Source organism: Ranitomeya imitator, chromosome 3 (genome assembly GCF_032444005.1).
Source record: "Ranitomeya imitator isolate aRanImi1 chromosome 3, aRanImi1.pri, whole genome shotgun sequence".
Taxonomy (NCBI): domain Eukaryota; kingdom Metazoa; phylum Chordata; class Amphibia; order Anura; family Dendrobatidae; genus Ranitomeya; species Ranitomeya imitator.
In genome coordinates, this window is record NC_091284.1 from 298,019,588 (window position 1) to 298,163,766 (window position 144,179).

A 144,179-nucleotide genomic window follows, 5' to 3' on the forward strand; every position below is an offset into this window, starting at 1 on the left:
TATACCTTACACTATACACTCTATACCCTACACTCTATACCCTACACTCTATATCCTACACTCTATACCCTACACTCTTTACCCTACACTCTACACTCTATACCCTACACTCTATACCCTACACTCTATACCTTACACTCTACAACCTACACTCTATACCCTACACTCTATACCATACACTCTATACCCTACACTCTACACTCTATACCCTACACTCTACACTCTATACCCTACACTCTATACCCTACACTCTACACTCTATACCCTACACTCTATACCGTACACTCTATACCCTACACTCTATAACCTACACTCTACACTCTATACACTACACTCTATACCATACACTCTACACCCTACACTCTATACCATACACTCTATACCCTACACTCTACACTCTATAAACTACACTTTATACCCTACACTCTACACTCTATACCCTACACTCTATTCCATACACTCTATACCCTACACTCTATACCCTACACTCTATACTCTATACCATACACTCTACACTCTATACCCTACACTCTACACTCTATACCCTACACTCTATACCATACACTCTATACTCTATACCGTACACTCTATACCCTACACTATACACTCTATACCCTACACTCTATACCCTACACTCTATATCCTACACTCTATACCCTACACTCTATACCCTACACTCTATACCATACACTCTACACTCTATACCATACACTCTATACCCTACACTCTACACTCTATACCCTACACTTTATACCCTACACTCTACACTCTATACCCTACACTCTATACCCTACACTCTATACCATACACTCTACACTCTATGCCCTACACTCTACACTCTATACCCTACACTCTATACCCTACACTCTATACCCTACACTCTACACTCTATACCCTACACTCTATACCCTACATTCTATGCCCTACACTCTATACCTTACACTATACACTCTATACCCTACACTCTATACCCTACACTCTATATCCTACACTCTATACCCTACACTCTATACCCTACACTCTACACTCTATACCCTACACTCTATACCCTACACTCTATACCTTACACTCTACAACCTACACTCTATACCCTACACTCTATACCATACACTCTATACCCTACACTCTACACTCTATACCCTACACTCTACACTCTATACCCCACACTCTATACCCTACACTCTACACTCTATACCCTACACTCTATACCCTACACTCTATACCGTACACTCTATACCCTACACTCTATAACCTACACTCTACACTCTATACCCTACACTCTATACCATACACTCTACACCCTACACTCTATACCATACACTCTATACCCTACACTCTACACTCTATACCCTACACTTTATACCCTACACTCTACACTCTATACCCTACACTCTATTCCATACACTCTATACCCTACACTCTATACCATACACTCTATACCCTACACTCTATACCCTACACTCTATACCCTACACTCTACACCCTACACTCTATACCTTACACTCTATACCCTACACTCTATACCCTACACTCTAAACTCTATACTCTACACTCTATACCCTACTCTATAATATGCACTCTATACCCTACACTCTATACCATACACTCTACACTCTATACCCTACACTCTATACTCTATACTCTACACTCTATACCCTACACTCTATACCCTACACTCTATACCCTACAATCTATACCCTACACTCTACACTCTATACCCTACACTCTATACCGTACACTCTATACCCTACACTCTATACCCTACACTCTACACTTTATACCCTACACTCTATACCATACACTCTATACACTACACTCTATACCTACACTATACACTCTATACCCTACACTCTACACTGTATACCATACACTCTATGCCCCACACTCTATACCCTAAACTCTACACTCTATACCTTACACTCTACACCCTAAACTCTATACCATACACTCTATACCCTACACTCTACACTCTATACCCTACACTCTATACCCTACACTCTATACCCTACACTCTAAACTCTATACCCTACACTCTACACACTATACCCTACACTCTATACACTACACTCTATACCATACACTCTACACTCTATACCCTACACTCTATACCATACACTCAATACCCTACACTCTACACTCTATACCCTACACTCTATACCCTACACTCTATACCATACACTCTACACTCTACACCCTACACTCTATACCATACACTCAATACCCTACACTCTACACTCTATACCCTACACTCTATACCCTACACTCTATACCCTACACTATACACTCTATACCCTACACACTACACCATACACTCTATACCCTATACCCTATACCCTACACTCTATACCCTACAATCTATACCCTACACTCTATACCCTACACTCTACACTCTATACCCTACACTCTATACCATACACTCTATACCCTACACTCTATACCCTACACTCTATACCCTACACTCTATACCCTACACTCTATACCATACACTCTATACCCTACACTCTATACCATACACTCTATACCCTACACTCTATACCCTAAACTCTACACTCTATACCCTACACTCTATAACATACACTCTATACACTACACTCTATACCTTACACTCTATACCCTACACTTTACACTCTACACCCTACACTCTACATTCTATACCCTACACTCTATACCCTACATTCTATACTCTACACTCTATACCATACACTCTATACCCTACACTCTATACACTACACTCTACACTCTATACCCTACACTCTATACCCTACACTCTATACCCTACACTCTATACCATACACTCTACACTCTACACCCTACAGTCTATACCATACACTCAATACCCTACACTCTACACTCTATACCCTACACTCTATACCCTACACTCTATACTCTACACTCTATACCCTACACTCTACACTCTATACCCTACACTCTATACCATACACTCTATACCCCACACTCTATACCCTACACTCTACACTCTATACCCTACACTCTATACCCTACACTCTATACCGTACACTCTATACCCTACACTCTATAACCTACACTCTACACTCTATACCCTACACTCTATACCATACACTCTACACCCTACACTCTATACCATACACTCTATACCCTACACTCTACACTCTATACCCTACACTTTATACCCTACACTCTACACTCTATACCCTACACTCTATTCCATACACTCTATACCCTACACTCTATACCATACACTCTATACCCTACACTCTATACCCTACACTCTATACCCTACACTCTACACCCTACACTCTATACCTTACACTCTATACCCTACACTCTATACCCTACACTCTAAACTCTATACTCTACACTCTATACCCTACTCTATAATATACACTCTATACCCTACACTCTATACCATACACTCTACACTCTATACCCTACACTCTATACTCTATACTCTACACTCTATACCCTACACTCTATACCCTACACTCTATACCCTACAATCTATACCCTACACTCTACACTCTATACCCTACACTCTATACCGTACACTCTATACCCTACACTCTATACCCTACACTCTACACTTTATACCCTACACTCTATACCATACACTCTATACACTACACTCTATACCTACACTATACACTCTATACCCTACACTCTACACTGTATACCATACACTCTATGCCCCACACTCTATACCCTAAACTCTACACTCTATACCTTACACTCTACACCCTAAACTCTATACCATACACTCTATACCCTACACTCTACACTCTATACCCTACACTCTATACCCTACACTCTATACCCTACACTCTAAACTCTATACCCTACACTCTACACACTATACCCTACACTCTATACACTACACTCTATACCATACACTCTACACTCTATACCCTACACTCTATACCATACACTCAATACCCTACACTCTACACTCTATACCCTACACTCTATACCCTACACTCTATACCATACACTCTACACTCTACACCCTACACTCTATACCATACACTCAATACCCTACACTCTACACTCTATACCCTACACTCTATACCCTACACTCTATACCCTACACTATACACTCTATACCCTACACACTACACCATACACTCTATACCCTATACCCTATACCCTACACTCTATACCCTACAATCTATACCCTACACTCTATACCCTACACTCTACACTCTATACCCTACACTCTATACCATACACTCTATACCCTACACTCTATACCCTACACTCTATACCCTACACTCTATACCCTACACTCTATACCATACACTCTATACCCTACACTCTATACCATACACTCTATACCGTACACTCTATACCCTAAACTCTACACTCTATACCCTACACTCTATAACATACACTCTATACACTACACTCTATACCTTACACTCTATACCCTACACTTTACACTCTACACCCTACACTCTACATTCTATACCCTACACTCTATACCCTACACTCTATACTCTACACTCTATACCATACACTCTATACCCTACACTCTATACACTACACTCTACACTCTATACCCTACACTCTATACCCTACACTCTATACCCTACACTCTATACCATACACTCTACACTCTACACCCTACAGTCTATACCATACACTCAATACCCTACACTCTACACTCTATACCCTACACTCTATACCCTACACTCTATACTCTACACTCTATACCCTACAATCTACACTCTATACCCTACACTCTATACCATACACTCTATACCCTACACTCTATACCCTACACTCTATACCCTACACTCTATACCCTACACTCTATACCATACACTCTATACCCTACACTCTATACCCTAAACTCTACACTCTATACCCTACACTCTATAACATACACTCTATACACTACACTCTATACCTTACACTCTATACCCTACACTTTACACTCTACACCCTACACTCTACATTCTAAACCCTACACTCTATACCCTACACTCTATACCCTACACTCTATACTCTACACTCTATACCCTACACTCTACACTCTATACCCTACACTCTATACCATACACTCTATACCCTACACACTACACCATACACTCTATACCCTATACCCTATACCCTACACTCTATACCCTACAATCTATACCCTACACTCTATACCCTACACTCTACACTCTATACCCTACACTCTATACCATACACTCTATACCCTACACTCTATACCCTACACTCTATACCCTACACTCTATACCATACACTCTATACCCTACACTCTATACCCTAAACTCTACACTCTATACCCTACACTCTATAACATACACTCTATACACTACACTCTATACCTTACACTCTATACCCTACACTTTACACTCTACACCCTACACTCTACATTCTATACCCTACACTCTATACCCTACACTCTATACTCCACACTCTATACCATATACTCTATACCCTACACTCTATACACTACACTCTACACTCTATACCCTACACTCTATAGCCTACACTCTATACCCTACACTCTATACCCTACACCCTACACTCTATACCCTACACTCTATACCCTACACTCTACACTTTATACCCTACACTCTATACTATACACTCTATACCCTACACTCTATACCCTACACTCTACACTTTATACCCTACACTGTATATCAAACACTCTATACCCTACACTCTATACCCCACACTATACACTCTATACCCTACACTCTACACTGTATACCATACACTCTATGCCCCACACTCTATACCCTAAACTCTACACTCTATACCCTACACTCTACACCATAAGCTCTATACCCTACACTCTATACTCTACACTCTATAACCTACACTCTATAACATACACTACACTCTATACCCTACACTGTATACCCTACACTCTATACCCTACACTCTATACCCTACACTCTATACCCTACACTCTAAACTCTATACCCTACACTCTATAACATACACTCTATACCCTACACTCTATACCCTACACTCTATACCATACACTCTACACCATACACTCTACACCATACACTCTACACCATACACTCTACACCATACACTCTACACCATACACTCTATAGCATACACTCTATACCCTACACTATACACTCTATACCCTACACTCTATACCCTACACTCTATACCCTACACTATACACTCTATACCCTACACTCTACACTTTATACCCTACACTCTATACCCTACACTCTACAACCTGCACTCTATACCCTACACTCTACACTCTATACCCTACACTCTATACCCTACACTCTATACCCTACACTCTATAGCCTACACTCTATACCCTGCACTCTATACCCTACACTCTATACCCTACACTCTACTCCCTACACTCTACACCCTACACTCTACACTCTATACCTTACACTCTACACTCTATTCCCTACACTCTATACCCTACACTCTATACCCTACATTCTATACCCTACACTCTACACCCTACACTCTATACCCTACACTCTATACCCTACACTCTACACTCTATACCCTACACGCCACACTCTATATTCTACAGTCTATACCCTACACTCTATACCCTACACTCTATACCATACACTCTACACTCTACACTCTATATCCTACACTCCATACCCTACACCCTACACTCTATACCCTACACTCTATACCCTACACTCTACACCCTACACCCTACACTCTACACCCTACACTCTACACCCTACACTCTATACCCTATACCCTACACTCTATACCCTACACTCTATACCCTACACTCTATACCCTACACTCTACACTCTATACCCTACACTCTATAGCCTACACTCTATACCCTACAGTATATATCCTACACTCTATACCCTACACTCTACACCTTACACCCTACACTCTATTCCCTACACTCTATACCCTACACTCTATAACATACACTCTATACCCTACACTCTATACCCTACACTCTATACCATACACTCTACACCATACACTCTACACCATACACTCTACACCATACACTCTATAGCATACACTCTATACCCTACACTATACACTCTATACCCTACACTCTATACCCTACACTCTATACCCTACACTATACACTCTATACCCTACACTCTACACTTTATACCCTACACTCTATACCCTACACTCTACAACCTGCACTCTATACCCTACACTCTACACTCTATACCCTACACTCTATACCCTACACTCTATACCCTACACTCTATAGCCTACACTCTATACCCTGCACTCTATACCCTACACTCTATACCCTACACTCTACTCCCTACACTCTACACCCTACACTCTACACTCTATACCTTACACTCTACACTCTATTCCCTACACTCTATACCCCACACTCTATACCCTACATTCTATACCCTACACTCTACACCCTACACTCTATACCCTACACTATATACCCTACACTCTACACTCTATACCCTACACGCCACACTCTATATTCTACAGTCTATACCCTACACTCTATACCCTACACTCTATACCATACACTCTACACTCTACACTCTATATCCTACACTCCATACCCTACACCCTACACTCTATACCCTACACTCTATACCCTACACTCTACACCCTACACCCTACACTCTACACCCTACACTCTACACCCTACACTCTATACCCTATACCCTACACTCTATACCCTACACTCTATACCCTACACTCTATACCCTACACTCTACACTCTATACCCTACACTCTATAGCCTACACTCTATACCCTACAGTATATATCCTACACTCTATACCCTACACTCTACACCTTACACCCTACACTCTATTCCCTACACTCTATACCCTACACTCTATACCCTACACTCTATACCCTACACTCTATACCCTATACCCTACACTCTATACCCTACACTCTACACTCTATACCCTACACTCTACACTCTATACCCTACACTCTACACCCTACACTCTATACCCTACACTCTACACTCTATACCCTACACTATACACTCTATACCCTACACTCTACACTTTATACCCTACACTCTATTCCCTACACTCTACAACCTGCACTCTATACCCTACACTCTACACTCTATACCCTACACTCTATACCCTACACTCTATACCCTCCACTCTATACCCTACACTCTATACCCTACACTCTATAGCCTACACTCTATACCCTGCACTCTATACCATACACTCTATACCATACACTCTATACCAAACACTCTATACCATACACTCTATACCCTACACTCTACACCCTACACTCTACACCCTACACTCTATACCTTACACTCTATACCCTACACTCTACTCCCTACACTCTACACCCTACACTCTACACCCTACAATCTACACTCTATACCTTAAACTCTACACTCAATTCCCTAAACTCTATACCCTACACTCTATACCCTACACTCTAAACCCTACATTCTATACCCTACACTCTACACCCTACACTCTATACCCTACACTCTATACCCTACACTCTACACTCTATACCCTACACGCCACACTCTATACCCTACAGTCTATACCCTACACTCTATACCCTACACTCTATACCATACACTCTACACTCCACACTCTATACCCTACACTCTATACCCTACACTCTATACCCTACACTCTATACCCTACACTCTATACCCTACACTCTACACCCTACACCCTACAATCTACACCCTACACTCTACACCCTACACTCTATACCTTATACCCTATACCCTACACTCTATACCCTACACTCTATACCCTACACTCTATACCCTACACTCTACACTCTATACTCTACACTCTATAGCCTACACTCTATACCCTACAGTATATACCCTACACTCTATACCCTACACTCTACATCTTACACCCTACACTCTATTCCCTACACTCTATACCCTACACTCTATACCCTACACTCTATACCCTACACTCTATACCCTACACTCTACACTCTATACCCTACACTCTATACCCTACACTCTATACCCTACACTCTATACGTCACACTCTATACCCTACACTCTATACCCTACACTCTACACTCTATACCCTACACTCTACACTCTATACCCTACACTCTATACCCTACACTCTACACTCTATACCCTACACTCTACACTCTACTCCCTACACTCTACACTCTATACCCTACACTCTACACTCTATACCCTACACTCTACTCCCTACACTCTACACCCTACAATCTACACCCTACACTCTATACCCTACACTCTACACCCTACACTCTATACCCTACACTCTATACCCTACACTCTATACCCTATACCCTACACCCTACACTCTGCACCCTACACTCTACACCCTACACCCTGCACTCTGTACCCTACACTCTATACCCTACACTCTACACTCTTTACCCTACACTCTATACCCTACACTCTATACCCTACACTCTACACTCTATACCCTACACTCTATACCTTACACTCTATACCCTACATTCTATACCCTACACTCTATACCATACACTCTACACTCTATACCCTACACTCTATACCTACACTCTATACCCTACACTCTATACCCTACACTATACACCCTACACTCTAATCCCTACACTCTACACCCTACACTCTACACCCTACACTCTACACCCTACACTCTATACCATACACTCTACACTTTATACCCTACACTCTATACCCTACACTCTATACCCTACACTCTATATCCTACACTCTATACCCTACACTCTACACTCTATACCCTACACTCTATAGCCTACACTCTATACCCTACAGTATATACCCTACACTCTATACCCTACACTCTACACCTTACACCCTACACTCTATTCCCTACACTCTATACCCTACACTCTATACCCTACACTCTACTCTCTATACCCTACACTCTATACCCTACACTCTATACCCTACACTCTATACGCCACACTCTATACCCTACACCCTACACTCTATACCCTACACTCTACACTCTATACCCTACACTCTACACTCTATACCCTACACTCTATACCCTACACTCTATACCCTACACTCTACACTCTATACCCTACACTCTACACTCTACTCCCTACACTCTACACTCTATACCCTACACTCTACACTCTATACCCTACACTCTACTCCCTACACTCTACACCCTACACTCTATACCCTACACTCTACACCCTACACTCTATACCCTACACTCTATACCCTACACTCTATACCCTATACCCTACACTCTACACTCTATACCCTACACTCTATACGCTACACTCTACACCCTACACTCTACACCCTACACTCTACACCCTACACCCTGCACTCTGTACCCTACACTCTATACCCTACACTCTACACTCTTTACCCTACACTCTATACCCTACACTCTATACCCTACACTCTACACTCTATACCCTACACTCTATACCCTACACTCTATACCCTACACTCTATACCCTACACTCTATACCCTACACTCTACACTCTATACCCTACACTCTATACCCTACACTCTATACCCTACACTCTATACCCTACACTCTATACCATACACTCTACACTCTATACCCTACACTCTATACCCTACACTCTATACCCTACACTCTATACCATACACTATACACCCTACACTCTAATCCCTACACTCTACACTCTATACCCTATAATCTACACCCTACACTCTACACCCTACACCCTACACTCTACACCCTACACACTATACCCTATACTCTACACCCTACACTCTATACCATACACTCTACACTTTATACCCTACACTCTATACCCTACACTCTATACCCTACACTCTATACCCTACACTCTATACCCTACACTCTATACCCTACACTCTATACACTACACTCTATACACTACACCCTACGCACTATACGCTACACTCTATACCCTACACTCTATACCCTACACTCCATACCCTACACTCAACACTCTATACCCTACACTCGACACCCTGCACTCTATACCCTACACTCTACACCCTACACTCTATACCCTACACTCTATACTCTACACTCTATACCCTACACTCTATACCCTACACTCTATACCCTACACTCTACACTCTACACTCTATACCCTACACTCTATAACATACACTCTATACCCTACACTCTATACCCTACACTCTATACCATACACTACACTCTATACCATACACTCTAAAGCATACACTCTATACCCTACACTCTATACACTACACTCTATACCATACACTCTACACCCTACACTCTCATCCCTACACTCTACACTCAATACCCTACACTCTATACCCTAAACTCTATACCCTAAACTCTACACCCTACACTCTACACCCTACACACTATACCCTACACTCTATACCATACACTCTACACCCTACACTCTATACCATACACTCTACACTCTATACCCTACACTCTATACCCTACACTCTATTCCCTACACTCTATACCCTACACTCTATACCCTACACTCTATACCCTACACTCTACACTCTATACCCTACACTATACCCTACACTCTATACACTACACCCTACGCACTATACGCTACACTCTATACCCTACACTCTATACCCTACACTCACTCTATACCCTACACTCTATAACATACACTCTATACCCTACACTCTATACCCTACACTCTATACCCTACACTCTACACTCTATACCCTACACTCTACACCCTACACTCTATACCCTACACTCTATACCATCTACACTCTATACCCTACACTCTACACCCTACACTCTATAACATACACTCTATACCCTACACTCTATACCCTACACTCTATACCATACACTACACTCTATACCATACACTCTACAGCATACACTCTATACCCTACACTCTATACCCTACACTCTATACCCTATACCCTACACTCTATACACTACACTCTATACCATACACTCTACACCCTACACTCTACACCCTACACTCTATACCCTACACTCTATACCCTACACTCTACACTCTATACCCTACACTCTATACCCTACACTCTATAACCTACACTCTATAACATACACTACACTCTATACCCTACACTGTATACCCTACACTCTATTCCCTACACTCTATACCCTACACTCTATACCCTACACTCTATACCCTACACTCTATACCCTACACTCTACACTCTATACCCTACACTCTATACCCTACACTCTATACCCTACACTCTATATGCCACACTCTATACCCTACACCCTACCCTCTATACCCTACACTCTACACTCTATACCCTACACTCTACACTCTATACCCTACACTCTATACCCTACACTCTATACCCTACACTCTACACTCTATACCCTACACTCTACACTCTACTCCCTACACTCTACACTCTATACCCTACACTCTACACTCTATACCCTACACTCTACTCCCTACACTCTACACCCTACACTCTATACCCTACACTCTACACCCTACACTCTATACCCTACACTCTATACCCTACACTCTATACCCTATACCCTACACTCTACACTCTATACCCTACACTCTATACGCTACACTCTACACCCTACACTCTACACCCTACACTCTACACCCTGCACTCTGTACCCTACACTCTATACCCTACACTCTATACCCTACACTCTACACTCTATACCCTACACTCTATACCCTACACTCTATACCCTACACTCTATACCCTACACTCTACACTCTATACCCTACACTCTATACCCTACACTCTATACCCTAAACTCTATACCATACACTCTACACTCTATACCCTACACTCTATACCCTACACTCTATACCATACACTATACACCCTACACTCTAATCCCTACACTCTACACTCTATACCCTACAATCTACACCCTACACTCTACACCCTACACCCTACACTCTACACCCTACACACTATACCCTATACCCTACACCCTACACTCTATACCATACACTCTACAATTTATACCCTACACTCTATACCCTACACTCTATACCCTACACTCTATACCCTACACTCTATACCCTACACTCTATACACTACACCCTACGCACTATACGCTACACTCTATACCCTACACTCTATACCCTACACTCCATACCCTACACTCAACACTCCATACCCTACACTCTACACCCTACACTCTATACCCTACACTCTACACCCTACACTCCATACCCTAAACTCTATACCCTACACTCTATACCCTACACTCTACACTCTATACCCTCTACACTCTATACCCTACACTCTAGAACATACACTCTATACCCTACACTCTATACCATACAGTACACTCTATACCATACACTCTAAAGCATACACTCTATACCCTACACTCTATACACTACACTCTATACCATACACTCTACACCCTACACTCTCATCCCTACACTCTACACTCTATACCCTACACTCTATACCCTAAACTCTATACCCTAAACTCTACACCCTACACTCTACACCTTACACACTATACCCTACACTCTATACCATACACATTACACCCTTCACTCTATACCATACACTCAACACTCTATACCCTACACTCTATACCCTACACTCTATTCCCTACAATCTATACCCTACACTCTATACCCTACACTCTATACCCTACACTCTACACTCTATACCCTACACTATACCCTACACTCTATACCCTACACTCTATACCCTACATTCTACACTCTATACCCTACACTCTACACCCTACACTCTATACCCTACACTCTATACCCTCTACACTCTATACCCTACACTCTACACCCTACACTCTATAACATACACTCTATACCCTACACTCTATACCTTACACTCTATACCATACACTACACTCTATACCATACACTCTACAGCATACACTCTATACCCTACACTCTATACCCTACACTCTATACCCTATACCCTACACTCTATACACTACACTCTATACCATACACTCTACACCCTACACTCTACACCCTACACTCTATACCCTACACTCTATACCCTACACTCTACACTCTATACCCTACACTCTATACCCTACACTCTATAACCTACACTCTATAACATACACTACACTCTATACCCTACACTGTATACCCTACACTCTATACCCTACACTCTATACCCTACACTCTATACCCTACACTCTATACCCTACACTCTATACCCTATACTCTACACTCTACACCCTACACCCTACACTCTATACCCTACAATCTATACCCTACACTCTATACCCTACACTCTATACCCTACACTCTATACCCTGCACTCTACATCCTGCACTCTACACTCTAAACCCTACACCCTACACTCTATACCCTACACTCTATACCCTACACTCTACACTCTATACCCTACACTCTATAGCCTACACTCTATACCCTACAGTATATACCCTACACTCTATACCCTACACTCTACACCTTACACTCTACACTCTATTCCCTACACTCTATACCCTACACTCTATACCCTACACTCTACACTCTATACCCTACACTCTATACCCTACACTCTACACGCTATACCCTACACTCTATACGCCACACTCTATACCCTACACCCTACACCCTACACTCTACACACTATACCCTACACCCTACACTCTATACCCTACACTCTATATCCTACACTCTATACCCTGCACTCTAGACCCTGCACTCTACACCCAACACTCTATACCCTACACTCTACAACCTACACTCTATACCCTACACTCTATAACCTACACTCTACACTCTATACCCTACACTCTATAGCCTACACTCTATACCCTACACTCTACACTCTATACCCTACACTCTATACCATACACTCTATACCCTACACTCTATACCATACACTCTATACCATACACTCTATACCATACACTCTATACCCTACACTCTACACCCTACACTCTACACCCTACACTCTATACCTTACACTCTATACCCTACACGCTAAACTCTATACCCTACACTCTACACTCTATACCCTACACTCTATAACATACACTCTATACCCTACACTCTATACCCTACACTCTATACCATACACTCTATACCATACACTCTACACTCTATACCCTACACTCTATACCCTACACTATACACTCTATACCCTACACTCTACACTTTATACCCTACTCTCTATACCCTACACTCTATACCCTACACTCTACAACCTGCACTCTATACCCTACACTCTATACCCTACACCCTACACTCTTTACCCTACACTCTATACCCTACACTCTATACCCTACACTCTATACCCTACACTCTACACTCTACACTCTATACCATACACTCTACACCATACACTCTACACCATACACTCTATACCCTACACTCTATACCCTACACTCTATACCCTTCACTCTACACTCTATACCCTACACTCTATACCCTACACTCTATAACCTACACTCTATAACATGCACTACACTCTATACCCTACACTCTATAACCTATACCCTACACTCTATACCCTACACTCTATACCCTACACCCTACACTCCATACCCTACACTCTATACCCTACACTCTATACCCTACACTCTATACCCTACACTCTACACTCTATACCCTACACTCTATAGCCTACATTCTACACTCTACTCTATACCCTACACTCTATACCCTACACTCTAATCCCTACACTCTACACTCTATACCCTACACTCTATACCCTACACTCTATACCCTACACTCTACACCCTACACTCTAATCCCTACACTTTAATCCCTACACCCTACACTCTATACCCTACACTCTATACCCTACAATCTATACCCTACACCCTACACTCTACACCCTACACTCTACACTCTATACCCTACACTCTACACCCTACACTCTATACCCTACACTCTACACCCTGCACTCTGTACCCTACACTCTACACCCTTTACCCTACACTCTATACCCTACACTCTATACCCTACACTCTAATCCCTACACTCTACACTCTATACCCTACACTCTATACCCTACACTCTATACCCTACACTCTAATCCCTACACTCTAATCCCTACACTCTAATCCCTACACCCTAATCCCTACACCCTACACTCTATACCCTACACTCTATACCCTACACTCTATACCCTACACTCTATACCCTACACTCTATACCCTACACCCTACACTCTATACCCTACACTCTAAACCCTACACTCTGCACTCTACACTCTATACCCTACACTCTACACCCTGCACTCTGTACCCTACACTCTTTACCCTACACTCTATACCCTACACTCTATACCCTACACTCTAAACTCTATACCCTACACTCTATACCCTACACTCTATACCATACACTCTACACCATACACTCTACACCATACACTCTACACCATACACTCTATAGCATACACTCTATACCCTACACTATACACTCTATACCCTACACTCTATACCCTACACTCTATACCCTACACTATACACTCTATACCCTACACTCTACACTTTATACCCTACACTCTATACCCTACACTCTACAACCTGCACTCTATACCCTACACTCTACACTCTATACCCTACACTCTATACCCTACACTCTATACCCTACACTCTATACCCTACACTCTATAGCCTACACTCTATACCCTGCACTCTATACCATACACTCTATACCATACACTCTATACCATACACTCTATACCCTACACTCTACACCCTACACTCTACACCCTACACTCTACACCCTACACACTATACCTTACACTCTATACCCTACACTCTACTCCCTACACTCTACACCCTACACTCTACACCCTACACTCTACACTCTATACCTTACACTCTACACTCTATTCCCTACACTCTATACCCTACACTCTATACCCTACATTCTATACCCTACATTCTATACCCTACACTCTACACCCTACACTCTATACCCTACACTCTACACCCTATACCTTACACTCTACACTCTATTCCCTACACTCTATACCCTACACTCTATACCCTACACTCTATACCCTACACTCTATACCCTACACTCTATACCCTACACTCTACACTCTACACCCTACACCCTACATCCTACACTCTATACCCTACAATCTATACCCTACACTCTATACCCTACACTCTATACCCTACACTCTATACCCTGCACTCTACACCCTGCACTCTACACTCTAAACCCTACACCCTACACTCTATACCCTACACTCTATACCCTACACTCTACACTCTATACCCTACACTCTATAGCCTACACTCTATACCCTACAGTATATACCCTACACTCTATACCCTACACTCTACACCTTACACTCTACACTCTATTCCCTACACTCTATACCCTACACTCTATACCCTACACTCTACACTCTATACCCTACACTCTATACCCTACACTCTACACTTTATACCCTACACTCTATACGCCACACTCTATACCCTACACCTACACTCTACACTCTATACCCTACACTCTATACCCTACACTGTATATCCTACACTCTATACCCTGCACTCTACACCCTGCACTCTACACCCAACACTCTATACCCTACACTCTACAACCTACACTCTATACCCTACACTCTATAACCTACACTCTACACTCTATACCCTACACTCTATAGCCTACACTCTATACCCTACACTCTACACTCTATACCCTACACTCTATACCATACACTCTATACCCTACACTCTATACCATACACTCTATACCATACACTCTATACCATACACTCTATACCCTACACTCTACACCCTACACTCTATACCTTACACTCTATACCCTACACGCTAAACTCTATACCCTACACTCTACACTCTATACCCTACACTCTATAACATACACTCTATACCCTACACTCTATACCCTACACTCTATACCGTACACTCTATACCATACACTCTATACCATACACTCTACACTCTATACCCTACACTCTATACCATACACTCTACACCATAGACTCTATAGCATACACTCTACACTCTATACCCTACACTCTATACCCTACACTATACACTCTATACCCTACACTCTACACTTTATACCCTACTCTCTATACCCTATACTCCATACCCTACACTCTACAACCTGCACTCTATACCCTACACTCTATACCCTACACCCTACACTCTATACCCTACACTCTTTACCCTACACTCTATACCCTACACTCTATACCCTACAATCTATACCTCACACTCTACACTCTACACTCTATACCATACACTCTACACCATACACTCTACACCATACACTCTACACCATACACTCTATAGCATACACTCTATACCCTACACTATACACTCTACACCCTACACTCTATACCCTACACTCTATACCCTACACTCTACACTCTACACCCTACACTCTATACCCTACACTCTATAACCTACACTCTATAACATACACTACACTCTATACCCTACACTCTATACCCTATACCCTTTACTCTATACCCTACACTCTATACCCTACACCCTACACTCTATACCCTACACTCTATACCCTACACTCTATACCCTACACTCCATACCCTACACTCTATACCCTACACTCTATAGCCTACACTCTACACTCTACTCTATACCCTACACTCTATACCCTACACTCTAATCCCTACACTCTACACTCTATACCCTACACTCTATACCCTACACTCTATACCCTACACTCTATACCCTACACTCTACACCCTACTCTCTAATCCCTACACTCTAATCCCTACACCCTACACTCTATACCCTACACTCTATACCCTACAATCTATACCCTACACCCTACACTCTACACCCTACACTCTACACTCTATACCCTACACTCTACACCCTACACTCTATACCCTACACTCTACACCCTGCACTCTGTACCCTACACTCTACACTCTTTACCCTACACTCTATACCCTACACTTTATACACTATACTCTAATCCCTACACTCTACACTCCATACCCTACACTCTATACCCTACACTCTATACCCTACACTCTATACCCTACACTCTAATCCCTACACTCTAATCCCTACACTCTAATCCCTACACCCTAATCCCTACACCCTACACTCTATACCCTACACTCTATACCCTACACTCTATACCCTACACTCTATACCCTACACCCTACACTCTATACCCTACACTCTACACCCTACACTCTACACTCTATCCCTACACTCTACACCCTGCACTCTGTACCCTACACTCTATACCCTACACTCTATACCCTACACTCTATACCCTACACTCTAAACTCTATACCCTACACTCTATACCCTACACTCTATAACATACACTCTATACCCTACACTCTATACCCTAAACTCTATACCATACACTCTACACCATACACTCTACACCATACACTCTACACCATACACTCTACACCATACACTCTATAGCATACACTCTATACCCTACACTATACACTCTATACCCTACACTCTATACCCTACACTCTATACCATACACTCTACACCATACACTCTACACCATACACTCTACACCATACACTCTACACCATACACTCTATAGCATACACTCTATACCCTACACTATACACTCTATACCCTACACTCTATACCCTACACTCTATACCCTACACTATACACTCTATACCCTACACTCTACACTTTATACCCTACACTCTATACCCTACACTCTACAACCTGCACTCTATACCCTACACTCTACACTCTATACCCTACACTCTATACCCTACACTCTATACCCTACACTCTATACCCTACACTCTATACCCTACACTCTATAGCCTACACTCTATACCCTGCACTCTATACCATACACTCTATACCATACACTCTATACCATACACTCTATACCATACACTCTAAACCCTACACTCTACACCCTACACTCTACACCCTACACTCTATACCATACACTCTATACCATACACTCTATACCCTACACTCTACTCCCTACACTCTACACCCTACACTCTACACCCTACACTCTACACTCTATACCTTACACTCTACACTCTATTCCCTACACTCTATACCCTACACTCTATACCCTATACTCTATACCCTACATTCTATACCCTACACTCTACACCCTACACTCTATACCCTACACTCTATGCCCTACACTCTACACTCTATACCCTACACGCCACACTCTATACCCTACAGTCTATACCCTACACTCTATACCCTACACTCTATACCATACACTCTACACTCTACACTCTATACCCTACACTCTATACCCTACACTCTATACCCTACACTCTATACCCTACACTCTATACCCTACACTCTACACCCTACACCCTACAATCTACACCCTACACTCTACACCCTACACTCTATACCCTATACCCTATACCCTACACTCTATACCCTACACTCTATACCCTACACTCTATACCCTACACTCTACACTCTATACCCTACACTCTATACCCTACATTCTATACCCTACACTCTATACCCTACACTCTATACCCTACACTCTACACTCTATACCCTACACTCTACACTCTATACCCTACACTCTATACCCTATACTCTATATCCTAAACTCTACACTCTATTCCCTACACTCTATACCCTACACTCTATACCCTACACTCTATACCCTACACTCTATACCCTACACTCTATACCCTACACTCTATACGCCACACTCTATACCCTACACTCTATACCCTACACTCTACACTCTATACCCTACACTCTACACTCTATACCCTACACTCTATACCCTACACTCTATACCCTACACTCTACACTCTATACCCTACACTCTACACTCTACTCCCTACACTCTACTCCCTACACTCTACACCCTACACTCTACACCCTACACTCTATACCCTACACTCTACACCCTACACTCTATACCCTACACTCTATACCCTACACTCTATACCCTACACTCTATACCCTATACCCTACACCCTACACTCTACACCCTACACTCTACACCCTACATCCTGCACTCTGTACCCTACACTCTATACCCTACACTCTACACTCTTTACCCTACACTCTATACCCTACACTCTATACCCTATACCCTACACCCTACACTCTAATCCCTACACTCTAATCCCTACACCCTACACCCTACACTCTATACCCTACACTCTATACCCTACACTCTATACCCTACACTCTATACCCTACACCCTACACTCTATACCCTACACTCTACACCCTACACTCTACACTCTACACTATATACCCTACACTCTACACCCTGCACTCTGTACCCTACACTCTATACCCTACACTCTATACCCTACACTCTATACCCTACACTCTATACCCTACACTCTAAACTCTATACCCTACACTCTATACCGTACACTCTATAACATACACTCTATACCCTACACTCTATACCCTACACTCTATACCATACACTCTACACCATACACTCTACACCATACACTCTACACCATACACTCTACACCATACACTCTATAGCATACACTCTATACCCTACACTATACACTCTATACCCTACACTCTATACCCTACACTCTATACCTTACACTATACACTCTATACCCTACACTCTACACTTTATACCCTACACTCTATACCCTACACTCTACAACCTGCACTCTATACCCTACACTCTACACTCTATACCCTACAGTCTATACCCGACACTCTATACCCTACACTCTATACCCTACACTCTATACCCTACACTCTATAGCCTACACTCTATACCCTGCACTCTATACCATACACTCTATACCATACACTCTATACCATACACTCTATACCATACACTCTATACGCTACACTCTACACCCTACACTCTACACCCTACACTCTATACCTTACACTCTATACCCTACACTCTACTCCCTACACTCTACACTCTACACTCTACACCCTACACTCTATACCCTACACCCTACACTCTATACCCTACACTCTACACCCTACACTCTACACTCTACACTATATACCCTACACTCTACACCCTGCACTCTGTACCCTACACTCTATACCCTACACTCTATACCCTACACTCTATACCCTACACTCTATACCCTACACTCTAAACTCTATACCCTACACTCTATACCGTACACTCTATAACATACACTCTATACCCTACACTCTATACCCTACACTCTATACCATACACTCTACACCATACACTCTACACCATACACTCTACACCATACACTCTACACCATACACTCTATAGCATACACTCTATACCCTACACTATACACTCTATACCCTACACTCTATACCCTACACTCTATACCTTACACTATACACTCTATACCCTACACTCTACACTTTATACCCTACACTCTATACCCTACACCCTGCACTCTGTACCCTACACTCTATACCCTACACTCTACACCATACACTCTACACCATACACTCTACACCATACACTCTAGAGCATACACTCTATACCCTACACTATACACTCTATACCCTACACTCTATACCCTACACTCTATACCCTACACTATACACTCTATACCCTACACTCTACACTTTATACCCTACACTCTATACCCTATACCCTACACCCTACACTCTAATCCCTACACTCTAATCCCTACACCCTACACTCTATACCCTACACTCTATACCCTACACTCTGTACCCTACAATCTATACCCTACACCCTACACTCTACACCCTACACTCTACACTCTATACCCTACACTCTACACCCTACACTCTATAACCTACACTCTACACCCTGCACTCTGTACCCTACACTCTACACTCTTTACCCTACACTCTATACCCTACACTGTATACCCTACACTCTAATCCCTACACTCTACACTCTATACCCTACACTCTAATCCCTACACCCTAATCCCTACACCCTACACTCTACACCCTAATCCCTACACCCTACACTCTATACCCTACACTCTATACCCTACACTCTATACCCTACACTCTATACCCTACACCCTACACTCTATACCCTACACTCTACACCCTACACTCTACACTCTACACTATATACCCTACACTCTACACCCTGCACTCTGTACCCTACACTCTATACCCTACACTCTATACCCTACACTCTATACCCTACACTCTATACCCTACACTCTAAACTCTATACCCTACACTCTATACCGTACACTCTATAACATACACTCTATACCCTACACTCTATACCCTACACTCTATACCATACACTCTACACCATACACTCTACACCATACACTCTACACCATACACTCTACACCATACACTCTATAGCATACACTCTATACCCTACACTATACACTCTATACCCTACACTCTATACCCTACACTCTATACCTTACACTATACACTCTATACCCTACACTCTACACTTTATACCCTACACTCTATACCCTACACTCTACAACCTGCACTCTATACCCTACACTCTACACTCTATACCCTACAGTCTATACCCGACACTCTATACCCTACACTCTATACCCTACACTCTATACCCTACACTCTATAGCCTACACTCTATACCCTGCACTCTATACCATACACTCTATACCATACACTCTATACCATACACTCTATACCATACACTCTATACGCTACACTCTACACCCTACACTCTACACCCTACACTCTATACCTTACACTCTATACCCTACACTCTACTCCCTACACTCTACACTCTACACTCTACACCCTACACTCTACACTCTATACCTTACACTCTACACTCTATTCCCTACACTCTATACCCTACACTCTATACCCTACACTCTATACCCTACATTCTATACCCTACACTCTACACCCTACACTCTATACCCTACACTCTACACCCTAAACTCTACACTCTATACCTTACACTCTACACTCTATTCCCTACACTCTATACCCTACACTCTATACCCTACACTCTATGCCCTACACTCTATACCCTACACTCTATACCCTACACTCTATACCCTACACTCTATACCCTACACTCTACACTCTACACTCTATACCATACACTCTACACCATACACTCTACACCATACACTCTATAGCATACACTCTATACCCTACACTATACACTCTACACCCTACACTCTATACCCTACACTCTATACCCTACACTCTACACTCTATACCCTACACTCTATACTCTACACTCTATAACCTACACTCTATAACATACACTACACTCTATACCCTACACTCTATACCCTATACCCTACACTCTATACCCTACACTCTATACCCTACACCCTACACTCTATACCCTACACTCTATACCCTACACTCTATACCCTACACTCTATACCCTACACTCTGCACTCTATACCCTACACTCTATAGCCTACACTCTACACTCTACTCTATACCCTACACTCTATACCCTACACTCTAATCCCTACACTCTACACTCTATACCCTACACTCTATACCCTACACTCTATACCCTACACTCTATACCCTACACTCTACACCCTACACTCTAATCCCTACACTCTAATCCCTACACCCTACACTCTATACCCTACACTCTATACCCTACAATCTATACCCTACACCCTACACCCTACACCCTACACTCTATACCCTACACTCTACACCCTGCACTCTGTACCCTACACTCTACACTCTTTACCCTACACTCTATACCCTACACTTTATACCCTACACTCTAATCCCTACACTCTACACTCTATACCCTACACTCTATACCCTACACTCTATACCCTACACTCTAATCCCTACACTCTAATCCCTACACCCTATTCCCTACACCCTTCACTCTATACCCTACACTCTATACCCTACACTCTATACCCTACACCCTACACTCTATACCCTACACTCTACACCCTACACTCTACACTCTACACTCTATACCCTACACTCTACACCCTGCACTCTGTACCCTACACTCTATACCCTACACTCTATACCCTACACTCTATACCCTACACTCTAAACTCTATACCCTACACTCTATACCCTACACTCTATAACATACACTCTATACCCTACACTCTATACCCTACACTCTATACCATACACTCTACACCATACACTCTACACCATACACTCTACACCATACACTCTACACCATACACTCTATAGCATACACTCTATACCCTACACTATACACTCTATACCCTACACTCTATACCCTACACTCTATACCATACACTCTACACCATACACTCTACACCATACACTCTACACCATACACTCTATAGCATACACTCTATACCCTACACTATACACTCTATACCCTACACTCTATACCCTACACTCTATACCCTACACTATACACTCTATACCCTACACTCTACACTTTATACCCTACACTCTACAACCTGCACTCTATACCCTACACTCTACACTCTATACCCTACACTCTATACCCTACACTCTATACCCTACACTCTATACCCTACACTCTATAGCCTACACTCTATACCCTGCACTCTATACCATACACTCTATACCATACACTCTATACCATACACTCTATACCATACACTCTAAACCCTACACTCTACACCCTACACTCTACACCCTACACTCTATACCTTACACTCTATACCCTACACTCTACTCCCTACACTCTACACCCTACACTCTACACCCTACACTCTACACTCTATACCTTACACTCTACACTCTATTCCCTACACTCTATACCCTACACTCTATACCCTACACTCTATACCCTACATTCTATACCCTACACTCTACACCCTACACTCTATACCCTACACTCTATGCCCTACACTCTACACTCTATACCCTACACGCCACACTCTATACCCTACAGTCTATACCCTACACTCTATACCCTACACTCTATACCATACACTCTACACTCTACACTCTATACCCTACACTCTATACCGTACACTCTATAACATACACTCTATACCCTACACTCTATACCCTACACTCTATACCATACACTCTACACCATACACTCTACACCATACACTCTACACCATACACTCTACACCATACACTCTATAGCATACACTCTATACCCTACACTATACACTCTATACCCTACACTCTATACCCTACACTCTATACCTTACACTATACACTCTATACCCTACACTCTACACTTTATACCCTACACTCTATACCCTACACTCTACAACCTGAACTCTATACCCTACACTCTACACTCTATACCCTACAGTCTATACCCGACACTCTATACCCTACACTCTATACCCTACACTCTATACCCTACACTCTATAGCCTACACTCTATACCCTGCACTCTATACCATACACTCTATACCATACACTCTATACCATACACTCTATACGCTACACTCTACACCCTACACTCTACACCCTACACTCTATACCTTACACTCTATACCCTACACTCTACTCCCTACACTCTACACCCTACACTCTACACCCTACACTCTACACTCTATACCTTACACTCTACACTCTATTCCCTACACTCTATACCCTACACTCTATACCCTACACTCTATACCCTACATTCTATACCCTACACTCTACACCCTACACTCTATACCCTACACTCTACACCCTAAACTCTACACTCTATACCTTACACTCTACACTCTATTCCCTACACTCTATACCCTACACTCTATACCCTACACTCTATGCCCTACACTCTATACCCTACACTCTATACCCTACACTCTATACCCTACACTCTATACCCTACACTCTACACTCTACACTCTATACCATACACTCTACACCATACACTCTACACCATACACTCTATAGCATACACTCTATACCCTACACTATACACTCTACACCCTACACTCTATACCCTACACTCTATACCCTACACTCTACACTCTATACCCTACACTCTATACTCTACACTCTATAACCTACACTCTATAACATACACTACACTCTATACCCTACACTCTATACCCTATACCCTACACTCTATACCCTACACTCTATACCCTACACCCTACACTCTATACCCTACACTCTATACCCTACACTCTATACCCTACACTCTGCACTCTATACCCTACACTCTATAGCCTACACTCTACACTCTACTCTATACCCTACACTCTATACCCTACACTCTAATCCCTACACTCTACACTCTATACCCTACACTCTATACCCTACACTCTATACCCTACACTCTATACCCTACACTCTACACCCTACACTCTAATCCCTACACTCTAATCTCTACACCCTACACTCTATACCCTACACTCTATACCCTACAATCTATACCCTACACCCTACACCCTACACCCTACACTCTATACCCTACACTCTACACCCTGCACTCTGTACCCTACACTCTACACTCTTTACCCTACACTCTATACCCTACACTTTATACCCTACACTCTAATCCCTACACTCTACACTCTATACCCTACACTCTATACCCTACACTCTATACCCTACACTCTAATCCCTACACTCTAATCCCTACACCCTAATCCCTACACCCTTCACTCTATACCCTACACTCTATACCCTACACTCTATACCCTACACCCTACACTCTATACCCTACACTCTACACCCTACACTCTACACTCTACACTCTATACCCTACACTCTACACCCTGCACTCTGTACCCTACACTCTATACCCTACACTCTATACCCTACACTCTAAACTCTATACCCTACACTCTATACCCTACACTCTATAACATACACTCTATACCCTACACTCTATACCCTACACTCTATACCATACACTCTACACCATACACTCTACACCATACACTCTACACCATACACTCTATAGCATACACTCTATACCCTACACTATACACTCTATACCCTACACTCTATACCCTACACTCTATACCCTACACTATACACTCTATACCCTACACTCTACACTTTATACCCTACACTCTATACCCTACACTCTACAACCTGCACTCTATACCCTACACTCTACACTCTATACCCTACACTCTATACCCTACACTCTATACCCTACGCTCTATACCCTACACTCTATAGCCTACACTCTATACCCTGCACTCTATACCATACACTCTATACCATACACTCTATACCATACACTCTATACCATACACTCTAAACCCTACACTCTACACCCTACACTCTACACCCTACACTCTATACCTTACACTCTATACCCTACACTCTACTCCCTACACTCTACACCCTACACTCTACACCCTACACTCTACACTCTATACCTTACACTCTACACTCTATTCCCTACACTCTATACCCTACACTCTATACCCTACACTCTATACCCTACATTCTATACCCTACACTCTACACCCTACACTCTATACCCTACACTCTATGCCCTACACTCTACACTCTATACCCTACACGCCACACTCTATACCCTACAGTCTATACCCTACACTCTATACCCTACACTCTATACCATACACTCTACACTCTACACTCTATACCCTACACTCTATACCGTACACTCTATAACATACACTCTATACCCTACACTCTATACCCTACACTCTATACCATACACTCTACACCATACACTCTACACCATACACTCTACACCATACACTCTACACCATACACTCTATAGCATACACTCTATACCCTACACTATACACTCTATACCCTACACTCTATACCCTACACTCTATACCTTACACTATACACTCTATACCCTACACTCTACACTTTATACCCTACACTCTATACCCTACACTCTACAACCTGCACTCTATACCCTACACTCTACACTCTATACCCTACAGTCTATACCCGACACTCTATACCCTACACTCTATACCCTACACTCTATACCCTACACTCTATAGCCTACACTCTATACCCTGCACTCTATACCATACACTCTATACCATACACTCTATACCATACACTCTATACCATACACTCTATACGCTACACTCTACACCCTACACTCTACACCCTACACTCTATACCTTACACTCTATACCCTACACTCTACTCCCTACACTCTACACCCTACACTCTACACCCTACACTCTACACTCTATACCTTACACTCTACACTCTATTCCCTACACTCTATACCCTACACTCTATACCCTACACTCTATACCCTACATTCTATACCCTACACTCTACACCCTACACTCTATACCCTACACTCTACACCCTAAACTCTACACTCTATACCTTACACTCTACACTCTATTCCCTACACTCTATACCCTACACTCTATACCCTACACTCTATGCCCTACACTCTATACCCTACACTCTATACCCTACACACTATACCCTACACTCTATACCCTACACTCTACACTCTACACTCTATACCATACACTCTACACCATACACTCTACACCATACACTCTATAGCATACACTCTATACCCTACACTATACACTCTACACCCTACACTCTATACCCTACACTCTATACCCTACACTCTACACTCTATACCCTACACTCTATACCCTACACTCTATAACCTACACTCTATAACATACACTACACTCTATACCCTACACTCTATACCCTATACCCTACACTCTATACCCTACACTCTATACCCTACACCCTACACTCTATACCCTACACTCTATACCCTACACTCTATACCCTACACTCTATACCCTACACTCTGCACTCTATACCCTACACTCTATAGCCTACACTCTACACTCTACTCTATACCCTACACTCTATACCCTACACTCTAATCCCTACACTCTACACTCTATACCCTACACTCTATACCCTACACTCTATACCCTACACTCTATACCCTACACTCTACACCCTACACTCTAATCCCTACACTCTAATCCCTACACCCTACACTCTATACCCTACACTCTATACCCTACAATCTATACCCTACACCCTACACCCTACACCCTACACTCTATACCCTACACTCTACACCCTGCACTCTGTACCCTACACTCTACACTCTTTACCCTACACTCTATACCCTACACTTTATACCCTACACTCTAATCCCTACACTCTACACTCTATACCCTACACTCTAAACCCTACACTCTATACCCTACACTCTAATCCCTACACTCTAATCCCTACACCCTAATCCCTACACCCTTCACTCTATACCCTACACTCTATACCCTACACTCTATACCCTACACCCTACACTCTATACCCTACACTCTACACCCTACACTCTACACTCTACACTCTATACCCTACACTCTACACCCTGCACTCTGGACCCTACACTCTATACCCTACACTCTATACCCTACACTCTATACCCTACACTCTAAACTCTATACCCTACACTCTATACCCTACACTCTATAACATACACTCTATACCCTACACTCTATACCCTACACTCTATACCATACACTCTACACCATACACTCTACACCATACACTCTACACCATACACTCTACACCATACACTCTATAGCATACACTCTATACCCTACACTATACACTCTATACCCTACACTCTATACCCTACACTCTATACCATACACTCTACACCATACACTCTAAACCATACACTCTACACCATACACTCTATAGCATACACTCTATACCCTACACTATACACTCTATACCCTACACTCTATACCCTACACTCTATACCCTACACTATACACTCTATACCCTACACTCTACACTTTATACCCTACACTCTATACCCTACACTCTACAACCTGCACTCTATACCCTACACTCTACACTCTATACCCTACACTCTATACCCTACACTCTATACCCTACGCTCTATACCCTACACTCTATAGCCTACACTCTATACCCTGCACTCTATACCATACACTCTATACCATACACTCTATACCATACACTCTATACCATACACTCTAAACCCTACACTCTACACCCTACACTCTACACCCTACACTCTATACCTTACACTCTATACCCTACACTCTACTCCCTACACTCTACACCCTACACTCTACACCCTACACTCTACACTCTATACCTTACACTCTACACTCTATTCCCTACACTCTATACCCTACACTCTATACCCTACACTCTATACCCTACATTCTATACCCTACACTCTACACCCTACACTCTATACCCTACACTCTATGCCCTACACTCTACACTCTATACCCTACACGCCACACTCTATACCCTACAGTCTATACCCTACACTCTATACCCTACACTCTATATCATACACTCTACACTCTACACTCTATACCCTACACTCTATACCCTACACTCTATACCCTACACTCTATACCCTACACTCTACACCCTACACCCTACAATCTACACCCTACACTCTACACCCTACACTCTATACCCTATACCCTATACCCTACACTCTATACCCTACACTCTATACCCTACACTCTATACCCTACACTCTATACCCTACACTCTATACCCTACACTCTATACCCTACACTCTATACCCTACACTCTACACTCTATACCCTACACTCTACACTCTATACCCTACACTCTATACCCTACACTCTATACCCTACACTCTACACTCTGTTCCCTACACTCTATACCCTACACTCTATACCCTACACTCTATACCCTACACTCTATACCATACACTCTACACTCTATACCCTACACTCTACACTCTACTCCCTACACTCTACACTCTATACCCTACACTCTACACTCTATACCCTACACTCTACTCCCTACACTCTACACCCTACACTCTACACCCTACACTCTATACCCTACACTCTACACCCTACACTCTATACCCTACACTCTATACCCTACACTCTATACCCTACACTCTATACCCTACACTCTATACCCTATACCCTACACCCTACACTCTACACCCTACACTCTACACCCTACACCCTGCACTCTGTACCCTACACTCTATACCCTACACTCTACACTCTTTACCTTACACTCTATACCCTACACTCTATACCCTATACCCTACACCCTACACTCTAATCCCTACACTCTAATCTCTACACCCTACACTCTATACCCTACACTCTATACCCTACACTCTATACCCTACAATCTATACCCTACACCCTACACTCTACACCCTACACTCTACACTCTATACCCTACACTCTATACCCTACACTCTACACTCTTTACCCTACACTCTACACCCTACACTCTATACCCTACACTCTATACCCTACACTCTATACCCTACAATCTATACCCTACACCCTACACTCTACACCCTACACCCTGCACTCTGTACCCTACACTCTATACCCTACACTCTACACTCTATACCCTACACTCTATACCATACACTCTACACTCTATACCCTACACTCTACACTCTACTCCCTACACTCTACACTCTATACCCTACACTCTACACTCTATACCCTACACTCTACTCCCTACACTCTACACCCTACACTCTACACCCTACACTCTATACCCTACACTCTACACCCTACACTCTATACCCTACACTCTATACCCTACACTCTATACCCTACACTCTATACCCTACACTCTATACCCTATACCCTACACCCTACACTCTACACCCTACACTCTACACCCTACACCCTGCACTCTGTACCCTACACTCTATACCCTACACTCTACACTCTTTACCTTACACTCTATACCCTACACTCTATACCCTATACCCTACACCCTACACTCTAATCCCTACACTCTAATCTCTACACCCTACACTCTATACCCTACACTCTATACCCTACACTCTATACCCTACAATCTATACCCTACACCCTACACTCTACACCCTACACTCTACACTCTATACCCTACACTCTATACCCTACACTCTACACTCTTTACCCTACACTCTACACCCTACACTCTATACCCTACACTCTATACCCTACACTCTATACCCTACAATCTATACCCTACACCCTACACTCTACACCCTACACCCTGCACTCTGTACCCTACACTCTATACCCTACACTCTACACTCTTTACCCTACACTCTATACCCTACACTCTATACCCTATACCCTACACCCTACACTCTAATCCCTACACTCTAATCCCTACACCCTACACTCTATACCCTACACTCTATACCCTACACTCTATAGCCTACAATCTATACCCTACACCCTACACTCTACACCCTACACTCTACACTCTATACCCTACACTCTACACCCTACACTCTATACCCTACACTCTACACCCTGCACTCTGTACCCTACACTCTACACTCTTTACCCTACACTCTATACCCTACACTCTAATCCCTACACTCTACACTCTATACCCTACACTCTATACCCTACACTCTAATCCCTACACCCTAATCCCTACACCCTACACTCTATACCCTACACTCTATACCCTACACTCTATACCCTACACCCTACACTCTATACCCTACACTCTACACCCTACACTCTACACTCTACACTCTATACCCTACACTCTACACCCTGCACTCTGTACCCTACACTCTATTCCCTACACTCTATACCCTACACTCTATACCCTACACTCTATACCCTACACTCTAAACTCTATACCCTACACTCTATACCGTACACAGTATAACATACACTCTATACCCTACACTCTATACCCTACACTCTATACCATACACTCTACACCATACACTCTACACCATACACTCTACACCATACACTCTATAGCATACACTCTATACCCTACACTATACACTCTATACCCTACACTCTACACTTTATACCCTACACTCTATACCCTACACTCTACAACCTGCACTCTATACCCTACACTCTACACTCTATACCCTACACTCTATACCCTACACTCTATACCCTACACTCTATACCCTACACTCTATACCCTACACTCTATAGCCTACACTCTATACCCTGCACTCTATACCATACACTCTATACCATACACTCTATACCATACACTCTATACCATACACTCTACACCCTACACTCTACACCCTACACTCTATACCTTACGCTCTATTCCCTACACTCTACTCCCTACACTCTACACCCTACACTCTACACCCTACACTCTACACTCTATACCTTACACTCTACACTCTATTCCCTACACTCTATACCCTACACTCTATACCCTACACTCTATACCCTACATTCTATACCCTACACTCTACACCATACACTCTATACCCTACACTCTACACCCTAAACTCTACACTCTATACCTTACACTCTACACTCTATTCCCTACACTCTATACCCTACACTCTATACCCTACACTCTATACCCTACACTCTATACCCTACACTCTATACCCTGCACTCTATACCCTGCACTCTACACCCTGCACTCTACACTCTAAACCCTACACCCTACACTCTATACCCTACACTCTACACTCTATACCCTACACTCTATAGCCTACACTCTATACCCTACAGTATATACCCTACACTCTATACCCTACACTCTACACCTTACACTCTACACTCTATTCCCTACACTCTATACCCTACACTCTATACCCTACACTCTACACTCTATACCCTACACTCTATACCCTACACTCTACACTCTATACCCTACACTCTATACGCCACACTCTATACCCTACACCCTACACTCTACACTGTATACCCTACACCCTACACTCTATACCCTACACTCTATATCCTACACTCTATACCCTGCACTCTACACCCTGCACTCTACACCCAACACTCTATACCCTACACTCTATAACCTACACTCTACACTTTATACCCTACACTCTATAGCCTACACTCTATACCCTACACTCTACACTCTATACCCTACACTCTATACCATACACTCTATACCCTACACTCTATACCATACACTCTATACCATACACTCTATACCATACACTCTATACCCTACACTCTACACCCTACACTCTACACCCTACACTCTATACCTTACACTCTGTACCCTACACGCTAAACTCTATACCGTACACTCTACACTCTATACCCTACACTCTATAACATACACTCTATACCCTACACTCTATACCCTACACTCTATACCGTACACTCTATACCATACACTCTATACCATACACTCTACACTCTATACCCTACACTCTATACCATACACTCTACACCATACACTCTATAGCATACACTCTACACTCTATACCCTACACTCTATACCCTACACTATACACTCTATACCCTACACTCTACACTTTATACCCTACTCTCTATACCCTACACTCTACAACCTGCACTCTATACCCTACACTCTATACCCTACACCCTACACTCTATACCCTACACTCTATACCCTACACTCTATTCCCTTACACTCTACACTCTACACTCTATACCATACACTCTACACCATACACTCTACACCATACACTCTACACCATACACTCTATAGCATACACTCTATACCCTACACTATACACTCTATACCCTACACTCTATACCCTACACTCTATACCCTACACTCTACACTCTATACCCTACACTCTATACCCTACACTCTATAACCTACACTCTATAACATACACTACACTCTATACCCTACACTCTATACCCTATACCCTACACTCTATACCCTACACTCTATACCCTACACCCTACACTCTATACCCTACACTCTATACCCTACACTCTATACCCTACACTCTACACTCTATACCCTACACTCTATAGCCTACACTCTACACTCTACTCTATACCCTACACTCTATACCCTACACTCTAATCCCTACACCCTACACTCTATACCCTACACTCTATACCCTACACTCTATACCCTACAATCTATACCCTACACCCTACACCCTACACTCTCCACTCTATACCCTACACTCTACACCCTACACTCTATACCCTACACTCTACACCCTGCACTCTGTACCCTACACTCTACACTCTTTACCCTACACTCTATACCCTACACTCTATACCCTACACTCTATACCCTACACTCTAATCCCTACACTCTAATCCCTACACCCTAATCCCTACACCCTACACTCTATACCCTACACTCTATACCCTACACTCTATACCCTACACTCTATACCCTACACTCTATACCCTACACCCTACACTCTATACCCTACACTCTACACCCTACACTCTACACTCTACACTCTATACCCTACACTCTACACCCTGCACTCTGTACCCTACACTCTATACCCTACACTCTATACCCTACACTCTATACCCTACACTCTAAACTCTATACCCTACACTCTATACCCTACACTCTATAACATACACTCTATACCCTACACTCTATACCCTACACTCTATACCATACACTCTACACCATACACTCTACACCATACACTCTACACCATACACTCTACACCATACACTATATAGCATACACTCTATACCCTACACTATACACTCTATACCCTACACTCTATACCCTACACTCTATACCATACACTGTACACCATACACTCTACACCATACACTCTACACCACACACTCTACACCATACACTCTATAGCATACACTCTATACCCTACACTATACACTCTATACCCTACACTCTATACCCTACACTCTATACCCTACACTATACACTCTATACCCTACACTCTACACTTTATACCCTACACTCTATACCCTACACTCTACAACCTGCACTCTATACCCTACACTCTACACTCTATACCCTACACTCTATACCCTACACTCTATACCCTACACTCTATAGCCTACACTCTATACCCTGCACTCTATACCATACACTCTATACCATACACTCTATACCATACACTCTATACCATACCCTCTATACCCTACACTCTACACCCTACACTCTACACCCTACACTCTAGACCTTACACTCTATACCCTACACTCTGCTCCCTACACTCTACACCCTACACTCTACACCCTACACTCTACACTCTATACCTTACACTCTACACTCTATTCCCTACACTCTATACCCTACACTCTATACCCTACACTCTATACCCTACATTCTATACCCTACACTCTACACCCTACACTCTATACCCTACACTCTATACCCTACACTCTACACTCTATACCCTACACGCCACACTCTATACCCTACAGTCTGTACCCTACACTCTATACCCTACACTCTATACCATACACTCTACACTCTACACTCTATACCCTACACTCTATACCCTACACTCTATACCCTACACTCTATACCCTACACTCTATACCCTACACTCTACACCCTACACCCTACAATCTACACCCTACACTCTACACCCTACACTCTATACCCTATACCCTATACCCTACACTCTATACCCTACACTCTATACCCTACACTCTATACCCTACACTCTACACTCTATACCCTACACTCTATACCCTACACTCTATACCCTACACTCTATACCCTACACTCTATACCCTACACTCTACACTCTATACCCTACACTCTACACTCTATACCCTACACTCTATACCCTACACTCTATACCCTACACTCTATACCCTACACTCTACACTCTATACCCTACACGCCACACTCTATACCCTACAGTCTGTACCCTACACTCTATACCCTACACTCTATACCATACACTCTACACTCTATACCCTACACTCTATATCCTACACTCTATACCCTACACTCTATACCCTACACTCTATACCCTACACTCTACACCCTACACCCTACAATCTACACCCTACACTCTACACCCTACACTCTATACCCTATACCCTATACCCTACACTCTATACCCTACACTCTACAACCTGCACTCTATACCCTACACTCTACACTCTATACCCTACACTCTATACCCTACACTCTATACCCTACACTCTATAGCCTACACTCTATACCCTGCACTCTATACCATACACTCTATACCATACACTCTATACCATACACTCTATACCATACACTCTAAACCCTACACTCTACACCCTACACTCTACACCCTACACTCTATACCTTACACTCTATACCCTACACTCTACTCCCTACACTCTACACCCTACACTCTACACCCTACACTCTACACTCTATACCTTACACTCTACACTCTATTCCCTACACTCTATACCCTACACTCTATACCCTACACTCTATACCCTACATTCTATACCCTACACTCTACACCCTACACTCTATACCCTACACTCTATGCCCTACACTCTACACTCTATACCCTACACGCCACACTCTATACCCTACAGTCTATACCCTACACTCTATACCCTACACTCTATACCATACACTCTACACTCTACACTCTATACCCTACACTCTATACCCTACACTCTACAATCTACACCCTACACTCTACTCCCTACACTCTACACCCTACACTCTACACCCTACACTCTACACTCTATACCTTACACTCTACACTCTATTCCCTACACTCTATACCCTACACTCTGTACCCTACACTCTATACCCTACATTCTATACCCTATACCCTATACCCTACACTCTATACCCTACACTCTATACCCTACACTCTATACCCTACACTCTACACTCTATACCCTACACTCTATACCCTACACTCTATACCCTACACTCTATACCCTACACTCTACACTCTATACCCTACACTCTACACTCTATACCCTACACTCTATACCCTACACTCTATACCCTACACTCTACACTCTATTCCCTACACTCTATACCCTACACTCTATACCCTACACTCTATACCCTACACTCTATACCATACACTCTACACTCTATACCCTACACTCTACACTCTACTCCCTACACTCTACACTCTATACCCTACACTCTACACTCTATACCCTACACTCTACTCCCTACACTCTACACCCTACACTCTACACCCTACACTCTATACCCTACACTCTACACCCTACACTCTATACCCTACACTCTATACCCTACACTCTATACCCTACACTCTATACCCTACACTCTATACCCTATACCCTACACCCTACACTCTACACCCTACACTCTACACCCTACACCCTGCACTCTGTACCCTACACTCTATACCCTACACTCTACACTCTGTACCCTACACTCTATACCCTACACTCTACACTCTTTACCCTACACTCTACACCCTACACCCTGCACTCTGTACCCTACACTCTATACCCTACCCTCTACACTCTTTACCCTACACTCTATACCCTACACTCTATACCCTATACCCTACACCCTACACTCTAATCCCTACACTCTAATCCCTACACCCTACACTCTATACCCTACACTCTATACCCTACACTCTATACCCTACATTCTATACCCTACACTCTACACCCTACACTCTATACCCTACACTCTATGCCCTACACTCTACACTCTATACCCTACACGCCACACTCTATACCCTACAGTCTATACCCTACACTCTATACCCTACACTCTATACCATACACTCTACACTCTACACTCTATACCCTACACTCTATACCCTACACTCTACAATCTACACCCTACACTCTACTCCCTACACTCTACACCCTACACTCTACACCCTACACTCTACACTCTATACCTTACACTCTACACTCTATTCCCTACACTCTATACCCTACACTCTATACCCTACACTCTATACCCTACATTCTATACCCTATACCCTATACCCTACACTCTATACCCTACACTCTATACCCTACACTCTATACCCTACACTCTACACTCTATACCCTACACTCTATACCCTACACTCTATACCCTACACTCTATACCCTACACTCTACACTCTATACCCTACACTCTACACTCTATACCCTACACTCTATACCCTACACTCTATACCCTACACTCTACACTCTATTCCCTACACTCTATACCCTACACTCTATACCCTACACTCTATACCCTACACTCTATACCATACACTCTACACTCTATACCCTACACTCTACACTCTACTCCCTACACTCTACACTCTATACCCTACACTCTACACTCTATACCCTACACTCTACTCCCTACACTCTACACCCTACACTCTACACCCTACACTCTATACCCTACACTCTACACCCTACACTCTATACCCTACACTCTATACCCTACACTCTATACCCTACACTCTATACCCTACACTCTATACCCTATACCCTACACCCTACACTCTACACCCTACACTCTACACCCTACACCCTGCACTCTGTACCCTACACTCTATACCCTACACTCTACACTCTTTACCCTACACTCTATACCCTACACTCTATACCCTATACCCTACACCCTACACTCTAATCCCTACACTCTAATCCCTACACCCTACACTCTATACCCTACACTCTATACCCTACACTCTATACCCTACAATCTATACCCTACACCCTACACTCTACACCCTACACTCTACACTCTATACCCTACACTCTATACCCTACACTCTACACTCTTTACCCTACACTCTACACCCTACACTCTATACCCTACACTCTATATCCTACACTCTATACCCTACAATCTATACCCTACACCCTACACTCTACACCCTACACCCTGCACTCTGTACCCTACACTCTATACCCTACACTCTACACTCTTTACCCTACACTCTATACCCTACACTCTATACCCTATACCCTACACCCTACACTCTAATCCCTACACTCTAATCCCTACACCCTACACTCTATACCCTACACTCTATACCCTACACTCTATAGCCTACAATCTATACCCTACACCCTACACTCTACACCCTACACTCTACACTCTATACCCTACACTCTACACCCTACACTCTATACCCTACACTCTACACCCTGCACTCTGTACCCTACACTCTACACTCTTTACCCTACACTCTATACCCTACACTCTATACCCTACACTCTAATCCCTACACTCTACACTCTATACCCTACACTCTATACCCTACACTCTAATCCCTACACCCTAATCCCTACACCCTACACTCTATACCCTACACTCTATACCCTACACTCTATACCCTACACTCTATACCCTACACCCTACACTCTATACCCTACACTCTACACCCTACACTCTACACTCTATACCCTACACTCTACACCCTGCACTCTGTACCCTACACTCTATACCCTACACTCTATACCCTACACTCTATACCCTACACTCTATACCCTACACTCTAAACTCTATACCCTACACTCTATACCGTACACTCTATAACATACACTCTATACCCTACACTCTATACCCTACACTCTATACCATACACTCTACACCATACACTCTACACCATACACTCTACACCATAGACTCTATAGCATACACTCTATACCCTACACTATACACTCTATACCCTACACTCTACACTTTATACCCTACACTCTATACCCTACACTCTACAACCTGCACTCTATACCCTACACTCTACACTCTATACCCTACACTCTATACCCTACACTCTATACCCTACACTCTATACCCTACACTCTATACCCTACACTCTATAGCCTACACTCTATACCCTGCACTCTATACCATACACTCTATACCATACACTCTATACCATACACTCTATACCATACACTCTATACCCTACACTCTACACCCTACACTCTACACCCTACACTCTATACCTTACGCTCTATTCCCTACACTCTACTCCCTACACTCTACACCCTACACTCTACACCCTACACTCTACACTCTATACCTTACACTCTACACTCTATTCCCTACACTCTATACCCTACACTCTATACCCTACACTCTATACCCTACATTCTATACCCTACACTCTACACCATACACTCTATTTCCTACACTCTACACCCTAAACTCTACACTCTATACCTTACACTCTACACTCTATTCCCTACCCTCTATACCCTACACTCTATACCCTACACTCTATACCCTACACTCTATACCCTACACTCTATACCCTACACTCTATACCCTGCACTCTATACCCTGCACTCTACACCCTGCACTCTACACTCTAAACCCTACACCCTACACTCTATACCCTACACTCTATACCCTACACTCTACACTCTATACCCTACACTCTATAGCCTACACTCTATACCCTACAGTATATACCCTACACTCTATACCCTACACTCTACACCTTACACTCTACACTCTATTCCCTACACTCTATACCCTACCCTCTATACCCTACACTCTACACTCTATACCCTACACTCTATACCCTACACTCTACACTCTATACCCTACACTCTATACGCCACACTCTATACCCTACACCCTACACTCTACACTGTATACCCTACACCCTACACTCTATACCCTACACTCTATATCCTACACTCTATACCCTGCACTCTACACCCTGCACTCTACACCCAACACTCTATACCCTACACTCTACAACCTACACTCTATAACCTACACTCTACACTCTATACCCTACACTCTATAGCCTACACTCTATACCCTACACTCTACACTCTATACCCTACACTCTATACCATACACTCTATACCCTACACTCTATACCATACACTCTATACCATACACTCTATACCATACACTCTATACCCTACACTCTACACCCTACACTCTACACCCTACACTCTACACCCTACACTCTATACCTTACACTCTATACCCTACACGCTAAACTCTATACCCTACACTCTACACTCTATACCCTACACTCTATACCCTACACTCTATACGCTACACTCTATACCGTACACTCTATACCATACACTCTATACCATGCATTCTACACTCTATACCCTACACTCTATACCATACACTCTACACCATACACTCTATAGCATACACTCTACACTCTATACCCTACACTCTATACCCTACACTATACACTCTATACCCTACACTCTACACTTTATACCCTACTCTCTATACCCTACACTCTACAACCTGCACTCTATACCCTACACTCTATACCCTACACCCTACACTCTATACCCTACACTCTATACCCTACACTCTATACCCTACACTCTACACTCTATACCATACACTCTACACCATACACTCTACACCATACACTCTATACCATACACTCTATAGCATACACTCTATACCCTACACTATACACTCTATACCCTACACTCTATACCCTACACTCTATACCCTACACTCTACACTCTATACCCTACACTCTATACCCTACACTCTATAACCTACACTCTATAACATACACTACATTCTATACCCTACACTCTATACCCTATACCCTACACTCTATACCCTACACTCTATACCCTACACCCTACACTCTATACCCTACACTCTATACCCTACACTCTATACCCGACACTCTATACCCTACACTCTATACCCTACACTCTACACTCTATACCCTACACTCTATAGCCTACACTCTACACTCTACTCTATACCCTACACTCTATACCCTACACTCTAATCCCTACACTATACACTCTATACCCTACACTCTATACCCTACACTCTATACCCTACACTCTATACCCTACACTCTACACCCTACACTGTAATCCCTACACTCTAATCCCTACACCCTACACTCTATACCCTACACTCTATACCCTACACTCTATACCCTACAATCTATACCCTACACCCTACACTCTACACCCTACACTCTACACTCTATACCCTACACTCTACACCCTACACTCTATACCCTACACTCTACACCCTGCACTCTGTACCCTACACTCTACACGCTTTACACTACACTCTATACCCTACACTCTATACCCTACACTCTAATCCCTACACTCTACACTCTATACCCTACACTCTATACCCTACACTCTATACCCTACACTCTATACCCTACACTCTATACCCTACACTCTATACCCTACACTCTACACCCTACACCCTACAATCTACACCCTACACTCTACACCCTACACTCTATACCCTATACCCTATACCCTACACTCTATACCCTACACTCTACAACCTGTACTCTATACCCTACACTCTACACTCTATACCCTACACTCTATACCCTACACTCTATACCCTACACTCTATACCCTACACTCTATAGCCCACACTCTATACCCTGCACTCTATACCATACACTCTATACCATACACTTTATACCATACACTCTATACCATACACTCTAAACCCTACACTCTACACCCTACACTCTACACCCTACACTCTATACCTGACACTCTATACCCTACACTCTACACCCTACACTCTACACCCTACACTCTATACCTGACACTCTATACCCTACACTCTACACCCTACACTCTACACTCTATACCTTACACTCTACACTCTATTCCCTACACTCTATACCCTACACTCTATACCCTACACTCTATACCCTACATTCTATACCCTACACTCTACACCCTACACTCTATACCCTACACTCTATGCCCTACACTCTACACTCTATACCCTACACGCCACACTCTATACCCTACAGTCTATACCCTACACTCTATACCCTACACTCTATACCATACACTCTACACTCTACACTCTATACCCTACACTCTATACCCTACACTCTATACCCTACACTCTATACCCTACACTCTACAATCTACACCCTACACTCTACACCCTACACTCTATACCCTATACCCTATACCCTACACTCTATACCCTACACTCTATACCCTACACTCTATACCCTACACTCTACACTCTATACCCTACACTCTATACCCTACACTCTATACCCTACACTCTATACCCTACACTCTACACTCTATACCCTACACTCTACACTCTATTCCCTACACTCTATACCCTACACTCTATACCCTACACTCTATACCCTACACTCTATACCATACACTCTACACTCTATACCCTACACTCTACACTCTACTCCCTACACTCTACACTCTATACCCTACACTCTACACTCTATACCCTACACTCTACTCCCTACACTCTACACCCTACACTCTACACCCTACACTCTATACCCTACACTCTACACCCTACACTCTATACCCTACACTCTATACCCTACACTCTATACCCTACACTCTATACCCTACACTCTATACCCTATACCCTACACCCTACACTCTACACCCTACACTCTACACCCTACACCCTGCACTCTGTACCCTACACTCTATACCCTACACTCTACACTCTTTACCCTACACTCTATACCCTACACTCTATACCCTATACCCTACACCCTACACTCTAATCCCTACACTCTAATCCCTACACCCTACACTCTATACCCTACACTCTATACCCTACACTCTATACCCTACAATCTATACCCTACACCCTACACTCTACACCCTACACTCTACACTCTATACCATACACTCTATACCCTACACTCTACACTCTTTACCCTACACTCTACACCCTACACTCTATACCCTACACTCTATATCCTACACTCTATACCCTACAATCTATACCCTACACCCTACACTCTACACCCTACACCCTGCACTCTGTACCCTACACTCTGTACCCTACACTCTACACTCTTTACCCTACACTCTATACCCTACACTCTATGCCCTATACCCTACACCCTACACTCTAATCCCTACACTCTAATCCCTACACCCTACACTCTATACCCTACACTCTATACCCTACACTCTATAGCCTACAATCTATACCCTACACCCTACACTCTACACCCTACACTCTACACTCTATACCCTACACTCTACACCCTACACTCTATACCCTACACTCTACACCCTGCACTCTGTACCCTACACTCTACACTCTTTACCCTACACTCTATACCCTACACTCTATACCCTACACTCTAATCCCTACACTCTACACTCTATACCCTACACTCTATACCCTACACTCTAATCCCTACACCCTAATCCCTACACCCTACACTCTATACCCTACACTCTATACCCTACACTCTATACCCTACACTCTATACCCTACACCCTACACTCTATACCCTACACTCTACACCCTACACTCTACACTCTACACTCTATACCCTACACTCTACACCCTGCACTCTGTACCCTACACTCTATACCCTACACTCTATACCCTACACTCTATACCCTACACTCTATACCCTACACTCTAAACTCTATACCCTACACTCTATACCGTACACTCTATAACATACACTCTATACCCTACACTCTATACCCTACACTCTATACCATACACTCTACACCATACACTCTACACCATACACTCTACACCATAGACTCTATAGCATACACTCTATACCCTACACTATACACTCTATACCCTACACTCTACACTTTATACCCTACACTCTATACCCTACACTCTACAACCTGCACTCTATACCCTACACTCTACACTCTATACCCTACACTCTATACCCTACACTCTATACCCTACACTCTATACCCTACACTCTATACCCTACACTCTATAGCCTACACTCTATACCCTGCACTCTATACCATACACTCTATACCATACACTCTATACCATACACTCTATACCATACACTCTATACCCTACACTCTACACCCTACACTCTACACCCTACACTCTATACCTTACGCTCTATTCCCTACACTCTACTCCCTACACTCTACACCCTACACTCTACACCCTACACTCTACACTCTATACCTTACACTCTACACTCTATTCCCTACACTCTATACCCTACACTCTATACCCTACACTCTATACCCTACATTCTATACCCTACACTCTACACCATACACTCTATACCCTACACTCTATACCCTACACTCTACACTCTATACCCTACACTCTATACCCTACACTCTATAACCTACACTCTATAACATACACTACATTCTATACCCTACACTCTATACCCTATACCCTACAATCTATACCCTACACTCTATACCCTACACCCTACACTCTATACCCTACACTCTATACCCTACACTCTATACCCGACACTCTATACCCTACACTCTATACCCTACACTCTACACTCTATACCCTACACTCTATAGCCTACACTCTACACTCTACTCTATACCCTACACTCTATACCCTACACTCTAATCCCTACACTATACACTCTATACCCTACACTCTATACCCTACACTCTATACCCTACACTCTATACCCTACACTCTACACCCTACACTGTAATCCCTACACTCTAATCCCTACACCCTACACTCTATACCCTACACTCTATACCCTACAATCTATACCCTACACCCTACACTCTACACCCTACACTCTACACTCTATACCCTACACTCTACACCCTACACTCTATACCCTACACTCTACACCCTGCACTCTGTACCCTACACTCTACACTCTTTACACTACACTCTATACCCTACACTCTATACCCTACACTCTAATCCCTACACTCTACACTCTATACCCTACACTCTATACCCTACACTCTATACCCTACACTCTATACCCTACACTCTATACCCTACACTCTATACCCTACACTCTACACCCTACACCCTACAATCTACACCCTACACTCTACACCCTACACTCTATACCCTATACCCTATACCCTACACTCTATACCCTACACTCTACAACCTGTACTCTATACCCTACACTCTACACTCTATACCCTACACTCTATACCCTACACTCTATACCCTACACTCTATACCCTACACTCTATAGCCTACACTCTATACCCTGCACTCTATACCATACACTCTATACCATACACTCTATACCATACACTCTATACCATACACTCTAAACCCTACACTCTACACCCTACACTCTACACCCTACACTCTATACCTTACACTCTATACCCTACACTCTACTCCCTACACTCTACACCCTACACTCTACACCCTACACTCTACACTCTATACCTTACACTCTACACTCTATTCCCTACACTCTATACCCTACACTCTATACCCTACACTCTATACCCTACATTCTATACCCTACACTCTACACCCTACACTCTATACCCTACACTCTATGCCCTACACTCTACACTCTATACCCTACACGCCACACTCTATACCCTACAGTCTATACCCTACACTCTATACCCTACACTATATACCATACACTCTACACTCTACACTCTATACCCTACACTCTATACCCTACACTCTATACCCTACACTCTATACCCTACACTCTATACCCTACACTCTACAATCTACACCCTACACTCTACACCCTACACTCTATACCTATACCCTATACCCTACACTCTATACCCTACACTCTATACCCTACACTCTATACCCTACACTCTACACTCTATACCCTACACTCTATACCCTACACTCTATACCCTACACTCTATACCCTACACTCTACACTCTATACCCTACACTCTACACTCTATTCCCTACACTCTATACCCTACACTCTATACCCTACACTCTATACCCTACACTCTATACCATACACTCTACACTCTATACCCTACACTCTACACTCTACTCCCTACACTCTACACTCTATACCCTACACTCTACACTCTATACCCTACACTCTACTCCCTACACTCTACACCCTACACTCTACACCCTACACTCTATACCCTACACTCTACACCCTACACTCTATACCCTACACTCTATACCCTACACTCTATACCCTACACTCTATACCCTACACTCTATACCCTATACCCTACACCCTACACTCTACACCCTACACTCTACACCCTACACCCTGCACTCTGTACCCTACACTCTATACCCTACACTCTACACTCTTTACCCTACACTCTATACCCTACACTCTATACCCTATACCCTACACCCTACACTCTAATCCCTACACTCTAATCCCTACACCCTACACTCTATACCCTACACTCTATACCCTACAGTCTATACCCTACAATCTATACCCTACACCCTACACTCTACACCCTACACTCTACACTCTATACCCTACACTCTATACCCTACACTCTACACTCTTTACCCTACACTCTACACCCTACACTCTATACCCTACACTCTATATCCTACACTCTATACCCTACAATCTATACCCTACACCCTACACTCTACACCCTACACCCTGCACTCTGTACCCTACACTCTATACCCTACACTCTACACTCTTTACCCTACACTCTATACCCTACACTCTATGCCCTATACCCTACACCCTACACTGTAATCCCTACACTCTAATCCCTACACCCTACACTCTATACCCTACACTCTATACCCTACACTCTATAGCCTACAATCTATACCCTACACCCTACACTCTACACCCTACACTCTACACTCTATACCCTACACTCTACACCCTACACTCTATACCCTACACTCTACACCCTGCACTCTGTACCCTACACTCTACACTCTTTACCCTACACTCTATACCCTACACTCTATACCCTACACTCTAATCCCTACACTCTACACTCTATACCCTACACTCTATACCCTACACTCTAATCCCTACACCCTAATCCCTACACCCTACACTCTATACCCTACACTCTATACCCTACACTCTATACCCTACACTCTATACCCTACACCCTACACTCTATACCCTACACTCTACACCCTACACTCTACACTCTACACTCTATACCCTACACTCTACACCCTGCACTCTGTACCCTACACTCTATACCCTACACTCTATACCCTACACTCTATACCCTACACTCTATACCCTACACTCTAAACTCTATACCCTACACTCTATACCGTACACTCTATAACATACACTCTATACCCTACACTCTATACCCTACACTCTATACCATACACTCTACACCATACACTCTACACCATACACTCTACACCATAGACTCTATAGCATACACTCTATACCCTACACTATACACTCTATACCCTACACTCTACACTTTATACCCTACACTCTATACCCTACACTCTACAACCTGCACTCTATACCCTACACTCTACACTCTATACCCTACACTCTATACCCTACACTCTATACCCTACACTCTATACCCTACACTCTATACCCTACACTCTATAGCCTACACTCTATACCCTGCACTCTATACCATACACTCTATACCATACACTCTATACCATACACTCTATACCATACACTCTATACCCTACACTCTATACCCTACACTCTACACCCTACACTCTATACCTTACGCTCTATTCCCTACACTCTACTCCCTACACTCTACACCCTACACTCTACACCCTACACTCTACACTCTATACCTTACACTCTACACTCTATTCCCTACACTCTATACCCTACACTCTATACCCTACACTCTATACCCTACATTCTATACCCTACACTCTACACCATACACTCTATACCCCACACTCTACACCCTAAACTCTACACTCTATACCTTACACTCTACACTCTATTCCCTACCCTCTATACCCTACACTCTATACCCTACACTCTATACCCTACACTCTATACCCTACACTCTATACCCTGCACTCTACACCCTGCACTCTACACTCTAAACCCTACACCCTACACTCTATACCCTACACTCTATACCCTACACTCTACACTCTATACCCTACACTCTATAGCCTACACTCTATACCCTACAGTATATACCCTACACTCTATACCCTACACTCTACACCTTACACTCTACACTCTATTCCCTACACTCTATACCCTACCCTCTATACCCTACACTCTACACTCTATACCCTACACTCTATACCCTACACTCTACACTCTATACCCTACACTCTATACGCCACACTCTATACCCTACACCCTACACTCTACACTGTATACCCTACACCCTACACTCTATACCCTACACTCTATATCCTACACTCTATACCCTGCACTCTACACCCTGCACTCTACACCCAACACTCTATACCCTACACTCTACAACCTACACTCTATAACCTACACTCTACACTCTATACCCTACACTCTATAGCCTACACTCTATACCCTACACTCTACACTCTATACCCTACACTCTATACCATACACTCTATACCCTACACTCTATACCATACACTCTATACCATACACTCTATACCATACACTCTATACCCTACACTCTACACCCTACACTCTATACCTTACACTCTATACCCTACACGCTAAACTCTATACCCTACACTCTACACTCTATACCCTACACTCTATACCCTACACTCTATACCCTACACTCTATACCGTACACTCTATACCATACACTCTATACCATACACTCTACACTCTATACCCTACACTCTATACCATACACTCTACACCATACACTCTATAGCATACACTCTACACTCTATACCCTACACTCTATACCCTACACTATACACTCTATACCCTACACTCTACACTTTATACCCTACTCTCTATACCCTACACTCTACAACCTGCACTCTATACCCTACACTCTATACCCTACACCCTACACTCTATACCCTACACTCTATACCCTACACTCTATACCCTACACTCTACACTCTATACCATACACTCTACACCATACACTCTACACCATACACTCTACACCATACACTCTATAGCATACACTCTATACCCTACACTATACACTCTATACCCTACACTCTATACCCTACACTCTATACCCTACACTCTACACTCTATACCCTACACTCTATACCCTACACTCTATAACCTACACTCTATAACATACACTACATTCTATACCCTACACTCTATACCCTATACCCTACACTCTATACCCTACACTCTATACCCTACACCCTACACTCTATACCCTACACTCTATACCCTACACTCTATACCCGACACTCTATACCCTACACTCTATACCCTACACTCTACACTCTATACCCTACACTCTATAGCCTACACTCTACACTCTACTCTATACCCTACACTCTATACCCTACACTCTAATCCCTACACTATACACTCTATACCCTACACTCTATACCCTACACTCTATACCCTACACTCTATACCCTACACTCTACACCCTACACTGTAATCCCTACACTCTAATCCCTACACCCTACACTCTATACCCTACACTCTATACCCTACACTCTATACCCTACAATCTATACCCTACACCCTACACTCTACACCCTACACTCTACACTCTATACCCTACACTCTACACCCTACACTCTATACCCTACACTCTACACCCTGCACTCTGTACCCTACACTCTACACTCTTTACCCTACACTCTATACCCTACACTCTATACCCTACACTCTAATCCCTACACTCTACACTCTATACCCTACACTCTATACCCTACACTCTATACCCTACACTCTATACCCTACACTCTAATCCCTACACTCTAATCCCTACACCCTAATCCCTACACCCTACACTCTATACCCTACACTCTATACCCTACACTCTATACCCTACACTCTATACCCTACACTCTATACCCTACACCCTACACTCTATACCCTACACTCTACACCCTACACTCTACACTCTACACTCTATGCCCTACACTCTACACCCTGCACTCTGTACCCTACACTCTATACCCTACACTCTATACCCTACACTCTAAACTCTATACCCTACACTATATACCCTACACTCTATAACATACACTCTATACCCTACACTCTATACCCTACACTCTATACCATACACTCTACACCATACACTCTACACCATACACTCTACACCATACACTCTACACCATACACTATATAGCATACACTCTATACCCTACACTATACACTCTATACCCTACACTCTATACCCTACACTCTATACCATACACTGTACACCATACACTCTACACCATACACTCTACACCACACACTCTACACCATACACTCTATAGCATACACTCTATACCCTACACTATACACTCTATACCCTACACTCTATACCCTACACTCTATACCCTACACTATACACTCTATACCCTACACTCTACACTTTATACCCTACACTCTATACCCTACACTCTACAACCTGCACTCTATACCCTACACTCTACACTCTATACCCTACACTCTATACCCTACACTCTATACCCTACACTCTATAGCCTACACTCTATACCCTGCACTCTATACCATACACTCTATACCATACACTCTATACCATACACTCTATACCATACACTCTATACCCTACACTCTACACCCTACACTCTACACCCTACACTCTATACCTTACACTCTATACCCTACACTCTGCTCCCTACACTCTACACCCTACACTCTACACCCTACACTCTACACTCTCTACCTTACACTCTACACTCTATTCCCTACACTCTATACCCTACACTCTATACCCTACACTCTATACCCTACATTCTATACCCTACACTCTACACCCTACACTCTATACCCTACACTCTATACCCTACACTCTACACTCTATACCCTACACGCCACACTCTATACCCTACAGTCTGTACCCTACACTCTATACCCTACACTCTAAACCATACACTCTACACTCTACACTCTATACCCTACACTCTATACCCTACACTCTATACCCTACACTCTATACCCTACACTCTACACCCTACACCCTACAATCTACACCCTACACTCTACACCCTACACTCTATACCCTATACCCTATACCCTACACTCTATACCCTACACTCTATACCCTACACTCTATACCCTACACTCTACACTCTATACCCTACAGTCTATACCCTACACTCTATACCCTACACTCTATACCCTACACTCTACACTCTATACCCTACACTCTACACTCTATACCCTACACTCTATACCCTACACTCTATACCCTACACTCTACACTCTATTCCCTACACTCTATACCCTACACTCTATACCCTACACTCTATACCCTACACTCTACACTCTATACCCTACACTCTATACCCTACACTCTATACGCCACACTCTATACCCTACACTCTATACCCTACACTCTACACTCTATACCCTACACGCTACACTCTATACCCTACACTCTATACCCTACACTCTATACCCTACACTCTACACTCTATACCCTACACTCTACACTCTACTCCCTACACTCTACATTCTATACCCTACACTCTACACTCTATACCCTACACTCTACTCCCTACACTCTACACCCTACACTCTACACCCTACACTCTATACCCTACAGTCTACACCCTACACTCTACACCCTACACTCTATACCATACACTCTATACCCTATACCCTACACCCTACACTCTACACCCTACACTCTACACCCTACACCCTGCACTCTGTACCCTACACTCTATACCCTACACTCTACACTCTTTACCCTACACTCTATACCCTACACTCTATACCCTACACTCTACACTGTATACCCTACACTCTATACCTTACACTCTATACCCTACACTCTATACCCTACATTCTATACCATACACTCTATACCATACACTCTACACTTTATACCCTACACTCTATACCCTACACTCTATACCCTACACTCTATACCCTACACTCTATACCCTACACTATAAACCCTACACTCTAATCCCTACACTCTACACCCTACACTCTACACCCTACACTTTATACCCTACACTCTATACCCTACACTCTATACCCTACACTCTATACCCTACACTCTATACCCTACACTCTATGCCCTACACTCTATACCCTACACTATACACTCTATACCCTACACTCTATACCCTACACTCTACACTCTATACCCTAGACTCTATACACTACACTCTATACACTACACCCTACGCACTATACGCTACACTCTATACCCTACACTCTATACCCTACACTCCATACCCTACACTCAACACTCTATACCCTACACTCTACACCCTACTCTATACCCAACACTCTACACTCTATACCCTACACTCTATACCCTACACTCTATACCCTACACTCTATGCTCTACACTCTATACCCTACACTCTATACCCTACACTCTATACCCTACACTCTATGCTCTACACTCTATACCCTACACTCTATACCCTACACTCTACACTCTATACCCTCTACACTCTATACCCTACACTCTATAACATACACTCTATACCCTACACTCTATACCCTACACTACACTCTATACCATACACTCTACAGCATACACTCTATACACTACACTCTATACCATACACTCTACACCCTACACTCTAATCCCTACACTCTACACTCTATACCCTACACTCTATACCCTACACTCTATACCCTAAACTCTATACCCAAAACTCTACACCCTACACTCTACACCCTACACACTATACCCTACACTCTATACCATACACTCTACACCCTACACTCCATACCATACACTCTACACTCTATACCCTACACTCTATACCCTACACTCTATACCCTACACTCTATACCCTACACTCTATACCCTACACTCTACACTCTATACCCTACACTATACCCTACACTCTATACACTACACCCTACGCACTATACGCTACACTCTATACCCTACACTCTATACCCTACACTCACTCTATACCCTACACTCTATAACATACACTCTATACCCTACACTCTATACCCTACACTCTATACCCTACACTCTACACTCTATACCCTACACTCTACACCCTACAATCTATACCCTCTACACTCTATACCCTACACTCTACACTCTATACCCTACACTCTATATCATACACTCTATACCCTACACTCTATACCCTACACTCTATACCATACACTACACTCTATACCATACACTCTACAGCATACACTCTATACCCTACACATTATACCCTACACTCTGTACCCTATCCCTACACTCTATACACTACACTCTATACCATACACTCTACACCCTACACTCTACACCCTACACTCTATACCCTACACTCTATACCCTACACTCTACACTCTATACCCTACACTCTATAACCCACACTCTATAACATACACTACACTCTATAACCTACACTGTATACCCTACACTCTATACCCTACACTCTATACCCTACACTCTATACCCTACATTCTATACCCTACACTCTATACCCTACACTCTATACCCTACACTCTACACTCTACACCCTACACCCTACACCCTACAATCTATACCCTACACTCTATACCCTACACTCTATACCCTACACTCTATACCCTACACTCTATACCCTGCACTCTACACCCTGCACTCTACACTCTAAACCCTACACTCTACACCCTACACTCTATACCCTACACTCTAAACTCTATACCCTACACTCTATAGCCTACACTCTATACCCTACAGTATATACCCTACACTCTACACGTTACACTCTACACTCTATTGCCTACACTGTATACCCTACAATCTATACCCTACACTTTATACCCTACACTCTATACCCTACACTCTATACCCTACACTCTACACTCTATACCCTACACTCTATACCCTACACTCTATACCCTACACTCTATACCCTACACTCTATACCATACACTCATTACCCTACACTATATACCCTAAACTCTATACTCTACACTCTATACCATACACTCTATACCCTACACTCTATACACTACACTCTACACTCTATACCCTACACTCTATAGCCTACACTCTATACCCTACACTCTATACCCTACACTCTATACCCTACACCCTACACTCTATACCCTACACTCTATACCCTACACTCTACACTTTATACCCTACACTCTATACCATACACTCTATACCCTACACTCTATACCCTACACTCTATACCCTACACTCTATACCCTACACTCTATACAGTACACTATACACTCTATACCCTACACTCTACACTCTACACTGTATACCATACACTCTATGCCCCACACTCTATACCCTAAAATCTACACTCTATACTCTACACTCTACACCCTAAGCTCTATACCATACACTCTATACCCTACACTGTACACTCTATACTCTACACTCTATACCTTACATTCCATACCCTACACTCTATACCCTACACTCTACACTATATACCCTACACTCTATACCATACACTCTATGCCCTACACTCTATACCCTACACTCTATACCCTACACTCTATACCCTACACTCTACACTCTATACCATACACTCTATACCATACACTCTATAACCTAAACTCTACACTCTATAACATACACTCTATACACTACACTCTATACCTTACACTCTATACCCTACACTTTACACTCTACACCCTACACTCTACATTCTATACCCTACACTCTATACCCTACACTCTATACTCCACACTCTATACCCTACACTCTATACCCTACACTCTACACTCTATAGCCTACACTCTATACCCTACACTCTATACCCTACACTCTATACCCTACACCCTACATTCTATACCCTACACTCTATACCCTACATTCTACACTTTATACTCTACACTCTATACCATACACTCTATACCCTACACTCTATACCCTACACTCTATACCCTACACTCTATACCCTACACTCTATACCCTACACTCTACACTTTATACCCTACACTCTATACCATACACTCTATACCCTACACTCTATACCCTACACTATAAACCCTACACTCTAATCCCTACACTCTACACCCTACACTCTACACCCTACACTTTATACCCTACACTCTATACCCTACACTCTATACCCTACACTCTATACCCTACACTCTATACCCTACACTCTATGCCCTACACTCTATACCCTACACTATACACTCTATACCCTACACTCTATACCCTACACTCTACACTCTATACCCTAGACTCTATACACTACACTCTATACACTACACCCTACGCACTATACGCTACACTCTATACCCTACACTCTATACCCTACACTCCATACCCTACACTCAACACTCTATACCCTACACTCTACACCCTACTCTATACCCAACACTCTACACTCTATACCCTACACTCTACACCCTACACTCTATACCCTACACTCTATACCCTACACTCTATGCTCTACACTCTATACCCTACACTCTATACCCTACACTCTACACTCTATACCCTCTACACTCTATACCCTACACTCTATAACATACACTCTATACTCTACACTCTATACCCTACACTACACTCTATACCATACACTCTACAGCATACACTCTATACACTACACTCTATACCATACACTCTACACCCTACACTCTAATCCCTACACTCTACACTCTATACCCTACACTCTATACCCTACACTCTATACCCTAAACTCTATACCCAAAACTCTACACCCTACACTCTACACCCTACACACTATACCCTACACTCTATACCATGCACTCTACACCCTACACTCCATACCATACACTCTACACTCTATACCCTACACTCTATACCCTACACTCTATACTCTACACTCTATACCCTACACTCTATACCCTACACTCTACACTCTATACCCTACACTATACCCTACACTCTATACACTACACCCTACGCACTATACGCTACACTCTATACCCTACACTCTATACCCTACACTCACTCTATACCCTACACTCTATAACATACACTCTATACCCTACACTCTATACCCTACACTCTATACCCTACACTCTACACTCTATACCCTACACTCTACACCCTACAATCTATACCCTCTACACTCTATACCCTACACTCTACACTCTATACCCTACACTCTATATCATACACTCTATACCCTACACTCTATACCCTACACTCTATACCATACACTACACTCTATACCATACACTCTACAGCATACACTCTATACCCTACACATTATACCCTACACTCTGTACCCTATACCCTACACTCTATACACTACACTCTATACCATACACTCTACACCCTACACTCTACACCCTACACTCTATACCCTACACTCTATACCCTACACTCTATACCCTACACTCTATACCCTACACTCTATAACCTACACTCTATAACATACACTACACTCTATACCCTACACTGTATACCCTACACTCTATACCCTACACTCTATACCCTACACTCTATACCCTACACTCTATACCCTACACTCTATACCCTACACTCTATACCCTACACTCTACACTCTACACCCTACACCCTACACCCTACAATCTATACCCTACACTCTATACCCTACACTCTATACCCTACACTCTATACCCTGCACTCTACACCCTGCACTCTACACTCTAAACCCTACACTCTACACCCTACACTCTATACCCTACACTCTAAACTCTATACCCTACACTCTATAGCCTACACTCTATACCCTACAGTATATACCCTACACTCTACACGTTACACTCTACACTCTATTGCCTACACTGTATACCCTACAATCTATACCCTACACTTTATACCCTACACTCTATACCCTACACTCTATACCCTACACTCTACACTCTATACCCTACACTCTATACCCTACACTCTATACCCTACACTCTATACCCTACACTCTATACCATACACTCATTACCCTACACTATATACCCTAAACTCTATACTCTACACTCTTTACCATACACTCTATACCCTACACTCTATACACTACACTCTACACTCTATACCCTACACTCTATAGCCTACACTCTATACCCTACACTCTATACCCTACACTCTATACCCTACACCCTACACTCTATACCCTACACTCTATACCCTACACTCTACACTTTATACCATACACTCTATACCATACACTCTATACCCTACACTCTATACCCTACACTCTACACTTTATACCCTACACTCTATACCATACACTCTATACCCTACACTCTATACCCTACACTCTATACCCTACACTTTATACCCTACACTCTATACATTACACTATACACTCTATACCCTACACTCTACACTCTACACTGTATACCATACACTCTATGCCCCACACTCTATACCCTAAAATCTACACTCTATACTCTACACTCTACACCCTAAGCTCTATACCATACACTCTATACCCTACACTGTACACTCTATACTCTACACTCTATACCTTACATTCCATACCCTACACTCTACACTATATACCCTACACTCTATACCATACACTCTATGCCCTACACTCTATACCCTACACTCTATACCCTACACTCTATACCCTACACTCTACACTCTATACCATACACTCTATACCATACACTCTATACCCTAAACTCTACACTCTATAACATACACTCTATACACTACACTCTATACCTTACACTCTATACCCTACACTTTACACTCTACACCCTACACTCTACATTCCATACCCTACACTCTATACCCTACACTCTATACTCCACACTCTATACCCTACACTCTATAGCCTACACTCTACACTCTATAGCCTACACTCTATACCCTACACTCTATACCCTACACTCTATACCCTACACCATACACTCTATACCCTACACTCTATACCCTACATTCTACACTTTATACCCTACACTCTATACCATACACTCTATACCCTACACTCTATACCCTACACTCTATACCCTACACTCTATACCCTACACTCTACACTTTATACCCTACACTCTATACCATACACTCTATACCCTACACTCTACACTCTATACCCTACACTTTATACCCTACACTCTACACTCTATACCCTACACTCTATTCCATACACTCTATACCCTACACCCTATACCATACACTCTATACCCTACATTCTATACCCTACACTCTACACCCTACACTCTATACCTTACACTCTATACCCTACACTCTATACCCTACACTCTAAACTCTATACTCTACACTCTATACCCTACTCTATAACATACACTCTATACCCTACACTCTATACCCTACACTCTATACCATACACTCTACACTCTATACCCTACACTATACACTCTATACCCTACACTCTATACTCTATACTCTACACTCTATACCCTACACTCTACACTCTATACCCTACACTCTATACCCTACACTCTAATCCCTACACTCTATACCCTACACTCTGTACCCTACACTCTATACCCTACACTCTATACCCTACACTCTACACTCTATACCCTACACTCTATACCCTACACTCTACACTTTATACCCTACACTCTATACCATACACTCTATACCCTACACTCTATACCCTACACTCTACACTTTATACCCTACACTCTATACCATACACTCTATACCCTACACTCTATACCCTACACTCTATACCCTACACTCTATACCCTACACTCTATACATTACACTATACACTCTATACCCTACACTCTACACTCTACACTGTATACCATACACTCTATGCCCCACACTCTATACCCTAAAATCTACACTCTATACTCTACACTCTACACCCTAAGCTCTATACCATACACTCTATACCCTACACTGTACACTCTATACTCTACACTCTATACCTTACATTCCATACCCTACACTCTATACCCTACACTCTACACTATATACCCTACACTCTATACCATACACTCTATGCCCTACACTCTATACCCTACACTCTATACCCTACACTCTATACCCTACACTCTACACTCTATACCATACACTCTATACCATACACTCTATACCCTAAACTCTACACTCTATAACATACACTCTATACACTACACTCTATACCTTACACTCTATACCCTACACTTTACACTCTACACCCTACACTCTACATTATATACCCTACACTCTATACCCTACACTCTATACTCCACACTCTATACCCTACACTCTATACCCTACACTCTACACTCTATAGCCTACACTCTATACCCTACACTCTATACTCTACACTCTATACCCTACACCCTACACTCTATACCCTACACTCTATACCCTACATTCTACACTTTATACCCTACACTCTATACCATACACTCTATACCCTACACTCTATACCCTACACTCTATACCCTACACTCTATACCCTACACTCTATACCCTACACTCTACACTTTATACCCTACACTCTATACCATACACTCTATACCCTACACTCTACACTCTATACCCTACACTTTATACCCTACACTCTAAACTCTATACCATACACTCTATTCCATACACTCTATACCCTACACCCTATACCATACACTCTATACCCTACATTCTATACCCTACACTCTACACCCTACACTCTATACCTTACACTCTATACCCTACACTCTATACCCTACACTCTAAACTCTATACTCTACACTCTATACCCTACTCTATAACATACACTCTATACCCTACACTCTATACCCTACACTCTATACCATACACTCTACACTCTATACCCTACACTATACACTCTATACCCTACACTCTATACTCTATACTCTACACTCTATACCCTACACTCTACACTCTATACCCTACACTCTATACCCTACACTCTAATCCCTACACTCTACACTCTATACCCTACACTCTATACCCTACACTCTATACCCTACACTCTATACCCTACACTCTACACTCTATACCCTACTCTCTATACCCTACACTCTATACACTACACTCTATACACTACACTGTATACCCTACACTCTACACTCTATACCATACACTCTACACCCTACACTCTATACCCTACACTTTATACCCTACACTCTATACCCTACACTCTACACTCTATACCCTACACTCTATACCCTACACTCTATACACTACACTCTATACACTACACTCTATACCCTACACTCTACACTCTATACCCTACACTCTACACCCTACACTCTATACCCTACACTATATACCATACACTCTATACCCTACACTCTATACCCTACACTCTAATCCCTACACTCTACACTCTATACCCTACACTCTATACCCTACACTCTATACCATACACTCTATACCCTACACTCTATACCCTACACTCTATACCCTACACTCTGCAACCTACACTCTATACCCTACACTCAATACCATACACTCTATACCCTACACTCTACACTCTATACCCTACACTCTATACCCTACACTCTAAACCCTACACCCTACACTCTATACCCTACACTCTATACCCTACACTCTATACCCTACACTCTACACCCTACACTCTACACTCTATACCCTACACTCTATACCCTACACTCTATACCCTACACTCTGCAACCTACACTCTATACCCTACACTCAATACCATACACTCTATACCCTACACTCTACACTCTATACCCTACACTCTACACTCTATACCCTACACTCTATACCCTACACTCTACACTCTATACCCTACACTCTATACCCTACACTCTCTACCCTACACTCTACACTCTATACCCTACTCTCTATACCCTACACTCTATACCCTACACTCTATACACTACACTCTATACCCTACACTCTACACTCTATACCCTACACTCTATACCCTGCACTCTATACCATACACTCTATACCCTACACTCTAATCCCTACACTCTACACTCTATACCCTACACTCTATACCCTACACTCTATACCCTACACTCTATACCCTACACTCTACACTCTATACCCTACACTCTATACCCTACACTCTATACCCTACACTCTATACCCTACACTCTATACCCTACACTCTACACCATACACTCTATACCCTACACTCTATACCCTACACTCTACAACCTACACTCTATACCCTACACTCTATACCATACACTCTATACCCTACACTCTACAATCTATACCCTACACTCTACACTCTATACCCTACACTCTATACCCTACACTCTACACTCTATACCCTACACTCTATACCCTACACTCTATACCCTACACTCTATACCCTACACTCTACACTCTATACCATACACTCTACACCCTACACTCTATACCATACACTCTATACCCTACACTCTACACTCTATACCCTACACTCTATACCCTACACTCTACACTCTATACCCTACACTCTATACCGTACACTCTATACCCTACACTCTATACAATACACTCTATACCCTACACTCTATACCCTACACTCTACACCCTACACTCTATACCATACACTCTACACTCTATACCCTACACTCTACACTCTATACCCTATACTCTATACCCTACACTCTATACTCTATACCCTACACTCTATACCCTACACTCTATACCCTACACTCTATATCCTAAACTATACATTCTATACCCTACACTCTACACCCTACTCTATACCCAACACTCTACACTCTATACCCTACACTCTATACCCTACACTCTATACCCTACACTCTATACCCTACACTCTATGCCCTACACTCTATACCCTACACTCTATACCCTACACTCTACACTCTATACCCTCTACACTCTATATCCTACACTCTATAACATACACTCTATACCCTACACTCTATACCCTACACTACACTCTACACCATACACTCTACAGCATACACTCTATACACTACACTCTGAACCATACACTCTACACCCTACACTCTAATCCCTACACTCTACACTCTATACCCTACACTCTATACCCTACACTCTATACCCTAAACTCTATACCCTAAACTCCATACCATACACTCTATACTCTATACCATACACTCTATACCCTACACTCTATACCCTACACTCTATACCCTACACTCTATACCCTACACTCTACACTCTATACCCTACACTATACCCTACACTCTATATACTACACCCTACGCACTATACGCTACACTCTATACCCTACACTCTATACCCTACACTCACTCTATACCCTACACTCTATAACATACACTCTATACCCTACACTCTATACCCTACACACTATACCCTACACTCTACACTCTATACCCTACACTCTACACACTACAATCTATACCCTCTACACTCTATACCCTACACTCTATATCATACACTCTATACCCTACACTCTATACCCTACACTCTATACCATACACTACACTCTATACCATACACTCTACAGCATACACTCTATACCCTACACATTATACCCTACACTCTGTACCCTATACCCTACACTCTATACACTACACTCTATACCATACACTCTACACCCTACACTCTACACCCTACACTCTATACCCTACACTCTATACCCTACACTCTACACTCTATACCCTACACTCTATACCCTACACTCTATAACCTACACTCTATAACATACACTACACTCTATACCCTACACTGTATACCCTACACTCTATACCCTACACTCTATACCCTACACTCTATACCCTACACTCTATACCCTACACTCTATACCCTACACTCTATACCCTACACTCTACACTCTACACCCTACACCCTACACCCTACAATCTATACCCTACACTCTATACCCTACACTCTATACCCTACACTCTATACCCTACACTCTATACCCTGCACTCTACACCCTGCACTCTACACTCTAAACCCTACACTCTACACCCTACACTCTATACCCTACACTCTACATTCTATACCCTACACTCTATAGCCTACACTCTATACCCTACAGTATATACCCTACACTCTATACCCTACACTCTACACGTTACACTCTACACTCTATTGCATACACTGTATACCCTACAATGTATACCCTACACTTTATACCCTACACTCTATACCCTACACTCTATACCCTACACTCTACACTCTATACCCTACACTCTATACCCTACACTCTATACCCTACACTCTATACCCTACACTCTATACCATACACTCATTACCCTACACTCTATACCCTAAACTCTATACTCTACACTCTATACCATACATTCTATACCCTACACTCTATACACTACACTCTACACTCTATACCCTACACTCTATAGCCTACACTCTATACCCTACACTCTATACCCTACACTCTATACCCTACACCCTACACTCTATACCCTACACTCTATACCCTACACTCTACACTTTATACCCTACACTCTATACCATACACTCTATACCCTACACTCTATACCCTAAACTCTACACTTTATACCCTACACTCTATACCATACACTCTATACCCTACACTCTATACCATACACTCTATACCCTACACTCTATACCCTACACTCTATACATTACACTATACACTCTATACCCTACACTCTACACTCTACACTGTATACCATACACTCTATGCCCCACACTCTATACCCTAAAATCTACACTCTATACTCTACACTCTACACCCTAAGCTCTATACCATACACTCTATACCCTACACTGTACACTCTATACTCTACACTCTATACCTTACATTCCATACCCTACACTCTATACCCTACACTCTACACTATATACCCTACACTCTATACCATACACTCTATGCCCTACACTCTATACCCTACACTCTATACCCTACACTCTATACCCTACACTCTACACTCTATACCATACACTCTATACCATACACTCTATACCCTAAACTCTACACTCTATAACATACACTCTATACACTACACTCTATACCTTACACTCTATACCCTACACTTTACACTCTACACCCTACACTCTACATTCTATACCCTACACTCTATACTCCACACTCTATACCCTACACTCTATACCCTACACTCTACACTCTATAGCCTACACTCTATACCCTACACTCTATACCCTACACTCTATACCCTACACCCTACACTCTATACCCTACACTCTATACCCTACATTCTACACTTTATACCCTACACTCTATACCATACACTCTATACCCTACACTCTATACCCTACACTCTATACCCTACACTCTATACCCTACACTCTATACCCTACACTCTACACTTTATACCCTACACTCTATACCATACACTCTATAGCCTACACTCTACACTCTATACCCTACACTTTATACCCTACACTCTACACTCTATACCCTACACTCTATTCCATACACTCTATACCCTACACTCTATACCATACACTCTATACCCTACACTCTATACCCTACACTCTACACCCTACACTCTATACCTTAAACTCTATACCCTACACTCTATACCCTACACTCTAAACTCTATACTCTACACTCTATACCCTACTCTATAACATACACTCTATACCCTACACTCTATACCCTACACTCTATACCATACACTCTACACTCTATACCCTACACTATACACTCTATACCCTACACTCTATACTCTATACTCTACACTCTATACCCTACACTCTACACTCTATACCCTACACTCTATACCCTACACTCTAATCCCTACACTCTACACTCTATACCCTACACTCTATACCCTACACTCTATACCCTACACTCTATACCCTACACTCTACACTCTATACCCTACTCTCTATACCCTACACTCTATACCCTACACTCTATACACTACACTCTATACCCTACACTCTACACTCTATACCCTACACTCTACACCCTACACTCTATACCCTACACTTTATACCCTACACTCTATACCCTACACTCTACACTCTATACCCTACACTCTATACCCTACACTCTATACCCTACACTCTATACACTACACTCTATACCCTACACTCTACACTCTATACCCTACACTCTATACCCTACACTCTATACCCTACACTCTAATCCCTACACTCTACACTCTATACCCTACACTCTATACCCTACACTCTATACCATACACTCTATACCCTACACTCTATACCCTACACTCTAATCCCTACACTCTACACTCTGTACCCTACACTCTATACCCTACACTCTATACCCTACACCCTACACTCTATACCCTACACTCTATACCCTACACTCTATACCCTACACTCTATACCCTACACTCTACACCCTACACTCTACACTCTATACCCTACACTCTATACCCTACACTCTATACCCTACACTCTGCAACCTACACTCTATACCCTACACTCAATACCATACACTCTATACCCTACACTCTACACTCTATACCCTACACTCTACACTCTATACCCTACACTCTATACCCTACACTCTACACTCTATACCCTACACTCTATACCCTGCACTCTATACCATACACTCTATACCCTACACTCTAATCCCTACACTCTACACTCTATACCCTACACTCTATACCCTACACTCTATACCCTACACTCTCTACCATACACTCTACACTCTATACCCTACTCTCTATACCCTACACTCTATACCCTACACTCTATACACTACACTCTATACCCTACACTCTACACTCTATACCCTACACTCTATACCCTGCACTCTATACCATACACTCTATACCCTACACTCTAATCCCTACACTCTACACTCTATACCCTACACTCTATATCCTACACTCTATACCCTACACTCTATACCCTACACTCTCCACTCTATACCCTACACTCTATACCCTACACTCTATACCCTACACTCTATACCCTACACTCTATACCCTACACTCTACACCATACACTCTATACCCTACACTCTATACCCTACACTCTACAACCTACACTCTATACCCTACACTCTATACCATACACTCTATACCCTACACTCTACACTCTATACCCTACACTCTACAATCTATACCCTACACTCTATACCCTACACTCTACACTCTATACCCTACACTCTATACCCTACACTCTATACCCTACACTCTATACCCTACACTCTACACTCTATACCATACACTCTACACCCTACACTCTATACCATTCACTCTATACCCTACACTCTACACTCTATACCCTACACTCTATACCCTACACTCTACACTCTATACCCTACACTCTATACCGTACACTCTATACCCTACACTCTATACCATACACTCTATACCCTACACTCTATACCCTACACTCTACACCCTACACTCTATACCATACACTCTACACTCTATACCCTACACTCTACACTCTATACCCTATACTCTATACCCTACACTCTATACTCTATACCCTACACTCTATACCCTACACTCTATACCCTACACTCTATACCCTAAACTATACACTCTATACCCTACACTCTATACACTACACTCTATATCCTACACTCTATACCCTACACTCTATACCATACACTCTACACTCTATACCCTACACTCTACACTCTATACCCTACACTCTATACCCTACACTCTATACTCTATACCCTACAATATACCCTACACTCTACACTCTATACCCTACACTCTATACCCTACACTCTATACACTACACTCTATACCCTACACTCTATACCCTACACTCTACTCTCTATACCCTACACTCTACACTCTACACCCTACACTCTATACCCTACACTCTATACCATACACTCTATACCCTACACTCTATACCCTACACTCTAATCCCTACACCCTACACTCTATACCCTACACTCTATACCATACACTCTATACCATACACTCTATACCCTACACTCTAATCCCTACACTCTAATCCCTACACTCTACACTCTATACCCTACACTCTATACCCTACACTCTATACCCTACACTCTATACCCTACACTCTACACTCTATACTCTACACTCTATACCCTACACTTTATACCCTACACTCTATACCCTACACTCTACACCCTACACTCTACAATCTATACCCTACACTCTATACCCTACACTCTATACCCTAAAGTCTACAACCTACACTCTATACCCTACACTCTATACCATACACTCTATACCCTACACTCTACACTCTATACCCTACACTCTATACCCTACACTCTATACCCTACACTCTACACTCTATACCCTACACTCTATACCCTACACTCTACACCCTACACTCTACACCCTACACTCTACACCCTACACTCTATACCATACACTCAACACCCTACACTCTATACCATACACTCTATACCCTACACTCTACACTCTATACCCTACACTCTATACCCTACACTCTACACTCTATACCCTACACTCTATACCGTACACTCTATACCCTACACTCTATACCATACACTCTATACCCTACACTCTATACCCTACACTCTACACTCTATACCATACACTCTACACTCTATACCCTACACTCTACACTCTATACCCTACACTCTATACCCTACACTCTATACTCTATACCGTACACTCTATACCCTACACTATACACTCTATACCCTACACTCTATACCCTACACTCTATACCATACACTCTACACTCTATACCATACACTCTATACCCTACACTCTACACTCTATACCCTACACTTTATACCCTACACTCTACACTCTATACCCTACACTCTATACCCTACACTCTATACCATACACTCTACACTCTATACCCTACACTCTACACTCTATACCCTACACTCTATACCCTACACTCTATACCCTACACTCTACACACTATACCCTACACTCTATACCCTACACTCTATGCCCTACACTCTATACCCTACACTATACACTCTATACCCTACACTCTATACCCTACACTCTACACTCTATACCCTACACTCTACACTCTATACCCTACACTCTATACCCTACACTCTACACTCTATACCCTACACTCTAAACCCTACACTCTATACCCTACACTCTAATCCCTACACTCTACACTCTATACCCTACACTCTATACCCTACACTCTATACCCTACACTCTATACCCTACACTCTACACTCTATACTCTACACTCTATACCCTACACTTTATACCCTACACTCTATACCCTACACTCTACACCCTACACTCTACAATCTATACCCTACACTCTATACCCTACACTCTATACCCTAAAGTCTACAACCTACACTCTATACCCTACACTCTATACCATACACTCTATACCCTACACTCTACACTCTATACCCTACACTCTATACCATACACTCTTACCCTACACTCTACACTCTATACCCTACACTCTATACCCTACACTCTACACCCTACACTCTACACCCTACACTCTACACCCTACACTCTATACCATACACTCAACACCCTACACTCTATACCATACACTCTATACCCTACACTCTACACTCTATACCCTACACTCTATACCCTACACTCTACACTCTATACCCTACACTCTATACCGTACACTCTATACCCTACACTCTATACCATACACTCTATACCCTACACTCTATACCCTACACTCTACACTCTATACCATACACTCTACACTCTATACCCTACACTCTACACTCTATACCCTACACTCTATACCCTACACTCTATACTCTATACCGTACACTCTATACCCTACACTATACACTCTATACCCTACACTCTATACCCTACACTCTATACCATACACTCTACACTCTATACCATACACTCTATACCCTACACTCTACACTCTATACCCTACACTTTATACCCTACACTCTACACTCTATACCCTACACTCTATACCCTACACTCTATACCATACACTCTACACTCTATACCCTACACTCTACACTCTATACCCTACACTCTATACCCTACACTCTATACCCTACACTCTACACACTATACCCTACACTCTATACCCTACACTCTATGCCCTACACTCTATACCCTACACTATACACTCTATACCCTACACTCTATACCCTACACTCTACACTCTATACCCTACACTCTAATCCCTACACTCTAATCCCTACACTCTACACTCTATACCCTACACTCTATACCCTACACTCTATACCCTACACTCTATACCCTACACTCTACACTCTATACTCTACACTCTATACCCTACACTTTATACCCTACACTCTATACCCTACACTCTACACCCTACACTCTACAATCTATACCCTACACTCTATACCCTACACTCTATACCCTAAAGTCTACAACCTACACTCTATACCCTACACTCTATACCATACACTCTATACCCTACACTCTACACTCTATACCCTACACTCTATACCCTACACTCTATACCCTACACTCTACACTCTATACCCTACACTCTATACCCTACACTCTACACCCTACACTCTACACCCTACACTCTACACCCTACACTCTATACCATACACTCAACACCCTACACTCTATACCATACACTCTATACCCTACACTCTACACTCTATACCCTACACTCTATACCCTACACTCTACACTCTATACCCTACACTCTATACCGTACACTCTATACCCTACACTCTATACCATACACTCTATACCCTACACTCTATACCCTACACTCTACACTCTATACCATACACTCTACACTCTATACCCTACACTCTACACTCTATACCCTACACTCTATACCCTACACTCTATACTCTATACCGTACACTCTATACCCTACACTATACACTCTATACCCTACACTCTATACCCTACACTCTATACCATACACTCTACACTCTATACCATACACTCTATACCCTACACTCTACACTCTATACCCTACACTTTATACCCTACACTCTACACTCTATACCCTACACTCTATACCCTACACTCTATACCATACACTCTACACTCTATACCCTACACTCTACACTCTATACCCTACACTCTATACCCTACACTCTATACCCTACACTCTACACACTATACCCTACACTCTATACCCTACACTCTATGCCCTACACTCTATACCCTACACTATACACTCTATACCCTACACTCTATACCCTACACTCTACACTCTATACCCTACACTCTACACTCTATACCCTACACTCTATACCCTACACTCTACACTCTATACCCTACACTCTAAACCCTACACTCTATACCCTACACTCTAATCCCTACACTCTAATCCCTACACTCTACACTCTATACCCTACACTCTATACCCTACACTCTATACCCTACACTCTATACCCTACACTCTACACTCTATACTCTACACTCTATACCCTACACTTTATACCCTACACTCTATACCCTACACTCTACACCCTACACTCTACAATCTATACCATACACTCTATACCCTACACTCTATACCCTAAAGTCTACAACCTACACTCTATACCCTACACTCTATACCATACACTCTATACCCTACACTCTACACTCTATACCCTACACTCTATACCATACACTCTATACCATACACTCTACACTCTATACCCTACACTCTATACCCTACACTCTACACCCTACACTCTACACCCTACACTCTACACCCTACACTCTATACCATACACTCAACACCCTACACTCTATACCATACACTCTATACCCTACACTCTACACTCTATACCCTACACTCTATACCCTACACTCTACACTCTATACCCTACACTCTATACCGTACACTCTATACCCTACACCTCTATAGCCCATACACTCTATAACCCTACACTCTATACCCTACACTCTACACTCTATACCATACACTCTACACTCTATACCCCTACACTCTACACTCTATACCCTACACTCTATACCCTACACTCTATACTCTATACCGTACACTCTATACCCTACACAATACACTCTATACCCCCTCCCACACTCTATCCCCTACACTCTATACTCATACACTCTACACTCTATACCATACACTCTATACCCTACACTCTACACTCTATACCCTACACTTTATACCCTACACTCTACACTCTATACCCTACACTCTATACCCTACACTCTATACCATACACTCTACACTCTATACCCTACACTCTACACTCTATACCCTACACTCTATACCCTACACTCTATACCCTACACTCTACACACTATACCCTACACTCTATACCCTACACTCTATGCCCTACCACTCTCTACCCTACACTATACACTCTATACCCTACACTCTATACCCTACACTCTACACTCTATACCCTACACTCTAATCCCTACACTCTAATCCCTACACTCTACACTCTATACCCTACACTCTATACCCTACACTCTATACCCTACACTCTATACCCTACACTCTACACTCTATACTCTACACTCTATACCCTACACTTTATACCCTACACTCTATACCCTACACTCTACACCCTACACTCTACAATCTATACCCTACACTCTATACCCTACACTCTATACCCTAAAGTCTACAACCTACACTCTATACCCTACACTCTATACCATACACTCTATACCTACACTCTACACTCTATACCCTACACTCTATACCCTACACTCTATACCCTACACTCTACACTCTATACCCTACACTCTATACCCTACACTCTACACCCTACACTCTACACCCTACACTCTACACCCTACACTCTATACCATACACTCAACACCCTACACTCTATACCATACACTCTATACCCTACACTCTACACTCTATACCCTACACTCTATACCCTACACTCTACACTCTATACCCTACACTCTATACCGTACACTCTATACCCTACACTCTATACCATACACCTCTATACCCTACACTCTATACCCTACACTCTACACTCTATACCATACACTCTACACTCTATACCCTACACTCTACACTCTATACCCTACACTCTATACCCTACACTCTATACTCTATACCGTACACTCTATACCCTACACTATACACTCTATACCCTACACTCTATACCCTACACTCTATACCATACACTCTACACTCTATACCATACACTCTATACCCTACACTCTACACTCTATACCCTACACTTTATACCCTACACTCTACCTATACCCTACTCTACCCTACACTCTATACCCTACACTCTATACCATACTCTACACTCTATACCCTACACTCTACACTCTATACCCTACACTCTATACCCTACACTCTCTATACCCTACACTCTACACACTATACCCTACACTCTATACCCTACACTCTATGCCCTACACTCTATACCCTACACTATACACTCTATACCCTACACTCTATACCCTACACTCTACACTCTATACCTACACTCTACACTCTATACCCTACACTCTATACCCTACACTCTACACTCTATACCTACACTCTAACCTACACTCTAACCCTACACTCTATACCCTACACCTACCTCTCTCTAATCCCTACACTCTAATCCCTACACTCTACACTCTATACCCTACACTCTATACCCTACACTCTATACCCTACACTCTATACCCTACACTCTACACTCTATACTCTACACTCTATACCCTACACTTTATACCCTACACTCTATACCCTACACTCTATACCCTACACTCTACACCCTACACTCTACAATCTATACCATACACTCTATACCCTACACTCTATACCCTAAAGTCTACAACCTACACTCTATACCCTACACTCTATACCATACACTCTATACCCTACACTCTACACTCTATACCCTACACTCTATACCATACACTCTATACCCTACACTCTACACTCTATACCCTACACTCTATACCCTACACTCTACACCCTACACTCTACACCCTACACTCTACACCCTACACTCTATACCATACACTCAACACCCTACACTCTATACCATACACTCTATACCCTACACTCTACACTCTATACCCTACACTCTATACCCTACACTCTACACTCTATACCCTACACTCTATACCGTACACTCTATACCCTACACTCTATACCATACACTCTATACCCTACACTCTATACCCTACACTCTACACTCTATACCATACACTCTACACTCTATACCCTACACTCTACACTCTATACCCTACACACTATACCCTACACTCTATACTCTATACCGTACACTCTATACCCTACACTATACACTCTATACCCTACACTCTATACCCTACACTCTATACCATACACTCTACACTCTATACCATACACTCTATACCCTACACTCTACACTCTATACCCTACACTTTATACCCTACACTCTACACTCTATACCCTACACTCTATACCCTACACTCTATACCATACACTCTACACTCTATACCCTACACTCTACACTCTATACCCTACACTCTATACCCTACACTCTATACCCTACACTCTACACACTATACCCTACACTCTATACCCTACACTCTATGCCCTACACTCTATACCCTACACTATACACTCTATACCCTACACTCTATACCCTACACTCTACACTCTATACCCTACACTCTAATCCCTACACTCTAATCCCTACACTCTACACTCTATACCCTACACTCTACACTCTATACCCTACACTCTATACCGTACACTCTATACCCTACACTCTATACCATACACTCTATACCCTACACTCTATACCCTACACTCTACACCCTACACTCTATACCATACACTCTACACTCTATACCCTACACTCTACACTCTATACCCTATACTCTATACCCTACACTCTAAACTCTATACCCTACACTCTATGCCCTACACTCTATACCCTACACTCTATACCCTAAACTATACACTCTATACCCTACACTCTATACACTACACTCTATATCCTACACTCTATACCCTACACTCTATACCATACACTCTACACTCTATACCCTACACTCTACACTCTATACCCTACACTCTATACCCTACACTCTATACTCTATACCCTACAATATACCCTACACTCTACACTCTATACCCTACACTCTATACCCTACACTCTATACACTACACTCTATACCCTACACTCTATACCCTACACTCTACTCTCTATACCCTACACTCTACACTCTACACCCTACACTCTATACCCTACACTCTATACCATACACTCTATACCCTACACTCTATACCCTACACTCTAATCCCTACACCCTACACTCTATACCCTACACTCTATACCATACACTCTATACCATACACTCTATACCCTACACTCTAATCCCTACACTCTAATCCCTACACTCTACACTCTATACCCTACACTCTATACCCTACACTCTATACCCTACACTCTATACCCTACACTCTACACTCTATACTCTACACTCTATACCCTACACTTTATACCCTACACTCTATACCCTACACTCTACACCCTACACTCTACAATCTATACCCTACACTCTATACCCTACACTCTATACCCTAAAGTCTACAACCTACACTCTATACCCTACACTCTATACCATACACTCTATACCCTACACTCTACACTCTATACCCTACACTCTATACCCTACACTCTATACCCTACACTCTACACTCTATACCCTACACTCTATACCCTACACTCTACACCCTACACTCTACACCCTACACTCTACACCCTACACTCTATACCATACACTCAACACCCTACACTCTATACCATACACTCTATACCCTACACTCTACACTCTATACCCTACACTCTATACCCTACACTCTACACTCTATACCCTACACTCTATACCGTACACTCTATACCCTACACTCTATACCATACACTCTATACCCTACACTCTATACCCTACACTCTACACTCTATACCATACACTCTACACTCTATACCCTACACTCTACACTCTATACCCTACACTCTATACCCTACACTCTATACTCTATACCGTACACTCTATACCCTACACTATACACTCTATACCCTACACTCTATACCCTACACTCTATACCATACACTCTACACTCTATACCATACACTCTATACCCTACACTCTACACTCTATACCCTACACTTTATACCCTACACTCTACACTCTATACCCTACACTCTATACCCTACACTCTATACCATACACTCTACACTCTATACCCTACACTCTACACTCTATACCCTACACTCTATACCCTACACTCTATACCCTACACTCTACACACTATACCCTACACTCTATACCCTACACTCTATGCCCTACACTCTATACCCTACACTATACACTCTATACCCTACACTCTATACCCTACACTCTACACTCTATACCCTACACTCTACACTCTATACCCTACACTCTATACCCTACACTCTACACTCTATACCCTACACTCTAAACCCTACACTCTATACCCTACACTCTAATCCCTACACTCTACACTCTATACCCTACACTCTATACCCTACACTCTATACCCTACACTCTATACCCTACACTCTACACTCTATACTCTACACTCTATACCCTACACTTTATACCCTACACTCTATACCCTACACTCTACACCCTACACTCTACAATCTATACCCTACACTCTATACCCTACACTCTATACCCTAAAGTCTACAACCTACACTCTATACCCTACACTCTATACCATACACTCTATACCCTACACTCTACACTCTATACCCTACACTCTATACCATACACTCTATACCCTACACTCTACACTCTATACCCTACACTCTATACCCTACACTCTACACCCTACACTCTACACCCTACACTCTACACCCTACACTCTATACCATACACTCAACACCCTACACTCTATACCATACACTCTATACCCTACACTCTACACTCTATACCCTACACTCTATACCCTACACTCTACACTCTATACCCTACACTCTATACCGTACACTCTATACCCTACACTCTATACCATACACTCTATACCCTACACTCTATACCCTACACTCTACACTCTATACCATACACTCTACACTCTATACCCTACACTCTACACTCTATACCCTACACTCTATACCCTACACTCTATACTCTATACCGTACACTCTATACCCTACACTATACACTCTATACCCTACACTCTATACCCTACACTCTATACCATACACTCTACACTCTATACCATACACTCTATACCCTACACTCTACACTCTATACCCTACACTTTATACCCTACACTCTACACTCTATACCCTACACTCTATACCCTACACTCTATACCATACACTCTACACTCTATACCCTACACTCTACACTCTATACCCTACACTCTATACCCTACACTCTATACCCTACACTCTACACACTATACCCTACACTCTATACCCTACACTCTATGCCCTACACTCTATACCCTACACTATACACTCTATACCCTACACTCTATACCCTACACTCTACACTCTATACCCTACACTCTAATCCCTACACTCTAATCCCTACACTCTACACTCTATACCCTACACTCTATACCCTACACTCTATACCCTACACTCTATACCCTACACTCTACACTCTATACTCTACACTCTATACCCTACACTTTATACCCTACACTCTATACCCTACACTCTACACCCTACACTCTACAATCTATACCCTACACTCTATACCCTACACTCTATACCCTAAAGTCTACAACCTACACTCTATACCCTACACTCTATACCATACACTCTATACCCTACACTCTACACTCTATACCCTACACTCTATACCCTACACTCTACACCCTACACTCTACACCCTACACTCTACACCCTACACTCTATACCATACACTCAACACCCTACACTCTATACCATACACTCTATACCCTACACTCTACACTCTATACCCTACACTCTATACCCTACACTCTACACTCTATACCCTACACTCTATACCGTACACTCTATACCCTACACTCTATACCATACACTCTATACCCTACACTCTATACCCTACACTCTACACTCTATACCATACACTCTACACTCTATACCCTACACTCTACACTCTATACCCTACACTCTATACCCTACACTCTATACTCTATACCGTACACTCTATACCCTACACTATACACTCTATACCCTACACTCTATACCCTACACTCTATACCATACACTCTACACTCTATACCATACACTCTATACCCTACACTCTACACTCTATACCCTACACTTTATACCCTACACTCTACACTCTATACCCTACACTCTATACCCTACACTCTATACCATACACTCTACACTCTATACCCTACACTCTACACTCTATACCCTACACTCTATACCCTACACTCTATACCCTACACTCTACACACTATACCCTACAATCTATACCCTACACTCTATGCCCTACACTCTATACCCTACACTATACACTCTATACCCTATACTCTATACCCTACACTCTACACTCTATACCCTACACTCTACACTCTATACCCTACACTCTATACCCTACACTCTACACTCTATACCCTACACTCTAAACCCTACACTCTATACCCTACACTCTAATCCCTACACTCTAATCCCTACACTCTACACTCTATACCCTACACTCTATACCCTACACTCTATACCCTACACTCTATACCCTACACTCTACACTCTATACTCTACACTCTATACCCTACACTTTATACCCTACACTCTATACCCTACACTCTACACCCTACACTCTACAATCTATACCATACACTCTATACCCTACACTCTATACCCTAAAGTCTACAACCTACACTCTATACCCTACACTCTATACCCTAAAGTCTACAACCTACACTCTATACCCTACACTCTACACTCTATACCCTACACTCTATACCCTACACTCTACACTCTATACCCTACACTCTATACCATACACTCTATACCCTACACTCTACACTCTATACCCTACACTCTATACCCTACACTCTACACCCTACACTCTACACCCTACACTCTACACCCTACACTCTATACCATACACTCAACACCCTACACTCTATACCATACACTCTATACCCTACACTCTACACTCTATACCCTACACTCTATACCCTACACTCTACACTCTATACCCTACACTCTATACCGTACACTCTATACCCTACACTCTATACCATACACTCTATACCCTACACTCTATACCCTACACTCTACACTCTATACCATACACTCTACACTCTATACCCTACACTCTACACTCTATACCCTACACTCTATACCCTACACTCTATACTCTATACCGTACACTCTATACCCTACACTATACACTCTATACCCTACACTCTATACCCTACACTCTATACCATACACTCTACACTCTATACCATACACTCTATACCCTACACTCTACACTCTATACCCTACACTTTATACCCTACACTCTACACTCTATACCCTACACTCTATACCCTACACTCTATACCATACACTCTACACTCTATACCCTACACTCTACACTCTATACCCTACACTCTATACCCTACACTCTATACCCTACACTCTACACACTATACCCTACAATCTATACCCTACACTCTATGCCCTACACTCTATACCCTACACTATACACTCTATACCCTATACTCTATACCCTACACTCTACACTCTATACCCTACACTCTACACTCTATACCCTACACTCTATACCCTACACTCTACACTCTATACCCTACACTCTAAACCCTACACTCTATACCCTACACTCTAATCCCTACACTCTAATCCCTACACTCTACACTCTATACCCTACACTCTATACCCTACACTCTATACCCTACACTCTACACTCTATACTCTACACTCTATACCCTACACTTTATACCCTACACTCTATACCCTACACTCTACACCCTACACTCTACAATCTATACCATACACTCTATACCCTACACTCTATACCCTAAAGTCTACAACCTACACTCTATACCCTACACTCTATACCATACACTCTATACCCTACACTCTACACTCTATACCCTACACTCTATACCATACACTCTATACCCTACACTCTACACTCTATACCCTACACTCTATACCCTACACTCTACACCCTACACTCTACACCCTACACTCTACACCCTACACTCTATACCATACACTCAACACCCTACACTCTATACCATACACTCTATACCCTACACTCTACACTCTATACCCTACACTCTATACCCTACACTCTACACTCTATACCCTACACTCTATACCGTACACTCTATACCCTACACTCTATACCATACACTCTATACCCTACACTCTATACCCTACACTCTACACTCTATACCATACACTCTACACTCTATACCCTACACTCTACACTCTATACCCTACACTCTATACCCTACACTCTATACTCTATACCGTACACTCTATACCCTACACTATACACTCTATACCCTACACTCTATACCCTACACTCTATACCATACACTCTACACTCTATACCATACACTCTATACCCTACACTCTACACTCTATACCCTACACTTTATACCCTACACTCTACACTCTATACCCTACACTCTATACCCTACACTCTATACCATACACTCTACACTCTATACCCTACACTCTACACTCTATACCCTACACTCTATACCCTACACTCTATACCCTACACTCTACACACTATACCCTACACTCTATACCCTACACTCTATGCCCTACACTCTATACCCTACACTATACACTCTATACCCTACACTCTATACCCTACACTCTACACTCTATACCCTACACTCTAATCCCTACACTCTAATCCCTACACTCTACACTCTATACCCTACACTCTATACCCTACACTCTATACCCTACACTCTACACTCTATACTCTACACTCTATACCCTACACTTTATACCCTACACTCTATACCCTACACTCTACACCCTACACTCTACAATCTATACCCTACACTCTATACCCTACACTCTATACCCTAAAGTCTACAACCTACACTCTATACCCTACACTCTATACCATACACTCTATACCCTACACTCTACACTCTATACCCTACACTCTATACCCTACACTCTATACCCTACACTCTACACTCTATACCCTACACTCTATACCCTACACTCTACACCCTACACTCTACACCCTACACTCTACACCCTACACTCTATACCATACACTCAACACCCTACACTCTATACCATACACTCTATACCCTACACTCTACACTCTATACCCTACACTCTATACCCTACACTCTATACCCTACACTCTACACTCTATACCCTACACTCTATACCGTACACTCTATACCCTACACTCTATACCATACACTCTATACCCTACACTCTATACCCTACACTCTACACTCTATACCATACACTCTACACTCTATACCCTACACTCTACACTCTATACCCTACACTCTATACCCTACACTCTATACTCTATACCGTACACTCTATACCCTACACTATACACTCTATACCCTACACTCTATACCCTACACTCTATACCATACACTCTACACTCTATACCATACACTCTATACCCTACACTCTACACTCTATACCCTACACTTTATACCCTACACTCTACACTCTATACCCTACACTCTATACCCTACACTCTACACTCTATACCCTACACTCTACACTCTATACCCTACACTCTATACCCTACACTCTATACCCTACACTCTACACACTATACCCTACAATCTATACCCTACACTCTATGCCCTACACTCTATACCCTACACTATACACTCTATACCCTATACTCTATACCCTACACTCTACACTCTATACCCTACACTCTACACTCTATACCCTACACTCTATACCCTACACTCTACACTCTATACCCTACACTCTAAACCCTACACTCTATACCCTACACTCTAATCCCTACACTCTAATCCCTACACTCTACACTCTATACCCTACACTCTATACCCTACACTCTATACCCTACACTCTACACTCTATACTCTACACTCTATACCCTACACTTTATACCCTACACTCTATACCCTACACTCTACACCCTACACTCTACAATCTATACCATACACTCTATACCCTACACTCTATACCCTAAAGTCTACAACCTACACTCTATACCCTACACTCTATACCATACACTCTATACCCTACACTCTACACTCTATACCCTACACTCTATACCATACACTCTATACCCTACACTCTACACTCTATACCCTACACTCTATACCCTACACTCTACACCCTACACTCTACACCCTACACTCTACACCCTACACTCTATACCATACACTCAACACCCTACACTCTATACCATACACTCTATACCCTACACTCTACACTCTATACCCTACACTCTATACCCTACACTCTACACTCTATACCCTACACTCTATACCGTACACTCTATACCCTACACTCTATACCATACACTCTATACCCTACACTCTATACCCTACACTCTACACTCTATACCATACACTCTACACTCTATACCCTACACTCTACACTCTATACCCTACACTCTATACCCTACACTCTATACTCTATACCGTACACTCTATACCCTACACTATACACTCTATACCCTACACTCTATACCCTACACTCTATACCATACACTCTACACTCTATACCATACACTCTATACCCTACACTCTACACTCTATACCCTACACTTTATACCCTACACTCTACACTCTATACCCTACACTCTATACCCTACACTCTATACCATACACTCTACACTCTATACCCTACACTCTACACTCTATACCCTACACTCTATACCCTACACTCTATACCCTACACTCTACACACTATACCCTACACTCTATACCCTACACTCTATGCCCTACACTCTATACCCTACACTATACACTCTATACCCTACACTCTATACCCTACACTCTACACTCTATACCCTACACTCTAATCCCTACACTCTAATCCCTACACTCTACACTCTATACCCTACACTCTATACCCTACACTCTATACCCTACACTCTACACTCTATACTCTACACTCTATACCCTACACTTTATACCCTACACTCTATACCCTACACTCTACACCCTACACTCTACAATCTATACCCTACACTCTATACCCTACACTCTATACCCTAAAGTCTACAACCTACACTCTATACCCTACACTCTATACCATACACTCTATACCCTACACTCTACACTCTATACCCTACACTCTATACCCTACACTCTATACCCTACACTCTACACTCTATACCCTACACTCTATACCCTACACTCTACACCCTACACTCTACACCCTACACTCTACACCCTACACTCTATACCATACACTCAACACCCTACACTCTATACCATACACTCTATACCCTACACTCTACACTCTATACCCTACACTCTATACCCTACACTCTACACTCTATACCCTACACTCTATACCGTACACTCTATACCCTACACTCTATACCATACACTCTATACCCTACACTCTATACCCTACACTCTACACTCTAAACCATACACTCTACACTCTATACCCTACACTCTACACTCTATACCCTACACTCTATACCCTACACTCTATACTCTATACCGTACACTCTATACCCTACACTATACACTCTATACCCTACACTCTATACCCTACACTCTATACCCTACACTCTATACACTACACTCTATACCCTACACTCTATACCCTACACTTTACTCTCTATACCCTACACTCTACACTCTACACCCTACACTCTATACCCTACACTCTATACCGTACACTCTATACCCTACACTATACACTCTATACCCTACACTCTATACCCTACACTCTATACCATACACTCTACACTCTATACCATACACTCTATACCCTACACTCTACACTCTATACCCTACACTTTATACCCTACACTCTACACTCTATACCCTACACTCTATACCCTACACTCTATACCATACACTCTACACTCTATACCCTACACTCTACACTCTATACCCTACACTCTATACCCTACACTCTATACCCTACACTCTACACACTATACCCTACACTCTATACCCTACACTCTATGCCCTACACTCTATACCCTACACTATACACTCTATACCCTACACTCTATACCCTACACTCTACACTCTATACCCTACACTCTACACTCTATACCCTACACTCTATACCCTACACTCTACACTCTATACCCTACACTCTAAACCCTACACTCTATACACTACACTCTATACCCTACACTCTATACCCTACACTCTATACCCTACACTCTATACACTACACTCTATACCCTACACTCTATACCCTACACTCTACTCTCTATACCCTACACTCTACACTCTACACCCTACACTCTATACCCTACACTCTATACCATACACTCTATACCCTACACTCTATACCCTACACTCTAATCCCTACACCCTACACTCTATACCCTACACTCTATACCATACACTCTATACCATACACTCTATACCCTACACTCTAATCCCTACACTCTAATCCCTACACTCTACACTCTATACCCTACACTCTATACCCTACACTCTATACCCTACACTCTATACCCTACACTCTACACTCTATACCCTACACTCTATACCCTACACTTTATACCCTACACTCTATACCCTACACTCTACACCCTACACTCTACAATCTATACCCTACACTCTATACCCTACACTCTATACCCTAAAGTCTACAACCTACACTCTATACCCTACACTCTATACCATACACTCTATACCCTACACTCTACACTCTATACCCTACACTCTATACCCTACACTCTATACCCTACACTCTACACTCTATACCCTACACTCTATACCCTACACTCTACACCCTACACTCTACACCCTACACTCTACACCCTACACTCTATACCATACACTCAACCCCCTACACTCTATACCATACACTCTATACCCTACACTCTACACTCTATACCCTACACTCTATACCCTACACTCTACACTCTATACCCTACACTCTATACCGTACACTCTATACCCTACACTCTATACCATATACTCTATACCCTACACTCTATACCCTACACTCTACACTCTATACCATACACTCTACACTCTATACCCTACACTCTACACTCTATACCCTACACTCTATACCCTACACTCTATACTCTATACCGTACACTTTATACCCTACACTATACACTCTATACCCTACACTCTATACCCTACACTCTATACCATACACTCTACACTCTATACCATACACTCTATACCCTACACTCTACACTCTATACCCTACACTTTATACCCTACACTCTACACTCTATACCCTACACTCTATACCCTACACTCTATACCATACACTCTACACTCTATACCCTACACTCTACACTCTATACCCTACACTCTATACCCTAAACTCTATACCCTACACTCTACACACTATACCCTACACTCTATGCCCTACACTCTATACCCTACACTATACACTCTATACCCTACACTCTATACCCTACACTCTACACTCTATACCCTACACTCTACACTCTATACCCTACACTCTATACCCTACACTCTACACTCTATACCCTACACTCTAAACCCTACACTCTATACCGTACACTCTATACCCTACACACTATACCCTAAACTATACACTCTATACCCTACACTCTATATCCTACACTCTATACCCTACACTCTATACCATACACTCTACACTCTATACCCTACACTCTACACTCTATACCCTACACTCTATACCCTACACTCTATACTCTATACCCTACACTCTATACCCTACACTCTACACTCTATACCCTACACTCTATACCCTACACTCTATACACTACACTCTATACCCTACACTCTATACCCTACACTCTACTCTCTATACCCTACACTCTACACTCTACACCCTACACTCTATACCCTACACTCTATACCATACACTCTATACCCTACACTCTATACCCTACACTCTAATCCCTACACCCTACACTCTATACCCTACACTCTATACCATACACTCTATACCATACACTCTATACCCTACACTCTAATCCCTACACTCTAATCCCTACACTCTACACTCTATACCCTACACTCTATACCCTACACTCTATACCCTACACTCTGTACCCTACACTCTACACTCTATACCCTACACTCTATACCCTACACTTTATACCCTACACTCTATACCCTACACTCTACACCCTACACTCTACAATCTATACCCTACACTCTATACCCTACACTCTATACCCTACAGTCTACAACCTACACTCTATACCCTACACTCTATACCATACACTCTATACCCTACACTATACACTCTATACCCTACACTGTGTACCCTACACTCTATAACCTACACTCTACACTCTATACCCTACACTCTATACCCTACACTCTACACAATACACTCTACACCCTACACTCTACACCCTACACTCTATACCATACACTCAACACCCTACACTCTATACCATACACTCTATACCCTACACTCTACACTCTATACCCTACACTCTATACCCTACACTCTACACTCTATACCCTACACTCTATACCGTACACTCTATACCCTACACTCTATACCATACACTCTATACCCTACACTCTACACTCTATACCATACACTCTACACTCTATACCCTACACTCTACACTCTATACCCTACACTCTATACCATACACTCTATACTCTATACCGTACACTCTATACCCTACACTATACACTCTATACCCTACACTCTATACCCTACACTCTATACCATACACTCTACACTCTATACCATACACTCTATACCCTACACTCTACACTCTATACCCTACACTTTATACCCTACACTCTACACTCTACACCCTACACTCTATACCCTACACTCTATACCATACACTCTACACTCTATACCCTACACCCTACACTCTACACCCTACACTCTACACCCTACACTCTATACCATACACTCAACACCCTACACTCTATACCATACACTCTATACCCTACACTCTACACTCTATACCCTACACTCTATACCCTACACTCTAAACTCTATACCCTACACTCTATACCGTACACTCTATACCCTACACTCTATACCATACACTCTATACCCTACACTCTATACCCTACACTCTACACTCTATACCATACACTCTACACTCTATACCCTACACTCTACACTCTATACCCTACACTCTATACCCTACACTCTATACTCTATACCGTACACTCTATACCCTACACTATACACTCTATACCCTACACTCTATACCCTACACTCTATATCCTACACTCTATACCCTACACTCTATACCCTACACTCTATACCATACACTCTACACTCTATACCATACACTCTATACCCTACACTCTACACTCTATACCCTACAACACTTTATACCCTACACTCTACACTCTATACCCTACACTCTATACCCTACACTCTATACCATACACTCTACACTCTATACCCTACACTCTACACTATATACCCTACACTCTATACCCTACACTCTATACCCTACACTCTACACACTATACCCTACACTCTACACCCTACACTCTATGCCCTACACTCTATACCCTACACTATACACTCTATACCCTACACTCTATACCCTACACTCTATATCCTACACTCTATACCCTACACTCTATACCCTACACTCTACACTCTATACCCTACACTCTATACCCTACACTCTATACCCTACACTCTACAACCTACACTCTATACCCTACACTCTATACCATACACTCTATACCCTACACTCTACACTCTATACCCTACACTCTACACTCTATACCCTACACTCTATACCCTACACTCTACACTCTATACCCTACACTCTATACCCTACACTCTATACCGTACACTCTATACCCTACACTCTATACCCTAAACTATACACTCTATACCCTACACTCTATATCCTACACTCTATACCCTACACTCTATACCATACACTCTACACTCTATACCCTGCACTCTACACTCTATACCCTACACTCTATACCCTACACTCTATACTCTATACCCTACACTCTATACCCTACACTCTACACTCTATACCCTACACTCTATACCCTACACTCTATACACTACACTCTATACCCTACACTCTATACCCTACACTCTACTCTCTATACCCTACACTCTACACTCTACACCCTACACTCTATACCCTACACTCTATACCATACACTCTATACCCTACACTCTATACCCTACACTCTAATCCCTACACCCTACACTCTATACCCTACACTCTATACCATACACTCTATACCATACACTCTATACCCTACACTCTAATCCCTACACTCTAATCCCTACACTCTACACTCTATACCCTACACTCTATACCCTACACTCTATACCCTACACTCTATACCCTACACTCTACACTCTATACCCTACACTCTATACCCTACACTTTATACCCTACACTCTATACCCTACACTCTACACCCTACACTCTACAATCTATACCCTACACTCTATACCCTACACTCTATACCCTAAAGTCTACAACCTACACTCTATACCCTACACTCTATACCATACACTCTATACCCTACACTCTACACTCTATACCCTACACTCTATACCCTACACTCTATACCCTACACTCTACACTCTATACCCTACACTCTATACCCTACACTCTACACCCTACACTCTACACCCTACACTCTACACCCTACACTCTATACCATACACTCAACCCCCTACACTCTATACCATACACTCTATACCCTACACTCTACACTCTATACCCTACACTCTATACCCTACACTCTACACTCTATACCCTACACTCTATACCGTACACTCTATACCCTACACTCTATACCATATACTCTATACCCTACACTCTATACCCTACACTCTACACTCTATACCATACACTCTACACTCTATACCCTACACTCTACACTCTATACCCTACACTCTATACCCTACACTCTATACTCTATACCGTACACTCTATACCCTACACTATACACTCTATACCCTACACTCTATACCCTACACTCTATACCATACACTCTACACTCTATACCATACACTCTATACCCTACACTCTACACTCTATACCCTACACTTTATACCCTACACTCTACACTCTATACCCTACACTCTATACCCTACACTCTATACCATACACTCTACACTCTATACCCTACACTCTACACTCTATACCCTACACTCTATACCCTACACTCTATACCCTACACTCTACACACTATACCCTACACTCTATACCCTACACTCTATGCCCTACACTCTATACCCTACACTATACACTCTATACCCTACACTCTATACCCTACACTCTACACTCTATACCCTACACTCTACACTCTATACCCTACACTCTATACCCTACACTCTACACTCTATACCCTACACTCTAAACCCTACACTCTATACCGTACACTCTATACCCTACACACTATACCCTAAACTATACACTCTATACCCTACACTCTATATCCTACACTCTATACCCTACACTCTATACCATACACTCTACACTCTATACCCTACACTCTACACTCTATACCCTACACTCTATACCCTACACTCTATACTCTATACCCTACACTCTATACCCTACACTCTACACTCTATACCCTACACTCTATACCCTACACTCTATACACTACACTCTATACCCTACACTCTATACCCTACACTCTACTCTCTATACCCTACACTCTACACTCTACACCCTACACTCTATACCCTACACTCTATACCATACACTCTATACCCTACACTCTATACCCTACACTCTAATCCCTACACCCTACACTCTATACCCTACACTCTATACCATACACTCTATACCATACACTCTATACCCTACACTCTAATCCCTACACTCTAATCCCTACACTCTACACTCTATACCCTACACTCTATACCCTACACTCTATACCCTACACTCTGTACCCTACACTCTACACTCTATACCCTACACTCTATACCCTACACTTTATACCCTACTCTCTATACCCTACACTCTACACCCTACACTCTACAATCTATACCCTACACTCTATACCCTACACTCTATACCCTACAGTCTACAACCTACACTCTATACCCTACACTCTATACCATACACTCTATACCCTACACTATACACTCTATACCCTACACTGTGTACCCTACACTCTATAACCTACACTCTACACTCTATACCCTACACTCTATACCCTACACTCTACACAATACACTCTACACCCTACACTCTACACCCTACACTCTATACCATACACTCAACACCCTACACTCTATACCATACACTCTATACCCTACACTCTACACTCTATACCCTACACTCTATACCCTACACTCTACACTCTATACCCTACACTCTATACCGTACACTCTATACCCTACACTCTATACCATACACTCTATACCCTACACTCTACACTCTATACCATACACTCTACACTCTATACCCTACACTCTACACTCTATACCCTACACTCTATACCATACACTCTATACTCTATACCGTACACTCTATACCCTACACTATACACTCTATACCCTACACTCTATACCCTACACTCTATACCCTACACTCTATACCATACACTCTACACTCTATACCATACACTCTATACCCTACACTCTACACTCTATACCCTACACTTTATACCCTACACTCTACACTCTACACCCTACACTCTATACCCTACACTCTATACCATACACTCTACACTCTATACCCTACACCCTACACTCTACACCCTACACTCTACACCCTACACTCTATACCATACACTCAACACCCTACACTCTATACCATACACTCTATACCCTACACTCTACACTCTATACCCTACACTCTATACCCTACACTCTAAACTCTATACCCTACACTCTATACCGTACACTCTATACCCTACACTCTATACCATACACTCTATACCCTACACTCTATACCCTACACTCTACACTCTATACCATACACTCTACACTCTATACCCTACACTCTACACTCTATACCCTACACTCTATACCCTACACTCTATACTCTATACCGTACACTCTATACCCTACACTATACACTCTATACCCTACACTCTATACCCTACACTCTATATCCTACACTCTATACCCTACACTCTATACCCTACACTCTATACCATACACTCTACACTCTATACCATACACTCTATACCCTACACTCTACACTCTATACCCTACAACACTTTATACCCTACACTCTACACTCTATACCCTACACTCTATACCCTACACTCTATACCATACACTCTACACTCTATACCCTACACTCTACACTATATACCCTACACTCTATACCCTACACTCTATACCCTACACTCTACACACTATACCCTACACTCTACACCCTACACTCTATGCCCTACACTCTATACCCTACACTATACACTCTATACCCTACACTCTATACCCTACACTCTATATCCTACACTCTATACCCTACACTCTATACCCTACACTCTACACTCTATACCCTACACTCTATACCCTACACTCTATACCCTACACTCTACAACCTACACTCTATACCCTACACTCTATACCATACACTCTATACCCTACACTCTACACTCTATACCCTACACTCTACACTCTATACCCTACACTCTATACCCTACACTCTACACTCTATACCCTACACTCTATACCCTACACTCTATACCGTACACTCTATACCCTACACTCTATACCCTAAACTATACACTCTATACCCTACACTCTATATCCTACACTCTATACCCTACACTCTATACCATACACTCTACACTCTATACCCTGCACTCTACACTCTATACCCTACACTCTATACCCTACACTCTATACTCTATACCCTACACTCTATACCCTACACTCTACACTCTATACCCTACACTCTATACCCTACACTCTATACACTACACTCTATACCCTACACTCTATACCCTACACTCTACTCTCTATACCCTACACTCTACACTCTACACCCTACACTCTATACCCTACACTCTATACCATACACTCTATACCCTACACTCTATACCCTACACTCTAATCCCTACACCCTACACTCTATACCCTACACTCTATACCATACACTCTATACCATACACTCTATACCCTACACTCTAATCCCTACACTCTAATCCCTACACTCTACACTCTATACCCTACACTCTATACCCTACACTCTATACCCTACACTCTATACCCTACACTCTACACTCTATACCCTACATTCTATACCCTACACTTTATACCCTACACTCTATACCCTACACTCTACACCCTACACTCTACAATCTATACCCTACACTCTATACCCTACACTCTATACCCTACAGTCTACAACCTACACTCTATACCCTACACTCTATACCATACACTCTATACCCTACACTCTACACTCTGTACCCTACACTGTATACCCTACACTCTATACCCTACACTCTACACTCTATACCCTACACTCTATACCCTACACTCTACACCCTACACTCTACACCCTACACTCTACACTCTATACCCTACACTCTATACCCTACACTCTACACTCTGTACCCTACACTCTATACCGTACACTTATACCCTACACTCTATACCATACACTCTATACCCTACACTCTATACCCTACACTCTACACTCTATACCATACACTCTACACTCTATACCCTACACTCTACACTCTATACCCTACACTCTATACCCTACACTCTACACAATACACTCTACACCCTACACTCTACACCCTACACTCTATACCATACACTCAACACCCTACACTCTATACCATACACTCTATACCCTACACTCTACACTCTATACCCTACACTCTATACCCTACACTCTACACTCTATACCCTACACTCTATACCGTACACTCTATACCCTACACTCTATACCATACACTCTATACCCTACACTCTACACTCTATACCATACACTCTACACTCTATACCCTACACTCTACACTCTATACCCTACACTCTATACCATACACTCTATACTCTATACCGTACACTCTATACCCTACACTATACACTCTATACCCTACACTCTATACCCTACACTCTATACCATACACTCTACACTCTATACCATACACTCTATACCCTACACTCTACACTCTATACCCTACACTTTATACCCTACACTCTACACTCTACACCCTACACTCTATACCCTACACTCTATACCATACACTCTACACTCTATACCCTACACCCTACACTCTACACCCTACACTCTACACCCTACACTCTATACCATACACTCAACACCCTACACTCTATACCATACACTCTATACCCTACACTCTACACTCTATACCCTACACTCTATACCCTACACTCTAAACTCTATACCCTACACTCTATACCGTACACTCTATACCCTACACTCTATACCATACACTCTATACCCTACACTCTATACCCTACACTCTACACTCTATACCATACACTCTACACTCTATACCCTACACTCTACACTCTATACCCTACACTCTATACCCTACACTCTATACTCTATACCGTACACTCTATACCCTACACTATACACTCTATACCCTACACTCTATACCCTACACTCTATATCCTACACTCTATACCCTACACTCTATACCCTACACTCTATACCATACACTCTACACTCTATACCATACACTCTATACCCTACACTCTACACTCTATACCCTACAACACTTTATACCCTACACTCTACACTCTATACCCTACACTCTATACCCTACACTCTATACCATACACTCTACACTCTATACCCTACACTCTACACTATATACCCTACACTCTATACCCTACACTCTATACCCTACACTCTACACACTATACCCTACACTCTACACCCTACACTCTATGCCCTACACTCTATACCCTACACTATACACTCTATACCCTACACTCTATACCCTACACTCTATATCCTACACTCTATACCCTACACTCTATACCCTACACTCTACACTCTATACCCTACACTCTATACCCTACACTCTATACCCTACACTCTACAACCTACACTCTATACCCTACACTCTATACCATACACTCTATACCCTACACTCTACACTCTATACCCTACACTCTACACTCTATACCCTACACTCTATACCCTACACTCTACACTCTATACCCTACACTCTATACCCTACACTCTATACCGTACACTCTATACCCTACACTCTATACCCTAAACTATACACTCTATACCCTACACTCTATATCCTACACTCTATACCCTACACTCTATACCATACACTCTACACTCTATACCCTGCACTCTACACTCTATACCCTACACTCTATACCCTACACTCTATACTCTATACCCTACACTCTATACCCTACACTCTACACTCTATACCCTACACTCTATACCCTACACTCTATACACTACACTCTATACCCTACACTCTATACCCTACACTCTACTCTCTATACCCTACACTCTACACTCTACACCCTACACTCTATACCCTACACTCTATACCATACACTCTATACCCTACACTCTATACCCTACACTCTAATCCCTACACCCTACACTCTATACCCTACACTCTATACCATACACTCTATACCATACACTCTATACCCTACACTCTAATCCCTACACTCTAATCCCTACACTCTACACTCTATACCCTACACTCTATACCCTACACTCTATACCCTACACTCTATACCCTACACTCTACACTCTATACCCTACACTCTATACCCTACACTTTATACCCTACACTCTATACCCTACACTCTACACCCTACACTCTACAATCTATACCCTACACTCTATACCCTACACTCTATACCCTAAAGTCTACAACCTACACTCTATACCCTACACTCTATACCATACACTCTATACCCTACACTCTACACTCTATACCCTACACTCTATACCCTACACTCTATACCCTACACTCTACACTCTATACCCTACACTCTATACCCTACACTCTACACCCTACACTCTACACCCTACACTCTACACCCTACACTCTATACCATACACTCAACCCCCTACACTCTATACCATACACTCTATACCCTACACTCTACACTCTATACCCTACACTCTATACCCTACACTCTACACTCTATACCCTACACTCTATACCGTACACTCTATACCCTACACTCTATACCATATACTCTATACCCTACACTCTATACCCTACACTCTACACTCTATACCATACACTCTACACTCTATACCCTACACTCTACACTCTATACCCTACACTCTATACCCTACACTCTATACTCTATACCGTACACTCTATACCCTACACTATACACTCTATACCCTACACTCTATACCCTACACTCTATACCATACACTCTACACTCTATACCATACACTCTATACCCTACACTCTACACTCTATACCCTACACTTTATACCCTACACTCTACACTCTATACCCTACACTCTATACCCTACACTCTATACCATACACTCTACACTCTATACCCTACACTCTACACTCTATACCCTACACTCTATACCCTACACTCTATACCCTACACTCTACACACTATACCCTACACTCTATACCCTACACTCTATGCCCTACACTCTATACCCTACACTATACACTCTATACCCTACACTCTATACCCTACACTCTACACTCTATACCCTACACTCTACACTCTATACCCTACACTCTATACCCTACACTCTACACTCTATACCCTACACTCTAAACCCTACACTCTATACCGTACACTCTATACCCTACACACTATACCCTAAACTATACACTCTATACCCTACACTCTATATCCTACACTCTATACCCTACACTCTATACCATACACTCTACACTCTATACCCTACACTCTACACTCTATACCCTACACTCTATACCCTACACTCTATACTCTATACCCTACACTCTATACCCTACACTCTACACTCTATACCCTACACTCTATACCCTACACTCTATACACTACACTCTATACCCTACACTCTATACCCTACACTCTACTCTCTATACCCTACACTCTACACTCTACACCCTACACTCTATACCCTACACTCTATACCATACACTCTATACCCTACACTCTATACCCTACACTCTAATCCCTACACCCTACACTCTATACCCTACACTCTATACCATACACTCTATACCATACACTCTATACCCTACACTCTAATCCCTACACTCTAATCCCTACACTCTACACTCTATACCCTACACTCTATACCCTACACTCTATACCCTACACTCTGTACCCTACACTCTACACTCTATACCCTACACTCTATACCCTACACTTTATACCCTACTCTCTATACCCTACACTCTACACCCTACACTCTACAATCTATACCCTACACTCTATACCCTACACTCTATACCCTACAGTCTACAACCTACACTCTATACCCTACACTCTATACCATACACTCTATACCCTACACTATACACTCTATACCCTACACTGTGTACCCTACACTCTATAACCTACACTCTACACTCTATACCCTACACTCTATACCCTACACTCTACACAATACACTCTACACCCTACACTCTACACCCTACACTCTATACCATACACTCAACACCCTACACTCTATACCATACACTCTATACCCTACACTCTACACTCTATACCCTACACTCTATACCCTACACTCTACACTCTATACCCTACACTCTATACCGTACACTCTATACCCTACACTCTATACCATACACTCTATACCCTACACTCTACACTCTATACCATACACTCTACACTCTATACCCTACACTCTACACTCTATACCCTACACTCTATACCATACACTCTATACTCTATACCGTACACTCTATACCCTACACTATACACTCTATACCCTACACTCTATACCCTACACTCTATACCCTACACTCTATACCATACACTCTACACTCTATACCATACACTCTATACCCTACACTCTACACTCTATACCCTACACTTTATACCCTACACTCTACACTCTACACCCTACACTCTATACCCTACACTCTATACCATACACTCTACACTCTATACCCTACACCCTACACTCTACACCCTACACTCTACACCCTACACTCTATACCATACACTCAACACCCTACACTCTATACCATACACTCTATACCCTACACTCTACACTCTATACCCTACACTCTATACCCTACACTCTAAACTCTATACCCTACACTCTATACCGTACACTCTATACCCTACACTCTATACCATACACTCTATACCCTACACTCTATACCCTACACTCTACACTCTATACCATACACTCTACACTCTATACCCTACACTCTACACTCTATACCCTACACTCTATACCCTACACTCTATACTCTATACCGTACACTCTATACCCTACACTATACACTCTATACCCTACACTCTATACCCTACACTCTATATCCTACACTCTATACCCTACACTCTATACCCTACACTCTATACCATACACTCTACACTCTATACCATACACTCTATACCCTACACTCTACACTCTATACCCTACAACACTTTATACCCTACACTCTACACTCTATACCCTACACTCTATACCCTACACTCTATACCATACACTCTACACTCTATACCCTACACTCTACACTATATACCCTACACTCTATACCCTACACTCTATACCCTACACTCTACACACTATACCCTACACTCTACACCCTACACTCTATGCCCTACACTCTATACCCTACACTATACACTCTATACCCTACACTCTATACCCTACACTCTATATCCTACACTCTATACCCTACACTCTATACCCTACACTCTACACTCTATACCCTACACTCTATACCCTACACTCTATACCCTACACTCTACAACCTACACTCTATACCCTACACTCTATACCATACACTCTATACCCTACACTCTACACTCTATACCCTACACTCTACACTCTATACCCTACACTCTATACCCTACACTCTACACTCTATACCCTACACTCTATACCCTACACTCTATACCGTACACTCTATACCCTACACTCTATACCCTAAACTATACACTCTATACCCTACACTCTATATCCTACACTCTATACCCTACACTCTATACCATACACTCTACACTCTATACCCTGCACTCTACACTCTATACCCTACACTCTATACCCTACACTCTATACTCTATACCCTACACTCTATACCCTACACTCTACACTCTATACCCTACACTCTATACCCTACACTCTATACACTACACTCTATACCCTACACTCTATACCCTACACTCTACTCTCTATACCCTACACTCTACACTCTACACCCTACACTCTATACCCTACACTCTATACCATACACTCTATACCCTACACTCTATACCCTACACTCTAATCCCTACACCCTACACTCTATACCCTACACTCTATACCATACACTCTATACCATACACTCTATACCCTACACTCTAATCCCTACACTCTAATCCCTACACTCTACACTCTATACCCTACACTCTATACCCTACACTCTATACCCTACACTCTATACCCTACACTCTACACTCTATACCCTACATTCTATACCCTACACTTTATACCCTACACTCTATACCCTACACTCTACACCCTACACTCTACAATCTATACCCTACACTCTATACCCTACACTCTATACCCTACAGTCTACAACCTACACTCTATACCCTACACTCTATACCATACACTCTATACCCTACACTCTACACTCTGTACCCTACACTGTATACCCTACACTCTATACCCTACACTCTACACTCTATACCCTACACTCTATACCCTACACTCTACACCCTACACTCTACACCCTACACTCTACACTCTATACCCTACACTCTATACCCTACACTCTACACTCTGTACCCTACACTCTATACCGTACACTTATACCCTACACTCTATACCATACACTCTATACCCTACACTCTATACCCTACACTCTACACTCTATACCATACACTCTACACTCTATACCCTACACTCTACACTCTATACCCTACACTCTATACCCTACACTCTATACTCTATACCGTACACTCTATACCCTACACTATACACTCTATACCCCACACTCTATACCCTACACTCTATATCCTACACTCTATACCCTACACTCTATACCCTACACTCTATACCATACACTCTACACTCTATACCATACACTCTATACCCTACACTCTACACTCTATACCCTACACTTATACCCTACACTCTATACCCTACACTCTATACCCTACACTCTATACCATACACTCTACACTCTATACCCTACACTCTACACTCTATACCCTACACTCTATACCCTACACTCTATACCCTACACTCTACACACTATACCCTACACTCTATACCCTACACTCTATGCCCTACACTCTATACCCTACACTATACACTCTATACCCTACACTCTATACCCTACATTCTATATCCTACACTCTATACCCTACACTCTATACCCTACACTCTACACTCTATACCCTACACTCTATACCCTACATTCTATACCCTACACTCTACAACCTACACTCTATACCCTACACTCTATACCATACACTCTATACCCTACACTCTACACTCTATACCCTACACTCTACACTCTATACCCTACACTCTATACCCTACACTCTACACTCTATACCCTACACTCTATACCCTACACTCTATACCGTACACTCTATACCCTACACTCTATACCCTAAACTATACACTCTATACCCTACACTCTATATCCTACACTCTATACCCTACACTCTATACCATACACTCTACACTCTATACCCTGCACTCTACACTCTATACCCTACACTCTATACCCTACACTCTATACTCTATACCCTACACTCTATACCCTACACTCTACACTCTATACCCTACACTCTATACCCTACACTCTATACACTACACTCTATACCCTACACTCTATACCCTACACTCTACTCTCTATACCCTACACTCTACACTCTACACCCTACACTCTATACCCTACACTCTATACCATACACTCTATACCCTACACTCTATACCCTACACTCTAATCCCTACACCCTACACTCTATACCCTACACTCTATACCATACACTCTATACCATACACTCTATACCCTACACTCTAATCCCTACACTATAATCCCTACACTCTACACTCTATACCCTACACTCTATACCCTACACTCTATACCCTACACTCTACACTCTATACCCTACACTCTATACCCTACACTTTATACCCTACACTCTATACCCTACACTCTACACCCTACACTCTACAATCTATACCCTACACTCTATACCCTACAGTCTACAACCTACACTCTATACCCTACACTCTATACCATACACTCTATACCCTACACTCTACACTCTGTACCCTACACTGTATACCCTACACTCTATACCCTACACTCTACACTCTATACCCTACACTCTATACCCTACACTCTACACCCTACACTCTACACCCTACACTCTACACCCTACACTCTATACCATACACTCAACACCCTACACTCTATACCATACACTCTATACCCTACACTCTACACTCTATACCCTACACTCTATACCCTACACTCTACACTCTATACCCTACACTCTATACCGTACACTCTATACCCTACACTCTATACCATACACTCTATACCCTACACTCTACACTCTATACCATACACTCTACACTCTATACCCTACAATCTACACTCTATACCCTACACTCTATACCATACACTCTATACTCTATACCGTACACTCTACACCCTACACTATACACTCTATACCCTACACTCTATACCCTACACTCTATATCCTACACTCTATACCCTACACTCTATACCCTACACTCTATACCATACACTCTACACTCTATACCATACACTCTATACCCTACACTCTACACTCTATACCCTACACTTTATACCCTACACTCTACACTCTTTACCCTACACTCTATACCCTACACTCTATACCATACACTCTACACTCTATACCCTACACTCTACACTCTATACCCTACACTCTATACCCTACACTCTATACCCTACACTCTACACACTATACCCTACACTCTATACCCTACACTCTATATCCTACACTCTATACCCTACACTCTATACCCTACACTCTACACTCTATACCCTACACTCTATACCCTACACTCTATACCCTACACTCTACAACCTACACTCTATACCCTACACTCTATACCATACACTCTATACCCTACACTCTACACTCTATACCCTACACTCTACACTCTATACCCTACACTCTATACCCTACACTCTACACTCTATACCCTACACTCTATACCCTACACTCTATACCGTACACTCTATACCCTACACTCTATACCCTAAACTATACACTCTATACCCTACACTCTATATCCTACACTCTATACCCTACACTCTATACCCTACACTCTATACTCTATACCCTACACTCTATACCCTACACTCTACACTCTATACCCTACACTCTATACCCTACACTATATACACTACACTCTATAACCTACACTCTATACCCTACACTCTACTCTCTATACCCTACACTCTACACTCTATACCCCTACACTCTATACCCTACACTCTACACTCTATACCCTACACTTTATACCCTACACTCTACACTCTTTACCCTACACTCTATACCCTACACTCTATACCATACACTCTACACTCTATACCCTACACTCTACACTCTATACCCTACACTCTATACCCTACACTCTATACCCTACACTCTACACACTATACCCTACACTCTATACCCTACACTCTATATCCTACACTCTATACCCTACACTCTATACCCTACACTCTACACTCTATACCCTACACTCTATACCCTACACTCTATACCCTACACTCTACAACCTACACTCTATACCCTACACTCTATACCATACACTCTATACCCTACACTCTACACTCTATACCCTACACTCTACACTCTATACCCTACACTCTATACCCTACACTCTACACTCTATACCCTACACTCTATACCCTACACTCTATACCGTACACTCTATACCCTACACTCTATACCCTAAACTATACACTCTATACCCTACACTCTATATCCTACACTCTATACCCTACACTCTATACCCTACACTCTATACTCTATACCCTACACTCTATACCCTACACTCTACACTCTATACCCTACACTCTATACCCTACACTATATACACTACACTCTATACCCTACACTCTATACCCTACACTCTACTCTCTATACCCTACACTCTACACTCTATACCCTACACTCTATACCCTACACTCTATACCATACACTCTATACCCTACACTCTATACCCTACACTCTAATCCCTACACCCTACACTCTATACCCTACACTCTATACCATACACTCTATACCATACACTCTATACCCTACACTCTAATCCCTACACTCTAATCCCTACACTCTACACTCTATACCCTACACTCTATATCCTACACTCTATACCCTACACTCTGTACCCTACACTCTACACTCTATACCCTACACTCTATACCCTACACTTTATACCCTACACTCTATACCCTACACTCTACACCCTACACTCTACAATCTATACCCTACACTCTATACCCTACACTCTATACCCTACAGTCTACAACCTACACTCTATACCCTACACTCAATACCATACACTCTATACCCTACACTCTACACTCTATATCCTACACTGTGTACCCTACACTCTATACCCTACACTCTACACTCTATACCCTACACTCTATACCCTACACTCTACACAATACACTCTACACCCTACACTCTACACCCTACACTCTATACCATACACTCAACACCCTACACTCTATACCATACACTCTATACCCTACACTCTACACTCTATACCCTACACTCTATACCCTACACTCTACACTCTATACCCTACACTCTATACCGTACACTCTATACCCTACACTCTATACCATACACTCTATACCCTACACTCTACACTCTATACCATACACTCTACACTCTATACCCTACACTCTACACTCTATACCCTACACTCTATACCATACACTCTATACTCTATACCGTACACTCTATACCCTACACTATACACTCTATACCCTACACTCTATACCCTACACTCTATATCCTACACTCTATACCCTACACTCTATACCCTACACTCTATACCATACACTCTACACTCTATACCATACACTCTATACCCTACACTCTACACTCTATACCCTACACTTTATACCCTACACTCTACACTCTACACCCTACACTCTATACCCTACACTCTATACCATACACTCTACACTCTATACCCTACACCCTACACTCTACACCCTACACTCTACACCCTACACTCTATACCATACACTCAACACCCTACACTCTATACCATACACTCTATACCCTACACTCTACACTCTATACCCTACACTCTATACCCTACACTCTACACTCTATACCCTACACTCTATACCGTACACTCTATACCCTACACTCTATACCATACACTCTATACCCTACACTCTATACCCTACACTCTACACTCTATACCATACACTCTACACTCTATACCCTACACTCTACACTCTATACCCTACACTCTATACCCTACACTCTATACTCTATACCGTACACTCTATACCCTACACTATACACTCTATACCCTACACTCTATACCCTACACTCTATATCCTACACTCTATACCCTACACTCTATACCCTACACTCTATACCATACACTCTACACTCTATACCATACACTCTATACCCTACACTCTACACTCTATACCCTACACTTTATACCCTACACTCTACACTCTATACCCTACACTCTATACCCTACACTCTATACCATACACTCTACACTCTATACCCTACACTCTACACTCTATACCCTACACTCTATACCCTACACTCTATACCCTACACTCTACACACTATACCCTACACTCTATACCCTACACTCTATGCCATACACTCTATACCCTACACTATACACTCTATACCCTACACTCTATACCCTACACTCTATATCCTACACTCTATACCCTACACTCTATACCCTACACTCTACACTCTATACCCTACACTCTATACCCTACACTCTAAACCCTACACTCTACAACCTACACTCTATACCCTACACTCTACACTCTATACCCTACACTCTACACTCTATACCCTACACTCTATACCCTACACTCTACACTCTATACCCTACACTCTATACCCTACACTCTATACCGTACACTCTATACCCTACACTCTATACCCTAAACTATACACTCTATACCCTACACTCTATATCCTACACTCTATACCCTACACTCTATACCATACACTCTACACTCTATACCCTGCACTCTACACTCTATACCCTACACTCTATACCCTACACTCTATACTCTATACCCTACACTCTATACCCTACACTCTACACTCTATACCCTACACTCTATACCCTACACTCTATACTCTACACTCTATACCCTACACTCTATACCCTACACTCTACTCTCTATACCCTACACTCTACACTCTACACCCTACACTCTATACCCTCAACTCTATACCATACACTCTATACCCTACACTCTATACCCTACACTCTAATCCCTACACCCTACACTCTATACCCTACACTCTATACCATACACTCTATACCATACACTCTATACCCTACACTCTAATCCCTACACTCTAATCCCTACACTCTATACCCTACACTCTATACCCTACACTCTATACCCTACACTCTATACCCTACACTCTACACTCTATACCCTTCACTCTATACCCTACACTTTATACCCTACACTCTATACCCTACACTCTACACCCTACACTCTACAATCTATACCCTACACTCTATACCCTACACTCTATACCCTACAGTCTACAACCTACACTCTATACCCTACACTCTATACCATACACTCTATACCCTACACTCTACACTCTGTACCCTACACTGTATACCCTACACTCTATACCCTACACTCTACACTCTATACCCTACACTCTATACCCTACACTCTACACCCTACACTCTACACCCTACACTCTACACCCTACACTCTATACCATACACTCAACACCCTACACTCTATACCATACACTCTATACCCTACACTCTACACTCTATACCCTACACTCTATACCCTACACTCTATACCATACACTCTATACCCTACACTCTACACTCTATACCATACACTCTACACTCTATACCCTACAATCTACACTCTATACCCTACACTCTATACCATACACTCTATACTCTATACCGTACACTCTATACCCTACACTATACACTCTATACCCTACACTCTATACCCTACACTCTATATCCTACACTCTATACCCTACACTCTATACCATACACTCTACACTCTATACCATACACTCTATACCCTACACTTTACACTCTATACCCTACACTTTATACCCTACACTCTACACTCTACACTCTACACTCTATACCCTACACTCTATACCCTACACTCTATACCATACACTCTACACTCTATACCCTACACTCTACACTCTATACCCTACACTCTATACCCTACACTCTATACCCTACACTCTACACACTATACCCTACACTCTATAACCTACACTCTATGCCCTACACTCTATACCCTACACTATACACTCTATACCCTACACTCTATACCCTACACTCTATATCCTACACTCTATACCCTACACTCTATACCCTACACTCTACACTCTATACCCTACACTCTATACCCTACACTCTATACCCTACACTCTACAACCTACACTCTATACCCTACACTCTATACCATACACTCTATACCCTACACTCTACACTCTATACCCTACACTCTACACTCTATACCCTACACTCTATACCCTACACTCTACACTCTATACCCTACACTCTATACCCTACACTCTATACCGTACACTCTATACCCTACACTCTATACCCTAAACTATACACTCTATACCCTACACTCTATATCCTACACTCTATACCCTACACTCTATACCATACACTCTACACTCTATACCCTACACTCTACACTCTATACCCTACACTCTATACCCTACACTCTATACACTATACCCTACACTCTATACCCTACACTCTACACTCTATACCCTACACTCTATACCCTACACTCTATACACTACACTCTATACCCTACACTCTATACCCTACACTCTACTCTCTATACCCTACACTCTACACTCTACACCCTACACTCTATACCCTACACTCTATACCATACACTCTATACCCTACACTCTATACCCTACACTCTAATCCCTACACCCTACACTCTATACCCTACACTCTATACCATACACTCTATACCATACACTCTATACCCCTACACTCTAATCCCTACACTCTAATCCCTACACTCTACACTCTATACCCTACACTCTATACCCTACACTCTATACCCTACACTCTGTACCCTACACTCTACACTCTATACCCCTACACTCTATACCCTACACTTTATACCCTACACTCTATACCCTACACTCTACACCCTACACTCTACAATCTATACCCTACACTCTATACCCTACACTCTATACCCTACAGTCTACAACCTACACTCTATACCCTACACTCTATACCATACACTCTATACCCTACACTCTACACTCTATACCCTACACTGTGTACCCTACACTCTATACCCTACACTCTACACTCTATACCCTACACTCTATACCCTACACTCTACACAATACACTCTACACCCTACACTCTACACCCTACACTCTATACCATACACTCAACACCCTACACTCTATACCATACACTCTATACCCTACACTCTACACTCTATACCCTACACTCTATACCCTACACTCTAAACTCTATACCCTACACTCTATACCGTACACTCTATACCCTACACTCTATACCATACACTCTATACCCTACACTCTACACTCTATACCATACACTCTACACTCTATACCCTACACTCTACACTCTATACCCTACACTCTATACCATACACTCTATACTCTATACCGTACACTCTATACCCTACACTATACACTCTATACCCTACACTCTATACCCTACACTCTATATCCTACACTCTATACCCTACACTCTATACCCTACACTCTATACCATACACTCTACACTCTATACCATACACTCTATACCCTACACTCTACACTCTATACCCTACACTTTATACCCTACACTCTACACTCTACACCCTACACTCTATACCCTACACTCTATACCATACACTCTACACTCTATACCCTACACCCTACACTCTACACCCTACACTCTACACCCTACACTCTATACCATACACTCAACACCCTACACTCTATACCCTACACTCTATACCCTACACTTTATACCCTACACTCTATACCCTACACTCTACACCCTACACTCTACAATCTATACCCTACACTCTATACCCTACACTCTATACCCTACAGTCTACAACCTACACTCTATACCCTACACTCTATACCATACACTCTATACCCTACACTCTACACTCTATACCCTACACTGTGTACCCTACACTCTATACCCTAAACTCTACACTCTATACCCTACACTCTATACCCTACACTCTACACAATACACTCTACACCCTACACTCTACACCCTACACTCTATACCATACACTCAACACCCTACACTCTACACTCTATACCCTACACTCTATACCCTACACTCTACACTCTATACCCTACACTCTATACCGTACACTCTATACCCTACACTCTATACCATACACTCTATACTCTATACCGTACACTCTATACCCTACACTATACACTCTATACCCTACACTCTATACCCTACACTCTATATCCTACACTCTATACCCTACACTCTATACCCTACACTCTATACCATACACTCTACACTCTATATCATACACTCTATACCCTACACTCTACACTCTATACCCTACACTTTATACCCTACACTCTACACTCTACACCCTACACTCTATACCCTACACTCTATACCATACACTCTGCACTCTATACCCTACACCCTACACTCTACACCCTACACTCTACATCCTACACTCTATACCATACACTCAACACCCTACACTCTATACCCTACACTCTATACTCTATACCGTACACTCTATACCCTACACTATACACTCTATACCCTACACTCTATACCCTACACTCTATATCCTACACTCTATACCCTACACTCTATACCCTACACTCTATACCATACACTCTACACTCTATACCATACACTCTATACCCTACACTCTACACTCTATACCCTACACTTTATACCCTACACTCTACACTCTATACCCTACACTCTATACCCTACACTCTATACCATACACTCTACACTCTATACACTACACTCTACACTCTATACCCTACACTCTATACCCTACACTCTATACCCTACACTCTACACACTATACCCTACACTCTATACCCTACACTCTATGCCCTACACTCTATACCCTACACTATACACTCTATACCCTACACTCTATACCCTACACTCTATATCCTACACTCTATACCCTACACTCTATACCCTACACTCTACACTCTATACCCTACACTCTATACCCTACACTCTAAACCCTACACTCTACAACCTACACTCTATACCCTACACTCTATACTCTATACCCTACACTCTACACTCTATACCCTACACTCTATACCCTACACTCTACACTCTATACCCTACACTCTATACCCTACACTCTATACCGTACACTCTATACCCTACACTCTATACCCTAAACTATACACTCTATACCCTACACTCTATATCCTACACTCTATACCCTACACTCTATACCATACACTCTACACTCTATAACCTACACTCTACACTCTACACCCTACACTCTATACCCTACACTCTATACCATACACTCTACACTCTATACCCTACACCCTACACTCTACACCCTACACTCTACACCCTACACTCTATACCATACACTCAACACCCTACACTCTATACCCTACACTCTATACTCTATACCGTACACTCTATACCCTACACTATACACTCTATACCCTACACTCTATACCCTACACTCTATATCCTACACTCTATACCCTACACTCTATACCCTACACTCTATACCATACACTCTACACTCTATACCATACACTCTATACACTACACTCTACACTCTATACCCTACACTTTATACCCTACACTCTACACTCTATACCCTACACTCTATACCCTACACTCTATACCATACACTCTACACTCTATACCCTACACTCTACACTCTATACCCTACACTCTATACCCTACACTCTATACCCTACACTCTACACACTATACCCTACACTCTATACCCTACACTCTATGCCCTACACTCTATACCCTACACTATACACTCTATACCCTACACTCTATACCCTACACTCTATATCCTACACTCTATACCCTACACTCTATACCCTACACTCTACACTCTATACCCTACACTCTATACCCTACACTCTAAACCCTACACTCTACAACCTACACTCTATACCCTACACTCTATACTCTATACCCTACACTCTACACTCTATACCCTACACTCTATACCCTACACTCTACACTCTATACCCTACACTCTATACCCTACACTCTATACCGTACACTCTATACCCTACACTCTATACCCTAAACTATACACTCTATACCCTACACTCTATATCCTACACTCTATACCCTACACTCTATACCATACACTCTACACTCTATACCCTGCACTCTACACTCTATACCCTACACTCTATACCCTACACTCTATACTCTATACCCTACACTCTATACCCTACACTCTATACCCTACACTCTAATCCCTACACTCTACACTCTATACCCTACACTCTATACCATACACTCTATACCATACACTCTATACCCTACACTCTAATCCCTACACTCTAATCCCTACACTCTACACTCTATACCCTACACTCTATACCCTACACTCTATACCCTACACTCTATACCCTACACTCTACACTCTATACCCTACACTCTATACCCTACACTTTATACCCTACACTCTATACCCTACACTCTACACCCTACACTCTACAATCTATACCCTACACTCTATACCCTACACTCTATACCCTACAGTCTACAACCTACACTCTATACCCTACACTCTATACCATACACTCTATACCCTACACTCTACACTCTGTACCCTACACTGTATACCCTACACTCTATACCCTACACTCTACACTCTATACCCTACACTCTATACCCTACACTCTACACCCTACACTCTACACCCTACACTCTACACCCTACACTCTATACCATACACTCAACACCCTACACTCTATACCATACACTCTATACCCTACACTCTACACTCTATACCCTACACTCTATACCCTACACTCTACACTCTATACCCTACACTCTATACCGTACACTCTATACCCTACGCTCTATACCGTACACTCTATACCCTACACTCTATACCCTAAACTATACACTCTATACCCTACACTCTATATCCTACACTCTATACCCTACACTCTATACCATACACTCTACACTCTATACCCTACACTCTACACTCTACACCCTACACTCTATACCCTACACTCTATACCATACACTCTACACTCTATACCCTACACCCTACACTCTACACCCTACACTCTACACCCTACACTCTATACCATACACTCAACACCCTACACTCTATACCCTACACTCTATACTCTATACCGTACACTCTATACCCTACACTATACACTCTATACCCTACACTCTATACCCTACACTCTATATCCTACACTCTATACCCTACACTCTACACCCTACACTCTATACCATACACTCTACACTCTATACCATACACTCTATACCCTACACTCTACACTCTATACCCTACACTTTATACCCTACACTCTACACTCTATACCCTACACTCTATACCCTACACTCTATACCATACACTCTACACTCTATACCCTACACTCTACACTCTATACCCTACACTCTATACCCTACACTCTATACCCTACACTCTACACACTATACCCTACACTCTATACCCTACACTCTATGCCCTACACTCTATACCCTACACTATACACTCTATACCCTACACTCTATACCCTACACTCTATATCCTACACTCTATACCCTACACTCTATACCCTACACTCTACACTCTATACCCTACACTCTATACCCTACACTCTAAACCCTACACTCTACAACCTACACTCTATACCCTACACTCTATACTCTATACCCTACACTCTACACTCTATACCCTACACTCTATACCCTACACTCTACACTCTATACCCTACACTCTATACCCTACACTCTATACCGTACACTCTATACCCTACACTCTATACCCTAAACTTTACACTCTATACCCTACACTCTATATCCTACACTCTATACCCTACACTCTATACCATACACTCTACACTCTATACCCTGCACTCTACACTCTATACCCTACACTCTATACCCTACACTCTATACTCTATACCCTACACTCTATACCCTACACTCTACACTCTATACCCTACACTCTATACCCTACACTCTATACACTACACTCTATACCCTACACTCTATACCCTACACTCTAATCCCTACACCCTACACTCTATACCCTACACTCTATACCATACACTCTATACCATACACTCTATACCCTACACTCTAATCCCTACACTCTAATCCCTACACTCTACACTCTATACCCTACACTCTATACCCTACACTCTATACCCTACACTCTATACCCTACACTCTACACTCTATACCCTACACTCTATACCCTACACTTTATACCCTACACTCTATACCCTACACTCTACACCCTACACTCTACAATCTATACCCTACACTCTATACCCTACACTCTATACCCTACAGTCTACAACCTACACTCTATACCCTACACTCTATACCATACACTCTATACCCTACACTCTACACTCTGTACCCTACACTGTATACCCTACACTCTATACCCTACACTCTACACTCTATACCCTACACTCTATACCCTACACTCTACACCCTACACTCTACACCCTACACTCTACACCCTACACTCTATACCATACACTCAACACCCTACACTCTATACCATACACTCTATACCCTACACTCTACACTCTATACCCTACACTCTATACCCTACACTCTACACTCTATACCCTACACTCTATACCGTACACTCTATACCCTACGCTCTATACCATACACTCTATACCCTACACTCTACACTCTATACCATACACTCTACACTCTATACCCTACAATCTACACTCTATACCCTACACTCTATACCATACACTCTATACTCTATACCGTACACTCTATACCCTACACTATACACTCTATACCCTACACTCTATATCCTACACTCTATACCCTACACTCTATACCCTACACTCTATACCATACACTCTACACTCTATACCATACACTCTATACCCTACACTCTACACTCTATACCCTACACTTTATACCCTACACTCTACACTCTATACCCTACACTCTATACCATACACTCTACACTCTATACCCTACACTCTACACTCTATACCCTACACTCTATACCCTACACTCTATACCCTACACTCTACACTCTATACCCTACACTCTATACCCTACATTCTATGCCCTACACTCTATACCTTACACTATACACTCTATACCCTACACTCTATACCCTACACTCTATATCCTACACTCTATACCCTACACTCTATACCCTACACTCTACACTCTATACCCTACACTCTATACCCTACACTCTATACCTTACACTCTACAACCTACACTCTATACCCCACACTCTATACCATACACTCTATACCCTACACTCTACACTCTATACCCTACACTCTACACTCTATACCCTACACTCTATACCCTACACTCTACACTCTATACCCTACACTCTATACCCTACACTCTATACCGTACACTCTATACCCTACACTCTATACCCTACACTCTACACTCTATACCCTACACTCTATACCATACACTCTACACCCTACACTCTATACCATACACTCTATACCCTACACTCTACACTCTATACCCTACACTTTATACCCTACACTCTACACTCTATACCCTACACTCTATTCCATACACTCTATACCCTACACTCTATACCATACACTCTATACCCTACACTCTATACCCTACACTCTATACCCTACACTCTACACCCTACACTCTATACCTTACACTCTATACCCTACACTCTATACCCTACACTCTAAACTCTATACTCTACACTCTATACCCTACTCTATAATATACACTCTATACCCTACACTCTATACCCTACACTCTATACCATACACTCTACACTCTATACCCTACACTCTATACTCTATACTCTACACTCTATACCCTACACTCTATACCCTACACTCTATACCCAACAATCTATACCCTACACTCTACACTCTATACCCTACACTCTATACCGTACACTCTATACCCTACACTCTATACCCTACACTCTACACTTTATACCCTACACTCTATACCATACACTCTATACCCTACACTCTATACCCTACACTATACACTCTATACCCTATACTCTACACTGTATACAATACACTCTATGCCCCACACTCTATACCCTAAACTCTACACTCTATACCTTACACTCTACACCCTAAACTCTATAACATACACTCTATACCCTCCACTCTACACTCTATACCCTACACTCTATACCCTACACTCTATACCCTACACTCTAAACTCTATACCCTACACTCTACACACTATACCCTACACTCTATACACTACACTCTATACCATACACTCTACACTCTATACCCTACACTCTATAACATACACTCAATACCCTACACTCTACACTCTATACCCTACACTCTATACCCTACACTCTATACCATACACTCTACACTCTACACCCTACACTCTATACCATACACTCAATACCCTACACTCTACACTCTATACCCTACACTCTATACCCTACACTCTATACCCTACACTATACACTCTATACCCTACACACTACACCATACACTCTATACCCTATACCCTACACTCTATACCCTACAATCTATACCCTACACTCTATACCCTACACTCTGCACTCTATACCCTACACTCTATACCATACACTCTATACCCTACACTCTATACCCTACACTCTATACCCTACACTCTATACCCTACATTCTATACCATACACTCTATACCCTACACTCTATACCATACACTCTATACCCTACACTCTATACCCTAAACTCTACACTCTATACCCTACACTCTATAACATACACTCTATACACTACACTCTATACCTTACACTCTATACCCTACACTTTACACTCTACACCCTACACTCTACATTCTATACCCTACACTCTATACCCTACACTCTATACTCTACACTCTATACCATACACTCTATACCCTACACTCTATACACTACACTCTACACTCTATACCCTACACTCTATAGTCTACAATCTATACCCTACACTCTATACCCTACACCCTACACTCTATACCCTACACTCTATACCCTAAACTCTACACTCTATAACATACACTCTATACACTACACTCTATACCTTACACTCTATACCCTACACTTTACACTCTACACCCTACACTCTACATTCTATACCCTACACTCTATACCCTACACTCTATACTCTACACTCTATACCATACACTCTATACCCTACACTCTATACACTACACTCTACACTCTATACCCTACACTCTATAGTCTACAATCTATACCCTACACTCTATACCCTACACCCTACACTCTATACCCTACACTCTATACCCTACACTCTACACTCTATACCCTACACTCTATACCATACACTCTACACCCTACACTCTATACCATTCCCTCTATACCCTACTCTCTATACCCTAAACTCTACACTCTATACCCTACACTCTATAACATACACTCTATACACTACACTCTATACCTTACACTCTATACCCTACACTTTATACCCTACACTCTACACTCTATACCCTACACTCTATACCCTACACTCTATACCATACACTCTACACTCTATACCCTACACTCTACACTCTATACCCTACACTCTATACCCTACACTCTATACCCTACACTCTACACACTATACCCTACACTCTATACCCTACACTCTATGCCCTACACTCTATACCCTACACTATACACTCTATACCCTACACTCTATACCCTACACTCTATATCCTACACTCTATACCCTACACTCTATACCCTACACTCTACACTCTATACCCTACACTCTATACCCTACACTCTAAACCCTACACTCTACAACCTACACTCTATACCCTACACTCTATTCTCTATACCCTACACTCTACACTCTATACCCTACACTCTATACCCTACACTCTACACTCTATACCCTACACTCTATACCCTACACTCTATACCGTACACTCTATACCCTACACTCTATACCCTAAACTATACACTCTATACCCTACACTCTATATCCTACACTCTATACCCTACACTCTATACCATACACTCTACACTCTATACCCTGCACTCTACACTCTATACCCTACACTCTATACCCTACACTCTATACTCTATACCCTACACTCTATACCCTACACTCTACACTCTATACCCTACACTCTATACCCTACACTCTATACACTACACTCTATACCCTACACTCTATACCCTACACTCTAATCCCTACACCCTACACTCTATACCCTACACTCTATACCATACACTCTATACCATACACTCTATACCCTACACTCTAATCCCTACACTCTAATCCCTACACTCTACACTCTATACCCTACACTCTATACCCTACACTCTATACCCTACACTCTATACCCTACACTCTACACTCTATACCCTACACTCTATACCCTACACTTTATACCCTACACTCTATACCCTACACTCTACACCCTACACTCTACAATCTATACCCTACACTCTATACCCTACACTCTATACCCTACAGTCTACAACCTACACTCTATACCCTACACTCTATACCATACACTCTATACCCTACACTCTACAATCTGTACCCTACACTGTATACCCTACACTCTATACCCTACACTCTACACTCTATACCCTACACTCTATACCCTACACTCTACACCCTACACTCTACACCCTACACTCTACACCCTACACTCTATACCATACACTCAACACCCTACACTCTATACCATACACTCTATACCCTACACTCTACACTCTATACCCTACACTCTATACCCTACACTCTACACTCTATACCCTACACTCTATACCGTACACTCTATACCCTACGCTCTATACCATACACTCTATACCCTACACTCTACACTCTATACCATACACTCTACACTCTATACCCTACAATCTACACTCTATACCCTACACTCTATACCATACACTCTATACTCTATACCGTACACTCTATACCCTACACTATACACTCTATACCCTACACTCTATACCCTACACTCTATATCCTACACTCTATACCCTACACTCTATACCCTACACTCTATACCATACACTCTACACTCTATACCATACACTCTATACCCTACACTCTACACTCTATACCCTACACTTTATACCCTACACTCTACACTCTATACCCTACACTCTATACCATACACTCTACACTCTATACCCTACACTCTACACTCTATACCCTACACTCTATACCCTACACTCTATACCCTACACTCTACACTCTATACCCTACACTCTATACCCTACATTCTATGCCCTACACTCTATACCTTACACTATACACTCTATACCCTACACTCTATACCCTACACTCTATATCCTACACTCTATACCCTACACTCTATACCCTACACTCTACACTCTATACCCTACACTCTGTACCCTACACTCTATACCCTACACTCTATATCCTACACTCTATACCCTACACTCTATACCCTACACTCTATACCATACACTCTACACTCTATACCATACACTCTATACCCTACACTCTACACTCTATACCCTACACTTTATACCCTACACTCTACACTCTATACCCTACACTCTATACCATACACTCTACACTCTATACCCTACACTCTACACTCTATACCCTACACTCTATACCCTACACTCTATACCCTACACTCTACACTCTATACCCTACACTCTATACCCTACATTCTATGCCCTACACTCTATACCTTACACTATACACTCTATACCCTACACTCTATACCCTACACTCTATATCCTACACTCTATACCCTACACTCTATACCCTACACTCTACACTCTATACCCTACACTCTGTACCCTACACTCTATACCTTACACTCTACAACCTACACTCTATACCCCACACTCTATACCATACACTCTATACCCTACACTCTACACTCTATACCCTACACTCTATACCCTACACTCTACACTCTATACCCTACACTCTATACACTACACTCTATACCGTACACTCTATACCCTACACTCTATACCCTACACTCTACACTCTATACCCTACACTCTATACCATACACTCTACACCCTACACTCTATACCATACACTCTATACCCTACACTCTACACTCTATACCCTACACTCTATTCCATACACTCTATACCCTACACTCTATACCATACACTCTATACCCTACACTCTATACCCTACACTCTATACCCTACACTCTACACCCTACACTCTATACCTTACACTCTATACCCTACACTCTATACCCTACACTCTAAACTCTATTCTCTACACTCTATACCCTACTCTATAATATACACTCTATACCCTACACTCTATACCCTACACTCTATACCATACACTCTACACTCTATACCCTACACTCTATACTCTATACTCTACACTCTATACCCTACACTCTATACCCTACACTCTATACCCAACAATCTATACCCTACACTCTACACTCTATACCCTACACTCTATACCGTACACTCTATACCCTACACTCTATACCCTACACTCTACACTTTATACCCTACACTCTATACCATACACTCTATACCCTACACTCTATACCCTACACTATACACTCTATACCCTATACTCTACACTGTATACAATACACTCTATGCCCCACACTCTATACCCTAAACTCTACACTCTATACCTTACACTCTACACCCTAAACTCTATACCATACACTCTATACCCTCCACTCTACACTCTATACCCTACACTCTATACCCTACACTCTATACCCTACACTCTAAACTCTATACCCTACACTCTACACACTATATCCTACACTCTATACACTACACTCTATACCATACACTCTACACTCTATACCCTACACTCTATAACATACACTCAATACCCTACACTCTACACTCTATACCCTACACTCTATACCCTACACTCTATACCATACACTCTACACTCTACACCCTACACTCTATACCATACACTCTATACCCTACACTCTATACCCTACACTCTATACCCTACACTCTATACCCTACATTCTATACCATACACTCTATACCCTACACTCTATACCATACACTCTATACCCTACACTCTATACCCTAAACTCTACACTCTATACCCTACACTCTATAACATACACTCTATACACTACACTCTATACCTTACACTCTATACCCTACACTTTACACTCTACACCCTACACTCTACATTCTATACCCTACACTCTATACCCTACACTCTATACTCTACACTCTATACCATACACTCTATACCCTACACTCTATACACTACACTCTACACTCTATACCCTACACTCTATAGTCTACAATCTATACCCTACACTCTATACCCTACACCCTACACTCTATACCCTACACTCTATACCCTAAACTCTACACTCTATAACATACACTCTATACACTACACTCTATACCTTACACTCTATACCCTACACTTTACACTCTACACCCTACACTCTACATTCTATACCCTACACTCTATACCCTACACTCTATACTCTACACTCTATACCATACACTCTATACCCTACACTCTATACACTACACTCTACACTCTATACCCTACACTCTATAGTCTACAATCTATACCCTACACTCTATACCCTACACCCTACACTCTATACCCTACACTCTATACCCTACACTCTACACTCTATACCCTACACTCTATACCATACACTCTACACCCTACACTCTATACCATACACTCTATACCCTACTCTCTATACCCTAAACTCTACACTCTATACCCTACACTCTATAACATACACTCTATACACTACACTCTATACCTTACACTCTATACCCTATACTTTAAACTCTACACCCTACACTCTACATTCTATACCCTACACTCTATACCCTACACTCTATACTCTACACTCTATACCATACACTCTATACCCTACACTCTATACACTACACTCTATACCCTACACTCTATAGTCTACAATCTATACCCTACACTCTATACCCTACACCCTGCACTCTATACCCTACACTCTATACCCTACACTCTACACTTTATACCCTACACTCTATACCATACACTCTATACCCTACACTCTATACCATACACTCTATACCCTACACTCTATACCCTACACTCTATACCCTACACTCTATACCCTACACTCTACACCCTACACTCTACACCCTACACTCTATACCATACACTGTATACCCTACACTCTAAACTCTATACCCTACACTCTACACACTATACCCTACACTCTATACACTACACTCTATACCCTCCACTCTACACTCTATACCCTACACTCTATACCCTACACTCTATACCCTACACTCTAAACTCTATACCCTACACTCTACACACTATACCCTACACTCTATACACTACACTCTATACCATACACTCTACACTCTATACCCTACACTCTATAACATACACTCAATACCCTACACTCTACACTCTATACCCTACACTCTATACCCTACACTCTATACCATACACTCTACACTCTACACCCTACACTCTATACCATACACTCAATACCCTACACTCTACACTCTATACCCTACACTCTATACCCTACACTCTATACCCTACACTATACACTCTATACCCTACACACTACACCATACACTCTATACCCTATACCCTACACTCTATACCCTACACTCTATACCCTACACTCTATACCCTACACTCTATACCCTACACTATACACTCTATACCCTACACACTACACCATACACTCTATACCCTACACTCTACACTCTATATCCTACACTCTATACCATACACTCTATACCCTACACTCTATACCCTACACTCTATACCCTACATTCTATACCATACACTCTATACCCTACACTCTATACCATACACTCTATACCCTACACTCTATACCCTAAACTCTACACTCTATACCCTACACTCTATAACATACACTCTATACACTACACTCTATACCTTACACTCTATACCCTACACTTTACACTCTACACCCTACACTCTACATTCTATACCCTACACTCTATACCCTACACTCTATACTCTACACTCTATACCATACACTCTATACCCTACACTCTATACACTACACTCTACACTCTATACCCTACACTCTATAGTCTACAATCTATACCCTACACTCTATACCCTACACCCTACACTCTATACCCTACACTCTATACCCTAAACTCTACACTCTATAACATACACTCTATACACTACACTCTATACCTTACACTCTATACCCTACACTTTACACTCTACACCCTACACTCTACATTCTATACCCTACACTCTATACCCCACACTCTATACTCTACACTCTATACCATACACTCTATACCCTACACTCTATACACTACACTCTACACTCTATACCCTACACTCTATAGTCTACAATCTATACCCTACACTCTATACCCTACACCCTACACTCTATACCCTACACTATATACCCTACACTCAACACTCTATACCCTACACTCTATACCATACACTCTACACCCTACACTCTATACCATACACTCTATACCCTACACTCTATACCCTAAACTCTACACTCTATACCCTACACTCTATAACATACACTCTATACACTACACTCTATACCTTACACTCTATACCCTATACTTTAAACTCTACACCCTACACTCTACATTCTATACCCTACACTCTATACCCTACACTCTATACTCTACACTCTATACCATACACTCTATACCCTACACTCTATACACTACACTCTACACTCTATACCCTACACTCTATAGTCTACAATCTATACCCTACACTCTATACCCTACACCCTGCACTCTATACCCTACACTCTATACCCTACACTCTACACTTTATACCCTACACTCTATACCATACACTCTATACCCTACACTCTATACCATACACTCTATACCCTACACTCTATACCCTACACTCTATACCCTACACTCTATACCCTACACTCTACACCCTACACTCTACACCCTACACTCTATACCATACACTGTATACCCTACACTCTATACCCTACACTCTAAACTCTATACCCTACACTCTACACACTATACCCTACACTCTATACACTACACTCTATACCATACACTCTACACTCTACACCCTACACTCTTTACCATACACTCATTACCCTACACTCTACACTCTATACCCTACACTCTGTACCATACACTCAATACCCTACACTCTACACTCTATACCCTACACTCTATACCCTACACTCTATACCATACACTCTACACTCTACACCCTACACTCTATACCATACACTCAATACCCTACACTCTACACTCTATACCCTACACTCTATACTCTACACTATACACTCTATACCCTACACACTACACCATACACTCTATACCCTACACTCTATACCCTACAATCTATACCCTACACTCTATACCCTACACTCTACACTCTATACCCTACACTCTATGCCATACACTCTATACCCTACACTCTATACCCTACACTCTATACCCTACACTCTATACCCTACACTCTATACCATACACTCTATACCCTACACTCTATACCCTAAACTCTACACTCTATACCCTACACTCTATAACATACACTCTATACACTACACTCTATACCTTACACTCTATACCCTACACTTTACACGCTACACCCTACACTCTACATTCTATACCCTACACTCTATACCCTACACTCTATACTCTACACTCTATACCATACACTCTATACCCTACACTCTATACACTACACTCTACACTCTATACCCTACACTCTATAGCCTACACTCTATACCCTACACTCTATACCCTACACCCTACACTCTATACCCTACACTCTATACCCTACACTCTACACTTTATACCCTACACTCTATACCATACACTCTATACCCTACACTCTATACCCTACACTCTACACTTTATACCCTACACTGTATACCAAACACTCTATACCCTACACTCTATACCCTACACTATACACTCTATACCCTACACTCTACACTGTATACCATACACTCTATGCCCCACACTCTATACCCTAAACTCTACACTCTATACCCTACACTCTACACCCTAAGCTCTATACCATACACTCTATATCCTACACTCTACACTCTATACCCTACACTCTATACCCTACACCCTACACTCTATACGCTACACTCTATACCCTACACTCTATATCCTACACTCTATACCCTACACTCTACACTCTATACCATACACTCTATACCCTACACTCTATACCCTACACTCTACACTCTATACCATACACTCTATACCATACACTCTATACCCTACACTCTATACCCTACACTCTACACTATATAACACACACTCTATACACTACACTCTATACCTTACACTCTATACCCTACACTCTACACTCTATACCCTACACTCTATACCATACACTCTACACCCTACACTCTATACCCTACACTCTATACCCTACACTTTACACTCTATACTCTACACTCTATACCCTACACTCTACACTTTATACCCTACCCTATATACCATACACTCTATACCCTACACTCTATACCCTACACTCTACACTTTATACCCTACACTCTATACCATACACTCTATACCCTACACTCTATACCCTACACTATACACTCTATACCCTACACTCTACACTGTATACCATACACTCTATGCCCCACACTCTATACCCTAAACTCTACACTCTATACCTTACACTCCACACCCTAAACTCTATACCATACACTCTATACCCTACACTCTACACTCTATACCCTACACTCTATACCCTACACTCTATACCCTACACTCTACACTCTATACCCTACACTCTATACCCTACACTCTACACTCTATACCTTACACTCTATACCCTACACTCTATACCCTACACTCTATACCCTACACTCTACACTCTATACCTTACACTCTTTACCCTACATTCTATCCCCTACACTCTACACTCTATACCCTACACTCTACAGTCTACTCTATACCCTACACTCTATACCCTACACTCTATACCCTACACTCTAATCCCTACACTCTACACTATATACCCTACACTCTATACCCTACACTATACTCTACACTCTATACCCTACACTCTACACTCTATACCCTACACTCTATACCCTACACTCTAATCCCTACACCCTACACTCTATACCCTACACTCTATACCCTACACTCTAAATCCTACACTCTATACACTACACTCTATACCCTTTTGCAAAAAACGTATCAACCAAATACCCTGTTTTTTCCATCTTTTTACTAGCACTTGCTGTCCACTGTGATTTTTTTGCAACAGAGTGTTTTTGGTTTTACTGTACTTTTTTGTGTTTTCAACTCTACACTCTATACCCTACACTCTATAACCTACACTCTAATCCCTACACTCTAATCCCTACACACTATACCATACACTCTATACCCTACACTCTACACTCTATACCCTACTCTCTATACCCTACACTCTATACCCTACACTCTATACCCTACACTCTATACCCTACACTCTATACCCTACACTCTATACCCTACACTCTACACTCTATACCCTACACTCTATACCCTACACTTTATACCCTACACTCTATACACTACACTCTATACCCTACACTCTACACTCTATACCCTACACTCTACACTCTATACCCTACACTTTACACCATACACTCTATACCCTACACTCTATACCATACACTCTATACCCTACACTCTATACCCTACACTCTAATCCCTACACTCTAATCCCTACACTCTATACCCTACACTCTATACCCTACACTCTATACCATACACTCTATACCCTACACTCTAATCCCTACACTCTATACCCTACACTCTACACTCTATACCTTACACTCTATACCCTATATTCTATACCCTACACTCTATACCCTACACTCTACACTCTATACCTTACACTCTATACACTACACTCTACACTCTATACCCTACACTCTATACCATACACTCTACACCCTACACTCTATACCATACACTCTATACCCTACACTCTACACTCTATACCCTACACTCTATACCCTACACTCTACACTCTATACCCTACACTCTACACCCTAAACTCTATACCTTACACTCTATACCCTATACTCTATACCCTACACTCTAAACTCTATACCCTACACTCTACACTCAATACCCTACACTCTATAACATACACTCTATACCCTACACTCTATACCCTACACTCTATACCATACACTCTACACTCTATACCCTACACTCTATACCATACACTCTACACCATACACTCTATAGCATACACTCTATACCCTACACTCTACACTCTATACCCTACACTCTATACCCTACACTTTATACCCTACACTCTATACCCTACACTATACACTCTATGCCCTACACTCTACACTTTATACCCTACACTCTATACCCTACAATCTAGACCCTACACTCTACACCCTGCATTCTATACCCTTCACTCTATACCCTACACTCTACACTCTATACCCTACGCTCTATACCCTACACTCTATACCCTACACTCTATACCCTACACTCTACACTCTATACCCTACACTCTATAGCCTACACTCTACACTCTATACCCTACACTCTATACCCTACAGTCTATACCCTACACTCTATACCCTACACTCTATACCCTACACTCTACACCTTACACCCTACACTCTATACCCTACACTCTATACCCTACACTCTATACCCTACACTCTACACTCTATACCCTACACTCTACACCCTACACTGTATACCCTACACTCTACACTCTGTACCCTACACTCTATACCCTACACTCTATACCCTACAGTCTATACCCTACACTCTATACCCTACACTCTACACTCTATACCCTACACTCTATACCCTACACTCTATACCCTACACTCTATACCCTACACTCTACACTCTAAACCCTACACTCTATACCCTACACTTTAAACTCTATACTCTACACTCTATACCCTACACTCTATAACATACACTCTATACCCTACACTCTATACCCTACACTCTATACCATACACTCTACACTCTATACCCTACACTCTACACTCTATACCCTACACTCTACACTCTATACTCTACACTCTATACCCTACACTCTATACCCTACACTCTATACCCTACACTCTAATCCCTACACTCTAATCCCTACACTCTACACTCTATACCCTACACTCTATACCCTACACTCTATATCCTACACTCTATACACTACACTCTATACACTACACTCTATACCCTACACTCTACACTCTATACCCTACACTCTATACCCTACACTTTATACCCTACACTCTATACCCTACACTATACACTCTATGCCCTACACTCTACACTTTATACCCTACATTTTATACCCTACAATCTAGACCCTACACTCTACACCCTGCATTCTATACCCTTCACTCTATACCCTACACTCTACACTCTATACCCTACGCTCTATACCCTACACTCTATACCCTACACTCTATACCCTACACTCTACACTCTATACCCTACACTCTATAGCCTACACTCTACACTCTATACCCTACACTCTATACCCTACAGTCTATACCCTACACTCTATACCCTACACTCTATACCCTACACTCTACACCTTACACCCTACACTCTATACCCTACACTCTATACCCTACACTCTATACCCTACACTCTACACTCTATACCCTACACTCTATACCCTACACTCTATACCCTACACTCTACACTCTGTACCCTACACTCTATACCCTACACTCTATACCCTACAGTCTATACCCTACACTCTATACCCTACACTCTACACTCTATACCCTACACTCTATACCCTACACTCTATACCCTACACTCTATACCCTACACTCTACACTCTAAACCCTACACTCTATACCCTACACTTTAAACTCTATACTCTACACTCTATACCCTACACTCTATAACATACACTCTATACCCTACACTCTATACCCTACACTCTATACCATACACTCTACACTCTATACCCTACACTCTACACTCTATACCCTACACTCTACACTCTATACTCTACACTCTATACCCTACACTCTATACCCTACACTCTATACCCTACACTCTAATCCCTACACTCTAATCCCTACACTCTACACTCTATACCCTACACTCTATACCCTACACTCTATACCCTACACTCTATACACTACACTCTATACACTACACTCTATACCCTACACTCTACACTCTATACCCTACACTCTATACCCTACACTCTACACCCTACACTCTATACCCTACACTCTATACCATACACTCTATACCCTACACTCTACACTCTATACCCTACACTCTAATCCCTACACTCTATACTCTACACTCTCTACCCTACACTCTATACCCTACACTCTATACCCTACACTCTATACCCTACACTCTACACTCTAAACTCTGCACTCTACACCCTACGTTCTATACCCTACACCCTACACTCTATACCCTACACTCTATGCCCTACACTCTATGCCTTACACTCTACACTCTATACCATACACTCTACACCCTACACTCTATACCATACACTCTATGCCATACACTCTACACCCTACACTCTATACCCTACACTCTACACTTTATACCCTAAACTCTACACCATACACTCTATACCCTACACTCTATACCATACACTCTTTACCCTACACTCTATACCCTACACTCTACACTGTATACCCTACACTCTATACCCTACACTCTAAACTCTATACCCTACACTCTACACACTATACCCTACACTCTATAACATACACTCTACACTCTATACCCTACACTCTATACCATACACTCTACACCCTATACTCTATACCATACACTCTATACCCTGCACTCTACACTCTATACCCTACACTCTATACCCTACACTCTATACCCTACACTATACACTCTATACCCTACACACTACACCATACACTCTATACCCTATACCCTACACTCTATACCCTACAATCTATACCCTACAATCTATACCCTACACTCTATACCCTACACTCTATACCCTACACTCTACACTCTATACCATACACTGTATACCATACACTCTATACCCTACAATCTATACCCTACACTCTACACTCTATACCCTACACTCTATACCATACACTCTATACCCTACACTCTATACACTACACTCTACACTCTATACCCTACACTCTATAGCCTACACTCTACACTATATACCCTACACTCTATACCATACACTCTACACCCTACACTCTATACCATACACTTTATACCCTAAACTCTATACTCTACACTCTATACCATGCACTCTATTCCCTACACTCTATACACTACACTCTACACTCTATACCCTACACTCTATAGCCTACACTATATACCCTACACTCTATACCCTACACTCTATACCCTACACCCTACACTCTATACCCTACACTCTATACCCTACACTCTACACTTTATACCCTACACTCTATACCCTACACTCTATACCCTACACTCTACACTTTATACCCTACACTCTATACCATACACTCTATACCCTACACTCTATACACTACACTCTACACTTTATACCCTACACTCTATACCATGCACTCTATACCCTACACTCTATACCCTACACTCTATACCCTACACTATACACTCTATACCCTACACTCTACACTGTATACCATACACTCTATGCCCCACACTCTATACCCTAAACTCTACACTCTATACCCTACACTCTACACCCTAAGCTCTATACCATACACTCTATACCCTACACTCCACACTCTATACCCTACACTCTATACCCTACACCCTACGCTCTATACGCTACACTCTATACCCTACACTCTATACCCTACACTCTACACTCTATACCCTACACTCTATACCATACACTCTACACCCTACACTCTATACCATACACTCTATACCCTACACTCTACACTCTATACCCTACTCTATACCCTACACTCTACACTTTATACCCTACACTCTATACCCTACACTCTATACCATACACTCTATACCCTACACTCTACACTCTATACCCTACACTCTATACCCTACACTCTACACTCTATACCATACACTCTATACCCTACACTCTATACCCTACACTCTATACCCTACACTCTATACCCTACACTCTACACCCTACACTCTATACCCTACACTCTAAACTCTATACCCTACACTCTACACACTATACCCTACACTCTATAACATACACTCTATACCCTACACTCTATACACTACACTCTATACCATACACTCTACACTCTATACCCTACACTCTATACCATACACTCTACACCCTACACTCTATACCATACACTCTATACCCTACACTCTACACTCTATACCCTACACTCTATACCCTACACTCTATACCCTACACTATACACTCTATACCCTACACACTACACCATACACTCTATACCCTATACCCTACACTCTATACCCTACAATCTAAACCCTACAATCTATACCCTACACTCTATACCCTACACTCTACACTCTATACCCTACACTCTATACCATACACTCTATACCCTACACTCTATACCCTACACTCTATACCCTACACTCTATACCATACACTCTATACCCTACACTCTATACCATACACTCTATACCCTACACTCTATACCCTACACTCGATACCCTACACCCTACACTCTATACCCTACACTCTATACCCTACACTCTACACTTTATACCCTACACTCTATACCATACACTCTATACCCTACACTCTATACCCTACACTCTACACTTTATACCCTACACTCTATACCATACACTTTATACCCTACACTCTATACCCTACAATCTACACTTTATACCCTACACTCTATACCCTACACTCTATACCCTACACTATACACTCTATACCCTACACTCTACACTGTATACCATACACTCTATGCCCCACACTCTATACCCTAAACTCTACACTCTATACCCTACACTCTACACCCTAAGCTCTATACCATACACTCTATACCCTACACTCTATACCCTACACTCTATACCCTACACTCAACACTCTATACCCTACACTCTACACCCTACACTCTATACCCTACACTCTATACCCTACACTCTATACCCTACACTCTACACTCTATACCCTACACTCTACACCCTGCACTCTGTACCCTACACTCTGTACCCTACACTCTACACTCTATACTCTATACCCTACACTCTATACCCTACACTCTATACCCTACACTCTATACCCCACACTCTACACTCTATACCCTACACTCTACACTCTATACCCTACACTCTATACCCTACACTCTATACCCTACACTCTATACCCTACACTCTACACTCTATACCCTACACTCTACACCCTGCACTCTGTACCCTACACTCTATACCCTACACTCTATACCCGACACTCTATACCCTACACTCTACACCCTACACTCTATACCCTACACTCTACACCCTACACTCTATACCCTACACTCTATGCCCTACACTCTATACCCTACACTCTACACTCTATACCCTACACTCTACACCCTGCATTCTGTACCCTACACTCTATACCCTACACTCTATACCCTACACTCTACACTCTATACCCTACACTCTACACCCTGCACTCTGTACCCTACACTCTATACCCTACACTCTATACCCTACACTCTATACCCTACACTCTACACCCTACACTCTATACCCTACACTCTACACCCCACACTCTATACCCTACACTCTATGCCCTACACTCTATACCCTACACTCTACACTCTATACCCTACACTCTATACCCTACACTCTATACCCTACACTCTACACTCTATACCCTACACTCTACACCCTGCACTCTGTACCCTACACTCTATACCCTACACTCTATACCCTACACTCTATACCCTACACTCTACACCCTACACTCTATACCCTACACTCTACACCCCACACTCTATACCCTACACTCTATGCCCTACACTCTATACCCTACACTCTACACTCTATACCCTACACTCTATACCATACACTCTACACCCTACACTCTATACCATACACTCTATACCCTACACTCTACACTCTATACCCTACACTCTATACCCTACACTCTACACTTTATACCCTACACTATATACCATACACTCTATACCCTACACTATATACCCTACACTCTACACTTTATACCCTACACTCTATACCATACACTCTATACCCTACACTCTATACCCTACACTATACACTCTATACCCTACACTCTACACTGTATACCATACACTCTATGCCCCACACTCTATACCCTAAACTCTACACTCTATACCTTACACTCCACACCCTAAACTCTATACCATACACTCTATACCCTACACTCTACACTCTATACCCTACACTCTATACCCTACACTCTATACCCTACACTCTACACTCTATACCCTACACTCTATACCCTACACTCTACACTCTATACCTTACACTCTATACCCTACACTCTATACCCTACACTCTACACTCTATACCTTACACTCTTTACCCTACATTCTATCAGCTACACTCTACACTCTATACCCTACACTCTACAGTCTACTCTATACCCTACACTCTATACCCTACACTCTATACCCTACACTCTAATCCCTACACTCTACACTATATACCCTACACTCTATACCCTACACTATACCCTACACTCTATACCCTACACTCTACACTCTATACCCTACACTCTATACCCTACACTCTAATCCCTACACCCTACACTCTATACCCTACACTCTATACCCTACACTCTATACCCTACACTCTATACACTACACTCTATACCCTTTTGCAAAAAACGTATCAACCAAATACCCTGTTTTTTCCATCTTTTTACTAGCACTTGCTGTCCACTGTGATTTTTTTGCAACAGAGTGTTTTTGGTTTTACTGTACTTTTTTGTGTTTTCAACTCTACACTCTATACCCTACACTCTATACCCTACACTCTAATCCCTACACTCTAATCCCTACACTCTATACCATACACTCTATACCCTACACTCTACACTCTATACCCTACTCTCTATACCCTACACTCTATACCCTACACTCTATACCCTACACTCTATACCCTACACTCTATACCCTACACTCTATACCCTACACTCTACACTCTATACCCTACACTTTATACCCTACACTCTATACACTACACTCTATACCCTACACTCTACACTCTATACCCTACACTCTACACTCTATACCCTACACTTTACACCATACACTCTATACCCTACACTCTATACCATACACTCTATACCCTACACTCTATACCCTACACTCTAATCCCTACACTCTAATCCCTACACTCTATACCCTACACTCTATACCCTACACTCTATACCATACACTCTATACCCTACACTCTAATCCCTACACTCTATACCCTACACTCTACACTCTATACCTTACACTCTATACCCTATATTCTATACCCTACACTCTATACCCTACACTCTACACTCTATACCTTACACTCTATACACTACACTCTACACTCTATACCCTACACTCTATACCATACACTCTACACCCTACACTCTATACCATACACTCTATACCCTACACTCTACACTATATACCCTACACTCTATACCCTACACTCTACACTCTATACCCTACACTCTACACCCTAAACTCTATACCTTACACTCTATACCCTATACTCTATACCCTACACTCTAAACTCTATACCCTACACTCTACACTCAATACCCTACACTCTATAACATACACTCTATACCCTACACTCTATACCCTACACTCTATACCATACACTCTACACTCTATACCCTACACTCTATACCATACACTCTACACCATACACTCTATAGCATACACTCTATACCCTACACTCTACACTCTATACCCTACACTCTATACCCTACACTTTATACCCTACACTCTATACACTACACTATACACTCTATGCCCTACACTCTACACTTTATACCCTACACTCTATACCCTACAATCTAGACCCTACACTCTACACCCTGCATTCTATACCCTTCACTCTATACCCTACACTCTACACTCTATACCCTACGCTCTATACCCTACACTCTATACCCTACACTCTATACCCTACACTCTACACTCTATACCCTACACTCTATAGCCTACACGCTACACTCTATACCCTACACTCTATACCCTACACTCTATACCCTACAGTCTATACCCTACACTCTATACCCTACACTCTATACCCTACACTCTACACCTTACACCCTACACTCTATACCCTACACTCTATACCCTACACTCTATACCCTACACTCTACACCTTACACCCTACACTCTATACCCTACACTCTATACCCTACACTCTATATCCTACACTCTACACTCTATACCCTACACTCTATACCGTACACTCTATACCCTACACTCTACACTCTGTACCCTACACTCTATACCCTACACTCTATACCCTACAGTCTATACCCTACACTCTATACCCTACACTCTACACTCTATACCCTACACTATATACCCTACACTCTATACCCTACACTCTATACCCTACACTCTACACTCTAAACCCTACACTCTATACCCTACACTTTAAACTCTATACTCTACACTCTATACCCTACACTCTATAACATACACTCTATACCCTACACTCTATACCCTACACTCTATACCATACACTCTACACTCTATACCCTACACTCTACACTCTATACCCTACACTCTATACTCTATACTCTACACTCTATACCCTACACTCAACACTCTATACCCTACACTCTACACCCTACACTCTATACCCAACACTCTATACCCTACACTCTATACCCTACACTCTACACTCTATACCCTACACTCTACACCCTGCACTCTGTACCCTACACTCTGTACCCTACACTCTACACTCTATACTCTATACCCTACACTCTATACCCTACACTCTATACCCTACACTCTATACCCCACACTCTACACTCTATACCCTACACTCTACACTCTATACCCTACACTCTATACCCTACACTCTATACCCTACACTCTATACCCTACACTCTACACTCTATACCCTACACTCTACACCCTGCACTCTGTACCCTACACTCTATACCCTACACTCTATACCCTACACTCTATACCCTACACTCTACACCCTACACTCTATACCCTACACTCTACACCCCACACTCTATACCCTACACTCTATGCCCTACACTCTATACCCTACACTCTACACTCTATACCCTACACTCTATACCATACACTCTACACCCTACACTCTATACCATACACTCTATACCCTACACTCTACACTCTATACCCTACACTCTATACCCTACACTCTACACTTTATACCCTACACTATATACCATACACTCTATACCCTACACTCTATACCCTACACTCTACACTTTATACCCTACATTCTATACCATACACTCTATACCCTACACTCTATACCCTACACTATACACTCTATACCCTACACTCTACACTGTATACCATACACTCTATGCCCCACACTCTATACCCTACACTCTACACTCTATACCCTACACTCTATACCCTACACTCTATACCCTACACTCTACACTCTATACCCTACACTCTATACCCTACACTCTATACCTTACACTCTATACCCTACACTCTATACCCTACACTCTATACCCTACACTCTACACTCTATACCTTACACTCTTTACCCTACATTCTATCCCCTACACTCTACACTCTATACCCTACACTCTACAGTCTACTCTATACCCTACACTCTATACCCTACACTCTATACCCTACACTCTAATCCCTACACTCTACACTATATACCCTACACTCTATACCCTACACTATACCCTACACTCTATACCCTACACTCTACACTCTATACCCTACACTCTATACCCTACACTCTAATCCCTACACCCTACACTCTATACCCTACACTCTATACCCTACACTCTATACCCTACACTCTATACACTACACTCTATACCCTTTTGCAAAAAACGTATCAACCAAATACCCTGTTTTTTCCATCTTTTTACTAGCACTTGCTGTCCACTGTGATTTTTTTGCAACAGAGTGTTTTTGGTTTTACTGTACTTTTTTGTGTTTTCAACTCTACACTCTATACCCTACACTCTATACCCTACACTCTAATCCCTACACTCTAATCCCTACACTCTATACCATACACTCTATACCCTACACTCTACACTCTATACCCTACTCTCTATACCCTACACTCTATACCCTACACTCTATACCCTACACTCTATACCCTACACTCTATACCCTACACTCTACACTCTATACCCTACACTCTATACCCTACACTTTATACCCTACACTCTATACACTACACTCTATACCCTACACTCTACACTCTATACCCTACACTCTACACTCTATACCCTACACTTTACACCATACACTCTATACCCTACACTCTATACCACACACTCTATACCCTACACTCTATACCCTACACTCTAATCCCTACACTCTAATCCCTACACTCTATACCCTACACTCTATACCCTACACTCTATACCATACACTCTATACCCTACACTCTAATCCCTACACTCTATACCCTACACTCTACACTCTATACCTTACACTCTATACCCTATATTCTATACCCTACACTCTATACCCTACACTCTACACTCTATACCTTACACTCTATACACTACACTCTACACTCTATACCCTACACTCTATACCATACACTCTACACCCTACACTCTATACCATACACTCTATACCCTACACTCTACACTATATACCCTACACTCTATACCCTACACTCTACACTCTATACCCTACACTCTACACCCTAAACTCTATACCTTACACTCTATACCCTATACTCTATACCCTACACTCTAAACTCTATACCCTACACTCTACACTCAATACCCTACACTCTATAACATACACTCTATACCCTACACTCTATACCCTACACTCTATACCATACACTCTACACTCTATACCCTACACTCTATACCATACACTCTACACCATACACTCTATAGCATACACTCTATACCCTACACTCTACACTCTATACCCTACACTCTATACCCTACACTTTATACCCTACACTCTATACCCTACAATCTAGACCCTACACTCTACACCCTGCATTCTATACCCTTCACTCTATACCCTACACTCTACACTCTATACCCTACGCTCTATACCCTACACTCTATACCCTACACTCTATACCCTACACTCTACATTCTATACCCTACACTCTATAGCCTACACTCTACACTCTATACCCTACACTCTATACCCTACACTCTATACCCTACAGTCTATACCCTACACTCTATACCCTACACTCTATACCCTACACTCTACACCTTACACCCTACACTCTATACCCTACACTCTATACCCTACACTCTATACCCTACACTCTACACCTTACACCCTACACTCTAGACCCTACACTCTATACCCTACACTCTATACCCTACACTCTACACTCTATACCCTACACTCTATACCGTACACTCTATACCCTACACTCTACACTCTGTACCCTACACTCTATACCCTACACTCTATACCCTACAGTCTATACCCTACACTCTATACCCTACACTCTACACTCTATACCCTACACTCTATACCCTACACTCTATACCCTACACTCTATACCCTACACTCTACACTCTAAACCCTACACTCTATACCCTACACTTTAAACTCTATACTCTACACTCTATACCCTACACTCTATAACATACACTCTATACCCTACACTCTATACCCTACACTCTATACCATACACTCTACACTCTATACCCTACACTCTACACTCTATACCCTACACTCTATACTCTATACTCTACACTCTATACCCTACACTCTATACCCTACACTCTATACCCTACACTCTAATCCCTACACTCTAATCCCTACACTCTACACTCTATACCCTACACTCTATACCCTACACTCTATACCCTACACTCTATACACTACACTCTATACACTACACTCTATACCCTACACTCTAGACTCTATACCCTACACTCTATACCCTACACTCTACACCCTACACTCTATACCCTACACTCTATACCATACACTCTATACCCTACACTCTACACTCTATACCCTACACTCTAATCCCTACACTCTATACTCTACACTCTCTACCCTACACTCTATACCCTACACTCTATACCCTACACTCTATACCCTACACTCTACACTCTACACCCTGCACTCTACACCCTACGTTCTATACCCTACACCCTACACTCTATACCCTACACTCTATGCCCTACACTCTATGCCTTACACTCTACACTCTATACCATACACTCTACACCCTACACTCTATACCATACACTCTATGCCATACACTCTACACCCTACACTCTATACCCTACACTCTACACTTTATACCCTAAACTCTACACCATACACTCTATACCCTACACTCTATACCATACACTCTTTACCCTACACTCTATACCCTACACTCTACACTGTATACCCTACACTCTATACCCTACACTCTAAACTCTATACCCTACACTCTACACACTATACCCTACACTCTATAACATACACTCTACACTCTATACCCTACACTCTATACCATACACTCTACACCCTATACTCTATACCATACACTCTATACCCTACACTCTACACTCTATACCCTACACTCTATACCCTACACTCTATACCCTACACTATACACTCTATACCCTACACACTACACCATACACTCTATACCCTATACCCTACACTCTATACCCTACAATCTATACCCTACAATCTATACCCTACAATCTATACCCTACACTCTATACCCTACACTCTACACTCTATACCATACACTATATACCATACACTCTATACCCTACAATCTATACCCTACACTCTACACTCTATACCCTACACTCTATACCATACACTCTATACCCTACACTCTATACACTACACTCTACACTCTATACCCTACACTCTATAGCCTACACTCTACACTATATACCCTACACTCTATACCATACACTCTACACCCTACACTCTATACCATACACTTTATACCCTAAACTCTATACTCTACACTCTATACCATGCACTCTATTCCCTACACTCTATACACTACACTCTACACTCTATACCCTACACTCTATAGCCTACACTATATACCCTACACTCTATACCCTACACTCTATACCCTACACCCTACACTCTATACCCTACACTCTATACCCTACACTCTACACTTTATACCCTACACTCTATACCCTACACTCTATACCCTACACTCTACACTTTATACCCTACACTCTATACCATACACTCTATACCCTACACTCTATACCCTACACTCTACACTTTATACCCTACACTCTATACCATACACTCTATACCCTACACTCTATACCCTACACTCTATACCCTACACTATACACTCTATACCCTACACTATACACTGTATACCATACACTCTATGCCCCACACTATATACCCTAAACTCTACACTCTATACCCTACACTCTACACCCTAAGCTCTATACCATACACTCTATACCCTACACTCCACACTCTATACCCTACACTCTATACCCTACACCCTACGCTCTATACGCTACACTCTATACCCTACACTCTATACCCTACACTCTACACTCTATACCCTACACTCTATACCATACACTCTACACCCTACACTCTATACCATACACTCTATACCCTACACTCTACACTCTATACCCTACTCTATACCCTACACTCTACACTTTATACCCTACACTCTATACCCTACACTATACCATACACTCTATACCCTACACTCTACACTCTATACCCTACACTCTATACCCTACACTCTACACTCTATACCATACACTCTAAACCCTACACTCTATACCCTACACTCTATACCCTACACTCTACACCCTACACTCTATACCCTACACTCTAAACTCTATACCCTACACTCTACACACTATACCCTACACTCTATAACATACACTCTATACCCTACACTCTATACACTACACTCTATACCATACACTCTACACTCTATACCCTACACTCTATACCATACACTCTACACCCTACACTCTATACCATACACTCTATACCCTACACTCTACACTCTATACCCTACACTCTATACCCTACACTCTATACCCTACACTATACACTCTATACCCTCCAAGACTTTAAACGTGCTGCGCCGATTCTTTGGAATGCACTACCTAGGATAATACGATTAATCCCCAATCCCCACAGTTTTAAGCGTGCCCTAAAAACTAATTTGTTCAGACTGGCCTACCGCCTCAATGCATTAACCTAACGATCCCTGTGTGGCCTATATTAAAAAAAAAAAAAAAATTAATTAACTGGTTCATGCAGCTTTACATGAACACCCAAGCCTTACACTATGGCTGGTCCGAATAACTATAGCAATTGTTACCATCCACCTCTCGTGTCTCCCCTTTTCCTCATAGTTTGTAAGCTTACGAGCAGGGCCCTCACTCCTCTTGGTATCTGTTTTGAACTGTATTTCTGTTATGCTGTAATGTCTATTGTATGTACAAGTCCCCTCTATAATTTGTAAAGCGCTGCGGAATATGTTGGCGCTATATAAATAAAAATTATTATTATTATTATATTATTACCCTACACACTACACCATACACTCTATACCCTATACCCTACACTCTATACCCTACAATCTAAACCCTACAATCTATACCCTACACTCTATACCCTACACTCTACACTCTATACCCTACACTCTATACCATACACTCTATACCCTACACTCTATACCCTACACTCTATACCCTACACTCTATACCATACACTCTATACCCTACACTCTATACCATACACTCTATACCCTACACTCTATACCCTACACTCGATACCCTACACCCTACACTCTATACCCTACACTCTATACCCTACACTCTACACTTTATACCCTACACTCTATACCATACACTCTATACCCTACACTCTATACCCTACACTCTATACCCTACACTCTACACTTTATACCCTACACTCTATACCATACACTTTATACCCTACACTCTATACCCTACACTCTACACTTTATACCCTACACTCTATACCATACACTCTATACCCTACACTCTATACCCTACACTATACACTCTATACCCTACACTCTACACTGTATACCATACACTCTATGCCCCACACTCTATACCCTAAACTCTACACTCTATACCCTACACTCTACACCCTAAGCTCTATACCATACACTCTATACCCTACACTCTATACCCTACACTCTATACCCTACACCCTACGCACTATACGCTACACTCTATACCCTACACTCTATACCCTACACTCAACACTCTATACCCTACACTCTACACCCTACACTCTATACCCTACACTCTATACCCTACACTCTATACCCTACACTCTACACTCTATACCCTACACTCTACACCCTGCACTCTGTACCCTACACTCTGTACCCTACACTCTACACTCTATACTCTATACCCTACACTCTATACCCTACACTCTATACCCTACACTCTATACCCCACACTCTACACTCTATACCCTACACTCTACACTCTATACCCTACACTCTATACCCTACACTCTATACCCTACACTCTATACCCTACACTCTACACTCTATACCCTACACTCTACACCCTGCACTCTGTACCCTACACTCTATACCCTACACTCTATACCCTACACTCTATACCCTACACTCTACACCCTACACTCTATACCCTACACTCTACACCCCACACTCTATACCCTACACTCTATGCCCTACACTCTATACCCTACACTCTACACTCTATACCCTACACTCTATACCATACACTCTACACCCTACACTCTATACCATACACTCTATACCCTACACTCTACACTCTATACCCTACACTCTATACCCTACACTCTACACTTTATACCCTACACTCTGTACCCTACACACTATACCCTACACTCTATACCCTACACTCTATACCCTACACTCTACACCCTACACTGTATACCCTACACTCTATACCCTACACTCTAAACTCTATACCCTACACTCTACACACTATACCCTGCACTCTATAACATACACTCTATACCCTACACTCTATACACTACAATCTATACCATACACTCTACACTCTATACCCTACACTCTATACCATACACTCTACACCCTACACTCTATACCATACACTCTATACCCTACACTCTATACCCTACACTCTATACCCTACACTCTATACCCTACACTATACACTCTATACCCTACACACTACACCATACACTCTATACCCTATACCCTATACTCTATACCCTACAATCTATACCCTACACTCTATACCCTACACTCTATACCCTACACGCTATACCCTACACTCTACACTCTATACCCTACACTCTATACCCTACACTCTATACCCTACACTCTACACCCTACACTCTATACCATACACTCATTACCCTACACTCTATACCCTAAACTCTATACTCTACACTCTATTCCATACACTCTATACCCTACACTCTATACACTACACTCTACACTCTATACCCTACACTCTATAGCCTACACTCTATACCCTACACTCTATACCCTACACCCTACACTCTATACCCTACACTCTATACCCTACACTCTACACTTTATACCCTACACTCTATACCATACACTCCATACCCTACACTCTATATCCTACACTCTACACTTTATACCCTACACTCTATACCATACACTCTATACCCTACACTCTATACCCTACACTCTATAACCTACACTCTATACCTTACACTATACACTCTATACCCTACACTCTACACTCTACACTGTATACCATACACTCTATGCCCCACACTCTATACCCTAAACTCTACACTCTATACTCTACACTCTACACCCTAAGCTCTATACCATACACTCTATACCCTACACTCTACACTCTATACTCTACACTCTATACCCTACACTCCATACCCTACACTCTATACCCTACACTCTACACTATATACCCTACACTCTATACCATACACTCTATACCCTACAATCTATACCCTACACTCTATACCCTACACTCTATACCCTACACTCTACACTCTATACCATACACTCTATACCATACACTCTATACCCTAAACTCTGCACTCTATAACATACACTCTATACACTACACTCTATACCTTACACTCTGTACCCTACACTTTACACTCTACACACTACACTCTACATTCTATACCCTACACTCTATACCCTACACTCTATACTCCACACTCTATACCCTACACTCTATACCCTACACTCTATACTCTACAGCCTACACTCTATACCCTACACTCTATACCCTACACTCTATACCCTACACCCTACACTCTATACCCTACACTCTATACCCTACACTCTACACTTTATACCCTACACTCTATACCATACACTCTATACCCTACACTCTATACCCTACACTCTATACCCTACACTCTATACCCTACACTCTACACTTTATACCCTACACTCTATACCATACACTCTATACCCTACACTCTATACCCTACACGATACACTCTATACCCTACACTCTACACTGTATACCATACACTCTATGCCCCACACTCTATACCCTAAACTCTACACTCTATACCCTACACTCTATACCCTACACCCTACACTCTATACCCTACACTCTATACCCTACACTCTACACTTTATACCCTACACTCTATACCATACACTCTATACCCTACACTCTATATCCTACACTCTACAATTTATACCCCACACTCTATACCATACACTCTATACCCTACACTCTATACCCTACACTCTATACCCTACACTCTATACCCTACACTCTATACCTTACACTATACACTCTATACCCTACACTCTACACTCTACACTGTATACCATACACTCTATGCCCCACACTCTATACCCTAAACTCTACACTCTATACTCTACACTCTACACCCTAAGCTCTATACCATACACTCTATACCCTACACTCTACACTCTATACTCTACACTCTATACCCTACACTCCATACCCTACACTCTATACCCTACACTCTACACTATATACCCTACACTCTATACCATACACTCTATACCCTACACTCTATACCCTACACTCTACACCCTACACTCTATACCCTACACTCTAAACTCTATACCATACACTCTATACCCTAAACTCTACACTCTATAACATACACTCTATACACTACACTCTATACCTTACACTCTATACCCTACACTTTACACTCTACACCCTACACTCTACATTCTATACCCTACACTCTATACCCTACACTCTATACTCCACACTCTATACCCTACACTCTATAACCTACACTCTACACTCTATAGCCTACACTCTATACCCTACACTCTATATCCTACACTCTATACCCTACACCCTACACTCTATACCCTACACTCTATACCCTACACTCTACACTTTATACCCTACACTCTATACCATACACTCTATACCCTACACTCTATACCCTACACTCTATACCCTACACTCTATACCCTACACTCTACACTTTATACCCTACACTCTATACCATACACTCTATACCCTACACCCTATACCCTACACTATACACTCTATACCCTACACTCTACACTGTATACCATACACTCTATGCCCCACACTCTATACCCTAAACTCTACACTCTATACCCTACACTCTACACCCTACACTCTACACTTTATACCCTACACTCTATACCATACACTCTATACCCTACACCCTATACCCTACACTATACACTCTATACCCTACACTCTACACTGTATACCATACACTCTATGCCCCACACTCTATACCCTACACTCTACACTCTATACCCTACACTCTACAC